This window comes from Chamaea fasciata, unplaced genomic scaffold (genome assembly GCF_029207755.1).
Source record: "Chamaea fasciata isolate MVZ Bird 193981 ecotype frontalis unplaced genomic scaffold, bChaFas1.0.hap1 SCAF_2, whole genome shotgun sequence".
In the NCBI taxonomy this organism is placed as follows: Eukaryota; Metazoa; Chordata; class Aves; order Passeriformes; family Sylviidae; genus Chamaea; species Chamaea fasciata.
In genome coordinates this window covers 81262193-81405709 of record NW_027094087.1, presented here as the reverse complement: position 1 = coordinate 81405709, position 143517 = coordinate 81262193, and the positions used below count along the sequence as shown (strand labels likewise).

The 143517-nt window shown below is 38.9% G+C and overlaps 5 protein-coding genes and 1 long non-coding RNA gene across 19 annotated transcripts in view; 3 read left to right on the top strand and 3 right to left on the bottom strand.

The window, feature by feature from the left end:
- Positions 1-21498: 21498 nt before the first annotated feature.
- LOC136286033 (uncharacterized) lies at positions 21499-22482 on the bottom strand. Its single transcript, XR_010719699.1, has 3 exons — positions 22137-22482; positions 21614-21703; positions 21499-21530 (listed from the first exon to the last, which is right to left on the bottom strand). It is a non-coding gene; the product is annotated as an uncharacterized lncRNA (long non-coding RNA).
- A 1592-nt stretch (positions 22483-24074) lies between these two features.
- CD99 (CD99 molecule (Xg blood group)) lies at positions 24075-53026 on the top strand. Its single transcript, XM_066176467.1, has 11 exons — positions 24075-24352; positions 42714-42752; positions 43074-43124; positions 43597-43629; positions 44525-44566; positions 44717-44749; positions 46089-46160; positions 47600-47641; positions 48148-48258; positions 49092-49145; positions 51097-53026. The coding sequence occupies exons 1-11, from the start codon at positions 24292-24294 to the stop codon at positions 51120-51122; spliced, it is 564 nt and encodes a 187-aa protein (XP_066032564.1). The 5' UTR covers positions 24075-24291; the 3' UTR covers positions 51123-53026.
- Positions 53027-57445: 4419 nt separating this feature from the next.
- On the top strand, positions 57446-79586 carry XG (Xg glycoprotein (Xg blood group)). 2 transcript variants are annotated; one of them, XM_066176465.1, is made up of 9 exons: positions 57446-57748; positions 67430-67471; positions 67799-67855; positions 71335-71370; positions 74304-74369; positions 76379-76426; positions 77069-77107; positions 77394-77513; positions 77715-79586. In XM_066176465.1, exons 1-9 carry the CDS (start codon positions 57688-57690, stop codon positions 77729-77731), a joined length of 486 nt encoding a protein of 161 aa, XP_066032562.1. In that variant the 5' UTR covers positions 57446-57687; the 3' UTR covers positions 77732-79586. The 2 variants fall into 2 exon arrangements, with proteins under 2 accessions (XP_066032562.1, XP_066032563.1); XM_066176466.1 differs by lacking the exon at positions 57446-57748 and adding an exon at positions 67264-67316.
- Positions 79587-81517: 1931 nt separating this feature from the next.
- GYG2 (glycogenin 2) lies at positions 81518-108850 on the top strand. Of its 5 annotated transcripts, XR_010719432.1 has the most exons (12): positions 81518-81763; positions 87381-87522; positions 89241-89415; positions 90525-90687; positions 91198-91324; positions 92220-92442; positions 94678-94818; positions 96529-96639; positions 98379-100337; positions 104155-104321; positions 107548-107808; positions 108461-108850. XR_010719432.1 is itself a non-coding variant. In XM_066176461.1 (9 exons), exons 1-9 carry the CDS (start codon positions 81577-81579, stop codon positions 98538-98540), a joined length of 1431 nt encoding a protein of 476 aa, XP_066032558.1. In that variant the 5' UTR covers positions 81518-81576; the 3' UTR covers positions 98541-100809. The 5 variants fall into 5 exon arrangements, 4 of the variants coding, with proteins under 4 accessions (XP_066032558.1, XP_066032560.1, XP_066032559.1 ...); XM_066176461.1 differs by lacking the exons at positions 104155-104321; positions 107548-107808; positions 108461-108850 and having other exon boundaries at positions 98379-100809; XM_066176463.1 differs by lacking the exons at positions 104155-104321; positions 107548-107808; positions 108461-108850 and having other exon boundaries at positions 96515-96639; positions 98379-98465.
- On the bottom strand, positions 106541-119437 carry LOC136285370 (arylsulfatase D-like). 5 transcript variants are annotated; one of them, XM_066176455.1, is made up of 10 exons: positions 119367-119437; positions 118228-118368; positions 117346-117467; positions 116307-116429; positions 114994-115417; positions 113995-114131; positions 113588-113722; positions 111992-112154; positions 111101-111222; positions 106541-107742 (listed from the first exon to the last, which is right to left on the bottom strand). In XM_066176455.1, exons 1-10 carry the CDS (start codon positions 119417-119419, stop codon positions 107384-107386), a joined length of 1779 nt encoding a protein of 592 aa, XP_066032552.1. In that variant the 5' UTR covers positions 119420-119437; the 3' UTR covers positions 106541-107383. The 5 variants fall into 5 exon arrangements, with proteins under 5 accessions (XP_066032552.1, XP_066032555.1, XP_066032553.1 ...); XM_066176456.1 differs by lacking the exon at positions 106541-107742 and adding an exon at positions 108236-108526; XM_066176459.1 differs by lacking the exon at positions 106541-107742 and adding an exon at positions 109062-109174.
- An 11757-nt stretch (positions 119438-131194) lies between these two features.
- Positions 131195-143517, bottom strand: part of LOC136285369 (arylsulfatase D-like) — a 15954-nt gene continuing 3631 nt past the window's right edge. For 3 of the 5 annotated variants that reach the window (XM_066176450.1, XM_066176449.1, XM_066176451.1), the window contains 9 exons: positions 142057-142178; positions 140478-140600; positions 137020-137443; positions 136140-136276; positions 134798-134932; positions 134251-134413; positions 133857-133978; positions 133228-133572; positions 131593-132698 (listed from right to left, as the gene is read on the bottom strand). In XM_066176450.1, coding sequence (XP_066032547.1) covers positions 132478-132698; positions 133228-133572; positions 133857-133978; positions 134251-134413; positions 134798-134932; positions 136140-136276; positions 137020-137443; positions 140478-140600; positions 142057-142178 — 1792 coding nt within the window. In that variant the 3' untranslated portion in view covers positions 131593-132477. The other 2 variants (XM_066176454.1, XM_066176453.1) reach the window with 2 other exon arrangements.

Genomic DNA, 143517 nt, shown 5'->3' with positions numbered 1-143517 from the left:
CCCTCCACTGCCTGCTCTCTGACTAAAGGTGTGCTGGAAAGAAAACTGAAGCCACCATTCCTGTCAGTGACTTGCCATGTCCCACCACTATGTCAAAAGTCACCATCTGCATCCTCACCTCTAGATCAGACATATCACATGCCTCAACAAATGCCAGCCTCTGTAGTGACCAGAGGCCCCTTCCTTCCCCTCCAGAGGCCCAGCACCTGTGTATTCATTTAAAAGGGAGATCAGTGAGTGGTTTGTCTGCAGGTGGCTCTCATGTGAGGGTTACTTTGCTTGGGACAGGGTGTTGTGCCATGGTCAACTGTCTTCCCGTTGCTACAACAGGGATCTGAAGTGCTGGTGGGTCAGCTCCTGAATAGCTGCAATGTGCAGCATGGATTTTTCTGGTTTATAACCAAGACCTGTCAGAGTTTTCAGGTTTGTAAAGGACAAGATAGGTTCAATGTACCAACTATATCCAGCTACAAGTTGTCTGATGAGAGAAAAAGACACCAGCGGCTCACTGATCTTTCTCTCAGGCTTCTGCAACCATTATGTTCCTTCCAGTCAGATGGAAACAAGGCGAAACTTTGGAAGACTCAAGTGGTATTGAAAAGAGAAGCAGGGCAGGAGCACTGCCCAGAGGAAAACTGATGGAAACAGCCCTGGCACAGGGAGATGAAGAAATGGATGGAACTCTGCTTAGTTTTCTTTCTCCTTTCTGAGAGGCTTCAAGAACCTTCCTCAAGATTTACATCTATGGGACAAGTTATTCTTCCCAGGAAAATTGAAGGACCCACTCCAGGAATTAGATCATACATTCCAGCTTCCTGGCAATAAATAATGGAAAAGGATCTGAGTGAAGATATCAGTCAACAGATAGGTGTGTTTTCTTCCTCAAAGCCAGGAAGTCCATCCAGTCTGTGTTTTCTACTGCACTGCTGTCATGGCATAATCACAGTCACTAACAAATACCACACAGCCACTGGCTCTGTCCCCATCCCCAATGGGATGGGGAGGAGAATTAGAAAAAGATGAAACCCATCAGTTTAATTAAGAACAACTTAATATTTTAAGTAAAATATAATTAGTAATAATCATCATAGTAGTCGTAATGGAGAGGAGAGAGAGAGATGGAGGAATAAACCCAAAGAAAGTGATGCAGAATACAAATGTCAGCACTCACTGACTGCTGCCCAGCCCGTCCCCACAAAGTGATCAGGCCGTCTTTTCCAAGTCCCCCAGTTTATATACTGATATTCTATGGTATGGAATATCCCTTTCGCCAGTTTGGTTCAGCTGTCCTTGCCTATTTGCTGCTTCTGTACCTACACATTGGCAGGGAGTATGGGAGCCTTTAAAGTCCTTCACTTAGACTAAGCACTACTGAGCAACAGAAATCCAAAAGGCATTTGGATTAGACTGTAACCTAAATTAATTTTGTCCCAGCCAAACCCAGGATGCCCACTCTGGTGATTTGAAGTATCATGACTCCTTCAGAAACACTGGGAGGTTGTCTTTTAATTTCACTTGGCAGATCACAAACTTTATTATAAAATTTGTCTATTAAAATTGATGATTTCTTTTCTTTATAGTGAGCGTTTATTGATTAAAATTCCCAATTTTCCCCTGTTCATTCAACTCTGAAACAGCTGTGTCTTTTGGTCAATATCCACTTTCTAGTAACTAATCAACTTCTACTTGCAAAGTTCAGATTTTATCGATTGGTTTTAATGTGGTTATTTTCAAGAAACAAAACAAAAAATGTAAACATTTCAAAAAAGCATTTAATACACAAAACTAAACACTCCAAAACCAATCTGAATTAATCTCAGCAACCCTGATCACCATGTAAAATTAACTACTTGATGGCCATTAGTCTCATTTTTATCAGGACTCTGCATCCCTTCCCCATGTGCTTTTGCTCAGCCTAGAAGCCTCTTGGGGTTATGTAGCTCTACAGCACAGTTATGGGTGGGAGGGCTGCCAGTACCAGTGCAAAGAGAACACTCAGCAGTTCAGTAGTACAGTACCAGAGCTACAGAGAAAATAAAACTATTAGCAGATCTCTCACAACTCTCTCATTTCAGTATTGTGGAGTTACGCATTAGAGCAGTATTAATCTGCAGGGATTCTATTTAAAAAAAAAAAACAAAAAAAAAAAACCAAAAAAAAAACCAAAAAAAAAAAAAAAAAAAAAAAAAAAAAAAAAAAAAAAAACCAAACAAACCAACCTGAAGTCAGATGAAAACACAAAGAAATGAGGTTTTAAAAGAGGAAGCGTTTAGAAGATATATTTCTTTAAACAAAGCCCAAGATAAGATGCCCTGTATCTGCAAATAATAGAAGTAGAAAATATCCTACCAGACCCATTCTTGGTAAAAAAAAGTCTAGGTCATCTCATAAAGTCAGATCAGGTTTACTTTAATAAGACACAAAAAGCATTTTCAAGGTCAATAGCATTTTGTTGAATTGGACCCTTGATTGATGCCTACTGGTAGCTGGCAATATGATGTGAGATTAAGGAATTCATAGTACCCATGGGAAATTTTAAAACAGTGTCAGCTTTCTCAGAAATGACATAGTATGTTTGTAGAAAAGTTAGAGGAGCAAACCTCTAAATAAATTACCCCTACTTACCCTGCAGCCAAACCAAGCCCATCAGAGGACCTTTGAAAAAAAACCCAACTACCAACCAGCCAACGAATCTTCTGGCTCTACCTGTTCAATAATTTTAAGAAATCAACCTGTTTGGATCCTTTAAAAATCCTAGATACAGCATGCCTGTGACATTACTCACACAAGCAGGAAAAAGTCTCTTCTCTCCAGGATCTTTATGGAGTACTTAAATGAGTAAGAACACATGTTATTTTAAAAACAAACAAACAAATTCAAGGTGGGGTACATGTAAACACGGAGGGAGAAAGGAGTTATGACAAACAGGAGATGGGAATGAATCACTAAAAGTCATGTGATGGAAATGCAAATGACGTAAGAAAGAATTTGAAGCTTGCAGAAGAGAAAAACATAGAATGGTTACGACTATTTGCAGATTTCAAAGTAACTCATCAACATTTCTTTCTCCTCTGCTGTTTTTGAAGCAATCAATCCTTTCCAAGAACAAGTGGAGTGCCCTTTTCATTAAAAAGTCACGATGGTAGCTGAGATCAGCTGTGGCTTCTCCCTAAAACAGTTGCTAGTTTTCATCCCTGAGATAAGCAAAGCTTGAGGAAGTTCTTGATTATAAAATACATAATTTTCACAGTACAGGGAGTTAATTCATATCCACTACTCTGCTCAAGGGCTGGCTGTTAGTTCTGGATTCTATACAGCTTTTTGTGGAGTCTAGAACAGATATGACATGCTGTTTGCATAACTCAAAAATCTCTGATTTTTTTTTTTTTTTTTTTTTTTGTCATAAAATGTGACCTCTTGGAACCAGGTGTATAAGAACAGACCTTTATGTTTTCTCAATTAAAACTCTTCATTGTCATGGTTTCAGAGAAATTGTCATGGTTTCAGAGTTACAAACAGGAACCATGAATGTTAAGTACAGAATCTGGTAAGATGAAGTACATTTTTTGAATCAACTACTGTAGTTTTTAATAACCCAGTATCATTTGATGATCAGTATGAGGCTAGTCCAGGGCAGCTTGCTCTGGCTGACCTTGCTTCGGATGGGGTGTTGACTAGATGATTTCAAGAGATGTCTTCTGACTTCAATGATTCTCTGATTCTGTGTGAGCAATGTCAGACTCTTCATTATGATTGTAAAGGAGTTCATCTTATAAAAAGCTAAAATAACTTGTTTTCTGTTGCTGTGTGCCAGTCATTTCCCAAATGTTTCTCCTTGTAGTAGTGAATGTGTGAGTGCAATACTCTCACATACAAACACAAACCAGATGGTCCTTGCTCTTATCTACTCTGTATGAATAACGACTTGGGTATGATTAAAAAGTAGAACTGGAATTTCTTTTAAATACCTGTGTCAGAATGATAATTTTAGCCAATATTTCATTAATTGTGCTAAATCAGGGATGAAGGTGAAAAGTATGAATGCACCAATCTCATAATTCTCTCAGAAGCATTTATTATGCACCTCTGATATATCACATCTCCACAAAGAAGAAAGGGAGATCTGAGAAATCAGCCTTCATATGCAGCCCTCCATATTCCACAGTGATCATGCCAGTCTGTGAATGTGTGAGAATCACAATATTTCAGAAGACCCTTAGGACACTGGCACACACTGTCACCGTTCCCAAGCAGCCACGTGTGAACATTTCTTGAGTACATCACCTACAGAACCTGAGAATTTTGAACCTGAAACACAGTAAGAGATCAGTAAAATCAATTGTACTTTCATTCTGTGGAAAAGATAAATCATGGAGTACTACTTGCATTAAGGTAAGCAATCACACCTTGCCATTTTTTTTCTATTAAGTTGCTGAAGCCAGTGCCTTCAGAGCTCTAGTCAAACTGTAAACAAGAGTCCAAAATGTACCACTAGTTTTAGGGCAGCTTTTTCCAGCATTTACTTTTAGCTCTGAGCACTGCAGGACTAAGGAGAGTAGTCTACTTGCCTTTTATTAGTCAGATTTCATGTATTTTACCAGGAAGACTCAAGTCTTTTTTTTAAGATAAAAACATGGAGAATTGTTTTGAATGCAAATACCTCTATGAAGCATGCTTGAGACTGTAATGTATTTGTATTGTACTTTTGGAGGACAGTGGAAAAGAAATCCACAGACTTTATTTTTTAAGTTTTCTTTCATTTAAAGCTGTTACAATATGTTCAATACATTGACTGCACAGCGAAGAAATCTTGCAGGAGAGAGAACAATAAATCCAATTACCAAAGACTTGGAGTTCAGAATCCATAGGTATCATATCAAAAGCCAGGTTCCTACACAATATTGTGAGATAATAGAATACATTAATTGAAGTTGTTTTCACCCTCTTTTTATGGAAATCCTAGGCTATTACAAAACTAGTCCTATTTGTAAAACAACTGAGTGTCAAGGGCACACTAATGAATCATCACTCTTCCAGAACCACAAACCTCAGGAATGGATGGCTTGCAGGGAGGGGGAAGCAGTAGTCATGAAGCCGTGAAGATAATTTTGCACTTGCTGATCATCTTTAATGGATGTATTTTACCACTTCTCTCATTTGAAATGAAGGATGTTATTTCAAATTCTCAAGTTCAACTAAATAACACCACAGAAGGAAAGGTCGCAATCTGAGAACAAATGTCAGTATCTATCAGCATTTTCACTAGCAGTTCTCTTTATCTGAAAAGCTACCCAAGCTGTTTCACACAGCTGCTTGCACTAATAATTACTTATGTCCTTGCTGTGCTGGATTAAATGCTTATTGAAGTTGGCCACAAGAACCATATGTCTATGGCTAAACAAAACAGTCCTTAGCTTATGGACTGTTTGCAAATGAATGTGTATTGGGACATCAAGACTAACATTTCCTTGATTGTGCATTGCTGAGCTTCAACACGGAGAGTATACAAAACTGACTTTGCTGGTACCTCAGTTGCAAGTCTGTGGCTGGAAATGCTCGTTCTCTAAGCCTTCCAATAAACTTTTCATATGCAGCATGTGGAACAGCATCAACTTCATCTGGCTCTTCCAACACAAATCCAGAAAGGTGATTGCAGTGATCTCTCTGAAAACCATCATTGATCAAATAGCAGGTTGTTTTACTTGACACATTCAATCCATCTGTATGGAAAGTTTTGCCTAATGACATCTTCCTAATTTTCCACTCATCTAGTGAGAGTATTAATGAATTATCATTTTACTGTAAAACAAAACAGTTATTCTAGTTGCAAGGATAACCTTGTTCTCTAAACTGCTTAAACCCTTTCTGTGTGTCCTTTTTCCTTCAGAAAAAAAGTAGCGCAAATGAACAAGGACCACAATATTAGATGGAACAACAATAACATTTGTCTCTTGTTCAGTCATATTAATCAAGTGCTAGCCATGTACTTGTAGTAAATATTTACAAAAATGCTTTCTCTTGTGTTTTGGAAACACATTCTAATTGCTGATACAAGCCAGGAAGGATGTCACTGGCCTTCTTGGCCATCTAGGCACACTGCTGGCTCATGTCCAGCCAGCTCCTTTTCTGCTGAGCAGCTTTCTGGCCACTCTGCCCCCAGCCTGTAGCACTGCATGGGGTTGTTGTGACCCAGGTGAAGGACCCAGCACTTTGCCTTTTTGAACCTTACACCACTGCCCTTGACCCATCAACCCAGATCCCTCTGCAGAGCCTTCATACACTCCTGCAGATTCAACACTCCAGCCCAACTTGGTGTCATCTGCAAACTGACTGAGGGCACACTCGATCCCCTCATTCAGATCACTCATGAAGATATGAAACAGGGATGGCCCCAGCACTGAGCATTGAGGAACACCACTGGTGAATGTGTGCCAGCTGGATGGAACTCCAGTCACCAGCACCCTCCAGGCCCAGCCATTCAGCCAGTTTTTATGAAGTGAACAATGCAAACGTCCAAGCCATGATCTACTAGTTTCTCCAGGAGAATCCTGTGGGAAATGACGTGAAAATTTTACTAAATTTTCCAGGCAGACAACATCTACAGTGTTTCCTGAATCCACTAAGTGAGTCACTCTGTCATAATAGATCAGGTTGGTCAAACAGGATATGCCTTTCCTAAACCCATTCCGATCCCTGGTTGTCCTGCATGTGCTCACAATGGCATACAAAATTATCTGCTCCATGACCTCCTTCAGCATCAAGGTCTGGCTGATAGGTCTGTAGCTTCCTGAATCATCCCTCTGACCCTTTATGTAGATCGGAATCACACTTGATAAGGTCCAGCCAACCAAGACCCCCCTGGTGTGTCAGGACTGCTGGTAAATGACGGAAAGCAACTCAGTGAGCTCTTGCACCAGCTCCCTCAGTACTCTGTCTCCACGTGGTGACCACATAGACAATGAGGAACAGCAGACACATCATGTCTTACTACTCCAGAAGGATTTTGAAAGTATCACAGAAGTGAAATACAAAAAACGATAAAAGATAAGAAAGTAAGTATACTTTTTGACTTTGCGTTCTTCCTTAACTAGTTAGCAAATGACATTTTCTTTCCTCTAGAATGAATTTTCTTTACAGGAATAAAAACTAACTCTAAGAGAAGGTAGCTACATTCTAATTGTAAAAACCTCTTTTGCAGGGCAGGCAGGAAGTGGGATGATTTCCAGACATCTGTGAGTCATAGCATGCAAACAGAAGACAGATGGGCATGCTTACTCGGCAGAACTTTTTCATAATTCAGTGTAACTATTCTCTTAGCTTTTTCCTTAATTACTTTGACATGAGGTGAAAAGAATAACAGGTTCTAGGATGTTTGACTGGAATTTGCCCTATTTGTAAAACTGTAATGGGCAAATATTTCAGGATTCCAGAGACTAGGACCAGATAAAGCCAGAGATTGAAATAGGCCCTTGTTTAGGACTCTGTTTCTATGAAACACATTCACAAAACATTACATTGAAAAGGGGACTAGAAAATCTTGGACTCAGTGCTTTTAGTACTAAAAATCTGCTAAAACCCTGTCTGTCTTTGTAGCTTTAAAATAAATTTTTAGTACTGTGTTTCACTAGCCTCAACAGTATTAACCCACCAGAAAGCCATGCATACATAGAAGAGTTGGAGGCCCAGTAATAAGGTTTAGATGTTACAAATTGCCATGAGCTGAAAAGATCTGACCAGTTCAACTGCAGTGGAAATGGATTACTACTGCCTAACCCTGCCCCAAGCACAAAGTTTTTGGCTTGCAAATGCTCCCAAGAACCTAGGCTGTTACTTAATATCCTGTTATCTAAGAGCAGTATTTTTGTATTCTGCTCAGTGTGCTGCATGCTCCTCCCAGAAATACAAAACTAGCTTAGCTCCAGTTTGAGAGAAGAAAGGCTGGAACATCCAGTACAAGGTCCACTGGGTAACAGGTTCCCTTCCTCTCTTTGCAAGTCCACACCTAAACAAGGATGCTTTAAGATTTTCTTCTAAAACTGATATCTAAGATGAAAATAACTTGAACAAACAACAAAGCCAAACTACCTTTGATTTTTCTATGTTATCAGGTGATAATAAATTTATTTTGTTATCTGGATGATGTCTGGGAACAATGAAAATAGGAAGCCTCTGGACTGCAACTGTGCTGATCTTCAGCTCTCTTCAGAGACTACTATCTACTGCATACAGCAAGACAAGAGATTTAAACAGTAAAGATTCTTCATAAACCCTAGGTGCTGTAGGAGTTAGAGTTTTGCCATACATAAATACTGCAGAAGAAAAATATAAATACTACTCCTTGGCAAACTGTCTGGCCAAGGCTTATTTATTTGGAGTTTGCTGAGTATGCAATCTTAAATGGATGGCCCATGAATTCCTGTTATCGGGTTTTTAGCCTCTATAAATAAATAAGTCACTACCTATGAAAAGATTAGCAGTGTTTTCTCACAGTTGATAAGTCAGAATCCAGTCAACCAGTGTAATACTCCACGTTTCTGCTGGCTAAAAGACTTAACTGATAGGAATTTAAAGTCTCATAGTTTCACAATGGAGCAAATCTCCTCCTGAGGGGATGGTAAGATAAACTGTAGTGCTTGGTATGGAGCCATTCAGCAGACTTTTGGTCAGTACCAGCTAGGACTCAGAAAACAGTCAGTCTACACTAAGTTTTTGAGGTTTTGCTCTGAAATATTTTATCAAACTCAGAGCATGCAGAATTCCTGTGAGAAGTCAGGTCCTCCACCCTGTCAGTAGAACATCTACTCCACATCTGCTCTATTGATGAGTGAAGCTCTCTGGAGAAAGGGAACAAAGTTCAATCTTTGTTCAGCCAGAAAGTTCAGACCCCTCTGCAGATGCAGCTGGGGGCTGTACACTGCCCTGTACAGCTGCCTAAGCAGGGAGCTGGGATCTGCCAGTGCAGCAGGAGCACAGAAAATACCGATGACTAACACTTGCCACTCACACCCTTGTATTACTTCCAGCCTGACTTAGACAAGACTGCCCTTTTCTGATATTTTGTCTTGCCATAGTCTCAGTCACTTCCAGAGGGTAATGTATCTGACACGTTGATTTTTTGTCATTTAGCATTTGATCTTTTGACAAAAGTCAGCATTTGGTCCCCAGCAGGCAGTTTTAGGACAGCTGAAGTGCTGTCTAAGCAATCACAGATGAGCTGGTTATATCACACAAAAGCCTTTTTGTGTCATGACTAATTTCAGATCCTCCCTCTTTCTTATGCAGATTCCGGCCTTGATCCCTCACGCACAGAGAATTAAATTCTATGCCTGCATTTCCTTCTGACTTCTCCTCTGGGACACAAACTTATTCAGACAAGCTCAGGAGGCAATAGAAAGACATCACCAATAGCACTGGCTACCCACCCTGAAGGACTCCTTTGCATTTCAGTGCATGACTGTCCTGGGCACTGTAGGGCTACAGGAGCCAATCTTCTTCCTATAACTGCACTCTAGGTCAATGGCCCTCTTTTTTCTTTTTGCCTTCCCCAAGAAAAGCGTCCTGCTAGGACAAACTCTAGACTGCACTCTCCTGCCCACACTGAGATTTTAGCTTTCTGTGTTTTCTTGCATGTTCTGGCTTTGGTAGGGGAAGTGACACCTATGTTAAGTGAGTGAGTATCTCTGCAGCTCTGTTATCTACAGTGGTCTTGACTAACATCTGCTGAATGATATTCCTCTTAAAAAGTGCAGCAGGGGTTGTTACAGAATTTTATCTGGCCTTTGCACCTCTGTAACTTCATACATGCAAATGCCTGATACTGGTAGGAAAAATCGAAGGGAAGATAAAGGGAAAGTACAATTGCTTCCCTATTTATAGGTTTATTTATTCTCTAAAGGAAATTAATGTATACACAGGTGTCCTGTTCCCAGGAAGCTACACTCATTATGAAACAAAATTCAAATATGAATAATTAACCTACTTTATTGTGTCCAATTTGGGGCAAAACAAAGCTGCAAAGAGGAAATAAAAGACAAACAAATACATAGACCCTACTGAAACAAAGACTTCACTTCTGGTTTAATTCTGATGGGGCAGCTGTCTTGCAGCTTCTGCTGCTCTAAGTAAATCTGGCAGATTTCTTCACTCACAGAGTACTGCTTTCAGAAGCAAAACTTATTTCGGTTACAGCTCATTACTCACATGTTTCTTTAAATATTTTATGAAAGTGACATCAGGTGTGTCAAAAGGCACTCCTTGTGACTGCTTCTGCAATTACAAAGCAAGTCTCCTAGATATTTTTTTCTTTTTACTTGGGTAGATGAACTCCTTATGTAATAAACATGCCTTCAATTTCTGAGCATCTGTACTATATTTACCTCAAAATATATTATACACCACAGCAGGACCATAATGTATAATGACTCCCAGTCATCCTGATTACAGGATCTCCTGAAAAGTCCTGCAAATATCTCCCATGCTTAAGTTTTCAGGAGAAATGAAGGGTCTTCACCTTACTCAATACAGGAATGGTGAAAAGAGGTACATCTCAAGCCAAGGTGTGGAAATCACTCCCAGGTTACCGGGGCAGAAATGCAGCTTGCACAGCTGTTGATGGGATTTTTTCATCTGTTTGACAAGAAAGTGCATGTTTTCATGACAATTCAGCAATCATTCTGTTGTGCATATCTCTCTATCTCCCTGATTTCCCAAAGAAAGAGAGAAGGAATAACCACATATAGCCTTGCAATTTGAAGAAATTAATACTTCTTTTTTCAGCAATACTGGAATAAAAACTTTTGCACTCCATCCATTACATATTTAATAGTAAGGGAAAAAGTGCTGAAGAATCTCAATGTTCTCTGCCAGTGTCTTCCCTAGACTACTTTGAGTTTGATCCTGTTGCCTTTGCTCTAAGTTTCCTCAGATTGCAGCTCCATAACATAGCACGACTGCCAGTGATCTTTTCTGGTTTCTCATTTCTAAAGAACAAAAGTTTGCCTCGGTTTTGCAGGTGACATGCTAGCTTTTCTTCTCAATACAACACAAGGGCTGGCTTCCTTCCCCAGAACCTCAAGGACCAAGCACCATGTCCAAAACTCTCAGAGTCTTCTTCTAGAGTGCTCTGAAATCCAAATAAAAGCTGATATTGAATTCTTCCTGATTTTCCCCTCAACAGCAGAGGCTAACTTCACTCAGCCAAGAGCAGGAACACTCCCTCAGCCCTGTCCTCATCTGAGACATCTTTAAGTAACCAGTCAGCTGCTTTGTACAACACGTTGTTCAAAGCAAAGAAAATAATTTAAATTATATGCCAGACCCACAAAAATAGGGAAGTATAATCAACATTAAAAAATCACACTGAATATGACTGTTTGATTACGTACCAGAGAAAACAAAATCAAAATTATAGATATTCTAGCACAGAGTTTATAAGAGAGATATAGAAACAATCCAGCCAAGCAAAGTGGGACTTGCCTTTGAGCTAAAGTTCTGAAAATGCTTGGTTTTTAAACTAAATGCTTTGTGACCAACTGTTATTTGGGAGCAGCTTTGTTAGTAAGATTCACAGCAATTTAAGAAGAAAGGTGCAATAGCCTTAGGCTGGAATTCAGTAATATTTTTCCTACAGCTCCTTTTTCATACTGCATTTAGTCAAAAGATTACAAGTCCAGTGCAGAAAGAAAGAAAAAAAAAAAAAGAAAAAAAAAAAGCACAAAAATCTTCAGCTTCAGTTGCTCACAGCACAAACTATGCTGACCTTTTCCAGACAATTACATAAACCAGCAATGATAAGCAGTAGGGATCCCTATTAAAATACAACCCACAGCTTTTGTATGTGTGCATGCCTTCCTTTTGAACCACAGTTACTGACTATACAAAAGAAGATTTTATGAAGAGAAACAACAGATATCACAAATTCCAACAGAAATCAACTTCCAAATATGAGCGGCAAGCATAATCACAGCAGAATCCAGCATTTGCTTAATTCACCAGGGATGGTCTGAGGCATTTTTTATCCTTCATATTCAACTCAAACTAGGCATGCCAGTAAAACCCCATTCATCTGTTTCATGAGTCATAAGCATCTTTGTTCTGTATACTCTGCTGACTATTTCCTCTATCTGAGGGTGGAGAATGTGCCTTGTATAAAAAGTTTCAACTTGTGTGGAAGTTCTCTCTGGCAGAGTGTATGTGCCCTACCCAAAAGACCATTTTCCTTTACCACATACTGCTGCAGCTGAAATTTGCTGAAAAACCTCAGGCAGGAGGTGAACTATGGAGCTGTGCTTCCTATAGCTCCTATTGCTCATTCATTGTGCCTGCTGGAACACCCAGTTCCTCTTTTCCTTCTCTTTTTAAAGAACTGGAAATAACTGAGCTGGCCTACGGTGGCTTGCATTTTAACATAAGGGGTAGGCAGTTGTATTTAACGAAAAAAGTAACTATATCTACCATCAATGTTGCCTTGTTGGATCATCAATACAGTGATTGTGGTTGGGAAGTAAGCTGTGGTGGGTTTTGGTTTTCAGAAAGCACTTTTTTCATGGAAAAAAAATACCAGCAAGCTTTCCTGCAATTTGGAGATCAGGTATCACTATGGCTATCACTATGGCTACTCCTCGTGACATTTCCAGCAAGTGAGCATTTCTCAGATATTCCCCAAACAGTGTTTGAGGATAGCAGCATAAATGAATGATCTTTTCTTCTTGAAAATAAAAGCAAAACCACAATCAGTAAAGCACTCATGGCAACATAAAACTGCATCCTCCTCTCAGTGCAAAAAAAGAAAAAACATCCAACTTAAGCTTCTGAAGGAACATACTTCTGAGGATGTATGGGTAATTATTTTCTTCCACTCTTCCGTTCTCTACTAAGGAATATTTCTGAGCTCTAAAATAGCTCCACACAAAATGAATGCGGTTGAAATAATGAAGGGTCTGCAAGCCAGATGCCTGAGAATCTGATCAAGTGATCAAGTGTTGATTTTTACCTTCCTGTACTAGAACTAGATAAACTAGAACACGTGAAACAGGATGCAAAAACTTAAGCAATGTAAACTTAATCTAATTAAACTAAAAGAGTATTAGACTTTGTTTATACAACAAATAGTTGTGTGTATTAATCTCATCTTTAATACTTTAAAATCCTTTGTACATTGTTCAAATGCTTCACTGAAGAAATGCTGAATGGAGGGAAAAAGACAATATATACTATACTGTGAATTACACTGGTATTTAAACATACTTGGAAACTCACAGGAAACTTAAAGAGTTGTATAAATATTAAAAGTTATATAAATTATTATTTCCAAATAAAGGCAAAGAGGCATGTGCAAGAACAGCATAAACTTGACATTCAACTGTTGCCAAAACTGGTGTGCTGAGCTGAGTTTTTCTTAAATCCCATTGTGTTGAGTTTAAAAAGTTCACTGCAAAAGCACTGGGTGAGAACAGATCTTGTCGGGTCAGATGCAGGCTTGCCACCCTCTTAATGCATCCTCTCCTGCCCAGCATTACTTCTGACACAGAAAATTCATTACTATAAGACAAATCCATAAACAAATCTTGATTTTCCTTCTCATTAGCCAGTTTTAAGGTGTGAAGATAAGGTCAGTGAGTTGAGCTAATGCAGCAGAGAAAAATGCTGTGAAACCTGAAGGTGTTTCAAAGTATTTTCAGCTGTGCATAAGACAGTAAAAAAGAGATTCCTCTACCTCCTTCTCAGTGCTGTCTTCAGAACATGGGCCGGGAAGCTATTGTAGAAAATGGCTGGCAGGGAGGAGACCTTTGTACAAAGTTGTACAAATGGGTTGTTGTTGCTATGTCAGAGAAACAAAACACTGTAAACATCTGCTTTTTCTGGAGGTATCAGTTTCACGATGCCAAGGCCCCCCAGCACCAGAATGTAACACAGCTGAGGCTCAGTGTGCTGCATGCTCCTGCTCACACAGCCTCTGCAAAGATGTTGCCAAAAGGCTGTGGTCAGTTTTTCAGCTGTGCTAATTTCAGCTGTGCAGGCTGAAACGTATCCTTCCTGGTTCTGTATCCAGGAAGACAGAAATTATGCTTATGCTACCTGTGGTTTGTTCAAGTCATCCAGTGCATCTGCAGCGGCTGTATCCAAGATCAGCACCAGGCACATTTTATCTTGTTAAAAAACTCAGAGCTAAATTTTGGAAGTTTCATGTCAGTCCACATGTAGAGCTATGGAAAGAAATTAGAAGCAGAGATTCTGGTGTTTCAAGATCACAAACCAGTAATAGAAATAGAAATCTCACTTTGTAACCTCTCTATTTGCATCACTAAAAAATCACTGCTTTTGCTCAAAATGTGGAAAGTCCGTTTTGAACCTTTATACAAACCAAAAATAATTTTGTACATTCTGTACTCTAATATAGAAGAGGTCTGTAGGACTGAGCTACTTTAATTATAAAAAGACTGTTCACTCCCCATAATCACAAAGGTACAGAATATTCACAGAGAGAGGCTAAGGGCACCTTTCTCTACCTTTCTGCAATGTTCATCTAAACTACAGGACACAGCTGTCCCCAGTGTGCCATTACATGGCAGCCTCCTATAGGAACCCATGCTAACAGGATGCATATGGAGGGAAGGGTAAAAATATATATCTGGCACACAAAGCACAGACATGAACACACAGTTAGTTCTTACTAATAAGCAGGAAGAAACTAATTATAGACTTCTGTAGTATTCTCTACCTTTAAAAAGATTCTCCCAGGCACATATATCAGCAGATGCTAAGTTGAACTGGGGACCATCCACAATAAAATACATAATTATGGTAGAAATGCCCTTTACAGATCTATAAACTTTACTACCTTTCTGAGATATAAGATATGATCAACTGATGTGTTCCACTTTCTTATCTGGTTTTGAAGTACTGAAATCTGCCACTGCACTTAACACAGTGCAGGCTGAAGCATAACAAACCATCCCAGTTATTATGGTATGGCAACAAATGAGATGCAACATAGTCAGTAGCACTGCAAGACCTCATCGATACACATTTGTGCTTTTGATCCCTCCTTCACATCTGATATCACTATGCAGTTATAGATTCTTTTAAATCTTGGCAAGCATTTAGCTTCAGATTTTCCATTAGAAGGCTGCAGGGAAGGGTCTGCCGTTAATCTCTCTCTCAACATGTTCTCCTCTCTGACTTCATAGCACCAGACATTGCTGGGGGTGCTTAACATTAAAGCTGTGGTGGATTCCTTTGCTGGCTCCTGTCTAGTGCTTTCAGCTGACAGCAAGGACAAGTCTAATTGACTTTTCCTATTACCCAGATGCAGAAGAAGGAGACAAGGCAGCGAAATGGAACAGTATCTGGGGAAAAGAAGGTAAAGCAATGATAAGAATAGCAAAGAATAATTACAGAGATTTTTAAACCTTGCAATAACAACAACCATAAGTGAAAATCTGGCTCTATCAGGACAAATAAGACGTCATTCCAATTCCCCACTACGCTCCAGGAAAAAAAGGCAAGAGGAATTGCTGTCATTTGTTTAAGCTTTCTGATAGCACTCTGGGCACTTAAGAAAACAGCAGCGTAAAACTAAATGAGTCAGAAAAATGGATGTGGGAATGACAAATGCATGAGCTATTTTTCTCAAGTGACGCTTGCTTTCCATGTCTCTTACGTTCTGTGGAGAAGTTACTCACAGCTAGTGTTCCCAAGGCAGGAAGAGTTATGCTAGCTCGTTTTATGATTTTATGTGTTCAAATGAAATATGGTGTATTGTTTGACTTAACAGCTTTTCTTAAATTTCACAGGCAGGAAAACGGAGTGTTCCAGCTGTGTGGTTTGTATTTCACATACATACCATTTTCCCATTTTGCCTTGTATTTATCTTTTTTTTTTTTTTATTTTGCAATGCAGTAAAATTTAGACAATCAAGAACTAAAAATTATAATTTTACTTTAGAAAGTTGAACTTTGTTGTTTTTTTTTAGATAATAAGAGGAAAATATTATTAAAAATACAGTTGTGAATGTTCTTAATAAGAATTAAAGGGTAGATCTGCGTCCCCAGATCCCAGCATTAATAACAAAAACCACATATAAATATGCATATTTGTATTCATAAGATGTCCTCTAAGGTAAAAATAAAAGAAAACTTGAATTCTTTAGTCTTACTAAGTGCCCTTCTATTATATATGCTTTTATTTTGTATGCAAAGGAAGACAAGCAGAATTGAAAAGGAAGGAAATAATTAGTAGAGAATTGGAAGAAAAACTTTTACCCTCTTTAGTATGGAGAAAACCAACCCCCTACCTACAGTTTTACTTTTGACCTTCAATTAAATTTAAATCACAAGTTTCAAAAAAAGAAAAAAAAAACCAAAACAAACAAAAAACCCCACAAAACAACAAAACAACAAAAAACAAAGTCCAAATATGAAGCAACTGATTAATTTGTGAAATATATTATTGCTTCTTGCAAAATGAATCACGTAATAATTTTAACTGCTTTTGATTGCTTGATTTTCTTTCTCTGAACTGTACCACAATATCAGTAGCAGCAGCTCCTCAACTCTCAGCTTTCTCCACCTGGACAAATATCTAGACTTCCCCATCAATATATCCTTATTTCCACCACTGTGGCACAGACTGCAAGGAAAATGATACCAATAGCCCTCCTTTGGGAACCAAACTCAGGAAACCAACTTATTTTCACCAACAAGGTGCACAAGAACAGCCATGTATTTCTGTGTCATGATCTGAAAACTGAAAAAACTCTTGGGGCTGAGGAGGGAACCTCATGAGCCGGCTGATCGGCATCATGGAGCACATAGAGAGTGTCATCTGCTCCTAAACAGATTATGAGATAAACCACAACAAAGGTCCTAAAGCAGGACATACACTCCAATGCTGAAAATGATTTTTTAAAGGAGAATTTTAAAGTCTTCAAAGGGAAGTAAGAATTATGGTTTCCAAGCCATCTTTTCAAACACCCACCCCATTAGGGGAACATTTGATTATTTGGATTCATTTGTTGTAGTACCCATTTACATGTAGTACTCATTTACTCATGTAAATGTACTCATTTACATGAGTAGCAATGTGTTTAGTTCTCTTGTGTGTGACTTCAGATAGATTCTGGGTATTCCCATATTTAAAGCAGTGCAAGTTTCTCACAGCCATGATTTTTTATTCATGTTTATAACTATGTCTTTTCTATAACAGTGTCTTCCTGTCTTCGTGAACAGGCACCAAGTGGAACATCTAACCCCACACATACATGACTTGAGTTTCTTTAGGTCACTGAGTCTGTAGCCAGGCTATGCAGTGACAAAGACCACTGTCTTTCAAATTGTGCTAGGGCTTGGAGCATAAATTTAAAAGCTTTAATCATAGAATGGTTTAGATGGGAAGGAATCTTAAAAATCATCCATTCCAACCTCTTGCCATGGTCAGGGAAACTTTCTGCTAGATCAGGTTCCCCTAGACTACCCCTTGCCCACTTACTACACTCCCTGATACAGAGTTCCTCTCTTTCCTATAGCCCCTTTAAGGCTAAGGGCAGCAACAGTAAACTTCATAACATACTGGAGCAGCTGCAGCACAGGACTAAAATAGTTTATTCCTGTCAGGTTGTAGACGGCTGAAGTTGCCAACAGCATTTGCCACAGCATCTTAATGAAGGAGATCTAAGCAAGGAATACATAGATGGTTTTGTTTTATCAGTGGAGCTCGAAAGATTTTGCCCTGGTGTGACGCATCTTGTGTGCATATACAAAAGTCATTATGAACAAAATGCCTTCACAAATGAATGCTAAATTCTTGCCATATTTGTCAGATCTGCTGGCCTCTTTCAAGAATCCAGCTACACCCTCACCGTGTTTACGAAACTCACCAGTCACATAACTCATCCTACATAACAGAGGTGGAGATACAGAAGACAACAAACCATAGAAGAAAAATTAGCATTCATTAAACCTTAGTTTTTTTCCCTGTCGTAAATCAGTTTGGTTTTTTTGGGGGGTTTTTTTTTGTTTGTTTGTTTGTTTGTTTTTAACTCGAGCCATAAACACAGCACATAAACTGGAATTATCCCATTGAAAATTCCTAAATTCTGGTCATCTTAGAGTTCATGCAGTTGGAATCAAACTAAGAGCTCTTCAAAGGCCACTGGTCCAGCTCATATCCCTGGTGCAGGTGCCTTTGTGGCCCATGCTGCAGGAGGCTTCAGCTGCATGGATCAGAGGCCACGCAGCAAAGAAAGCCCTGACAAGCCCTGGTTACACTGCAATGCATCCCTCAGGCAAGAAGGAACACAGGCAGTGACATGTATGACTGCTTCCTTCCATTCTTACAGAAGAGATGTTTTAGGAAACTTGATTCTGAAACAATGAGACACGCAGACTTGAGCTTGAAAGGAAAATTTTGAAGAATAAAGGAATCTTCTCCCTTTTTTTACTGTCTAGACAATGTCAGTACTGGGAATACCACAAACATTGCTCTGTTACCGAATATGAAGGCATTCCAATTCTGTTTTACTTCTTGTGAATATAACAAATTATGACAATGAGCCTTTTTCCTTTGAGGAGAAAATGCAAATGGGAACAAAAGCCTTAAATAGGAAATGTTTAGGTAATATGGCAAGTAGCAGCAGTACTTGAACAGCTCCAACATATGCTCACATGCTCCTGTTTCATAGAATAAAAGACCTCTAATATATGTCAGGAGTGACAAAATCACATTCACTTAGACTTGGAAGGATGCAGCTCAATCAAACAGTGTAAACTGAATATGGTGGCACTTACCTGTTTAAGAACTGCTTCAGTCAGTTTTCTCTTTCCTTTCTCTCTGAAGAGCAGAGACAAGCAGAATTTAGTAGCAGGAGAAATAACATACAAAACCAGCATAAAGTTACCATCTTAAAATTTAATTATTTGGGTCTTGAAACAAAGAGAAAGAAAAAATTGAACATCAGAGGCTTTTCAAAAGGAGCAAACATTTCATTACCAAGAATGTCACTTTGCCAAAAAGAGGGGAAAGGTATTCCAGATTTTCTTTTCCGTAAGTCAAATATTTACATTACATAAAAATGATTTAAAATACTCAATACAAAGTTTCATGGTAGAATGAAGAGATAGAAGAAACAGGTTTCAAAAGATAGGTAGTGAACCATGAAACCTCAATGTCAGCAATTAAATAAAAAGACAAGTTTATACAATTACCATGAAATTGAAATAATATTAGAGGAATCAAGAGCTCCTATCAGCAAAAGACCTACTTTACTTTCCTTGGAAAAACTTTTACTATAGCCTGCCTTAAAAGACTTTATCTTAAAAACAAAAACAAAAACAAAAAACAAAACTCCAAAACAAAAACAAGCAAACAAAACCACCAAAAACAAACAAACAAAAAACCTGAAACAATCTTTTCACTATAATTTATAAGCCTGTGTAGAGGTCTATATCATCTACTGCTACAGCCAGACTGCTTTCAGCATTTATACTAGACTAGATATTTCTAGCTCATACTTTATGAAGAACTGCCATAAATTTCTCTCCAGACACTAAAAAGCTCAGCTTACTAGAATTCAATGAAAATATTATAGTCTAACACAACAGGAGTTAAAGAAAAAACATGTTAAGGGTTGTTGGTAGAGGATTTTTTTAAAGGGGTGCATGAAAAACAATATTCCTCTGTTTCAGATAAAATACAATATTACTAGGAAAATCCTTTTAAGATATATAAATTATTTCATTAATCAATAAATTGCATTTTCTCTTATGGAACTAATCTTTGATGGCATCCATGTAATAAAATAACAGCTACTTTATAAATAATTTCATGCCTAATGTCCCTTCAAATGCAGATGAGTGTGCAGGAAAATGATCTAAAAAATCATATTTCCTTTTATGGGCTGTTATGAAAAAAGGTGCAATAGACTTTGGACATAGAAAGCTATTTGGAGAGTTACTGAAAGATAAAAACCAACAAAACAAAGTACAAAAAAATGTGGGGTGAATCTGAAAAGGAAATAATACCCAGCTGGTATTTATAGTGGGAGAAATGGGCTGAGCTTTAAAGGAGATGGGCTCTCAGTTGCCATAGACCTTGGTGGCAAAGTATGAAAGCCAGTGATGAAAATCATGTAAGCACACTGCAATTATTGCTGCTACTGGAGGGAGAAAGAGGTACCAGCAGAAAGAGGACATTTATTGCAGGAAAAGTTCAGGGTGGCAAAGATCAGGTAATTTGCAGAAGTTGTTCAGAATCACCTAGAGAAACTCCTTTCTGAAGCACTATTTGTTATCAAGCCGCTGGTTTTAGTTTGCTTCCTTGGGAAGAAACATTTAGGCTACAGTACCTTAATGTCTCTCCTGTCCTGCAAGGCAGAAAGCATCAGAAAATAGCATCCCAGGGGGAGCCAGCAGAGGCTCTGGAGCCTCTTTGGACTCTTGCTTATTAGAATTGGGAATACTACTGTCACTTTAAAAAAAACCAACCAAACCAAACCAAAACAAACAAACAAAAAACAACACCCCCCCACCCCCCAGATCCTAACCAAACAAAACCCAAATAAAACAGATACAGTTCTTATAATTTGTGACTAAAGATGAAATAGGGTTTAACTATGTTTTTAACAAGTTCTTTATACTTAATCCTTTTTAAAAAATCATGAGTGTATTGACAGATTATATCATATCAAATAGTCACTGGCCCTAAAACTTCACCTGCTGATAAAACACGACAGGAAACTTTGCTGGTGGAACTAGCCCTTCTCACAGCTCAAGGTGAAAACACTTGAAGAAAATAAGGTGTTATATGTTTGACTTTAAGTTAAAAGTGCATACAAATGTAAACATTTATATCCTCACAGTGAGAATAAACCTAAAGATCAGAGCTCATACTTCAGTAGATGCCATGACAGAAACCAGAAATGAAACCCTGCCTGTTGGAATTCTGGAAACTGATGGTTTTGGGCTTTCTGTGCTGAGGGTCACTGACCCTTATGCAGGCACTGCATTTGGCTTGGGTGTGTGGAGCAGGCTTCCAAAGTTAACTGATAGTACTGGGATTGTGGGTGTGGGGTTGGAATAGAATTGTATGATATCACAGGGTGAAAAATTAGAGTTTAAGATTTTAGCATATAGTAATATATATGGGGCAAGATGGAGACTTTCGGGTGGAGGTTAGTTGTTCTTTTTTTCACCTTCTTCATCATGGGTTTGGGTGGTTTTCTGTAATTGGTTGATGGATTCCATATTGCAGACTTCAAGTAGTTAGTTATTGGGTTTAAAGTAAAAATAACTTAGGTGGCATTTCACAATTGGATGGATTGTCCTTGAAAAGACCTTGTAGAGATGGAGAGGTACTCCACTTTGCACCTTGTTAACTAGAGTTACTGCAGAACTCACATATTGTGAGACTTTAATATAGATAAGAGCTAATGACATCTAAGTCTGAATGCAAACTTAATCTCTAGTGCTATTATTAATACTGACCTTGGGGGAGAAAGAAGCCAGAACTGTCACATCTGCCCTTCAGTTTGATTTCTGAATGAGTAGAAAACAGGAGATACTTATGGCAAATACTCTTCTAATGCATGATGTTAGATGGAGCCACAGCATGAACATACCCCAACACAGTCCTTGGATGTTGGTTCTTAGCCTCAAAAACATTGCACCTGATATACAGTCATTATAGAATATTTCCAGATCCTGGTGAACTGTAAAAGCAAAAAAGGCAACATAATTTCTAGGGTTAGTTTTGTGCTTATACCAATTTTATAGCAGTAACTGAACACAAGCATGATTCAAAGCATAGTTTGACAATCCTGCCCATCTTTCGTTTTTCCTTTGTGCTGTCTTTGTCCATCTGCTTCACCATCAGTGAAGTGGCTGTGGCCCTCTGATTGCAAAGGGTGTCCCTGGGGGACAGAGCAATAAAGTTTTAATGGCACCATGAAGATCTGTTTTTTAGCAAATAAAAATCTGTTTGTCTTTTCTTTGCTTCTTTGGCCATCTGGAGAGCTATCATGTTTCTGGCAAGGTTGAAAACTCATAGGTAAAAAGGAAAAAATAGCGTAAGGCAGTAAAAGAGCTATAAGGATCTTACTTTAGAAGAGGAATTGGGGGAAACTGAGAAGGAAGAGCATTTACCTTCATAGCTCAGACGCGCCTCTTCAGCTGTGCACACCACAGATTTTATTCAAGTTTGAACAGTTTCAACTGGGTTTACAATTTCCAGCCTTCATTGTGATGCTCTACAAAGCCACATTTTTCTTCAGGTCAAACCACAGACCACGCATGTCTTTTAAAGTTCATGTTTTTTAGAAATAAGCCATATGGCAACTTTTTCTCCTATCACAGCATCTTAGATCAGAAAAAATACCCACGCTGTCTGCAGAGACTTCCTGGTAGAGGCTATGGACAGTACAGAGAGTAAAAGACCTGCTAGGACAACCATTGCAAACTGGGCAAGACAAAGGTGGATGCTACTGGAAGAAGTGGGTCTCAGATTACAACTATTACTCACACAATAGGAAAACCAGCCTTATTACTAAATGATTTTGATTTTTTACAGATGAGTTGGCTTTACATGTGAAACCACAAAGCCTTGACTTTTTTTCTAATCAAGCCCACACATAGAAGAGCTGGTAACAACAAATCAGGAACCTCATTTTCACAAAATATCAGTGAAATTTTCAGATCATAAGATTAGTAAGATTGAAAATATTACCCAATATTTATAAATTTGGAAAATTTATTAGCCATGGAGTGGTTAGTGTCAGCTAGTTGTGCCCCTGCTTCAAGGATTGAACCAAGTGGAAAACACAAGCTCTAGTACAAAGTGCAGTTATTTCATGTCTGTTCTAAGAGGAAGTTGCTTTTTTATTTCACCTGAAGAAGGCAGCTTTGAGGAAGAGTAATTCTGGCAACAGGAAGCTACAGGGCCCTGTTCTGACATGGTACTATCAGTGACATAACTAAGTTTTCTCTGTCTTGGGTGTCTCAGGTCTTGGGTGAGAGGAATGTTTTGGTATGATGAGATTAAAGAAGTGTGCAGTAGTCTTTTTGGCAAGGGACCAACTTCTTAGGTGATTCCTAACAACAACCATAAACACTCTGTTAAAAGACATCCTTTGAGCAACATTAATATTTTCCTGTGTATGTGTACATAGCATTAATGGCACGATCCATACTGATGGATTACACAATGCATGTGCACATATTCAGTCTCACCTTCTAGGCTTGGAGTCTGGCAAAAATGGGAGCTGTTAACCACCACATAATGCTGACTTCAATACTACTCCTGCAAAACTCAGATATTTTAATGAAAAATCTTATCCTTAATTAAAAACACAGCATATTTTTGAATGTTTTTTATTAGCACAGTTAAACATAAACTCTTTTATGCCTTAGAGTAAATTTTAAAATAACCTGATTAGGCACTCTCAAGGAAAAAAAAAAAAAGTAAATAAATATCCATCAATTTATGAACTGGGGACAATGATTTGACATTCCACTTTTCGAGGTGGCAAAGTCCTATAAATGCTAAGTAGCATGTATGGACCTCTCTGAGGAAATTATTGGCCTACGACTACTGAATCCAAGTCAGCTGCAAATAACCAGCTACCTTCTAAATCACACTGTGCATGTCACTATGCTGTTTATTATCCAGTCAATAACCAATGCATACCTGGCAACTGAAGAACCAGGATTTGGGGGGAGTGTATTTTTTCATACGTGCCCCTCAACACAGCTCAGCACAAGTGTCAAATACAAAACTCGAAACTATTTCCCTCTGACTAAAGAAAAAGAAAGCCTGCCACGGGCAGCATAATTAGATGTCCTGGTGTGTTTAATATCGGGTAACTTTTCCTGAGGAAAAGCAATGCAAGGGAGTGCCTGGCTTAAGAGAGGGCAGCGGTACTTGAGCACCTGAGCCTTCATCTCTGCCGTTAAAACCCGGGAGCAGAGTTTAGGCCCCATAGCCTCCTTTCGGAGCCCCGCTCCGTCCGCAGGCGGGCTGCACGGCAGCGGCCAGTGCTGAGCAGCACAAGGAAGTCCCATTCCTTCTTCATCTCGGCCCACGGTGCCAACCCAGGCCCAGCAGACGAGTCCCGGAGCTATCCCAGCCCCGCCGCTGGAAGGAGGGGCCCCGGGGCGCGGCGGCGGGAGCGCGTTGGGGCGGTGCCCCGGCCCCGGAGCGGTGCCGCCCTTGCCGCCTCTGGAGCAGCTGCGGCGGTACCGGGAGCGGCTGGCGGGCGGCGAGTGGTGTGTGTCCGTCTGTGGGCTTACGGTGCGGGCAGCCATGCGGCGCTGGAGGCTCCTTCTCTTGCCGGTGCTCCTCGCCGGGCTGATCTCCGTCAGAGGTGAGGAGGGGTGGGAGCGGCGCTGCCGCGGCTCGGGCAGGCAGCGCTCCCCTGCCCTGGGCCCCCGGGGCGGCGGCCGGGCGCTGCCGCTGCACATGGAGCCCCGGCAGCGGTGCGGGGCGGCCAAGCGGTCCCGGGAGGGAGCCGGGAGGGTCCCCGGCTGGCCCTGTTTGTCCGTCTGTCTCTCTCCCTCCAGTCTTTTTTTTTTTATTATTATTATTTTTTTATTTTTTTTTTTTCTCATTTAACTCTTTGGGAAAGTATTTCTGAGCTTTCAGCCCGCCTTCCGCACTGGAAACTCTGGTTTATCTTCTGCGGTCAATACGTGGTTCTCGCCCCAGCAGGGCCCTTGTGTGCCGGGTGGTCCTCGAAGGAGTTTCGAAAGGGGTTTCGCGTCCTGGGGAGTTCGGCTGGAGTGTAACTTCCATTTTAGGAAAGCAAACGGAGTTACTGCAGTCCCAGGGCATCGATAGTTACTCACCAGCAAGTCTGCTGTCGCACGACAGCCTTTAAAAAATAATTCTGGCAAAACCGCAGGGTGAAACACATTGGTATGTGTTCTGAAAAGCTGCTTGTTGCTTCAGTATATATCAGGGCCGATTTTCCTGAAACGTGATCAAAAACTCTCTATGTAATAGCACATTGGTATTTGGTGAAAAGAAACATTTGGGTGTGGAGAAAGCAGCAAAGTCCCCAATATGGAGGTTTTTTTTCCAAGCGGAGGACTGCTGAACTGGAATATACAGCCCAAACTGTCATTTCCCATTTATATGACTTGTTTTTAAGACATTTCTTTCTTCTTTTACTATGTTAATAAGCATACTTACTGCTCTGCCTAGGTATTTTTTTTTCAGGTACTTCATAAAAACAAGACCTCAAATCTTAAATATTTACCTGTTCACTGTAAAAGAGAAGGAAAAATACATGTTCCTAACGTTGAGTGGAAGCTGTAGATAGTGCACACATGATGCCAGATAAGCAGTTTGACAGCAAAGCTGCTTTAATTCAGTTCTGCTGCGGCCCTATTGTGGTCTTGATTGGCAGGTTGTGGAAAAGTGGAACTCGTGGAAAAGTAGTAGTATTTTACAGAAACCACCTTTAAAGCTGATAGATGACTCGGGCTGCTTACATTTATCATCTTACTACTCGTGTGGAAAACTTCCTCTGCTACTTCTGCGAGCAGTCCTCATGGTCGTGGACAGCAAGATATTTGCTGTGATGCTCTTAACATGCGGAAGTGAGAAACGGTCTTCCTAGACTTTTTGCCAAGAAGTGTGGAGATGAGAAGAGATGGCTGGATTGTGCTTTACTGAAAGGAAGGTGCACAACAGCTGTCTGTAGGAGTTTTATTTTGAATTCTGAGGGAAATGACACTACCTTTTAAACTGTTTGCTTTTAGAAAGCTAGTTAATTTATATGAGTACTGGTTAATGTCAATAATGCAAACTGAGTAGAGAGGTTATAATTAGTTTGGACAGTTTTTCCTTGAACAAAATGTGTAAGAATTTGGGAACTGCTGAGAATGTCAGCTTGGAGAGGGTGGGGCCCTCCAGGGGAATTTCATATTTGTGCTCATGCAATCTTAAATGACAAAAGTAAAACTTGAATTACATACTTTTGAAAAACTTAATTTCACTATTTCTGGGCTGTCTGTAGTCTCAATTTACTGCTATAGAAAGTTAAGGGTCTTGCTTAATCAGCAGTTCAGCTGTCATGCAACAGTGTGGAGCTGAGTGATTTCACTGGGGCTACCAGCTTTCATGATTCAAGCCGAAGAATCTGTGCTATGGATTGATAATTTCTTACGGGATCATCCATTTTAGGCACAGAAAAGCTGTCAGTGTTAAATCAATATTCAAAATATCAACAAAGATTTGAATGTACTGTTAAGCAAGGGTGAACTGTGTTATTTGAGCTTGCTTAGAGAAAGAGCTTGCAGTTTTAACCTCAAAGCTGCTATTTAAGTGCTATCTCGTGTGCTAAGTATGAACTCCACCAGTCTGGCAAAGCTGGAATTGAGATACTGTTGGGGCTGTATCCACAGGCAGGTTGAATGCGAGTTTTTATTTCATCAGTTTCTGTAGACAGCCGGACAATGTGCCCCTGCTGAGGAGCAGGAGCTCTGTTTCTCTTCCTCCTTTTTTTTTGGTCTGGTGCCCATCGAGGCCTGCACTGCGATGATTCATCTTGATAACTCAGCAAATGACTAATCTGCATTGAGTTCGCTCTGCGGAGTGTTTGATGGGTGTTCTGCCAGCACAAGGGAGTGGCAGGGCATAGCATGGGAGAGTGGAAATGAGGTAGGTACAGGGGAAGAAAGGGCAGGAGGCTTCCTGCTGTGTGTGGCTTGCTGTGAGGTGTGTGAGAGACCAACTCAGCCATCTTATACCTGCAAAATCATCTGGTTAGTCCAGTGTCTAATTTGAGGCATGTTGTTTTCAAAATGCAATGCAATGCACTAAAAAAAAAAAAAAAAAGGCCCATTAGGCAGCATGACTTCTGTACAATGTGTATGAAGACCATAGCAGATGATGAATCAAAAACAAAAACACACCCAAAAACAATAACAACAAAAGAAACAACCAGAAAGAGCCCTTGCATGATACTCCATACCTGGACCTTATTTTAGAGGTCTAAACCAACCTCAATGATTCCCTGTGATTCTGTTCATGATGAGCAGCAAAAACCTGCTGCATTCAGACACAAGGCTCGAAAGTCTCCCTTATCTACTGTAGAAAGATCAAGGCATGAAAAGCTGCCTGCTCACTGAGCACCTGGAATTTAGACAGGGATATATGGTTTAAGTGTCTGTTGCAAGAATTGGGTAAAGCTTGTTGATTGAAACCCAGTTGCCAAAAGGACACCCTGAGGTGAGCAAAACGGGCAGGAAGATGAGGTACTCATGTGTTAAGATCAGTAGCCTGGGGTGAAGTGCAGGTGGAGATACCTTCTGTAATTAGAGGGCCCTGAGCAAGGGAAGGTAACACTTGTGCTCCTGGCTTCTTGCTGTGGCACCTCAGTGTTGAGAGAGATGACTAGTTGGATGAACGATGGTGACATGATCCTGTCTTGTAATCCAGTAGTTGGAGCTTTCAGCTGGGACAGGGAGGTGCTGCAGGGACTCCTGGAGACTGAGTTCTGCTTTGTGGGCTCTGGAGTTGTTTGCCTTTTAAATCTGATTTTAAAAACCCTAACAAAACCAATAATAAGTCAACAAACCACCACATAGTTTTCATTTGAACAATTTCAGCAGCAGTGCTAGAGTGCATACATGGCAGCATGAACTTTAGAGAAAATAGAAAGATGGAGAAACAAGTGCTGCATTTTTAATGTGAAACAGCTAATAATTTTTTTATGTTATATAAACATGGCCACTGTTATATATGTATTTTTTATGTTACATAAACATGGCCACTGTTTATGTTATATAAAATGGCCACTGCACTGTTACATCAAAATGATGTCACTGCACCAATCCTTAAACTTTCCTGAAGCTTTAACTGTTAGTTACAGTGATTTAACTTGGCAAGAGTTAAGTGTGACTCAGCTTACAGCCATCTAGCCAAGACAAATTTCAATATTTTCCTGATGTTACTCTGGTTCATGATTGGGTTGCCTGTGCTTGATACACTTGTCTGCCTTAACTCTTGTTGTCTTAAACTTCTCACTGCAATCACCTTGAATTTCATCAGGTGTCAGCTGTGTTAGAAAATGCAATGATAATAGTAGTCATTGGTTAAGATCATTTTGACAGGAGCATTCCACTTTCTTCTAGCCTTCTGCAAACTGCTTTTGCATGCTCTGGCACAGGAAGCTGCTCTTTGGAGTCTAGTAAAATTGTTTTGAGAGAAAGTTATGAGCAAAGCAGTCTCAACTCATGGAACTTAAATGAGCTTACTGTCAGTTAACGCAAACTTCTAATCATGGGTTTGAGAATTGAGAGAAAAAAAATTAATCCATTTTCCTTCTTCTTCCCTGCTTTAATTTTAAGCCCAAACAACCCTACCCTCTCTGTATCAGCTTCCCTGGTTTTCACTGCAGGTTGTCCTCAGCCCATCTTCTGCTCCTTTGCTGGGGTAACATACAGAGCAAGAAGGTTTCAATGAGCTTAATGGTGTCTTTCTGCTGCTCCTTCATGCTGATCTTCCTCTGCTCCTCTTTGCTTTTCCGTGTCCCACCCCCTTTGTGCTGTGAAAGTCCAGGAACTTATTTCTTTGTGATATGAGGCCTGTTTAGAATACTTTTTCTCAATACTGAACAGTTTTTTTAAATGCAGAACACTTCCTTTAAAGTATATAGTTGATATGTCAAGTGCCGGAGTAACTCAAATGTGTTTTGCAAAAAAGATCATTTGGAAAGAAAACATTTACATTTTAAGTCAGGTCTGATCACACATTGGCTGCATAACAAATGCGTTTAGTTTATTCTGTGCACATTTCAGTCACTTGTGAAGTGTCCACATGCTATAAACATCTAAAAATGGCATCCTTAACAGTACTTGTAAAAGGAAGGCCTCTTGACTGGGGCAATGGTTAGTTAAATGCAGATGTTAATTCTGCTCTACTTTTCTCGTGGCTTGCATCCTGTGAAACTCCCGTTGGATCTCTTCTTGCTTCCAAATTTTTTGCAGGAAATGGTATCCATTTCTTGATATGAGTAAAGTATCCACAAAGCTTATTTCACTCTGAGCCCAAGAGTTTTATTCATGGTAAAATCAAACTTTGTTTTTAGGATAGCGGTTGTTCTTTCATCAGTTAAAAGTTAAACTCAGTATACAAGTCAGTCTTTCCATGAAATAGAAGTTCTTTTTGATTAAACACTCATCAATTTAATTGGTAAAAATCTGATCTTAATTATAAAATTGTCTTTGCATGCTTTTTTGCTTAACCACAGAAAAATGTTGCTTGTGTATTTTTTGTTTGTGAAGAAATCTAACATTCTGAGGAAAACATAAAGTGAAATTTTTTTAAACCCTGATATTTCCAGGAAAGCAAATCCAAGTGATATTGGTAGAATCACTGTTTTTATAACTGACACAAAAATATTACACTTTAAACCTTCTGTTTCTGGAAGAAGTGTGGTTAGAGTGTTTAGACTTATATTTTACCACCTCTTTTTTTGTCCCTGTGATTTGGAGGAGAAGAGTAACCCGTGTGAAGAGGAAGTGGTGGTGGTACAGCTAGTGGTGATAGTAGCAGTAGTAGAAGCGAGTGTGGTGAATAAAAAGTGAGGTGAATGTGTTGGGTAGTATACAGTGTTTATTATAGGTGATGATATTGTTGAACAAACGCTAGAGTCACACAAGTCCTTGTTAAACTTAGAAACAAGAAGTTTCAGGATAAGCTTTGGGGGTGGGACTTGGAGAAACCTGTGCAGAAATCTTTTAGATGAAGCTGTCTTTTTCTACATTTTATATCAGTATCTTTCAACCTACTAATTCTTCCCTCACCTCCAGCTACCCATACCTGTCTGTATTTTCTCTCTTCAGCACCAGAAATGCCTTCCTGGCTACTCTGCGTTTCTTATTCCATCCTGGATGCTGGGCATCTTGCAATTGGATCCCAAATTCAGTAGTTAGTTCACCATCTCTTCCCTGCTCTCTCCCTCCCCAAATGTTGCAAATGGTAATTGAGACATCTCTTCCTTACCTCAGAGCTATTGCTGCTTGTCTTAGGCAGCAAGGATGGAATCTGATTTGCAATATTCTTCTCCACCATTTTCACACAAACTTTCGGCTTTCCTTTTTTCTAATTTGGCCTTCTGTGAAGGTCAGCTCTTTTCTTTGTATACTAAGCAGAGATGAGGACCTTTTTTCACCAAATTTCAGGCAAGACTTTTGATTCTAAAGCTTGTGGCTGTAGTGAGCTGACAACTCCTCTGCATCCAGATTTCTCCCTCTCTCTCTCCTTCCTCCTCCCTGTCACTGTTGTTTCTACTCCTATCCCTTGGGCATTGCCACTGTATCTTTGTCACTGGCTCCATTGCCAGTCCTATATCCTTGCACAGCTCCTTCAGATTGCATTCTTATCTGTCCTGTATCCATTCTAATTGCTTTCCTGTGGTGTTCTATGAAATTATTAAATTCCTAGTAAATGAGAAAATTTATAGTGCAAACTGAAGTCTGACATGATTGGCAGCCTGATTAACACTGGAACATAAAATCTAATTTGCTTTTAGGAGGTGATACAGAATCAAAGTGTAGATGATGAAAGTAATTCTTAGAGTGGACATGGAGAATTCTTGTTAAAGGTTTTGTCTAAATATTGCCGTAGTACTTCCACAAGATGCACTTGAACTGAAAATGCCTACAGTTCCACTGTGAACGCATTCCGCTGTTTTTCTGGGTTCATGAACACGCTGAAACTACTAAGAACATGGCCTTGGTACAAAAAGGAAGACTTGCCTTTTTCCTCAAGTACTGAAGGATAGGAATTAAAAAGGAAAACCTCTCAACCTTCTTTTAAATGAGAAAGAAAACTTATATCATGTTTCTAGCTTGCCATGTCTTTGTGCCAACTCCTATGACTCAAATAGTTGTGAACACTGTATTGAGTCTGGTTTCCTCAAGCCACACTTTCTCCACATGAAACCCTCATCATAAAACCCAAAGTCTTCCTCTTTCTTTTAGCACAAGAGGTCATAGCTCGTTTCAAGTACACAGATTGAAAAGCCTGAAGAGTCTTTTTAGCCATAAGTGAAGAAGCCACAGTGAATATTAAGTCTGGAAAAACAAAGGCAATTTTACTGTTCGGTTAATGTTTCTGGTTAGATTACAGATTTTATTTGGGCTTTACTATTAGTATGCAAACTGTTTTGAATTGGTAAGAATTGTGGTGAGGAAGGTAAAAGAGAAGCTGTGAAATTGTCATCTTACAAGTCAGCAGACATAGGAGTTGTGAATCTTCAGTGTGCTGCTAAAAAAATGACAGTATTGATCTGGCTCTGTATGCATTGTAAGTGTATATTTCAAATAAATTTTATTTTAAAGAAAGAATTTATAAATGAAAATCCAAGTTCCATTAATTTGTTCAACATAAATTATAATTTAACTTTTTTTCCTTAATCAGAATGACAATTATTTACCAGTCCAACAGTTGAGGTTTTGGGACCAATGTCTGTGTCAATCATTACCCAATGTCTGCCAGATCACAAATTTTGGGTTCTTAGTGCTTCCTCATTTCTTGTGCTAAAACTTTACCATGTTTCATCTAGTGCGGATTGCCTTAATCTTTTGGCCCCTGAACCTTGCTGCTACACTTTGTTTTTCCTCTGAGCCCCCCACCACACCAGAATTACTCTTTCTTCCATACCTCCCTAACCCGGTCCAAGAGGCCACCAGAGATGCAGAGTGTGAGAATGCAGACCAAACAAAATGCTGATGTTTCGTGACTGTTTGTTGTGGAGTTTGTTGCCTTTAATCTATCATCTTACACACTTTATTGCTGTATAAAGTATTTTACTGATTTGGGATGAGCAGAAAAAGCACACAGCCCTTGAAGTCATGCCCCAGACATCGCACAATTGCCCTGAAAACACTTCTCCCTTTCTCTGCATTAGGCTGGGCAGGGTACTGAGCTCTAGAAATGCATGTAGGGGTTTGACTGCTTGTGATGTGACCACTGACTTGAGGTACACGCTTCTGGCTAAGAGTCTTCGTGGACGTCAGTCAGAAAGATTCTTGTCAAGAACTGCTTAAGCTATGGCTAGATGTAAGTGCAGAAAACCTTGAGAGGTAATGAGAGTCTTTAACACTGGAAGAGGGAGAGGTGCTGACTTTGACCTTTGGAGAAAGTTACAAAAATTTTCAACAGACCCTTGCGGAGTGAGAGGAGGGCTAGCATGCAAAATGCAGAATTACAGGAGTAAATATTGGTGTGCATGAGGTATCCTAGTCAAACTGGGCCATCTCAAATGTAGTTTTACACAGGGTTCTTGTAGCTTTCAAATGTTGAATATAACACAATTCGACTAGTCACACCCATAGTACTGAATACTAGTCATGATAAAACTTTGGAAAGCACCTATATTTCTTACTACTTTTCAACTAATCCAGACATTCTTGGAATCAGATTCACTTTATTTAATTATCTATGTTTCTATGATGCCATCATAGAAACCCTGGGAGGGTTTTTAAGAGGTGTTGCAAGGGTCAGGATGCTGGTTGTCCAGGCATATATTTTATTATCTCTAAGCTTCTAAGAAATAAACACAGTACTTACAGGGCCAAGCTGTCCTTTGGTTTATTTTACTTTAGCATGATCAATACCAAAGTGTCCATTAAAATTCCACTACTACGTTGCATTGTAATGTAAAATGTGAATTAATAGACATAAACAAAGTTAATATACCTTTATGCTACAAAAACTGATTGATAGTTAGGGAAGGGAACTTACATAACAAGAGTATATGTGAGCCTTGTGGTCAGAGTGCACCTGGTTATGGAAATTTAGGGTATGTGAGTAGTAGCTGCGAGGCTTGTCAGCTTTGCAAAAGCTTAAAATCCTGTCTGTTGAACAGAAGGAGCTCCTGTTTGAAGCTGTAGACTGTGAGCAACGTGCAATTAGAGAACTTTGTTATCTTAGGCTTATAAAAAATGGACTACTGACATTTCCTATGCTAAGACAGAACTTCAAAAGTGTCTGAATGCAAAACAGGTGTGCAGTGCCTTCTTGATCTTAGTGAGATTTGAGAACAGGTTTTCCTAAGACTGCTTCCAAGCTCCTGATCCAGCCCCCTGACCACAGAGGCAGTGATGGAGATCAGAGAGGTCTTGGTCCATTGTGAGCCTCTCTAGAGGAAAAGTGATTACCCTGAGACTGGGGAAGAGGGGCAGGGATACTCATTGCTTGCTCCAGCAGGTGAAGGACAGGGCTGGCTTCAGCAGGTGCTCTGTTGATGCAAGAGATGGCAGTGGCAGCAGTGGCCCTGGGCTGGCCTTGATGATGTCAAGTAACTTCATGTTTAATGCACAGAGTGACATCAGCTTGGTTTAGGGTTGCTATGAGGAAGGTGCCATGAACTCAAGACCAGTTACCTTGAAGGGTGAAAATTTGAAAATTTCAGCATGCAGGAGCAAGAACCAAACAAGCTTTAAATAACTAAGGCAAGGCAATTTAATCAAACATCTGTGGCCTGTGTCAAGTGTATGCTGCACACAGATGCAGACAAGACCATGCTTCTGTCTGCCAGCTGCATGTTGCTTTAGTCCCTGAATTGACACAAAAGGTAACTTAGTAATAATTTAAATGCTCACAAATTTTATGCTCACTCATTTACTAAATGCATTCAGGTTTGGGAAGGGCAAGTACATAGGTGAAATAGAAATAGAAATAAGCATCGTGTATGGCAATGCAGTCTTGCATTGTGGGCAGGTCCTCCTGAAATTACAGGTAAGAAAAAAAATGAACAAAAAATCAAATAAATACGTCCAATGACTTTTGATTACTTGCCATGTGAATTCAGTACCTTTCATTTTGCAAAACCCTTTTCCTCTCCTTCTACTTCCCATCCCAGTGCCCCCAAAACTTGTCATTTCTTGGTGGAAGTGCCATGCTTCCATCACCCAAATGTTCTTTTAACAGTTCTTGTTAGTGTAGCTTAGGTTTCTGCTTACAAACTTCAGGAGACAGAGCAATGTATTTCAGTTCTCATTTGTAAAAAAGAATTACAGATGGAAGAGTGACTTATTTTATCTGTAGTTCTATGACTTTGTAGCACAAGAAGTATAGTCCAGTGGCCAGGATTGGCCCGTGCCACAGAACCATAGGCTGCTGAAGCTGGGGGACATCTCTGGAGCCCTCTCAGTCCCACCACCTCCTGCTTCAGAAGGGTCAGCCCCTGCAGGTTGCCCAGGACTGTTGTCAGCTGGGTTTTACTTATTTTGAACATGTGGAGGTGGTACTCTCTGCAGGAGTCAACTTTCCCCAAAGCATGTGTTGCAAACCACTTTAACACAGAAGACCAAAGGAAAGTAAGCCTCTGTGAGTAAAACGGATTTGATCCAGAAAGGTTCGAAAAATACCCAAAAAATGTGATTAAAACCAAATGAGGTTAAATGTTGGTGCCAAAAAGAATTTGATGTATTTTATTTAATAGTAAAAGAAGCAAAGAGGAAGGGAAGGAAGGGCTGGTGAGCAGGTGTGTGGAGGGTGTGAGGGGGCAGGGAGAGAGTGACAGGGCTTTGGCAAAGCATATCATCCTTCCAGGGCTCCACGTGATGTCTCATTTCTCTCCTCCACCTGGTCCTCTTGGTGGTGAGGGTTCCCCGCCACCACACCATGCCAAAAAGTATGCAATCCTGTGGATTAATGTATGTTTGGGGCAGGTGGGAGTGCCCACGTGCCTCTGAGGGGACTAAGTTTGGCACTGTCCCTTGCAAGACTGTGGATCATACTGCAATGCTCTGCCACAGGGTGTGGGGACCCCTTGGGGGACCTTTGATGGGCCATGACACCCCCTTCCTCTGTGGATATGCTTTTCCCTGGGTGAAGGGGCCCCTCAGCTGGGCTCCTTTGCACAGTGGAGGATGGATGTTCACTGCCTCTGACCAGAGGCTTTTATCACCCCACACACCCCAAACTTCTCTTCCCCCACCATGCTGTGGTATGAGGGTCTGTTCGAGCCTGTCAGCTGATAATCTTGAGCTGTGGCCTCCTCCCAGAAGAGATTAAGCTTGATCCCTCTGTGAATGTATTTATTCTCTCCCCAAACTTGAGTTTACTTTATCTCATCTCCATCACAGAACAGTTCAGAGCCTCAAGGGTCTGTTCAGGGTGTGGTGGTCTTCTCTGCAGCTTCTATAATACAGTTTTGCTGTAATAGGCAGAGGTCCTTCATGAAGATGTTTAAGCCATAAATTATAACATTCAGTCTCTGACAATATAGAATAATAGTTCAGCTCTTTCCAAGCTGCTGTCAGGGGCAGTGTCTTGGAAGTTCTTTTAATCATAAGGAGAAGATCTGGGATCTGTGGCTTTTCTGTTTGATGTTGTTTTGCCACTGAGTGCTATCACTAAACATCCCAGCTGCAGTTTGGAGGGAAAGTGGTCACATCCATTATGAGCATGAAGAATTGCAAACTGTAAGAAATGAACCAGACTGCAGTAGACAACTTATCCTTGCTTGGGTTGTGATTAACATGTCATATATTTGCTTTAATTCTAGCTACCGTATTGGTCCCTTCACAGGAGTTCTTAGTTTTGCATAGTTCTCTTTTACCCCTTCCTATGAGCAGCCCAGCATTTGGCAGGACTGTTGCCATCATGTTAGTTTCCTAGTTTTGCAACTGACTCAGTTTTTCTGGATGCTTTCTGCTGATTTAGAGCTATTCATTTTGTCCTCTTACTCCTATGTCAAATCCTCCCATGGAAAACTGCTAATAGTGCAGCTCTAAGAGCTCCATTGTATTTTCCTACTCTCTATAACAAAAGTTGCCTAGTCCATGGGGAAACTTTTAAGCAGGCAAAATTCCCCGAACTGTTCTTCAAAATATGAGTTTTTTTCTTTTCCAAATGCCTTATTTTACCATGTTTTGTTAAAAACCCCTTGCATTACTAGTTATTTAAATAAATAATTTTGAGTCAAAATATGGCCTTATAGGCTTTTTAAAAATGCTGAATTTCCATTTTTGAACGGAAGAAACAGTAATTTGAATATTAAACAAGTCTAAAAACTCTTTATTAGCGGTCAGATCAGGAAAAGATTAGGCCATGGAGTTGCCTAACTTTGTATGTACTGTGTTTTCAAGATCGGTGCAAATAAAGTAACTTTTCAGGGAAGCAGCTTTTGGATCACTGTACACAAAAGAAGTATGATCATTATTAAGCTTCCTTTATGCATCTCTCTGAAAAAGAAATAAATCTTTTTATTGGTTACAGCAGAGAGCTAGCTGACTTTATTCCCATTGGTTACATTGGTGAATGCTCCAGATGTGCAGAATGCAGACACTCCCCTGGATGTAAAATGTTATCTTTGCTTTTTGGGGTTTTTTGGGGGGGGTTGTTTTATTGTGTGGTTTTTTTTGTTTTTTTTTTTTTTTTGTTTGTTGTTTTTTTGTTTGTTTGTTTGTTTGTTTTTTCTTTTTTTTTTCTTTTTTACAACTGATATTCATGTTTGGGGCATATATATTTTAGCTAGGAAGAGGCTTCATTTGCCAAACAGAATTTTATGCAAAGTTTTTTGTTTTTCTCTTACTCTGCAGAGAAACCAAACATGTAAAGCAGCAATGATAGGTGGGTACAGGGTTTGTAAAAAAGAGTGGGATTTAATTTCATGAGACTTTGGGCAGGGCTAATTATAAACTGCTGCTTAACAGTGGGAGTGTCAGCATTGGCTGACACAGAGATCTTGCCTGCAAACCTCTGCACTGGCTGAGAGGAAAGAGTACATTTTTAAGTACTACCAATAGCTGCCCACCTGTGTGTACTTTTCATGTTCTACGTTCTCCATTTAAAGCCTTTAGGGATATAGTCCTTATAGTAAGATATGGAGAACCAAATCACCCTTCTCACAGATTTTTTATAATTAAACTACCCCTCTTGGTTTTGCCTGCATAGGACATTTAAGAAAATAATTCTCTGAATGGGAGATGAGCAGTAAAAGACTTCTGTTGTAGGTAATTAATGCTGGTGGGGCAAAACGTGGATTGAAATCAAGTGCTGGTATGCGTAAAAACTAATTGGACGGGATGTAGTGTCTATGTTCTCTTATTCAAAGTGTTTCTTGAACAAGTTCCCATGTGTTGGCCTTTCTGTGTTTTCTACAGGTTCCATTATGGTTTGGTGTTGAATAATTCTACTCCTTGTGTTTACAGTCCCCTGTGAAGAAGGAGCACAAGACACAAGCATATAAAATCCAGTTATCCAGTTTTTGTTCTGGAAGTTGGAGAAGCTGCTTTTTGCCTGGTTGTCTGAGTGCCATCTTTGTGGCTACCAATATCCTTGTCCTGCAAGAGGGATGCCAGACCTCGTGCAGACTCTGCAGACATGAAATGCCTTTTTGAGCTCAAGATTTTTCCATAGGTCACAAAACAAGGGGCTAAGGAGCAGAGCAGACACGAGTTGGGCGGTTACAGACCATATGAAATTTAACAAGAGCAAGTGCCAGGTTCCATGCCTGGGATGGGATAACCCTGGTTCTCTGTACAAACTGGAGGACAGGAAGCTGGAAAGCAACCTGCAGAAGGAGACTTGGGGGATTGGGTTGATGGCAAGTTAAACATGAGTCAACAGTGAGGCAGCCAAAAGGGCCACTTGTGCTCTGGGGTGCATCAAGAACAGTAGTGATGGCTCCTTGAGGGAGGTGATTTTCCCATTCTATTCTTTTTGAGTCCTTGTGTGCAGTTTTAGGTATCTCAGAGCAGTAAGGAGATTAAATTATTAGAGTGTGTCCAGAGGAGAGCTGCCTAGATGATGGAAGGTCTCAAGGGCAAAACTTACTAGGAGTGTTCGAGGTCAGTTGGTTTGCTCAGCCTGGAGAAGAAAAAGCTGAGGAGTGACCAGACAACAGGCTACAGCTTCTTCAAGGCAGGGCAGCAGAGGGGCATGTGCTGTTCTCCTCTTTCTAATAACCTCCAAGAGGGCATGAGGAAATGGAATGCAGCTGCCTCAGGGGAAGTTCAGATTGGACATTAGGAGAGAGTTCTTATCTGAGAGGATGCTTGGTCCCTGAAACAGACAGGAAGGAATTGGGCGTGGAACCAAGCCTGACAGTTCAAGGGATGTCTGAATGAGGCTCTTATTCATATGGTTTATTTGTAGTTAGTCCTGTGAGGAGCAGGGTGTTGGACTTGGTGATCCTTACAGGTCCATTGTAACTGGAGATATTCTGTGATTTTAAGTCAGCCACTGATGGAGTAGCAGACAAAGTCTGGCTGTGGAATGGAGACAAAATGATCACTGTCACCTGCTTCATAGGCCTACAACTGGAAAACCTGTTGCAACATGCAGGCTCTGTGGGTTCCCTGTGGTGTGCAAGGCTCTAGGGAGAGAAGGAGGGAAGGAAGCAGAAGAGCCCTGCTGCTTTTAGGAAAACAAAATTGAAGCAGTCTATTGCTCAAGTCAGAGAGTTACTTTTGTGGTGATTCATCACGTCTCCTTTCTTGGTGTGTCACTGTACATGTGACTAATGGAGGAACTTTCCAAAGTTCCTGTTGCCTTCTGCAGTGGAATGTGAATATGACCAATCTAATACTGTAGCAGGGAGTATCTGAAAGCAGTAACAGGTCTTTGCACTCTTATTTGCTTACTTTGATCTCTTGAATACCCTCTAGTTCTTCAGCTATTCAAAGCCTATGTTTGCTCTTTTTATTTTAGCTACAGTTTTTACCTCAGCTAACACAAACTATGTTGGTTACTATAGACAGCCTGTTGAGGATCTGTCACTTGAGATCCAGGTATTTGTGCTACAGACATGAAAGGAAAATAATGTAATCACTTTTGAAGTATTCTTGAATCTGCTAATGCCCCTAGGAGCTAGAAATACCTGCTGTATTGTTCTTTATATGCAATACAATATCTGCTTTATTTGTAAATATCTGTGTTTAGACTAAGAAAATGTTCGTAAGCTTAGTTGCTCTGGGTGTTCCTTATATCTGTAGGGAGTGCAGCATATTCTCACTGATTTTTCCTTCTTGGACCCTGATAGTACTTTTGTTCTAGTTCTTTAGCTTTATCTCTTGTTTTCTAATTACTTTTTTCCTGGAACTGGCTGAATCATACTGAGCTTTTCTCCTTTTAGACTAAATCACTGAAGTTCTGCCTTAGTTGGACCCACCCATACCAGAACTGGTGTGAGTACATTTATAAAAGCAACTGCCTCAAAGACTTAGGAAGGTTTGTCATGAGCAGCAGAGAAACACCTTTCTTTGCTGGGAAAGCTAACTTCCAGCACTTCAGGGTGCAGATTATTGTAATGAGTTCTATAAGCTTAGTTTTGACATTTTTTCCTACTTTATCTCAGAAAAGTAATGTAGATGAGGAGCCTGATATCTTGCTGCTTGCTTGGAAAGCAGAATTTTGGTTTCAGAATAATAATTCAAGTCAATGCTTTTTTTTCTTTATTGACTCTCAAATTTGTTTATTCCTCTGTCAAAGCATTTTTTGATGTGACCTTGGAAGTCAGCAGTCTCATCCTAAATTATTTCCCTGTGAAGCTCATATGCAAATTCCCTTAAAATAGCAATATCACTGAAAACACACCCTTTTACAAAGGTTTCCTCCTCTTGAGGGAAACCGCTGCAGCTGAAGCCATTCTGAGTTTCTGGACTAAATTTCCTGCTGGCAGTGGGAAACTCTTCATATAGCCTCTTTTCTGCTCCAGATAAAATTTCAGCTGCACCAAAGCATAAATTTGATTGTATGTGCTTTTTTTTCCCATCTGCCTGAAAAGAAACAGGGCTCTTGAAAAATACACAATCAGTGTAACGTTCATTGTGTTAGTGATATACCTTTGAGTTTGAGTCAGATGGTGTTATCAGTTTGTGATGGTCCCTCCTCTGGGTGCTACTCAGGTAGAGTGTTTTGAGGAGTGTGCATCTTCAACAGATTCCTCTGCCTGCCCTCTTGGACTTAGACTAACAAATTCTGACCAGAGGACTGCAGCCTGAGAAATGTATGTATTTGAGAAAACAGCTAGAATTCAGAATTCAGGTTTGAGGAGCAACTATGCAAATTCCTGTTAAAATTTCTTTGACCTTTCTTTGCCTGTTGATATGGAGGTTTCTTCAAAAGAGTAACTTCAGAAGCAACTGGCATTTGTCTTAGCACCTGCTAATTTTACAGAGGTTTATAAAATTGTATTGCAAGTTGGTGTAGACTTCAGATAAGTGAGCTGCAAATATTTTGCATTCTGTGAAGTAGTTTCTTGTGATCTAACAGAGCTTGTGGTCTCCACCTGAAATAAGCAACACCAAGAAGTATACCTTCTTGCTTTCTATTCAAGATCTGTACCTACTTATTTTATCCATGAAATTTTAAATATGCTTTTCTTGTGCAGCACAATAAAGCCATCAGTCACCTCTGTTTCCGTGAAAGTGCTTGTCACAGACCAGGCAGGCCTGTCTCCTTACTTGGCTGGGAGAAAGGTGGTTTTCAGTTCAAATGTTATGGTATGGGAATCACTTCTTAGACTTCAGATTGCAGTTTCTGCTGTAGCAGTTCAGTTGGCCAGAGTCCACACTTTTTTTTTTATTCCATTCCAAATGCTTCCCCATTAAAAACAAACAAAACAAAAACAAAAACAAACCAACCGCCACAAAAAAACCCAACCATGATATCTTGCTCTCCTTTTTTTCTGGGAACAAAAAAGGGCTTTATTAGTGCAGTTATCTGAGAAGAAAAATGGATTTCAGTTTTTGACCTCAGTTACACTGAAAGATGTCATCACTGTCATCTACTATGATTCCTGGTAGTAGACTCATGACTTGTCTTAACTTGATCTGTCACATACGTGAAAGGTGCATTCTGCTTATGCTTTGATTTTTGTTGGAGTCCAGGGCATCCCTTTGGGTGCCCTGGAAGGCCACAGACCTTGGCAGAGAGGTCTGGGACCTGTACAGGGGGGTCTGGGATCTTTTCAGGGGGGTTGTAGACCCTGGCATAGAGTCTAGGAGGACACAGTCTTTGACTTTAGTCTGTGGGAAAAACCTCCAACATTGAGAGAGGAATTACAAGTCACAAGGGGTTGACAGACAGTAGTGTAGTTTATCACCGGGTGGAAAATTTTGTAGTTTTTGAGTTCTTAGAATGGAGGTAAATGGGGACAAGGTGGAGGATTTAGGGCAGTGCCCTGGGTTTTTCTTCCTCTCCCTTGACATTCATCTTGTGGTGTGACAGTGGCACAAAGTAGTTCAAGGAGATTGGGTCAGAGTAGAGATGACCTGTTTAGTATAGGTGATAGGTATTGGCTTGTAACTGTAAAAAAAGAGATACGTAGTTATCTGTGTAAGAAGACTATGACATCCCACCATGGGCAGAGTCGCCTGTTGCCCGTGCTGCTGCACAGACCTTGGCTGAGCACAGAGAACATTCTAAGATAAGAAATAATGAACAACACGAGAAACCTTGAAAAACAAGACTTTGAAGACTCTGTTTCATTCTTGCATCTGGCTCAGGCCTCTCAGAGGGCAAAAGACTCTCAACCACCTGAATCTCGGTTGAAGAAAAACCCAAGAGATTTTGATGTTTGTTTTTATTCCTCTCTTCAGACTTTGCAGTAGCTGGTTCTGATGCCTCTTTGGTTGTTTCATTCTTAGAGGAAAAGCCAGACACGTAAATGCTTTATGCGGGTATCTTCTGAATTAAGGTAGTTTCTGTCTGCAAAGAACTTTTGCTCTGGCTGGCTTGATACACAGTAGGGAGAAAAAGTCTTCCAGCTTCTATGAGGCTGAAGCAGTATATTTGAATGTCTTTTTCTTGAATAGCTGGTGTCTACTTTCAGGCCTTTTTCTTATTCCATACTTCAGTGAAAGTAGGGATGATGAAAAATTAGAAATATCCCAAGCAGTTGTTGTAGCTATCCACTTACTTTACAAGCTTCTACTGCTGAAATTGCACCATTACATTTGTGCTGTAAAACCAATTTGTTTCATGTATATATTGAGTTGGTGAGTTTGCAGTTGGCTGGGTAAGCAGCAGTAGCTCTAGCAAGTGATTTAACACAGCAAGAGACAGTGTTCTTTCCCTAAGGACTGAAAATAGAATCTAATCTGCCTGGGATGGAGACCTCCATAGTGGTGCCAGCTGCATTTAACTGTGTTTTGGGAAGTTAAAAAGACTGCTCAAGATCGTATGTGCTGTGCTAATATCTTAACCACCTTCATCCTGCTAACCCTAGTTAGAGGGAAGGAAAGTCTTATAAACACATGAAAATTAATTTTTAGTGCCAATATATTAACTCCATTACATAACTTTCATAATGGCCCTTGTGCTCCAAGGCTCTTCTTCAGACTTGAATCTTTTATATTCTCATGCATTGGAGCTGTCCCCCAGCTTATTTTGTGGTTCAGTAGAAAGAAGGGTGGGAAAGAATATCCTGTGGATGGCACTAAGAAAGCATGCAGTACAGTGGCAAGAAAAAAATGTGTTATTGGCTGCAGGAGTGTATGTTCTAAACCTTCAGGTCATTTCTATAGAGCCAATTTTAATGTGGTTCCTTTTTTTTCTGGAAAGACATATGGATAGTGACCTGGAGAAATAGAGAAGAATGCCTGTCTTCAACCCTGACTAAAAATATTTCTCTAGATTGACTCGGGAAGCAGAAAATTTACCTCAAGATGGATCACAGACTTGTTTATGACTTTATTAAATGTTGGGTTTGAGTAAGAAAAAAGCTGTATTCCTACTGTTTCTTTTATCTTCTACAGGCCAAGATGACTTCTCCTTAGGAGATGCACTGTTTCAAGGTAGGCAGGAAAGTTGTGGCTGCTCTTTTGACTTATTTTTAGGTATTACTGCATGACAAATTTGCTACATATGGTTTGTTTAAACCTCAGTGGAGCAATTCAGCCATGTGTTTGTCAAGATGTTGACCACATAGAACTCAAATTTGTCTTTTGAAGACTTAAACATTTCTCTTTGAGGCAAAATTGTCTTGCTGTATAGATTTGATCTTGTGCATTTTGTTTTATAGTTTTGTACTTACGTTTGTTGTTTGTCCTTCATGTAGCTTCTGAAAAGTGTGTTAAATAGTATTTAAGTTTTTTCTCCCTAACTATACCTGACAGGAAGTACAAAGAAGCCTCCTGCAACTCAGAAGACACCATCATCAGATCAAGGTGAGGTCTAATTGGCTTGTAATGCCTTTTACTGTAAAATCAAGTGTACTGTACATACCAATTTGAGATCCTGAGTTTTTCAATTTAGTGGCACACAGGGTTTTGATATTTATATAAAAAAAAAGCGGTTCCCTAAGAGCAAAAGGGTTTCTTTGTTTTGGAATCTGCTCTCAGAAATGTATTTTGGGATTTCACAAGCTTAAAGACCCTGTGAGTATCCCTTTCATTGGCTTTCATGTTTGGAGCTTGCTCACCTTCATTTGGCCCTTGACAGGTCCCATCATCTCCAAAAGCAGCAAGTCACTTGGCAGGTAATGCCTGGTAGCTTTGTGGGCCTTTTCTGTGAGTCACTGATGAGTGAGCATGTCTTTCATTTGTGGAGAAAACATTGTGAGGTCTGTTTTGTTTAAAAATAGTCTAAGACTACTTCAGTTTTTGCATTACATTTAAAACTTCCCTTTTTTCTTTGTAGATGATTTTGACTTGTTCCATGCTCTTGAGCCTGGTAAGTATCATATTTTCCTGGATACCGCTCAACGTACCTGTTGCAATGTCTATCCATCCTTTATGACCTAAGTATAATATGGCACTGAGTTGATTAGGATAGCAGACTGTCAATAAAAATAATTGCAGTCTAGTTATGTTTGTTAATCTTAAGGTTCTGGATCACCAAAACTGTAGGAATTTCAGTAATTTCTTAGCCAGCTTCTACTTGTTTCATTGCTGTTTTTTCACTAGATGGCACTAACTCCATTAGCTATTACTTATGGCAGTAAATGTTAATTCCGGTCCCGTTTCAGGTAGTATTTTTAGTAGCACAAGGAAACATTAATCTGTTATAAATAATTTGAAGGAAAGTACTCTTTCCAAGGCTGTGAAGGCTGAGACAAAACTGTACAGAGATAATTTCTAAGATTTCTTATTTTCCTATTTTGTGGCAATCCAAATGAAGTGTCACTGCAGGGACTGTATGTCTAGTTCTATTCTGTGTACTTTGTTTTTCAAGTAAGGTACCAAGCTTTATATTTGGTTAAAGCCTGGTAATTTTAAAAGAGAAAAGCCAAATAATCTGTGCCTAGTAGAAAAATTTAAAGAAGCTCAGCCTTTGAAATCAGATTTGCAAACTAAAATGCTGCATGAGACTTTTTCTGTATATGTTCCTAGTAAGGATCTGACATGCTGGTTAATGTAGCAGAAAAACTCTTAGTGGCATTAAACACAGTGTTTCTCTAAAACAACCAAAGAAATACAGCATTAGGTAATTAAAGGAAAATTATATGGGGAAGTTTTGATACAATATTTTAGGTCGGATCATCTTTCAAGGTCACTACATGCTCTGCTTTTGGTTTCTTCACACTAGTAATTTTGCTCAATTTATTCTAACTCTTATTTGTCTACAGATGATCCCAAGCCACATCCTCCTGCCAATCCTAGAGACACTGGTAAGACTGATCTAACAGGAATTTCTGAGCAGTAAAAGAGTATTTGTTAATCTCTCCTAGTCTCTTTGAACATTACTGTACTATAGTCTGGTTTTATCTTAACATTTTCTCTCTTTTTTTTTTCCCCCTAAATCTCTCTTCTGTGATTAGACAATCCCAAGCGAGATCAACCTAAAGGCTCTGGTAAGGCTTCTACCACAAATTCCTGCTTTTACTGTCTCAATTACACTTATAATAATTGATCCTTGTTAACTGCCTCCTATGTATGTCAGGTGTGGCATACATCAAACACTGAAGATTGAGAAAAAGTTGTCTTGCAAATAAGCTTTTCACCAGTCTTGAAATTCCATAACAAACCTGTTGAGTCATTTTTATTTAAAAACAGGATGATGTGGGGAAGAGGCAGGATGAGACAGTGTGTGTGTATGCTTGGGGCAATGCTGTTCTTGTCTGCCTGTGGTGAAGCACCCACGTAGTGGTGAGTTCTTTTTCTTTACAAACTGAATCCCTTCTAGTCATGCTCAAAAGTAAGTAGCAACTGCCTATGATCTTTATTCTTAAAGGATCTAAATTAAAGGTAAAGCTCCAAGTTAAAGGGTTGCTTTTTTTTTTAATTTAAAGGCCCTATTAAGAAATACAATTATTTGTGTTTGAAAGATAGGTTTAAAATACATATCATTCCCTGCCTGTTCAGCTTTAGAGGTCCTCTCTGTCTTTGCCTAACCCAGAACAAAACAGATTCAGAGGGATGCAGTGTGATGATGCCATTATTCACAAACATGGTGGTAAAGAGCCCTGGAATGGAAGCCTCAGTTCTTGTTCTTTCACCTGTCTGATTTGCAGCAGATACTTGAATTTGAGTCCTGCATGCCTCAGTACAGTGCTTTTGGCACCCAACTAAAACATCCTCTGATGCAGTACTTTAAGGTTTTCTGCCTGAAACACATTTGCTTTGTGTAAACTAAATATTCGTTTGGCATCAGAGAGGAGGAGAAGGTTCCATGAGGTAGGGTTCAGTGGAAATGGAGAGGGGCTACTTCAATGTCCTGCAATCAATCAGAGAAAGGAATTACATTTGGACTGTTTGTGGCTTAGAGACCCAACCCTGAGGAATCATTCACAGTTGCAGCCTTGAAAGTAAATTGTCATTTTCTGTCTATGTTCTTTCTTTGCTTTTGCAGGACTGTGAGATTTAGGCTATTTGAGTTAAGCAGCTTATAGGGCTTCTTGCTTGCTTAACCTGATTTGTGCAGTACTGCCTGCTCTTGGACACTGACTTCTCTCAGTTATTCAGGAAGTCCAGAGAAAGGAGAGCTGCTGCTAAACTGTGTAGTGCTGAGCTGAAGGGACTTGACATTGTGAGAGCTTTTGAAAGGTTAAATGTTGTGACTCTGGTGGTGAGCCTAAAACCACCACAAATTCTGTTGAATGGTCTGGAGAAAATTTCCATGTTATTATATGCCTTGGTGTGTCTTATTCACTGAACTTGAAACATGGTAATGTTATTTCTATTATTTTGTAGACACATTTGATGATTCAGATCTATTGGATGGCAATTTCCCAAAAGGAGGAAGTGATGGCAGTGGCAGCAATGGTAAGATAGGAGGTTGTGCTTCATTTTGTTTCTATGACTACCTGAGCTTTTGATTAAAGCTTGCTCACAAGGTGGTTAGACATGTTCTACTTTGTAATGCATTTGGTTCTAGTTTCTAAAACTTAAGAGCATACTTTTGAGTTCAAAAGTTGCATGTTCTGTCTCTGCCAAAAAAACCCCCAAATATTTAAGGGGTAAAACTGGTCTAGAGCAAAAATTTTCAGTGATTTTTACTGTTACACTAAGAAAGATGGCTTCTAAAACTGAAATTTTAATGCAGTACTTACTTCAAAATTCACCATGAATAGAGTTTTTAAGGTCATCCAAATGCTATCTTTGGTCTTCTGTTTCTCCTTCTGTTTCTTCTGTCTCTCAGTTTCTTTTAGTTCTTGTAGTTAGGAAGTCTGGGAGTGGGCCGGAAGAGGGTCCATCTTGTGTTCTCAAAGATTTCCTTTGTCCCACAGCATGAACTGATCTTTACATTTCCAAGTGATCCTTAGTCTTCACTTCTTTCCTGTGGTGGTGGTGGTGGTGGGGCAGGTGAGAGGTGAGGAGATGAGAATCTTTGGATGCTCCATCCCTGGAAGTGTTCAAGACCAGGTTGGATGGAGCTCTGAGCAACCTGGTTTAGTGAAAGGCATCCCTGCCTCTGGCAGAGGGTTTGAAGCTCAGTGATCACTAAGGTCCCTTCACCACCATAGCATTCTATATTCTGTGCAGTATAAAACCATTTCAGAGCTTGCCAAACTTTTTTTGGTAATTTACTATGTCTAATAGGTGTGTTACTGCAATTTTACTATTTCCATATCAGAGTTAGTTTAAGGATCTTGATGGGGTTTGGGATTTGCTAATGGTTACTGAGTTCCCTGGAGAGTTGTCCTGGGTAGGGGTTACTGATGCCACTTTTTTGGGTAGCTTTCCCCTTCCAACGTTCCTTTGGGGCAGTACTTGAAAACTGGAAGGGGCAAGAAACATCTTGTGGAAGCATCTGTGGTGGTTTCATCTGCACAGGTTCCTGCCTCAGTGGTGCAAATTGCACAGTGACAAATAGAGTTAGTGTTTATAGAACTCGTGGCTTGTTTGTGAAGAGATTTGCAAAGGTATTTAGTAGAGGAGGGTGGAATTTTAGGAAAAGATTGTTGGTTCTGTGGAAATACAGCTGAATGTTACTCTGAAATGCTATCAGTTCTCTGTGGTGGTGCACAGGCTTATTAAGCCAGATTCCACAAATGCTATGTGCTCATTTTGTAGAAGTGCTGAGCACTCAAGGCCTGAGTTGGCACTGCTCTGAGCCATGCTTTGAAAACAGAAAGTTTCAGTGGCAGTTTAACACTGTATGAATATAATAAATAGTTAGTAATTTTACATAATTTGTCAGTTATGGTATGAGTGTTCTTTAAGCATATAAAATGTAAACTCTCCATTCATTTTTTTTACAGAACGAAAGGGCCCAACTCCAAAAGGTGGCCAGGAGGAGGAAGGTAAATGCATGAATTTGTGTGTATGATGGTGTATGGATGTATGAAGTTTGTTTTCTCGGGGTTTCTGATTACTAATCTTCTGCTAGAATGGTCACTACTGACAGTGGGTTACAATTAAAAAGCTTTTGTGCAATCTGGAATTCTTACTTTTAAGCTCGCTTCCATAGTCCTTTAACATTTCTATGTTACAAATGATTCCTAAGTGTTAAGGTCTCATAGATGCTGGTGCAGTGACTGCATGCATACATATGGCTATGAAAGGGTTGCTTTTTTTAAATTAGTGGAACTTAAAACAAGCATGCTTAAGTTCCTTAACAATGGGCATTGCTAAGAAATCAATGGTTATAAAATGAGAGGATTCGCTTTTCATTATGCACAGAGTTGATTATTATAATTTCATGTAATTTCAGTTTGATGGTTTTTGGAAGTGTTCACATGGTTAACTTTGAGACAATACTTTGTTGTGGCTTTCAGTTCTGAAAAATGTATACAAATGTTTTTTTCAGCTTCTCCAGGAGCAATAGCTGGAATTGTGAGTGCTGTGGCTGCTACTGCAATTGGGGCAGTATCTAGTTTCATTGCTTACCAGAAGAAGAAACTCTGTTTCAAGCAAAGCGGTAAGAATTCCAGATTAGTTTTGTTTCCTACTGCTTAAAGAGAGGCATTTTTGTATTTATATGTGGACTACAAATTGATCATATGCATAAGGTAGTTGTAATAAACTAGTGAATTTATGTTCACAGGGAGTAACATGTATGTTCCTATGTTCCTAGTATGTTCCTACTAGTCGTCTAAGACTGAGGAATTCCTTGCCCAAAAATTAGAGTTTCAAAATTAGGAGGAGTTAAAGCTGTACATTTCTTAAAATAAAAGCCCTTCTTGCTAAAAATTAAGCAGGAGAGACTGCAAAGAATACTTTCTAAGGAGAATCAAGTGGAGGTTGGGGATTAGAGGCTTTTTCATGATGAAAAATACTTTGTAGTTTCTAATTTTGTAAATTTTGCCTTTGTGTCTTCACGACATACTTGTCTATTTACTAGTTTTATGACAACTTACCCCAATGTTCACCCCCAAATGATTCTTCTGCAGTCATCTATTGCTTGCTTCCTTTCCACCTAAATAAGACATAACTTGGATCAGAGAACTTTGGGAGTACTGTGCGTGATAGGAGGGGCAGAAGCTTTGTTTTTGTCTGTTTCTGTCTTTATGACTGTTTAGTGTAGGGATAGACCAGTCATTCAGCGAGGGACCCCTGTTTTGTAATTTGGGAGTTTTGGAAACCAAATAACATCTCTTCCATGCATATTAAAATTATTTGCAGACAAAAAAGGGAAACTAAACTAGTATCAGTAGCCCATTTTCTTCATTGCTTTTCTTCTCTCAGATTATTTATCAAGAATCTCAAATATAAGAGAATTTGAATGCTAAATATCTGTTTTTTTCCCAGCAGATGAAGAGAATGTGAATATGGATAGCCATAGGGGAGCGCAATCTGAGCCACCTGGTAAGACAAGAATCTAGAGAGATTCTTTGGTGGAGACCATATTAAATGCACTTTATTGACATCTAAAATACTGGAGAAAATGAATTGTGTTTTTTTGTTAAAAAACAAACCAAAAGAACTTGTTAAAAAAAAAAAAAAACAATTTTGGTGGAATATGAGCTAACAGTCTGCCTCAGTAGCCAAGAAGGCCAATGTCATCCTGGTCTGTATCAGCAACAGTGTGGCCAGCAGGACCAGGGCTGTGGTTATCTCCTTGTACTTGGCTCTGGTGAGGTCACATCTCGAGTGCTGTGTCCAGTTCTGGGCCCCTCACTTCAAGAAAAACACTGAGGTGCTGCAGCATGTCCAGAGAAGGGCAGTGGATCTAGGGAAAGGTCTGGAGCACATGTGTTATGAGGAGTTACTGGGAGAGTTGCAGATGTTTAGCCTGGAGAAAAGAAAGCTCAGGGATCATCTTTTCTTTCTCTACAGCCACCTGAAAGGAGGTTGTAGCCAGGTGTGTGTCAGTCACTTCTCCTAGGTAACAAGCAATAGGACAAGAGGAAATGGCCTCAAACTTTGCCAGAGGAGGTTTAGATTGGATATTTGGAAAAATTTCTTCATGTAGAGAGTTGTCAAGCTTTGGAACAGGCTGCTCAGAAGCTCCTCAGGAAAGCAAAGGAGTTATCATCTGTGGAAGTATTTAAAAGATACATAGATATGGCACATAGGGACATGGTTTAGTGGTGGATTTGGCAGTCCTAGGGTAAGAGTTAAAATGGATGATCTAAAAGGTCTTTTCCAACATAAATGAATTCTGTGTTTCTATGATTTTACCAAGGCAACAAACTTAGAAGTGAATCAAGCACTCAGTTCTGACAATATGGCCACTTCTCTCTAGTTTTTTACTAAACAGATTGGTTTATTGCCTTTGGAATGCGTTGAAATGTAGGAGCTTAGAGAAAGTGAAGAATTGAATTTTTTCTGCAAAAGTATCATTAGAGGCAATTGTGAAAACGCAAACCTGCTCCGTCAGTGTGATGGATAACTGCAGTTGGAAGTTTATTAGTATATATTTTTTCTGATTAGAATATGAAATGTTTTCTAATTATAAACTGATACAGAACACTGCAAGAATGTATATTAAAAATTTATGGTATTTGGACAGAGGTGAAACTACACTGGAGGCAAAGAGGACTGAATTCACTGGCATGTTGTAATTAAAACATTCTCTGTTGTGAACAGGGAATGATTCTTGTATGAAAGAACCATCACGTAATTAATCTTTCTACAAAGGTGAGAGCTGTGGAAGGATCTCTTTTAAAGCAACAAACACTGAGAACCTCAGCCTTCTATGTATGGTTGTGTAGGGGATATGGCTGATGGAGCAGGTGATAAGCTCTAGGAATCCATGGATAGAACTGGAGGAAATGATATAGGTGAAAACTTGGCCTTCTAGCCCCTGTGACTGGTCAAGAAAGGAAGAAGCACTATAAGCTCATGCTGAAGTTCATTGGTTTTGAAGTACTGTGTATTAAAATCTCAAAGTGGTATATATTTGCAGTATATTCTTCTGTGAGTCTTAAACCTGCAGAACTATTTCATGGGATTTTTATAATTAAGTAAATACACCTTATTTCTCTCAGATATTGCATCAGTTTGTTATAAACTTCAGTCTAGTTCATTTTCTACTTTAAAAACATTTTAGGCTGTTAAATATATAAAACTCTCAAGTACAAAACATTTCCTTGTGACTGTCTGTAAGGACTGAAGAGACTCAGCTATCTTCAGTTCAGCTGTGCATTAGGGAAGCAAGTAGTATCATTCAAAGTCCTCTACCAAAGGCAATTTATCACACAGTGTCAAATATCTACTTAAAGTTGTTGACTATGTTAACTGTTACATAGTAATGTATAACTTACATTGTACCCTTACTTAGTGCACTAATCTTGAATTGTTTTTCACTTTTCAGTTCAGCGCACACTTCTGGAGAACTAAATTAAAGATAGAGTGGTGAAGACCAGATCTTTGAACTGGATAAACAGCCTGCGTTCTGAAAAAAAAAGAAAAGAAAAGAAAAGAAAAAAAAAAAAAAAAAGAAAAAAAAAAAAAAAAAAGGAAACTAAAAAACCCATAATATAAACAGCAGAGCCCGAAGTTTCATGAGAAAACAGCTCTTGTTTGAAACACCTCTGGGACTGTGACTTAGACCTGAGTACTTCTGTATGGTTAGCCCTGTGAAGCATTGTTGCACACCAATACATGGCCTTAATGACAGGAGTGTAGCAGTATGTTGTGCCTTTACATTTTTTCCTTTACTCCTCTGACAAATGGGTGTGTCTCAAGTGCATTCAATGTGTTTAACTTTTCCTTACCTCTCCAAAACCAATATGCAATTATGGATTTTGTTATGTTATTGCTGTCAGGCAATACAAACATTTTTTTTTAAAATAACCTGTACTCAGTGAGTGGACCAACCAAACGACTGGGTGTGTGTTGTGGGCACCTGAAAGCAAATGGCTTGCTGTGTATGGATGGTGGATCTGGTTGTGGGTGCTGCTGATCCAATCTGTGTAGCTGCCTGGGCCAGCTGCCGGGGAAGAGATTCTTGAGCATTCAGATGATAAAAATTCTGTTTTGTTTTTAGATTTTTTTCATTACATCTGTCTGGTACAGATTGAGAAAACCCAAAGGTTATGCACACCGAGCCTTCATCCTTTCTGGCTCTTCCTGCTTAGCAAGTACTGAGCTGGTCAGTTGTGGAAAAGCCTGTTTTGCAGATCAGAAACATAATTGGACTTAGTATTTCTGGTGGCATTGATGTTTGGCATTGTCTAAACAGTTGTGGATGAAGTACTTGGGAGTGGGGATTAACATGTTCAGGCTTTTGTAGCCAAAAGCTTAAGAGAAAATAGTGTTGAATTCAGAAGGCTTATTATACATGTGTAAGGGACAGATGCCGTACCACAGTTCCAAACTACAGCAAGACTGATCAGAACAAACCAACCTCACTCCACAGGCATGCACTGAACAGTAGAAATAGCAAACATGTTAGATGGGCTTTTGGACCTGTGAAGGATTCCCCTAGGATGATCACCTATGGTTGCATCCTCCTCTGAAAGCACTTGTGACCTGTGCTGTGGCTCTTGAAAGCAACAAGAATGTTTCAAGGATCTGTGGAAACACGAGAAACTACAACTCATATCAGCTAAAGGACTTAATCTGGAATAATAACAAGTTCTGTCAGGAAGGAATGGTCTGAGCAGTTTTGTTGGCTTTCATTCTAATTGCTTTAAATTTTCATGCAATTTTACCATATGTGTCTTATTAATGGGCTTCAGCCACCTGACAAAGTTCTACAGGAAGATGACCTTTCATGGAACATCTTAGAACTTAGAAATTAATGAATTTGGATATTAATCCTGTAAATATTATCTGTACATTCAAATATGAATGTATGCCAAGGATAATTCATTTAAGAATTTCTTGTACATGTTTCTTAGCTTGCAACAAAGCTTTACACAAATTTTAGTGTTTTCTTCTGGAATTGATTTGTATGTCTCTTTTTGCCCCAAGTCTGCTTTTAGTATAAAAGTGCTAAAACCTTTAAGTGTGTTGGAGAGTGCAAAAGTGATTCCAGCATAAACATTTGATTTATGTAAATACAAAGAAAAGGAATGTACTGCTTGCCTACGTGAATAAACATATATCCATGCCAAGCAAAGAGTAAATAAAAATAAGTCAGTGTTTGTTAGGGATAAAATGGCAGGAGGAGATCAAACTAGCTTTTAGCTAACCAAGACCAAGACTCTTGAATCCTTTTTCAGCTTTTGTGAGCCTAAAATGTACTTCTTAAGACCTATCAACATTGTGTTTTTCTAAAAATAAATTTAAAAAAGGGGTTTGTGTGTTCTTCTTCTCAGTAGTTCTGAAAATAAAAAACTTGGTGCTCACTCATGTAGGGAAGGATCCTTTAAGTAGTTTGTCTTCTGCTCCATCTGCAGCTCAGATTTATTTCGCACAGCCATTTTAATCATTTAGGAATGAAGTTGGCCAGAAGCAACAAAGCTTTGAGCTGCTTACAGGAGACACTTACCCGTGTGAAGTGCAGAGAAGACATCTGTCTGAAGGACAAGCATGTCTTTTGAAGGAAAAGATTTGGTAACGCAGAATCTACTGAAAATGCGCACTTAGATGTCTTAGTATGGGCAAACTTAACACCGTTCAATTTTCCTCATCCTAAAGATCTTTTAGCAGTAGATACTTTTGCAAGGGCCATGTGTTCTCACTTTCTGATGTGAGAAGACCATAACGGAATGAGAAGGCAAAAGAGGGGTTGCCAAGTGCCTAAATAGTAGCACATTTAGCAATTTTTCCAACTTGCTGATTTGTCTAGTTATGGTTCCACAGTCTGGAATTGTGGAAGGAGGAAGAAAGACTGGCTGCTGCCACCCAGATATAAAAAGTTAAACAGAAGACTTGAAATTTCATTCTGTTATCTTGTGAGAAGGCTAGTTTATGGGTTTCTGTTACTTACCCGTGGATAAAATGTAGCAGTTCACTTGGAGTTATTGGGGTTTTGATTACTACATTCCTGTTTGCCTCACTACCCACAGAAACTTTGATCTTGTTTCTTTCTTGCTCAACTGCCATTACCTTACAGAGCTAAATATTCCAACTCATTATTGGGACAGGAACCATTATCAGTTAACCATTATTCACCACTCCACTGAAGTAGTTCTGCAGGCACATCCCACAGATCAGCTGCTGCCCATTGTGGCCTTATGAGCTGCCACTGACTTTCAGTTCTGGGAATTAACCTAGTTTCTGTACATGCTTCAATCAGACTGTGCATTGAAATGAAAAAACACTGTTCTTTCTAGGTCCTAACTCCAAGTTGATCCCTGTGAGTTACCATCAAACTGAGTTGAAATGGATGGCTACAAAGCGCTGTCCCGTTTCTGTGCCACACCCTCTTCACATCCATTTCTTATTCCAGTCTACCTCCCTTGGGGGTGAGGAGGATTTACCATCAGTAATAGGAGGAAAAATAATCAAAGGAGGATCTTCTTGTAGAATAATATGTCACTAGTTTCTACAAGATAGCTGCAGTGGCAGTTTATTCATCCTGTTGATGGAAAAGACTTGTGAAAGCTTGAAAAGCTGGAAAAATGTTTTGATGGTTTTCAAATGCGATGTTCATTGAAATACTTATTCAGAGTTATCCAAATGAATTCATTGGATTGGGCAAATGAAAGCAAGCAAATCTTAAGCATAACATTTGGCAGCTTTTTGCTGTAGCTCTTATTTGTGCATATTTCAGTATCTCTGCCAGATTTTCAATGCTAAGATAAACATTTTAGTGCACTCAGTTTTCAGTATATCTTGGGCTGAATTACAGTTTCAACGCTGCTTTTCTGTGTAGGCTTTTTTTTTTTTTTTTCTCTCTCCACTTATTACTTCTTTAGGCCACCATCTCAAACACATCTCATCTGTTCTATGTGTGTTTTTCACTTGATTATGACACAAGCATGAACCTTTACACAAGTTGAAAATGCTACTTCCTTTTTGTTCTTTTCTGTTACACAGATCTAAAGACACATTTAAAAGGAAGTGAAGAGACTATTAGGAATAGAAAAAGGACTAAAATGGAGCAAATCCACAGTTTTCTCAAATCTCTGCATTTGGATTACTTTAATAACCACAAGAATAAAATACATGTTCTTCCATCTGCTTGTGAAAAATCATTGAAGCTTTAGCTAGTATGTAGTAATTGTAGTCTTCTGTTGTCAAGAAATTGTATCACCAATCCAGTTGTGTGTTTGGCTAACATTTAAATTAATAGCTTGTATTACTAGATGCTTCAATATTTTAATTAAAGTACTTCTGTTTTTATAAAAAAAGATGAGTAGTGTAGGATATTAGTGGCATTCCCAAGTAGTTCTAGTGTGTAATTCAGTTCTTTCATCTCCAATAGACACATAGAGCAGGTTACCCATGCAAAAGAAAGCAAAGTCTAACCTCTGCCCATAGGAAGATGGGGCTGTCACTCTGATGAGTTGTGACTGAACTTTTTCCCTTTTGGCTTGTCTCATCTAAAAGAGGTCTGATGGGGTGTAAGTATGTGGTGTAGAGAATAGGCAGACACACTGGCTCCTTTTCTACCTCCATTTGCATTTCTGAAATATTGAGGATTTCCTTAAAGGACAAGTTAAAAAATATGTGCAATGCATCCACCTTGTCAGGTGAATAGTAGAGAGAACTTTGTTTTCATTTAAACAGAAAAAGATGGGTCAACGATCTTTCAAGTGCTAAAAACTGTGATTTATGGTCAGGTATTAGCTCATACTTTTAATATACAATATTTTTTACTTGCTATCTTGGACAAGGTGTTGCATGTTTTTGACAGCATCAAGATTAAGAAGTTCCTGTAATGCTCCTGAGAGCAGGAGGGGGATAAGCATTCAAGACATCCTGACTCCTACACTAGGTCCACTCCTTCCAGCACTGCCCACTTTCATATTGTTATTTAGCTAGATAGGGCAATAGCTGGCCTCAGAAGAACTGAACAAGATGTGCATCATCTTCAAACTTCATCTGAGAATGTTCAATATCCCAATGAAGTTGTATCAGCAGGCAGGTGAGACAATGTGTTTTGGGAAAACTTCGCTTACAGGAGCAGCTATTTTGAACTAAAGCTACCGGGCATGTGTAAGATGTTCAGACCTGTTTGGGACTAGTATCTAACCTTGCCAACATTTCCTGCAGGCAAATTCATCATCTGTACGAAGATCAGCTCATGTGGGCCTGCTTTTGGCATCCTGGAAAAAAACCAACCAAACAAACAACAACAACAAACCCCCCCCACACACACACACACAAACAAAAAACAAACCAAAAAACTAAAAACAACCAACAAAGCAAAAAAAAAAAAAAAAAAAAAAAACCCAACAACAACAACTCCAGGAGGTTTATGGAATTGCTCATTTCATATATAGTTCTTGTTTTAACTGCCTGAAAAATTCACCTCTTCAGCCTAAGTGTCCCTAACTGTTCTGAGACTGAGCAATTGGCGTTGACATGGAGGATGATGATACCCAAATTGAACTTTAGAGCTTCTATAAGAAGCTATATGCCAGACCTTATAAGCCATTCTGCTGTTTCAAATTTGGCAGGGAAGAGGGAGGGAGTTGACCTACTTGAATATCAAGCTTCAGCATCCGGTACCACCAAGTTCTATCAGTCCATCATATGTTGTTGCATCTGTTTTTAGTAGTTAGCATAAAATCACCAGTTCTGTTGTATGTTCTGGGTAACTCAACAGAAATGCATTTGGGTGTAGCCTGTGCCCCACATCAGACTGAATCATTCAGCAACACCGTGAGTGCTCAGGTTGGCCACTCATGGTAGCAGAGTCCTGAGCTATTTGCTGCTCTAGACAAAACAGCTCTGACAAACCCCTGCAGCTTATCCCCCAAGCACAAGGGAGGATGCCCACCAGCCACCCACTGCTGGTGCTGGGCATCAGGGTGATGGCTGCAATCCAGCCCAAAGGACAAGACTGTAGGCACATATGTTTGGTAGAGGCATGCATGAGATAGCTATGATGCTATGACAAAACTGGATTTAAATCACATCAGAAATTTAAAAGTATGTCCATGCACAGATAGGTACCTGATTTTTTTTCATTTTCCAAAGCTTTGTACCATCACAGTCAGAACTATCTGACATCTCTCACCATGTAGGATATGCATGGATATTTATATTTAGAACAAAATCAAACTAGATCCATAGAAACAGTCATGATGGGCAATGTTTACCTGTGAAGATAGGCATTCACTGGGGAACGGACCATGCTCCAGTTCAGTAGTCCAACAAAACATTTTAAATTTATAAAAGTAGGGGATTTTTTGTCACCCCTCTGTAGCCAATTCCAAGTTGCTGCAAAATGGATTCCTAACCTCCATCCACTTCTTTAATTTGGTGGCCCGAGTAATGGGTTAAGGCTGACAGGATTGTTTTTATCAGCTGTTAGTGATGAGCCAAGAAACAAGAAGGGAAGCGCTACTTTGAGGATAGAGTATGTCTGTGTGATTCTTTCAAGCATGCTTCAGAGATGGATGATCTCCTCTTACAAACTACTTGAGCTCCCACAGCACCACACCCTACTTTGAAGGTGAGGATGTCAAACAGGTTGGCTTTCCCCTCTGGGAAGGAGGTGGATCCAGAGAGTACAGGCACCTCCTGATTGGGTGCTCCCAATGCTTCCCCAGCTCTTCCTGCTTCCTCCCTGGGTGATAAAGTTTCTTGGAGCACAGGTGGCACCTCATGTGCTGCTCACAGCTTGGGTCTAGCAGGGCTACTTTCTTTTGTTACTTGCCTTTGCACACACAAAAGTTTCTCCCTCTCTCCTGCAGAGCTTGGGTGTGGTGGTGAGAAACCTCTTTAGACAGAACTGCTGATTCCAAGTGTCTCCCTTAAACCTTGACACTGCAGTTGTGACATTTGCCATCATTTCTTGGAAAAAACCAACTGGTGCAATCAAGGCACTGCATAGAAGAGCATGGAGAAATTCAGAAATATTTTTTTTTTGTGGCTTGGCTTCCTTCTAATCCATGTAAGAGGTAAGTGAGCTTTACCTTACTTATTTCAAAGGCTAGATTATTAAAAATAATAAAAAAAACCAAACCAAAAACTAACTCCCAAACCTATAACCTAAGCTCCCAACCCCTAAAAGGAATGTTTGTTTATTTGGAAATGCTTGCTAGCAATTTTTTTAATTTTTTTTTTCTTTTTTGTAGCTACTGTTTTATGAGAAGCATTTAGAAGTGTTTATATGTACTTCATAAGTTTCTAAAGAGATACATGTCTCCTGGATGATTGGTCATAATAGCTATACTAGTTGATGTTTGTTTATTATAATTTCTTATTTTCTCACTAATGGTACTTTGCTAAAATGATTCACAAGCATAGGCTTGAGCATCAACTTTTTAAAATGGAAGCTGTAAAATGAGAGCTTCCAGGGGAACTTAGAATTAGCTACAGATCCTTAGTCAAATAATGACTTAATGTGTTAAAGCTTTTCTTGGTTATTGATATTTGGAAACTTATGAGTTTTATTGTAAAAACATATTCTAATTCAGTTTAAAGGTGTTCATGCTTTTATATTGGTGCATATGCATTAGTAATTATAAACTGATAGTTAATTAACCTTAGTAAATGTATTCCACACATGAGCATACTTTTTCATGCAGGTTTAATTAAGAATCAAATACATTTTGTATATATATTTTGATTAATAGACAGCAATAGGGAAAATGTAGCTTTTTCATACTGAATCATATTACTATATCCAAACATAATTTCTTTCAGCAAAATATTCTCTCAAACTTTTCTTGAGGTCAAACCAAATAGAATTACCTTTGTGTACATCTGCCATGTGGTGTACTTGTAACCTTTTCTTTTCTGTATATTAGCAATACTGGCTGCAGGAAGAAACCAATCGTTAATCACTAGTTCCAAAACAGCAGCTGCTGCTGATCTTCCCACCACCCCTGATTTAAATGAGGTCTCTAGGAGACCTTGCAGTGATGGGCAGTGAAAAACAGCTCATCTTAACTTAGTTCAATGGTCTCATTTTAACAAATGAGGAATTTTTTAGAGGTCTTCAGCAATTAGAATGGCATAGAAAGAGCAGAGCAGTAGGACTGTGCCGGCCTGCATGTTGTGTTGGGAGCAGTGATGATTCATGCAGTCTCTCAACTCTTGGCATGCAGACTTTCCTGTTCCGTAACTGTCATATGTTGAATAGCTCTGTTCAGAGAACCTGAGCAGGAGCAAGCCAATTTGCTATACTCTACTATTTTAATTACAAGGGTAGTCAGCCTAATCATTCTTCATTTATACATGTGTTAATTTAGAGCCAGTTCAGACTCTGCTCTGGGGGAAAAGTCATTGCTGAAAGTTGCTGTGGGCTTTAGCCAGTCTTATGACTCTGGAAACTATTTAATCCACTTGGACAAGCAAACTTAATTATTTTTAAGTCTGTGGCAATAGACACTGAATTTTATCATCAAAGTATTCACCATGTTTCAAAAGATATTTGCAAAAACCTCTTCTCAGTTCCAACCAAGTCATGAGAAGGGCTTGACCGTGCTGGTGAAAAGATGGTCTAATTCTTATGAAAGGAATGCCTATGGCATGATTCACCCGTTTATAGGCAGCTTAATTCTTTTCTAAACTGTAATCCTCTGTAATAGCATCTATAAACTACTGGCCCACTACAGCCAGACCAGATGACAGCATTCCTCTTACCACCCAGCATTTCCTTTATGTCCAACTGTCTTGAGTTAATTGGCTAGACTACCTCAATGGACACTTCTTGGCAGAAGTATAACAGAACCAAGAACCACATTGCACAAGGAAAGTGAAATCTGATGCGGTTCAGAAACATATATATGCTGACTGCAGTATTCCATTTTTAGCTACACTCTAGCTTTTGGAATTTCTAAACTTAGGTAGTTTACAGGAAGACTTCTACATATTTGAGCTTCAACAACTAAATGTCTGTGAGGCTATTAGCCCAATCCAAATGAAATAAACTTCGCAGAAACTTCTTCCATTGAATTTCACTGTAACATTCCTCATCAGTTCCTGGAGCTTGGTTGATCTCTGCTAATTCAGGTTTGGCTGTGTCTACACTGCCCATTTAAGGTGTGCTCAGACACAACTCAGTTTGCTCCCTGGTAACTGAGATCATGCATCTGTTTGAAACATAGGTCCCACCTGGGCCATAAACCTGTGCACACCTGCAGTGGGGAAGCTGTGAAACTTGGGACCTTCCCCTGTATGGACCTGGAAGGCAACTGAGACTCTCACTCAGACCTGACTGCTCAGAATGCTCCTCAGATTCCCTATGTAGATGTAAGCCATGTTCTTTAATGTTGACTGATAGATCATGTTTAGCCAGTAACAAAGACAGTGCAAAGACTGGTATGTCTGAGGTGGTTTACATTTACTACCTCAGGTATAGAATGCTCCACAGGTAAAGGGAATAGCATTTATTGCTAGTCAGTAAACCATGCACCTCTATTCAGCTAAAGCTTATGAAATTTTTGACTCAAAATCAATTGTAGTCTCAGTTAATCAGTTGTGCACTTTATGAAGTGAAAATTGTAGACTTGTTTGAATTTGAGACCCTGTGTGACTTAGTTCTATAAATAATGTCATTTTCACTGGAGTTAAAAGAACAGGAGAGATGACAAACACAGTCCTGTTTTTCTTATACTGTTCCATGTATCTGCAGTCCTCTCTGTTGTTCTGTGTGAGGTCCCTGTGGACGTGCTGAAGCACTTACAGATTCAGCAGGCAACAAATTCTCTTCTGCTGGTTGCCAAAACTGTTTCACTCCCAAGACCTGAACTGCTATTATCCATAGGTGCCTCAGTGCTATCAGCTGAGGGTGTGATTGCAGTTTGAAAAATCCACATACCTGAACTGCTTGAAGCACTTAGCAGCAGCAGCAGCACTGTTGCAACATCAGAGCTTGGGAAAACAACTGGCGTAGTTACTCAGCTTCTCAGGTTCACTTTTCAAACATTGCTGCCATGTTGCAAGCCTGCCTGAGTATGTATTGTTAACTTATTTGCACCATAAATTGTCAAACCCTTTCCATCCCACTGAGGGTAATAAATAACAAATAAATGTCAGAATTCTTTCAAGATTAGAAATGAATAAAAATAGACCTTTCTGTGGTGTTTTTGCCTCATAGTAGGAGGAGAGATTCAGTTTGTTTCGATTAGTCTTTCTTCCTTTTGACAGGTTGACATCTATGAGCGTTATGGGAAAATACTAAAAATACTTAAATCTGACCTGTAGTACAATATCTTCTGAAGGCAAACACACCATCCCAGCTGGAGGAATGGGCTTGGATAGGTTATGAAAATATAAGTCCCATTTCTGCTGAATAAGCTTTGCCTGTTAGCAATAGATTTTTAATTCATGAAGAATTTATGTAAAAGTTAAATCACAGCAATATATTTTCAATGGGCAACAATGTTACAGGAAAAAAAAAGGAATGCAAAGGCCAGAGTAGGCACTAAGATTGGCAGACAAATTGAAGTCCTCCCTTACATCCCTGGTCTAGTTACACCAGTGGTGAAGGAGCCAGGGGCTATCCATATTGAAGATCAAGAGCTATTTTGCATGCATTTTACCAGTGTACCTGGTGTGAAAATGGGAAGAGGAACTTTAAAACACACTCTGTGAGCAACAAAAACAGCAAAGCCTGGCATCTCCCTGACTACATATATTATATTCTGTTCCCTCTGTTGTCTCCAAACTACTCACTGGGGAAAGTGGGGTTTAGCTAGCTGGTACTTAGGCAGCCACTGGTCATTCTGAGAGCCCAACAGAGCTGTTGCCTGTGCCACACCAAGGATTTCAGTAGGAATTCTCATACAGCTGTCCTGTTTGAGTACAGTTCTCATGTAACATGACCATCATTATGCCTGAGACTCTCAGACCAAATGGCTGAAAAGAGCTGGCAGCTTCATGAACCTGTAGTGACAGAGAGAAATTTTGGATTAAGAGCCCACACCGTGGGGTAAGCTCTTCTGTCTCATGACACAAAGCTGAAAATCTGAGTGAGGTGCACAGGAACATGTATGTTGTTCCTTCATGGGAGGTCCCAATTCTTTTGCTCTGCCTGTAATTTTACAGCACACAGTATCTTCTTCTGCACTCACTCTGAAGCAAAATCCAAAAAATTATATCTGTTTTATTTATGTATGCAGGGCATATCAGATCATAAAGAACATCAGTTACCTTCAAACAGCAAGGCAAATATCACAGAACTGAAAGATTTTCTTTTGTGTTTCGTGAGACTGTTGCACAGAGCTAAAGCTTGCCACTCCTACTTTATTAGTGCATCTTTGTTGCTGGTAATTATTTAAATGTGTTCTTGTATGAATAAGCAAAAGAGTCCTTTTCATTTCCTTGCATTTAAACTAAAACTAGAAGTGGCCTAGCAAAAAAATATGAAGTCAATAATCAAGTCCACATGTTGTGGTCTATATACTGGACCTTGGATCTTAATTATAGATTTTAAAGCATACTCATTTTCCACCCCAGCATCAAGGAGTTGTAATGGAAATTGTTGTTTATGAAACAAAATGTCCTTGAAGGAAAAACAAGCTACAGTAACATCATCAGGAACTATGGATCGTGAGACTATTACATGAAAGAAATAGTACCTGATCATTGAGATTGTGTCCACTCTGGGGTGTAAACCTTTGTTCTCCCAGAAATGAGTAATTTCCTTTAAACGAACATAATTGCCTCCTGAATAAAGTTGGACCAGTAGATGGGTATGTTCCAAGTCCAATGAATGGGAAAATACATCCTCTTTTCTCAATATGGAGCAAAAGGGTTTCTTGATTGTATTACAATCAGAAATGGTCTGTGCAAAGAATAACTTAGAGTTTCAGCTAAAAAAAGATGTAAAATGAGTCTCATGAGTGATTTGGGTAACATATTGTTCCCTGTTAGAAAATTTTTGTTCTCATTTTTAGGTCACTGACTTCTTTCTCAGTCTCTGCCAGCTTCACAATGTTTTAAGCTCATTGTATTCACAAAATAATTCCTATTTAATTACATCGAAGAAATCATATTTGTTCAAGTCTTTAAATACTGTAAAATCATCTTATTCTCCCTTTCTATCTTGCTCAGAATTAAAAGTTAGTTGCTTCTAATTTATTTTTCACACAAGTAAACTCATCCCAAACATACAAGTACTAGCAATGCACCCAAAACCAATTAATTTAATCTTCTTAATGACAAAATTATTTATCTAACATGCACATACATACATTTTAGGTGTATGTCCAGAAACATATACAAACACATTTTCTTATGGATTTTAGCTTCCTTTTTGATACTAGACTATGCATATTAAAAGCCCGAGAAGTTAATTTCATTTGTCACATAACCTGATCCTCACTTAGAAATATTCATTGCTGCCTTATTTAAATCTGCGACATTTTAAGGACCACAAGCTGTGTTCATATGAAGATTGAACATTGCAGAGTGACATCATGGTAGCCTTTTGTCAGAAAACTTGACTGCAGTTGTCATGACAAACTGGTAACACTCACTTGCAGAATCCAGCCTTCCTCCTCATAAATTCAACTCAAAAGCTGTAGGACGTCAGACCCTTGTGATCAAACAGATACTCAGTTAAAGTGTGGTGGACCATTAAACATTTAGATAACAAATTAAACCATAGACAAAAGATGCTGCCGTCTACATTTTAGTGACTGGATATTTGGATCATATTTTCAGAAAACTAGTATTTAAAATTTGCAAACACTAAATGCAGATGTGCCCGAGGACATGACTTTGCAAGCATTTTCTCAAATTCTCTAGTATGAGTCATTGAGGACCACCCACAAAAAACCGATATTATAGTCATTTTATTTCTTTGTCAAAGCAGAGATACTCCCAGAAGAAAGGTTAGAAGTAATGCCAGGAAATAGCATACTAACTGAAATGCAGTAATAACAGAGATAACTCTGAGATAATACCACCTGCACAGCTGAATCTCTTCACAACTTTATCCAGATTAAAACAAACAAACAACAAAGCCAACAGCAACAAACCCAAAAACCCCAACCAATTAAAAAAACCCAGTGGAACAAAGCTCTTTCTGCCCCACTAAAATTTCTTTCGTTCTTGTTTTCATCAGTATATTTCCAACTCCTGCTATTATGGAAGGTGATTAAAAAAAAAAAAAGATTATGTGAAAAATTAATTTATTTCAGTCTTTTTGTTCTGTGGAGAGCTTCACTAACTTATTTCCCTTGTAATTAATCTTCAGAGTTCTCTGAAGTGACTGCAGCTTCTATTGAGCTAAATATTTTCTGAGACTAATGTGGTTTTGTTTTAAGACTGACCATGATGTGGATAAAGTCTGAGCTGTTCTGCTATTTAACCAAGTGTTATCCTCCTTAAATTAGATTCTTAAAAATGTCTAGGTACAGTCTCAGGAATGGTAATGAGTATTTAAAATTCTGTTCCACAGAATCTTAGTCCTTGAGGTCATTTGATGTTATTATCGGAGGAAGTTGGCATCAAAGTCCAAGCAGTCTTTTGGCTTACTGCAGTATAATTTACCGTGCTGCACAGATCTCCTGGTATAAACTGCCCGTCTGTCAAAGTTTATGTTTACACAGTCAAAGAGATTTCACTGTGCATTCCTGTCTTACTCCCTGGCAGTCATTCTTTGTTGGTGTCCTTTTCTTTTTATTACTTGATTTATCATCAGAAATAATTTTTTAAAAATCAATCTGAATAATTCCTGCAGGAAATTTTCAGTAGTCTTTTTTTCTCTTCTTAAAATTTCAGTAGCTTTCTTCTGTTTCTCCCTTGAAGTCTCAAAGTAACGCCTTGTCGCTTTTCACACCTTTTTCATAGCAGAACAGATATACAATAGGAGAGGGAAACATTGGTATTATCCAGAAGAAGGGCAGGTGTCAGTCACTGTTTCAGTCTGTTGTTTTGCCTTAGTTTTCATGCATTTGAAAGCATCTGCATGACCTTGCTTGAATTTCATAATATGATTAGATTCCACCTTCTATTTTTATTTTTCCCTAACTTCAAAGAAATATTCCACCTGAAAGTTTTCCACAGTCTTCCTTCACAAGTCGATTTTGTCACATTCTCTTTACAGCATTAGGACCTCAGTAGTTGCTTTCTATATTGTTAGTTCTTGCATGTCATGACCTGCAACAAAGAAGCTGGTTTGGCCAACAGCTCTTTGGTATTACAAAATTATTTCTCATGACTCTTATTCTGATTATGGTTACAAAATTGTTCCTAATCACTCACTCCAAGAAGAAATGGTTTTAGCCATTGATGATGGTGGCATCCTGAGACAATGGAGGTCGGGTCAGACAACCTCGTCCAGTACACAGGATGCTGATCAAAAATGAGGATTTTACCAGAGGACAAAATCAAAAGACTGTCAAGCTTAAGTTTCTTGTACTGCAGGCACTGAAGAAATGCTTCAGAAAAATATAATTTGACCATATAAGTCAAGGCAATGCCAGGATGTCTGCCTGTGGGTAGCATGTCTGCAGCAAGATCAAAGGGTTCCCTGGCTGGAGTGACAGTCCATGGGCAGCAGGTCAGGGACGGTAAGGGCTGGTAGTGCATTCAGGGCTCTAGCAGAAAATATCTTCTGATGAAACAACTTGTTTATTTTATATATTTGTGCATTTAATGGATTAATATTAAAAATCTGCAACCTGTCAGTCTTAGAATGTGGCTTTAATAATGGCTTTAATTTGAAACACAGTAGTTTTAAATATTAGGAAGACTTTTTTTTTTTTTTTTTTTTTTTTTTTTTTTTTTTTTTTCTTTTTTTTTAACTGTGATTGTGGTGAGGCATTGGAACAGGTTGTCCAGAGAAGTTGTGGATAGCCCACCCCTGGAAATGTTCAGGGTTGAATGGATCACTGAATAATCTGGTCTAGTGGAAGGTGTCCCTGCCCATGGCAGTGAGAGTGGGAAATAGATGGTCTTTAAGGTCCTTTCCAACACAAACCATTCTATGCTTCTATGATTCCATGAATATTATCCACCTGAAGAGCCAATCCAAAAGTTATTGAACTTGGCAATGTTGGCTGAGGGGCGGGGCACAGGAGGGAGAAGTGGCCAAATGAGGCAACATGCAAAAAGCAAATCAAACAATAAAGAGAGACCCTGCCACTCTGCTAACATTACTGGGAAAGTCTTATGCTGTTACCTATTTTTACTTACCAAACATATTCCTCTTAGTATTTTACTGGGACAGTTTTGCTTTAGAAGCCATTTGTACTTTGCATTCCAGCCTGGTTTTATCTCTTCCATCAGACCCCATCCATAATTAAGTTCACAGACTTACATTAAAATCCTCGTGGGAAACAAAATTTCTACTTTCTTTTCCTGTACTGACTGTTATTTGAGGATCACACAGTGTTTCACCACTGATAATTAATCTTTCTGGAAGCTCTTTGACACAGGGAAAAGCTATTATTCAGGAACAGTGGTTAATGAGAAGGATGCCATGAACAGGACCTGTCAAGATGAAGGAGCTGAGCTGAAGGCTGAGCACTGCTGTGCTGACAAACCTCTGTTTTGTACAGCCTCTCTCTGTTCCCCCGCTTATTCACTTGAACAGTGACACCTTTCTTGCTGTGAAATGTTCAAGACTTGCCAAGAAAAACTCCTCAAGGTATTAAGCCTTTTAGAAGGGATAATAACCATATACAGATCAAGTGCAGCTTGAGGCTTACTCGATAGAGTACAGTAATGCATTTCTGTTTAGGGATGTCATAGCATGTCATGACTTTTTGTGGGTTTGTGTAGGCTGATTTTATATTTGGAATGCAAACACAAGGGTGATGCATCCCCTGGAAGAAAACCAGTGGATACATATTCTGCAAACGTGTTTCATGAAGCCTGGATATTACAAGGAAAGTAGCAGATTATAGAGTTGAAAGTAAAACTTACATGAGTAACTGTGTGTGTTCAGTTAAAAGTCATCTATTTCAGTTTATACATCTAAAATATTTTTCAGTTTTCTTTGCCTGCTAACTTGAAAAGTACAGATGCTAATTACTCTGCTGTGACATTCAAAGATACTGTTGTCACCTAAAAGGGAACAGGAAGAGGGGTTTTTTTCGCTTTTCAGATTTTTTAATTTACAGACAAAACTAAATTAGGTAAACACATCTTAATATCTTTTATTTATGGCCCATGTTACAGTAAGAATTAAAAAACAAAGTTGATTTGTGTTGCAAGTGATCGCAAGGCAAGCTTGACAATAAAGCTGCTTGCTAAGCTGAGCCAGTAAAATAAAAATGAAGATATTAAAAATTCTCAACTAATGATTTTGGTTCACAAGTACTGTGCTGAGTGCTACTTTCAGCTGTCACCTGGCAATAGTCCTGTGCTCTCTAACTGGCAACCTGTGTTCTTCAAAGGGGTGTTTGCACAGCAGGTGAATATGATAACACAAGAGAACAGCTTTTCTTTGGCTTACTTGAACAAATAACTTCCTTGAATTAAATGAGCCCATCTCTCACAGTCATTCAGGACTGTGCTGTGCAGGGATGACAGCTGAAAGCTTGTTCTGTGCCTGCTGCTGTTTGGGTTGGTCTTTCTTTTGCCTCTCACTGCTGTTCTGGCTCTGTACAGAGCCCTCAGGTCTGTAGGTCGTGGAAACCTTCCTGCTGACTTAGTGTCTTCTGTCACTTTCGTTCTAGGTCAAGGTGATTTTGATTTAGCTGATGCCCTTGATCACCCTGGTATGTAAATTTTCTATCCTTATTTTACTATGGAATTTACATTTAATAATAAATCTTAAGTCTTTTTCCTTGAGGAATGGAATATGAAGGGGCTACTGCTTACATTAAAGATACAGAGAACTGTAGAATGCTAGATTTCAATGTTTCTATTGCAAAATGAAAATTATTAAAACAAACAAAAAATAGCTTTGAAAACATATTCCTTCATTTTTGGCTTCTGCTGTGGTATATAAAGGTTTATTGAAAGCAGCTCTCTACATTTGCAGATACCTGTTTTCATTAAGTTGAAGTTGTTAATGTTTATTGGCATGTCGTTGTGTTCAACAGATGACATAATTACCAGGAAACCTACAGTGATCAGAAGACCGACAAGACCTGTGTTCAGTGAGTAATAAATAACGGGTCATAAAACTGATTTTGTATACGTAAGAAACTTTCAAATGAAGTTCTTTATCATATTTGCTGCTGTGTTTTAGCTGAGGTAATGTGGGAATAACAGCTCTCCTCTTAAAGTCAAATAAGAGCTCTTTTGACAATTACCAATTACGTGTCTTTACTGCTTCTGGTATGGCATTCGAGTATGGCTGGCCAGTAATAGTATTTTTTTTTTCCTGAAGACCTTCTTCACACTTTTCTAGATTGTTCTGAACTCCCTAGGGTAGTGTAACAATGGGTAGATGTTGCTAAAAATTGCTAAAAATTTTTCCCTATTATCTTTACTTTTTGTATATTTATTCATTATAATAATGAATAAGATAACAGAGTTGGAAAAGAATCAAAAAGAAGTTGCAGCTATTCTTTCTTCTCACCATGTATTTGATTCATATTATCTAGTATTGATTGCTACAGCCACCTGTGTCAGAAAGGAAAAAAAAAGGGCTTTGAACAGTGGAGAGCTGTCATCCTGAGAATATCAAACAACGAATTCCAATGAAAACTTTTTAGCGTTGAAAGAATCCAAATTCCAAACAAGAAAAAAACTGTATTTGTCATGGAAAAATTTATGACAACATAGAATTTTTTTTCACCTAAACTGCACTGGAATAACTTTCTGTCTATCAAACAAAATGCTTGGAAAACACTGGGTAAAAAAAACCCCACCAACTTTAGGTCTTTTTCTGGAAAAACTTTGCAATAAGATTTTAGGTGCATGAAAGTCGTTACATTTTCCACACAATTCTCTGGCACCCTCTTTGAACAAACAGGGGCGGTATTTTGTGAAAGTGGTAGCTATTATATACTTTAATGGCTGCATTCTTCCTTCCGACTTCATTTGACAAACAAAATTTGTGTCTGGCCAAGATTAGAGGTGTCTGTCTATTCTAAAATATTGCACTTAATGTGGTTTTGTTCCCATCCTAATGTAAACATTTCAAGTTATTTGAATTGTGCTCTAAAAAACTTTATCTTTGGTCATGTTTAAAGATAGCTTTTGGTGCCAATATCTTCACTGTAGCTGCCTCAGGCAGGTGAAAGTAATCTTTATTTTTAGGGACTCCTAAATCTGTAAGACATAGGAACATCAGATGAATATCTACTCTAACCAAATCCACTTCACTAATTTTTAGGCAGGAAGAGTTCTGTGTTTTCCAACTATTTCAGAGTCTCCTTCAGCACTAGAGGACTGCAGAGAGTTTAGAAAAGCAATTAAAGCTTTTTTAAAAACCCAAGCCCCCAGTGTTATAAATCAGTTACTGGATTTGGTACGAAAGTATGTTCTAGCTTCATCTTAACTTCTGGGTTCCCTCTATATCTCCTACAGAAGTGAGGCTCACTGAGATTTTTGTGCAACTGAGATTAATTACAGGAAGTGTCCTCTGGGCATCGCATGCACCTTTGCCTGTGTTGAAGCTCTCCTGTTTAATTCAGCCATATCCTCACACCCACATGCTCGTGAGCACCAAGATGATTGTGCTTAGGTGGTCTGGTGAGCATCATGCGCAGCATGAGACAAAACCTGACAGCTACTGAGCTCTTATCCTGTCTCTGTGCTGCTTCTTGATCAGAAATGACAAGTAGAATCCACAGACCTTTTATATCCTTTAGGAATAATCAGGTATTATAGAGAGGTCCTTTGCCTCATAATATTTCTCACTCCAGTGTCTCTAGACAATTGGTCAGGTTCCTGCCTGCCATATTTTTTTTTTTTTTTTTTCTCTTCTTCAGAGTACACAAGTTATGTGCACAAACTTACTTTCTGGGTGGATGATCAGAAAAGTAGTGATATGCTGCAACCTTTGGTGTTAGAATGCCTTTCTGCTTTTCCCCTGCTGACAAGTCATCTGTGCTGTCATCAGAGCACAGGCCTGCTGGTTTTGACAGAAACAAGACATTCCTCAGTTTTACTGCTGGGAACAGTGACCTTTATTGTCTGTTCTTTTAACACTTCGCTGTTTTTTCTGGTCCTGAAAGACACATTCCATTTTAATTTCACTCATATCAACCTTAGCATTTCTGCAACAAATATCTACGTGAACCCTCCAGAGCAGAACTTGCCTTTTACCTGAATTCTTCATCTCAATAATAAATTGAATCTGGCTTTCAATTTATTGCTTCTTACAGCTGACAGGTAGAGGTATTTTTGAAATGCAGCTCTTTGCTGGGCAGAGACAGGGAGGACCTCCACCTGACAAGAACAAATCAAGTCATGCATTATGAATTTGTTTGTTTTCCTGCTAGATTTCCTGGTGACATCAAAGCATTTCTGAGCTGTTACTCAAATGAGACTAGATACTGTGCAAATGCAACTTCCCATTCCTCCTAGGTATAAAGAACAGAAGAAAATACAGTTCTGCATGGTGATTTTCCTGTGTTTCAGGAATTCTGACGCATCTTTAATGGAAAAAGTATTCATTTAATTGATAGTTTATCTAATTGTCGGCGGCAACAAGCACAGTTACCAAAATTTAGATAGGTTTTGCTATCCCTTTTCTTTTGATTTACTGTATCACTCCATGCATATAAGCATCAAGAAAGGGATTCTTGGAGATATAACATCCATCTAACGTATTTCTTTCAGAGCTTACTTTCATTCCACATACACCTTAAAACACCTCCCACATACTCATATCCACACTTGTGTTAGAGCCAAGAGTTCCTCTATGTGCATCTGCAACTCATGGACAGATTGTTTATTGCATGGGAAGATTCCATCCCAGGCACAGCAAGACACGTGTATGGTGCTGGGCAATGGTCACAGCCAGCTGATTTACTGGCTAACTTTCACATACGCACATTTAATCCTATCTAAAAACCTTTATAGCTCAGGCAAGTAAAAACAGATTGTCTCCCAGCCTCAGTCAGGCACAAATGATTGCCTGAAGCAAGCGTTTCCCATGGCCCTTAAGTAGATTAATTGATTCAATCTCTCCCCAAGTAGGTTTATTGCTCCCTAGTATTTTTCTTGAAATGGATATTCAGTTTTTGCAGTTCAATAAATGACAAGCTAAACATCCATATAACAATTTTAACGGCATAAACGTTAATCATTAAATGTTATAATTTAAAAATGGGTACAGTTACACATTATAACACAGCTAGCTTTATTTTTGTACTTGCAGGTATATTAAAGAGGTATTGATCGTGATTCAAGTGTAAGATTTTTTTTTGACATTGTTTAAAACAGGAAAAAATCCTTTGTATTTTGAGTAGAAAATACTGTGCTATTTGTCAATTAGTGTGTGGGGAAATGTTAGAGTCTATTAGAGTTTTCGTGAAAAGCGTGATAAGTTATTTGTGTCACTGTCTTGAAAAAGGTACTTGTCAAACATGCAGTTGTACACATTCTAATGAAAATAAGATTTCATTTCCCACAAGAATCATGTGTAACTGACTTTTCTACATCTTCCTCCTATTCATTTTAGACAATGATCTACATTTAGGAGATGCTCTTGGTGGGGGTGAGTACTCCCTTGTTTCCTTGAATACAAGGGGATTTTTTTCTTTCATAGTCTTCTCCTGAACTCCACCTAATGTGTAAAAAGAGATTTCAATACTGCAGGAGGTGCTATGGTCTTGACATGCAGCCCTTCTGCCTGAGGCCATCATGCAGAATGGGGACAGCACCTGGTCACCAGCTACTTTTGAGAGCTTCCAGCTGCTCTGCCTTGCATGAACTGAAGTTAGCTGGGGCTTGCTGTACCATGGCATTGATTCCTTGGGAAGGCTGATCTGAAACAAAGACTGGACAGAGTTAAAGAATAAAGTAGGTATTTATTGAAAGGTCTTTAGGATACACCTTGGGCAGGACAAGAGCCTGGCCAGGGCTACACATGAGGTAGACTTAAAATGGTCACAAAAATGGCTAACCGGTCATGAGGTCTTACATTTTTATAAATTTTGATCCATTTGTATATTGGGGCTTAATTGTCCAATTACAGCTTCAGGTTATGAGGTCCCATCCTTCTTGTTTTCTCTCTTCAGTCCACCGTTTGTGCCTTTGGGTCTGAAAGCTGTCCTTGGTCTCCATCTGGAGAAGGATTTGTTTTGTCTACCTACTCTGTGAAGAGAGTTTACCAGTACTTAATATGAGGCTCAGAGCTACACACCTAGGCAGCACAGAATCTGAAAAACATGAAGGCTAAAACTTAAGGCATCAGCAGAGCACCCCAGGCAGGGCTGGGGGGAGCAAATGTGGCCCAGAAGCTTGAAGAAGGTGATGGCTGTAGTTTCTTCAGTTACCAAAAATAAGCCTGCCTAAGATTAGAAATCAGAAGTAATGCTGGATGAAGAGGTTTGAGCTTCTTGTAGCTCTGTTGATGGCAAATTAGAAATTCAGGAAGGAATGTTTCAGAGATGAGTACTGGTGAATACAGCTTAAGCTTGAAGTGGTTAAGCTGTGGTAACATGCTGTTAACTTCCAGATATTCCCATAACACCCAGACCTGACCTAGGAAGTATTCACAGTACTGTACTGAGCTGTGCAGATATATGAAATCCTTGAGGCTGGGAATTTCTACACTAAATTTTATTTAGTGTTTTTAGAGATATACCAGTGATACTAGGTGAAGTACTCTAGGAATGTTCTTGAATACTGCAGTTACCCAAAATACAATTATTATTGAACCAAAGCCTTAAATTCCACTTTAATCACAGCCCCAAAAAAGAAAAATTACTTCTCAGCCAATTGCACAGAACCTCTGAACCTGCTGCAGTTGTCTGGTTTAGTCATGTTTCAGTCTCAGAGAATGACACTTTTTATATTTTTTCTCCTGTTTTCAAATTCTTTTGTGGCACTTCATGCCTTTGTTTGAATGGCATATTAGTCCACATTTTTCAAAGCTGAATCTATTTTTCTTAATAATTCCCATGTTTATGTTTTCATTTATTCCTCCCTACAATAATTCTTCCATTCCTGCAAGCTTTTACTGAAAGGTTATTAAGTTATTTATTTTACTGTTATGAAAGGATAGGTTAAATATACTGACTAAAGCATTAATTAATAGCTTAAGTATCTTAACTAAACAAAATCTTTTCATTCCAAGGATATAAAATTGTATTTCCATTGTTTTTTATTTCTTTGTTCCATTTTCAGTTCAAGTTCTTAATTGACCTTCATAAATGGTATAATGAGGTTAAAGTTACATATCTCATTATCAGTATTTCGGAAGGCATTATTTTTTCACCAACTATCCCTTACAATGTGTCTTCTTATCCTTAGAGAAGACTAAGAGCAACATCACAATAGAAATGAAATATGAGATTGGTGGTTTTCTGCTTTTGTGCCACAGTGAATCTTAGTTCATTAAACAGAGAGCTGGAACACAGCAAGTCCTTCCTCTACTTAATATGATGAATTGGGCAAAGTCTGATTCAGCAAAGCTTTGTGACTTTACATAAAATCCATTGGCTGTAGGCTAAACTCACTTGAAGTTAAGCATATACCTAAATAATTTTCTGCATCAGACCCTAAATGATGCTCAGAAACAGAAGCATTGTATTTAGCACCTAGGCAATAAGAAAACATAGCAAAGGGGCATCTGGCATGTTGAGAAGGTGAAAGATTTAAGGAGGGGGAGGGAGATTGCTATTTATTTCTGTCACCTAATTTTGATCTGTGCAGAGCTAGATTCACTGTCTGGCTGTAAGAGTAGTTAAATATGTGGTTGAATTGGTTGAGAAAAGGATGGCAAGAGAAGACCAACTCTATACACACAGAGCAGCACCACTAGATATTAAATTTGGCAGGCTTTGACCTGAGTGAGCTCTTAGCATTGAAGTTTGGAAACTGCTGCTAGTCATCAGATCTCCTCTATCCAATGCATTTCTTTCTAATCCTTTGGCAAAAAAATTAGGGCTAAATGCTAGCACAAAGTCCAAAACAACAGTGAAGCTGAAGTCTAAGTTCATTTTGCACAATTCAAGAGCGGAACATTCATTACGCAATAGATAAATTCAGCATCTGTTAGATGAAACTAATCTGCAGGCCTTATTAATAGCTGCTGAGGGCAATGACACAACCTGTTGCCTCCTGCCCAAACAAGAACACCAGCTTCTCTGTTGGCTCTGAATAACTGCACCACTGACACCCACAGTGACACATTTTTCTGTCCAGCTGTAAGCTTTAAACAATGTTAGCACTTGCCAGATATACATAGAATATTTTCCCTTAAGGTTTTTGTGAATTCTTCTCTTTTGAAAATATTCTCTTTTCACTTCCAAGTCAGTTTTTGTAGCTAGATATTTGTTGATATAGTGCTTAAATCTTCTTAACTACTGACAAGGTCCTTTTATTAATTCATGGGAGGACAAATTAGAAATAAGTATAAAATGTTTTTATTTACAGCTGCCAGTTTTGCCTGTTCAATCATCTAACAATATTAATTATCAATAGGTGACATCTCAAGAAAACCTTTATATCCACCTCTTCCACCACGCCCAGGAAGTTATGGTAATTCTGGTAAGAATATTTGCTCTTAAGAAAATTTAGTGCTCTGAGCTGTTCAGACCAGACATTTTGAATACTTTAACCTCTTATTTCTCCTTATATCATCCTTTCCCTACATCTTCCTTTTGTAGTCACTGTTTCTAACTCAGAGTTGAGAAAGCTTTTTTCTAAATCACAGAATTACTAGGCTGAAAGAGACCTTCCAGATCAAGTCCAACCCATGCCCTAACACCTCAAGTAAAGCATGGCACCCAGTGCCACATCCAATCTTTTTTTAAACACATCCAGGGGTGGTGACTCCACCACCTCCCTGGGCAGACAATTCCAGTACTTTATCTCCCTTTCTGTAAAAAAATTTTTCCTAATATACAACCTATATTTCCCTTGGTGCAGCTGAAAACTCTGTCCTCTCGTTCTGTCAGTTGCTGCCTGGAGAAGGAGACCAACCCCCACCTGACTACAGCCACCCTTCAAGAAGTTGTAGAGAGGGATAAGGTCACCTCTAAGGCTTCTCCAGGCGAAACAACCCCAGCTCCCTCAGCTGTTCCTCACAGGCCTTGTGCTCCAAGCCCCTCACCAGCCTCACTGCCTCCCCTGGACATGTTCAAGAATCTCAATGTCCTTCCTAAACTGAGGGGCCAGAACTGGACACAGCACTTGAGATGTGGTTTCACCAGTGCTGAGTACAGGGGAAAAATGACCTCCCTTCTCTGGCTGGACACACCATTCCTGATCCAGGCCAGGATGCCATTGGTCTTCTTGGCCACATGGGCACACTGCTGGCTCATGTTCAGTCGGTTATCGACCAGAACCCCCAGGTCCCTTTCTGCCTGGGCACTGTCCAGCCACACCATCCCCAGCCTATAACTTTGCAGGGGATTACGTGGGTCAAAATGCAGAACTCAGCACTTGGACTTATTAAACTTCACCTTATTGGACTCTGCCCATCCATCCAACCATTCCAGGTCTCTCTGCAGAGCCCTCCTACCTTCCAATAGATCAACTCACACTCCCAGCTTAGTGTCATCTGCAAATTTACTGATGAAGGCTCAATACCCTCAATACATATCATCAAAAAAAAAAAAAAAAATTAAACAAAACTGGCTCCAGCACAGACCCCTGAGGGATGCCACTGGTGCCTGGCTGCCAGCTGGATGCAGCACCATTCACCACCACTCTCTGGGCCCGGCCATCCAGCCAGTTCTTACCCCAGCAAAGAGTGTTCCTGTATAGGCCGCAGGCTGCCAGCTTATCCATGAATATATTGTGGGAGACAGTGTCAAAGGTCTTGCTGGAGACCAAATATAAGTGTTAGTATTGATACCATAAAGTTTTTCTGTTTGTTCAAAATGTGGGACACTGCATCTTATGTGGCACGAGACTAACATTTCATCTTGTTTGCCTTTTCATTTTGGACATGTATACACTGAACTCTGCAAAGGTTCAAATTTGACATCTAGCCACAGGGCAGGGATAAACCTGTGTTCCAATCAATTTGAGATGTGTATCTGAGACGGCCCTGGGGCATACAGCAGATGGGGCTGGGCAGCCTGGATTGCTTTTGAGTTTGGTTGCAGACACTTGCTTAAACAAAGTAAATGTGGCATATCTATTCTGGCTTTCACCCTGCACCTGTACTTACTTTGGGTATGGCTGTAGTGGTGAGTCATGGAGTGGTCCTTCTGGAGTCTTTCCTGGAAAGTCATTCACTGACTTTCTGCTTCAGAGATCACTAGGACTCAAGATATCCAAGTTATTTAAGGATTTTTGTTACTGAGAACTCAAGCCCACACAACCCACAAGTGCCCAAAACAGCCCTAGAACAACACACCAGCAGTGTGAGTGCACTTCAGCTTTCAGGTGAATTTTGGTAGGTGACTGATCAGTGTAAGACATGGTCCACAATGTCGAGGCTGGGATTTCTAGTGTTCTCTCCCTAGAACACTGCAAAAGGAGTGGACAGGAGAGTTGAAGGGGTTACCATAGTAGCTAATTTTGCAACTGGAATCTTTATCTTGCAGGCGGTTTTGATGACTCAGATCTCCTTGATGGAAAGCCTTTACCACCAGGTAACATTTGCCTATTTCCCTTGCAGTGTGTTCCTAACACCTATAAATTGGAGTTGGTTGGTTTTGCTTTAGTGGTAATCTGTCTCTGAAGGTATGGGACCAGACTCTGTTATTTTTGTTTAGGTTAGTTATCCTTCATGGAAAAACATGGTTTTGAGCCTGAAGCTAGAACTTAACATATTCCAAAACATTTTTTTTGCATTCTAGCATATGCCAGAAGCCTGCAGATTTTATCCCTTTAAATTCAGCAAGGAAAGTCCAAAAGCAAAGAGGCATGCTGAAGTAGATGGATCAAGACTAAGATCTTGATGTAAACCTACTGATAAATGATCTGATTGTCTGGCAGTAGAGAAGAGATAGAGTATACTGACCTCCCTGTGACATCAGCTTGATGTAGCTTGTTATATATGGTCATTCAATTCAAAATGACATTCTTCCCCAAAAAGGAATTTTCAAGAGGATGAACAGTTATTCCTCTGGCCAGCACAGCCATCAGTGGGGAGTGGAAGGGGAGCTCTTCTCTTGCAGTCTTGTCGGACCACCCCTCTTGCCCTTTGTATGTCACACTTTGCTGAGTAAAGACTTAGTTCTCAAATCAGGATGACAAGTGTTTCTTTGATGACACTTCACCCTCTCTTCCAGGAGAAGAGGAGCATCATTTCAATCATGGAGGGAACACAGGTATAGTAAATAATTTACATTATTCTACAATTTATTTCTGATCTTTATGAAATATTAAAACAATAATAGCTTTGTAAAAGTAGCACATATAATAATTTAGGCTTTAAGACATCATTTTCACAGCAGCTGTAATATAACACTATTTCTATTTATCTGCTTAATTCAATAATTACACCAAACTATTTTCATAATTTGTTAAAGGCACGCTTTAGTTGAAAATATGCTTAAGACAAACCATTTAAGTGCCTCTGAAAGAAAAAAACCTTTTCCCTTTCCTTTTCCACAGATTCGGGTTTAATAGCCGGAGTTACATCTCCTGTAATTTCTGCATTTGTAATACTGGTTGTTGGATCAATAGCAGCCTACAGTGCTTACAAGAATAAGAAGCTTTGTTTCAAACCACGTGGTAAGGCCCAAACAGTTTTCCACTGATTTAGTGCTGAAGTAGATGGGAATTTGACAAACAGTTGTCTCTGCCACCACAGAGGTGCCTGACTGTTGTGGCTCTGTGTGTGGAAACCAGCCTGGGTGACCCAGATTAGCTTTAGAAAAGCTGGGAAAGAGCACCCACAGTGGAAATACTGAATGTTTAATTTTCATTTTTCAGGTGGGGCTACAGTGTAAACCACTGAAAGAAGATTTGCTGTCTGATCACAGGCTACTTTAGTTGGTGAATTTCTACATTGCCATCCCAACAGAAGAAAATCTTCCTCTAATGAACGTTTTCCCGAGACATTGCAATCCTGCTCTCTCTAACCTGATGTGAATTTTGCACTTTGAGCTTTACGTCATCAAAGTTATATTTAAAACATCCAGGGGTTGTATTGCACTTTCTGACCTGCATTCATAAGGGTTGGATACAGATTCTGACTCAGAAGTTTTCTTAAGTACAAAGAAATCAAATTTGATATAAGCTAAAAATGGAAAGATTTGGATTTGTGAAGATATGAATCACCAAATAAATTTTTTTTTCTGTTTCCAAAATTTGCCAAAAAACTTAATTCTTCTGATAGAATTGGGATAAAGAGCTTGCCATTTCCTTTCACACTTTTTGGGTTTCTCCAGTATATTTCTGTAGTGTTTAAAGAATCATGTTTAAAGAAAATTTGTAGTTGTCTAAAGGATTAAAAATTTGAATACCTTTACTCTGTATTTATGTTTGAATACTAGCAAAGTGAAAGGAATTATAGCTAGAAAATTCATTCTTAATTTTATGATATATTGAAAGGATTATACATATTGACAAATCACTGTTTAAATTACAATAGAGAGGAACACAGGCTGATTTTATTTATTTATTTATTTAACTGATTAATTACTAAAATGTTATTTAGCCTTTCTCAAGAACTATAATTTCACTTAAGTTTCTTTGCTCTTCTTGATAACTTAGGCCCCATCTAGGAATCTTTGAAGGCATTAAACTAGCAAGATGGATTTTTTTTTAAAAAAAAAAAGCATTATTTGTAACTTTTCAAAAGGGAAAATGGATACAAAGCTTTTTCTGATTCATTTCGAATGAGTTTGTGGTGCTTCAATCTCTAAAAACTAAGTCACAATGTCTTTCAATCTTCATAGTATGTGGCAGTGTGGCTGACATAGTTTTCCTAGCTAGATTGTTTCATGTCTTTCCCTCATTCCTGATTGGCCTTGCTGTGCTAACAATGCCCTCATGTAGACAAACCTATCATGAAAACTGTCATTTTTTCCTTGTCTTTCTGCCTTTATTTAGCTAACTGGATAAAACAAAAACAAAAAAAAACCCAACCAAAAACAAACAAAAAAAAAACCACCAACACCAAAACAAAAACCCAGTGAATGAAATACAGATGAAAGCTGACAAAACTCGCAGTTTACTGACATAATTCTGCAATACAACCATTTGAGCTAGCTTTTTAAAGCATAAGGAAATTGATGCGGTTTTATCTTCATTTTATATACAGAGCATGGTTTTTGTTACTACAATTCCATATATATGCAGGTGAATATGAGTTTGTGTTTATTACATCATTGAGAAGAAGACATACTAAAAAAGTATGTTTTCATAAAATAAAATACTCTTTATCCAAATTATATATTAAACGGTTATACATGAGCTGTTTGCTTAATTACCACTTTTTTTTTTTTTTTTTTGGATCCTGAAAGAAATGATAATGTACATTAGTTTAAACATAGAAACATGTTGACAACATACAAACAAATGAACACCTTTGTGGCTATCACTTTCAACTTATGAATGAGAAAATATTTTTAATATGGTTTTCAAGGACATTTAATATTTATTTTAAAACATTAATATTCCATGCGAATAGTTAAAACACATTGATACATGTTTTGTCAGATAGACATAAAAATTTAATTAATGAAATGACAAATGTTTTGCTGTTACAACTTCAGTTGTTTGTTCAACTATGAAAATATATATTTTGCTTCTTTCTCTTCAAAATTTTCAATAAACACCTACTTACTGTGTTTTATCTAAGATGACCCAAGTTTTTCTTGTTTTGTTTGCTGCTTTCTGGAACATATGAGGATTGATACCTTCTATATACAAGTTCAACTTTGTCCCACTGGTAAAAGAAGGAAATGGTTCAAACTAAAGAAAATTACAGGGAAAAAAACCCAAATAATCAAAACAGCTTAGCTATCTATTCTTTCTCTATTTTTTAAAAAAATTTTTTTAGGCATCTAGAGAAGGATCCATGTGCAAAATTTTGCTTTCGCTATACTGTGACAATTTATTTTAAATTGTTCATAATTTTCAAAATAATTTATTACATGTGTTGATATTATTAGTCCAAAACCAGATTTATTATGGAGAATTTGAGCAAAACCCATGAATCTGGATGGATAAACACTGACTAACTACCCAAGAGTTTAAACCCCTGAAGCTCTTTAGTCTGTTATTTGTCAGCATATATCCAATATAGCAATATACCAGTGTGCAGGTACACTTTTAGGTGTTAATTTCCCTTTTAACTAGAATGATTATGATAAAAACAAATTTATAATTATTGTATTTACTATTTCTATTATTATTATTTCAGGTAGTTTATGGGTTATGTAGGGAAGATGTAGTGTATTTAAATTTGGATGGGAAAGAAGGAATATTAACTGGCTTTTAGAACATCAGAACTCTCGCTAGTGTTACTGGCTCTGATACTTAAAATCTGTTCTATACTGTAAAACAAAGTTGCTAGCACACAAGTAAAACAGATTATCATCTAAATGTAGACATTACACTCACTTTCTTAACCAAGAAAAAGCGCTTTTTTGTCATAAAGTCCCTGACTGAAATAGATCTGCCACTAAAATTATCTACAATAGTAATCATAGTACTGGATAGGCATGTTTTCTAGTTGACTCGTCTACATAAGCCAATGGTGAATACAGATGCCTGAGAATTTTGTTTCTGTGGGATAAATAAAACTTCATTTCCTGTGTGTTTATGCCCATCCTTCCTTCCTTTAAACACCTCACCATTACTACAGAGCAATGACACCCTCTTCACCAGCTGACCTTTAGGATTCTCCCAGGTTGTGAGAGAACAAATGCTGCAGCTTGGAGTGGCAAAAGAGATCTCTTGCCAATTGTTGGAAATAAAATTTTAAATAGTTGAGTGGTACCACAGGGCATTTTTTTCCAGTGGCGCACTACCTGAAAGTTGTTTACCTCTGCTACATAGATACTGATATTCACAGCACATTTTGACACAAAAATGCCTCGGCTGAACCACATCAGCCTAAAATTCATTTGCAGACACACTGTATGGCTGAACTACGTCACAATTACATGACTTCAAAGCTCGTGGCAAAAGCATGCTGTGCGAGTAAATGTGCATTTATTTATGCACTTGTGAAAATGCTTACAGCCCTCTGAATAGCATAAGCTCCCTGACACTGAAATCATCTATTTGCCCATCTGGGTGACAAGTTACCAGGTCGTGAGTATCTGTAGGGGATACGGCGGCCCCAGGGAGTTAGGGGTAGACTCCATTTACGGTGACTCCCGTGTCCACACGCCGCGCTGGAATCACCCTAATCACTCTCTGAGACCTTTTTCCACGCTCTGCCAGCTTCACCATCACAGAGGTCGGTGTTTTCCTCTGGGCGCTGCGCGGCGGAGTCTCCCCAACCTCTGTCTCTTCCTCTCGGTTTCTGCACAGCTTTGCGGCAGCGGCTGAGACTCGGAGGGCGCCCAGAGCATCGGGCAGGGGGCGGAATGGGACAGGAGGGAAAGGGGAGCGAGGGTCTTTCCCATCTCGGCGTGGACGCAGCCGCGCGGAGGCCAACAGAGCGGGGCGGCTGCGGGGCCCGTGTCAGGAGCGGCGCCGGGCCGAGCTCCGGGCTGCGCCCGCCCCGGGAGCGGGGCGCCGCGGGCAGCAGGAGCGCGCCCCCCTCGCAGTAAAGCCGGGACCCGGAGCGGGGGCGGGGTGGATCGTGCCAGCCCCCCCGTCATGGTCTCCGCCGCTAATGCCTCTTCTCTGCTGCTGCGCAGGAGTCCGTGCGAATGTAATTCACCTGCCGCTGCCTCCAGCAGGAAGGAGGCTAATCCCATTGCGCGGGTTAGCGGGTCCCCGGCCGCAGGTGAGGCGGCGGGAGCGGTGGGTGCCGCGGGCCGAGCCCTACCCGGCCGGCCCCCGCCTGCCCAGCATGTCAGGTGAGTACTCCGCCCGCAGCACCCCCGCCCGGCTTGCCTTGAGCAGCCTCTCGGGGCTGACGGGGACGATCGGCAGCGCAGCCTGGAGCCCCCCGGGGCTTTTGTACTTCTCACATCCCGATGCGGGTGAGGGTCTCTGCTGTTTTCTTATCAGCAGAGTGCTGGGCTGTAATGTTCAACTCCAGAGGAGGATTTTAACTGTCTGGGTGATGGGGTGAAATAGGTGAACTTCACTTATGTACTCTGCTTGTATGTACAGTTGGGCCTGCTTAGGTCTCTGCGTGCTTTCCTGATGGTGACACCCAGGGTCACCGGCTGGGGCTGGCTATCTATAAGTAAGGCAGATTCAGAGAAACCTTTCTCATGCCCCTTCTGACACAGCTGAAAGGTTCTTAATCAGTTATCTATAAAGCCATGAGGTACTGGTTTTAGGGTAATCACACGGGGTAGGCGCAGGTGCTTCTCTGGTTCCTGAATATACTCAATTTTTTTCTTGGTTTTGAGAGCAGCAGCTTGGTTTATTAAACCATTTGCAGGGTGTCAGTCATCTGAACTGCTGGATGCCGAGTTTGAATTCATGTATGTGGCACTTCAGCACTGGGAAGAAGCAGAAAGTGAATCTGCAAATGAAAGGATTAGAGCATTGTGGTTTTGTTTTGTTGAGGGTTTTTTTGGTTTTGGTTTTGGTTTTCGGGGTTGTTTTTTTTTTTTTTTTTTTTTTTTTTTAAATTTCTGTTGAACGGAAGCTGTGGAAAGACTGGAAACATCTAACTTGATATGTTCCATAAAGCTCTCTGTGCTGCTTCTGAATTGCTTAAGCAATTACTTCTAATAATTATTACCAATGATTACTAATTTCCAAACTGGTACGTTACTGTTTTGGGACTAGTTTCAGGTGTTATGTGTTACATTTGTTAGCATCTTATGATATTGTTGCATTTGAGTTTTCATGAGAATCATTTACCATCGGTTGAATAACAACATTGCAGAGTCTCAAAGCGGAATATAACAGTTTTTACCTGAAAGACACATGATAAAAGCTACAAAGAACTAGAATCAAGTACTCTTCCAACACTACAGCAGCAATCCTGCCTACTAAAATTCAGTATTTTTTAAATAAAAGATAAGAGAGAATCTGGTTTTGAATGAGGCAGAACTTCATGAGACCAAGAAAAACATTGAATGCCATTGAATGTCAATTTAAATGCTGTTATAAAAAGGTCTGTGTAAAGTGCTTGTTGTTTATCTTCATTAGTAACATCAACGTGCCTACTATTGGACCTAAGAAAGCAAGGGAATTAAAAGTGCCAGCTGTCATTTGTTTACTAGGCCAAGAACTGCCTCTTTGCTGGAAACTTAGATGACAATTTTTGATAGGGGTCTCACTCAGGTTATTGCCTGACACTATTGCTCATTTTATCTACTTATAACAAAATACTTCAAGACTGCTTATAAGGTTGTGGGTGTCAGGAGGAACAGAGCTTTCTGTTCCAGGATATGGTTGTGCTAGGCCAGAGGAGTGGGAAGCCTACAGCTTGTGTTCTCTTTTTGGTAGTCTAACACACCTTCATGGGGTGCTTCTGGGAGAAGACCCATAGAGACCTCCGTTTGGGAGAGGGAGTAACAGAACTGTCAGGAAATGTGCTGTGATTTGGAGCTGTGTCATTGTCACTTGGGGTTTCAGAGAGGTGTTTTTGCTCAGTGGGTGCAGGTCGAGGCTGCAGCCTGCTTGTCTTGCAGATTGTCTCTGGAGTAGAAGGGGGGAGGTGACAAAAGAGCAACAGATGGTATCAGGGAGGAATTTAAGAAAGCAGTTGTACAATGCTGGTTAGTATGAATGGCAGTAGGCACTGGAGACATAACCAGCCTGTTGGAGGTTTTAAGCTATTGATTTATCTGTTCTTATTTTTATGCATAAGATGACATTATGTTACTTAGAAATATGTTCTTACAGAAAAACCATAACATAGGAGTGTCGAGTCTCCTGTTGCCATTTTGTAGTGGGCAGCTTGGCATATTTCAATTGCAACATTAAGAGCTACAGCTGGACTACATTTACCCTTCTTCTGTCTATCAGAAGAAATATAAAAATATTATTTAAAAGCTATGTCTAATGGATTATGACAAAAAACTCCCTATTCAAACTTGTCTTGAAGTTGGAAGGTGCACTTGGGTCACTCAGATTCTCAAAATGGGTACGTGGTGTTTATTTAATTCTCTTTTTCTCTTTGAACATGAAAGTGAGCACCACCCTGTCTGTTTGCTCTGTTCGTATTCTAAATAAAGCTTTTAGATGTCCTAGAATTAGTTTTCGTGCCTGTTGAAGAATTTTGCCTCTGGCGGTGTTAGAGGTACTACTACTTCTATGAGTAAGTAGCATAAAAAGTTGGTGATCTTGGCTAAAAAAGCTGTAACAAGTTCCACATAAGATCACCCTGACTGTAGCGATTCACATTACTTTCGCTGTCTTTTCTGTGTAGCTGCAGAGCAGGTTCTAGAATAACTCAACAAGTTAATTCCTTGAAGATCCTTGATTTGTTCTGAGAAAGTATTGTTAGGTAATAAAACTGAGGAGCTGTTACTGATGATAATGATTTCTTAATTTGCATCATCATGTGCTTTTTGGTAATCCAGACAGGAGAAATGTGCAGATTTATAAATTCGTATGACAAGGTTTTAATGGAATCCTAATCATACACTTTATTTTCTCGTAGTTCACTGATTTGCAGTGGTGTTGTATTAGCCATAAGGATGCACAACTTGAAAACAATTAGCTTAAAAATTTAATACCCTTAACAATAAGTGTTGTCCGTAAAAAAAATCTTATTGTCATTCAGCACAAAGAACTAAAGTTATGCTTAATGGTCTCCTTGACACTTCAGAAAAACAAAACCAAACGAAAAAACAGTTGCAATGAACTTAAATATCTACACCTATGGCTTTCAAACTTAAAGAACATTTGCTCTTTTAAAGTCAGTGAGTGAAACTCTGTATACAGTAGATTTAATGTATTGGCCTTGATTTCAGGTAAACCATTTACTTTCAAAAATGTATATGAAAACCTGATCCCTACTTTCAGTTATAAAACTGTTTACTTAAAGGCTATATTCCAAAAAATTTTATAAACAAAGTCAAATAACACTTCATTCTTAAAATCAAGGATTAGATGAAAGAAAAAGTAATGATAAACTATTTTTATTTTAAACCCTCTATGGATCCTTAATGAATTAGTGATGCCCCTGTATGATTTTAAAACGACCAGGATTTTATTCTCTCTTTGCACCAGAAATATTTTAATGCTAAATATTTTCAGTCAATAGTTTGATTATCTATTTAGTTATCTCTACAATGATTCACTGTATTTAAGAAGGCTGTAACATGTATCCCACATCTGATTCTCAAAACAGACAGTTTCTGTTCTTTGTGAGGTATCAGCAAGAGCTTCTTAGAAGCAGCAGTTGTTAGGCAGTTTGCTTCCTTGTGGTTATGACCTCAGGGATGCAGGGCACGAAAGTGTTTGGAGGATGTGGTAATTTTACATACCAGCTTGCTGAACCATTTAATGAGTAGTTTGTACATTTTTCTATGTATTACTTAAGTAAAGATTCAGCTTATGCAGCCAAAAGGATTTGCAAAAGCTGTGTGAAGATTGTGCTCAGTTTTGTAGTTGTTGTTTAAAACAGTATTTTAAGACTGGAACTCCCACTCATTTCACAATTTGTTTTTTATGTTAACCTAACTCCCACATTCCTCTCAGCAGTTGTTTTATTAGCTTTCTTTGGCTGAAGATGCTTGTTGCCTAACACAAAACTGCTTTGCTTTCCTGACTTTTTACATCTTTTCAGAGTACTTTTATTGCTGAAGTAGCCTTCACTGGTTTTCTGGTTTACATTGATTTTTAGAGATGCTTATATTAATTCCTTTAACCTTTTGCAAAACTGCAGTAGGAGCAGTTTACTTCACATCTGTTGTTTTAATGCAACTCCTTATTCATGATTTCTGGAACACCCGTAACTTGCTTGAGCTGTTATGATAATGGGAGATTTGAAAGTTCAATTCTTCATTTGCTTTGTCTGGAAATTGTGATTAGAAATGTTACTGGAGTTTGCTCAGCTGTGGGCTGTGCAAACTTTTTTAGGTTTGGATGGATGATTCGGGTTTTTTTGGCCAAATTTGACACTTACTGGGATTCTCCTGAGGTGCAGGGATATGTGGCAATGTCAACAATTGTAAGGTACGTGTGCTTGCGATGAAGCTGGCAGGCTGGAGATGAGTGATGGAGGGCAAAAAGTGGGAGGGAAAGGCAGTACAGCAGTGGGCCTGTCTTTTGTTCTGGATTTGGAGGATGTGGAAAAAAAAATTACTTAGTATCTGTTAGCTTATCATGGGCATCAACCATACTTCACTGTATACCTTGATGGTGGTTAGGGGTTAGAACTCATTTATTTTGGCAGCCGCTGGCTGAGGCAGCCATGAGGTCATCTGTTGAGTTCTCTGCAACTAGTTCTGTGAGATTCTTTCCTAGTGTTTCTCACAGACCCTGGAAACTGTATGACAAGTTGTTTATGTTGGTATTGTTTGGTTGTTTAAATTTATTTCATCCAATTGCCTGTCCCTTTAGATGTGACGGTGGTTCTAAACAAGTATTTCAACACAAGTGTTTATTGAAATTCTGTAGAGCTCAGTGGAATTCCCTTCATCTGTGTGTCCTGCTCATCTTGTTCTGGTTAATTTTGCAGTCTAGAGTGCATCATCCTTCTGCTCCGAAGTGGTTGTTCACCTTGCTGAGTTACAGCTTCTACCCAGGAGAGCTCTGATAGTGGTGGTTCTGTCACAGGGCAGAGCTGAAGAAGCAGTCCCTTGTTATCATGCCACTGTCCAGGTGTCTCTACAAAATATATTTTGTCCTGTTGTGCAGGAGTGTAGGTTGCTTTCTTTTTTATTGTAACTTGTTTTCTCATGTGTTTCCTGACAATAGGGAACACTCCTAAATTCCCTGGAGTTACTTGAGGTAGGGATTCTCAGCTTCTGGGCTGAGATCAGTGTACTGATTTTGGTAGAAATTTCTCTGCACTTGTTCTGCTAGCACCAGGTACCCCAGTACAAAGAAGGCAGAACAAAAATAATGTTGGGTTGATTCAGTGGTGTTATGGAAAGAGCATTGCTGGCTAATGCTCAACATCTTGTTCTTTCCCTTAGCTTTTGGCACTGTATAAAAAAAGAACATTCTCCTTATTGGTTGTATTATACTATGTTAGTTAAATATAAAATCTAAATATGTACAGATCAGCTTTTTTGATTAACATTGTGTTTAGGCAGTAAGAACTAGGGAATTCTCTCTTTAAGGCTAGAGCAAAAACTTTATACCTGCTATTGTGTAAATCAGGCAAACAAAAATAACAAAAAAAATCAGTAACGTGCATTCTGCTCTCACATTCACTGCATTTTCTATTCAATTGTGACTTTTGGGGGGGAGTCTGTGAGAGAAAAGTACTCATGACAGGAACTGCAGGTTGTTATAGGTCAAAGATTGTAGTTCATCTGGAAGAGGAGGGAGCCTGCTAAAAGGGCTTACATTAAAGCTGTAAAGTGACTCTTCTGAATATATTTTTTGCAGTAACAGATCAAGCCTTTGTGACCCTTGCTACTGATGATGTGTACTGTCAAGGTGCTCTTGTTCTCGGGCAGTCATTAAGGAACCATAAGACATCCAGAAAATTGGCAGTTCTAATTACTCCAGAGGTTTCAAGTGGGATGAGGTAAGTATTAATGTTTATTTGGAGATCTAAGTAGTGGAAGAATAAGCAACAGCATGAAAGATTTTAATTGGTTTCTGTGGATTTCACAGCATTACGTCTAGAACTTCCCTCTTGGCTTGTGATTTCTAAGAGGAGTCTCAAATAACATCCATTACAGGTTCCGAAGCCTACTAAGAATTCACTTGCAGAAGTAGAGCTTTTGGCTAGAATTTGTCTTATAATTGAGAACTTGAGCTGAACATTTGGAACTAAGGTTTTTAGTGTCTTGCACTACTGTTGTTTTTCCCCCAATTTTTTCTCTCTTATACCAAGATACATAACCGCCTGTGACATCAGAACTCTCCATAAACCTGAAGACTCAGTTTTGCATGACTCATGCTCTTCAAATGCTGGTGAACAGCTATCATGATAAGAAATTAGTTTCTTCTTGCTTTTTTGTAGAAATCACTTTGCAATTTATGTTGTGATTTTATAGGAACTGCAGAAAAGCATTTACAGAAATCTTATTAAGTCTGAACTCAAGCCCTGCTATTTGGAGGACTGACACTTGTTAAAAGGCACATGCCATGCCATAGCTACTTAAGCTCTTAGTTCTGCTATGTCTTAGGAAGTGTGCAAGCTCCTGTTTTCTGTATGCTATGTGTAAGTATTTGCAATGCATTTGGCTCAAGAAGTGTATTTTCACATTTTTATTGTGACTGGATGCACAAAAATCTGTTTTTACAGACTTTAGAAGTATGGACATTGCCAGAACACTGTAACCTTCCTGAGGGAATACTGTATCCATTTGATGCATGGGTTGATACTAAGTCTGTAATTCTTTTAATCCCAGTTCAGTGGGAAGAAAAACATTTATAATATGTATTTTAAATCAAGGATGACATTAAAAAAATGGATCACTGAAATAAACTTCTAATAATCTGTACTTCACTTAGTTCTTTGCCAGTTAATTCCTGTTCCTTCAAGATCAATCAGACAAAAGCAAATGGCCCTGAAATCTAGATTTCAAACAACAAAAGTTTTTTTTTTCTGTGTTTGAGAGACATTGAGGACTTTGATTATAATAAAGCAGTGCTACGTAAATAAGCTGTGTTTTAAGGACTTTTTTTTCTTGCTTCTTGAAGGAGAATTACCTACTTTGGTGTTGCCTGTAGAATTCCCATAAAATACATGCATAGAAAAAAGTGTTTAGCTAAAAGTCTCATTTGAGATGCTACATAGTAGTGAGGAACTATATATGGTGAGCAAGTATGTATGCACCTTAGAAAAGAAGCAGTGTTTACTTGGGCACAATAGGTACAAATGAGTGTTCTGGCAGTGCATGTCTCATCCTGAAAAATGCAGAGGGAACACAGTACAGTGGTGTTCTTTGGAATAAACTGTGCAGGATGAAAACTGCTTTAATTTTTATTGGTGTTTCAATAGGAGAGAAGTGATTAAAATAAGAATTGTTTTTTCCTTCAAGCAGCGACTCTCACGTTTGAGATGTGCTGGCCCCCATAGTGGAAGAGACAATGTTTTATGGCCTAGCTGGTAGCTGCCTCTTCAGTAGGCTGTGTGCAAAGACTTTTCACTTCTGACTTTTTTCTCTAACCAATCAATCTAGCTTTGGTCATTATCATGATTAATGTCATGCTGCGTGTCACTGTTTTCACGCCTGAAGTGAACTCTGGACTTGTCTAAATTCCCTTCTTTCTCTCTGCTGCTTACTCTGGTAGGTCAGTCCTCAGCAGTGTATTTGATGAAGTGATTGAGGTGGATGTGCTTGACAGTGCTGACTCAGTGCATTTGGCTCTGATGCAGAGGCCAGAACTGGGTGTAACCTTCACTAAGCTTCATTGCTGGACTCTTACTCATTACAGCAAATGTGTCTTCATGGATGCAGACACTCTGGTGAGTGGAATGGGAGCCATGGAAACATTTGTGTCCGTCTCTGATTGTGGGATGCTTCCTTGTCAGGCAGCCTACTGGCCTGTGAGGTGATTTTGCTCGTGGCCAAAAGGTCAAAGGAGCTCCATCCTGACACTTTTTGGAAGTTCTCAGTTTTTCTGGCTGCATAAAAATAAATTCAGTTTGGAAAGTAGCCTTAGGACTGTCCCCCCCCAAAAATCCCAGACATTATTTTTTTTTAAGTTTTTACATATATAGACATAAAAGTGCTCATAATTTTGGGGAGGACAATCATAGCAGCCTTCCCTTGTGCTTTCATGGCTCACTTTTGGATTCATTTTAATTTAATAGGGCTGTATTTGAATTAGAAACCAAATTAAGTTTTCTTCCTGAAGAGGAAGGCTTATGATTTCTTGTTTTACATTATTGTTAAAGGATGAAGGCAAACTTTTGTCTATTATAAAAATTAAATTAAGTAATTTTACTTCTAAAAATATTTTCTTCTGGTTTTCACAGTGGCTCAGTTGTAGGTGGGGTCCTGACTTTCAGTGACTGAACAGCTGTCTTTTCACAAACTTTACCTGTGCCTTATCCTGATTGATTTTCCCACTTCCTTGTGAAGTTTAAAAGAAAAAAGAAAAGCAAATCTCTGAACTTACGTTACATTAGAAAACTGGCAGGAAGAGACAATTTTTTTACTACCCTTTAGTCAGTCTGTTGCTTAGTATAATGATTTAGTTTCCAAATTTTCATTCAGTTCTGTTGTAGTTATCAAAAATAGTGGACTGTGGAAAGATGAGTTAAGAAAGAAGGAAACTGTGTGTTTCCATGGTATAATATTTTAAGGGACCTTGGATGGTCTGCAAGGTTCATGAAATAATTTCACAGGCTTTGCATTTTATCATGGAGAATCACAATTAATGTTGCTTTATTATATTAAAAAAATAGAGGTTCTGACCCCTAGTAGAGTTTACAGTGGCACTGCTTTTGTGCTCTGCAAGCCATACACTAGGCCAAGCTATCAATTTAATCCATTGGTACTAAATTGACAATGCTTGTTCTGGACAAACATTTACTCTAACAACTTTTTCTCTTGTCCTACTCTCCCTAAGGTACTTTGCAATGTTGATGAGCTGTTTGATAGAGAAGAATTTTCTGCAGCTCCTGATTCTGGCTGGCCTGACTGCTTCAATAGTGGTGTGTTTGTGTTCCGGCCCTCCTTGAGGACCTACTACCTGCTGCTCCAGTTTGCTGCTGAACATGGCAGCTTTGATGGTAAGAAGAAAGGCGTAAGGCAAGACAGTTTCCATGCTATCAGGCAGTATAGAGGAAGGCAGGAGTTCTCTGGGCTTTATGTAAGAATTCAAGGTGCAGAACTCTGCCTCTTACACTGTATTTAAGACCTGCTGACTTACTCTGGACTATGCTTCCTAGAGAAGGGCAGTGAATGGACATTGTGTCTGAGTCTTGCACGGTAAGTTTTAATTTTGCTGTCTGGCTTAGGAGGGAGAAATACAGCTGATCTTTGTCTTCTGCTCTGAGGGAGATCAAACTCCTTTCTTCTTGTATTACAGTAGGACTTCTTTTACACTGAACTTGCATTGGAGGGAATCAGGTATTTTTCACTTGTTACATGCTCATAGGGCCGTATTTTCAAGTCCAAGTTGGAGTCCCATGAACACACCAATCTCAGTCCCCAGTCTCACTCCCATCCTTGGATGTGAAATTTTGATACAAATTTGAGTGTACACATGTTATGGTAATTGTCCTTTATGTATTCTTTAGGAGGTGATCAAGGCCTCCTGAACAGCTTCTTCAGCAACTGGGCAACAGCAGATATTGGCAAACACTTGCCTTTCCTCTATAACTTAAGCAGCAGCTCTGTATACACCTATGTTCCTGCTTTCAAACAGTAAGTAATAACACTTCTGTAAACCTCTGTAGTTTGTTAACAAACATCCTTTTGTAAGAGAGAGGAATAATGGCATATTCTGTTGATCATAAATTACAGTATCACAAGTGATCTTATGTAGAAACCATGCAAAAGAAGCTGAAATTTAATGTGAATGTCTGGACGCAGGGGGAGTCTCAGAGTTGGAAACACTGTCTTTTATGTTCTTTCAAAGAAGTTTCTTTCATTTTTGACAAAATGTAATTACTTTGGCATTAGGTTCTGACAGGTTTACTTTTAAATTTGTTCCTTTGTTCTCAGGTAATTTCTTAGAGAAACAGTTGGCATTGCTTAAAAATTTTTGAGCCATTCCTTAGATTCTTCTATGAAATGAAATTTATGCTACTAATTATATGACTCCAGACAATGAAGTTGAGAAACTTTTCTGGTAAAAGACAAGTCGTATTTAGGGTGACATGAATTTCTTTTCCAGTTGCACAATACACTCTTATTAGAACATGAACTTAGGCCAGTGTATTTATTAGCAATTTTTAATATGGTATCAGTAATATTCAATTTTGGTGATTAATTATTTGAAGTCATATGTATTTGTTCGTGAATAAAGCATGAAGGAGGACTGGAAATAGTACTGCATGAGCCTGTCAGTTTCCTTCATGAAATTTTCTACTAGAATCAGCAGCTGGAAGCAGATGGCAATGCAACTTTTGTTTTCTGTATGTTAAACAAAATAAATAAAACCAGGAAGACAGAAACAAAATATTCATATATATCATCTTGTGTGTTGCTGTTGCAAAATGTTAAATTACCTCATCTGTGAGTAAGTGTGTTTCTTCTAGAAGTTTATGGAAGCTAAAAAAGTATTTTATGTATAGACCTGTATGTTTGATCTCTACAGTTTTGGTAGAGATGCCAAAGTTGTTCACTTCTTGGGACCAACAAAGCCCTGGAACTACAAATACAACCCTCAAACAAAGAAAGTTATGCAGGATGGCACCACCTCTGGATCTTTCCATCAACTGTCATTTCTTGCCCTCTGGTGGAATATATACAGTGCCAGTATATTGCCTTTGTTGGAAAAACTGCAAAAGATGGAAGAATCAGAATCTGAGGAATGCAAGGTAACTGATAAGGGGTTAGTGACAATATGCCGTGTTCAAAACCAAAAGTTCTGAAAATTGTTGGAGGAAGAAATTACATGATGTGGTGGACTGATTCTGGCCAAGTGTCCACCAAAGCCTCTCTGTCGTTCTCTTCCTAAGCTGGACAGGAGAGAGAAAATGTAAGGAAAGTTCATGGGTCTGGATAAGGACAGGGAGAAATCTCTCACCAGGTACCATCAAAGGTGGAAAAGGCTGAACTTCAGTAAATTAATCAAATTTATTACCAATCAAATCAGAGTAGAGTAATGAGAAATAAACCCAGATTTGGAACACTTACCCCCATCCCTCACTTCAATTTTACTCCATGTTTGTTCTGACTCCTCCCCCCAATGGCACATCAGATGGGGAATCAGGACTGTGGTCAGTCCATTACATGTTTTCTCTCCTGCTCTTTCCTCTGCAGGGGTTGGATTCCTCATTATCTTTCCCTGCGCCAGGTGTGGAAAACAGTCCTCTTTGGACTTTTCTAACATAAGTCTTTCCCATGAGCTGTGGGATGCAGTCCCTCAGGGACTGCCTGTCCTAGAGTGGGTCCCCCATGGGGTCACAAGTCCTGCCAGCAAACCTGCTCCACTGCAGGCTCCTTTCTTCATGGGTCCTACCAGGAGCCTGCTCCATCACGGGCTTCCCATGGGGTTACAGCATCCTTCACACATCAGTCTGCTGTGGTGTGAGGTCCACCATGAGGTGCAGGTGGATCTATGCTCCAGCATGGACCTCCATGGGCTGCAGAAGGACATCCTGATGCACCATGGGATGCATCATGGGATGGGATGATGATGGTTGTAGATAACCCTTGGGATGGGTTATCTCTGCTCTGGCACCTGGAGCATCTCCTCCCCTTCAGTGACCCTGGCACCTGCAGGGTTGTTGCTCATAGATATTCCCACTCCTCTGTCTGCAGCTGTCCAGTGGTGAGGTAACTCTTTCTACCTTCTTTTAAGAAGGACATTTTTCCTCCTTCTTTAATCTGTTGTCCCAAAGGCGGTACCATCATCACCAATGAGCTTGGCCTTGGCCAGTGTCAGGTCCATTTTGGTGCCAGCTGGCATTGGATCCATTGGGTTTGGGAGAAGCTTCTAGCAGCTTCTCACAGAAGCTACTCCTGGAATCACCCTGCTACCAAAACCTTGCCATGCTATCCCTGTATGTGTGGGGAAACTTTGTATCTATTTGTTGGTAGTAGAAGTGTTCTAAGTAGCCATTTAAAAAGGATTTCTAGTACTACCAGCTTTCCCAAGATATCCTGCAGCTTTCCTCTTAATTGATAAAGTTTTAATGGTAATGTATGTGTGTACAAAATATGTTACAAATTAGCCAAAGGGATAATCTGGACCAGGAAACAATGAGACTTTTGTTTTTCTTGCAGCTGAATTGATATAGACCACCAAAGTAGCTCTTGAACTGTAATACAATTTACCTTTTCAGAATTACATTCTAACTTATTTTATGAGGTCATAACAAATAAATCAGGTTTGCAAAAGCAGTGTTAATTGCATTTAAGATGTTATGGACAGTACTCCTATGTCATCAAACATTTACTGATCTCTGTGGGGTTTTTTTTTCTTCAAAGGAAATGCAGCAATGTCATTTCATGAATAGAAAAACAGTCTGTTTATAAATAGATGATTTCTTAGAGGCTAGCAGCATAAAGAAACGTATAGAAGTACAATTTTTAATTTTGTATCCAGACATGACAAATTAGAACCCATTTCTGTATATGTAAATATTTTCTTAATGTTTTGAAATATTAAATAATTAACATAATTGAACTAATTGCATAGTCCCAAAGGATCAGTTGAATATTTACCATCAAAGCCTCAGAGAATAATTTGGCTTGTTAACCTCATGACAAATTGGAAAGCAGAGGAAGGAATGGGTAGTTTTTGATCTTATACTTTACATGTTTTAATTTTTAAGTCATTGCATATTAAAGAAATATTTCAACTGTATTAAATGAAAGTGGAAATACCTGTTAGATTTACCTCATGATGCTGGTGTATTCATGAGTGCAAAAAAAGCAAAGGCCTAAACTGCAGCATGCTCTAAATCTAGGACCATATACTTTTTCTGCATTTATTAAGTTATTCATTTAATGATGAAAACACTCTAAGGAAGTGCAACTGTTGTAAATAAGTTATTACTGTCCTGAAAAATTGTATTTCAGTGGTGAGGTGTTCTTGTTTTCATTAGCACTCTTTCAATGGAGTTGAAATTACCCTGAAGAAGGTCAGTCCTTCCATGGCCAGTTCTCTGCAAAAGCCTGAGCTCCCAGAGCAGACAAATGAAGTAAATCCCACAACATGCTCATCCGAGGAACTTCCTTTCAAAGCTGTAAGTGTGTTGTATATTATAATTTGCAGTAACAAAGTCAAATTATATGCCAAAAGGAGATTCTTTCATTATGCTTCTGATCTGGAAGATCATACCTTCAATTTAGCTGTAGCTATTGAATTTTCTCACTAGCATTAAAAATAATCTAAAGTCTGTTTATATTCTTTAATCTTTAGTAATATGTGTATGTGTCAGAAGTTGAAAGAGTTTGCTTTGCATTTTAGGAAGAGGTTATTTATTCAAAGTCATTAAGTACTTAATCAAATATAATATTAAAAATCTGCTACCAAAGTAATATTTTGAATATTAATTCTTTTGTAAATTAATATGTTTAAAACTAAAATCCTTTCTATCATTCCTCTGTAGAAAGTTTTTTCCCCCCAAGTGTTGACCCAGAAAACTGTTCCTCAAATTTCTGTGACTTGGGCAACAAGGAGAGTCTTGAAAAAATCCACTAAAGAATATTGCAGTCTTTCTGCTTCTTTTTTCACTTTTCTTGTATTTGTGTGTTTCTTTTGTAGTGAATCTCCTTATTTTAGACAGGAATTAAGTTGGGCATAATAGCACAATGCATCTGCAGGTGTAAGTCATTACGTATTGCATGATAAACCATATTAGCCCTTGGTACAACTGGGAGAAAATAAAATTAATGTTCTAATGTCTCCTGCATTGTAATTTGTGAACTATGCTCTAGAACGATGAAGGCAACTTTTAATATGTCCTTTCCTTTATTTTTTTAGACTATAGTTACTCTGTAAAGTAAAACTGTAATTTACCTTTCCCATTCCCCCCCTTCCTCCCCCTTCTTCCCTTTCCACTCCGAGTGTGACGGGGCTAAAGGAAAATTCCAAACCTTCCAGTTCCATAACTTAAGAATAATTTATTTGCAAAGGATGTATTTTCTTGTGTGCTTTATGCATCTGACTTCACTGGAAAGGCTCGAACTAAATAGGAACACTTTATCAAGATGTTTGTTTGGGGTAAAAAAAAAAATCATAATGTTCACCTAGTTTCATTAAAATTTAAATTTCTATTACTATTTTGATTACTAGGATTGGCTTATCAGAAGACCATATTAATTGGAAAGTAATTGCCTTGTTCCCTTCTTACTTAAGAATGCCATTGTTCCACTTTTTGTTCATCAGCTTCAATTGTCTTGTGGTATTGTTTTGGGGTAAAGGACTTTAGAATGAGGTCTGTCTACTCATCTATGTTTTGCTATATTTGGGACAATATTTTTTGGACAATCTATTTTACCTCTGTTTTGGAATACTTTTTTCTGTTCCTATTTCATGAATACAGAAAGCTTATGTGAGAGCAAGCTATTATCCTGAAATGAGATTTTTGTAGTTGAAGTTTAGCCTCATGAATGGCAGGGGTCTACTGTAAGCTTGCTTCCCAGGCTGTGTATGTAGTCACTGAAAAATGACAGCCGCTTTGAACCTCTTTTAGGGTGAGATGGGCTACCCTCTGGAGGTACTTATCCTAGATTGATTATAGTAGGAGCTTTGATTCATGCCATTTTTGATAGCTAAAGCTGGGTGACATGAATTTTCTCCTTGGTGGTAATGTGCTTCCTTGCTTTCCTCCCATCCATTGCTTTACCCGTTCCCAAGACTGAAAGTGATAGCATTGTATTGTGTGAATTCTCATGCAAAGGAAATTATGAGAAAATATTCTCCTAATAAAACCTCAGTGGCTGTATTTTAGCAAACTGTATATGAAGTCGAACCAAGAGATTGTAACGTCCATCTCTCTGAGCCTGACAGACCTTCAGAACAACCTGTATTTCAACCTGCATTTCAGGAGACCTCAGAAATGGTACCTGTAACTTTGTGTATTGAACATCTATTGATAACTGCATGTGCATCTTTGCTACCAACATAATTTTGGGAAAGCTTAACTAATTATAATGCAATGTGCAAATAAATTCCTTAATCTTTTAGACATGTAATTCCTTAACTGTTTCCAGTGCTGTGTTGTGATCTCTTTCTGGTTTTCTTTTCAAAACTTTGAGTTTTTAAAGGTGTGTTTTTCTATGCAAATCCCTGAGTAACCAATGCATGCTGTTAACTTTAGTTCTCCAATACTAACACAAGCAAAGCTGTTTGGGTATTTTGTATTTATTAGTTCTGTTACGTTATGTTTTGTTGTGGGGGTTTTTTTTTACCTGCTGAAGTGATGTTTCCAAGCAAGTGGAAAGGGAACATGCAGGAGCCTGAGTGACTAGGCTTTCCTTTGTGATCTTGCACTGCATTTATGGGCACTTGCACATGTGAGCAGAGTGTCAACAGGGGCAGACTTGGTGCTGATGGGGTTGACAGGGCAGCAAGGATTTGTAAGACACACAACAGAGCCATTTTCCTGATAAGGGCTTATGTATGACTGTTGAAGCACCGTGGTGAAATACTTTAAGACTGAGAAACAAAATTGTAGCTCCTGTGCAGCCAGGGGTGTTTGGGTTGAAGCTAAAATTCCAAATTTCTAAAAACATGATGATTCCAGTAGTCTTATTAATGGTTTCCAAAGCTGTTGATAAAACTTGCCAATGATAAAGAAAGGAATCTTCACACCTTATTGCATGTTGGCTCTTTGAAATACCTTACCTTGTCTTGCACAAGTCCTGTGCCTTATCTGCCCCAAACTGGCAGATGTAATGTATATTCCAAGGCATTTAGGCAGTTCAAGATATTGATTCCTGCCCATTAAATTCTATTCTGATTTTTTTTTGCCTGGAATTTGTCAGGGCTTCACTAGAAATCTGTTCTAGTTGATTTCAGTTTTATTTATAGCATGAGTTGTTTTCCTATGAGCATCTTTAAGTAGCACTGAAAGCAGGTTTTGAGTGGCTGCCTTGATTAGTCCTTGTTATAGTTTGTCTTTATTACAGATTATAATTGTTGGGATGTTCCCTTTTTGCTGGCATTAGTCAATTGTGGACACAGTTTTTCTTTTATGTGGTAGAAATTATCACTAATAACGTGTCTTGCATTTGTGCATCTCTGATGACATGACTTTGAACCAACATTTACAATTTTGGAGTGTCATTCAAAATGAACTAGCTGTTGGTATAATGAATAGTGTCCATCCTTTGAATTAACTTAATGAACTATGTGTCTTACATCTGCTAAATAATACTGATCTCAATAGAGTTCAAATGAAACAAATTACAAAAAAATCTAGAAATGTATGTTCACATGAAAGCCTGTTGGAAACAAGATTTGAACAGATAAATTGTAAATTCTTTATTGTAGCAGATATTCCACTCTAACCAGGAAGTATCTGTAATATTTTCATTGTATCGTTGCTGAGTATGCCAAGATCCAAGTTAAGATCGATAAAAGAAATGTTTGGTATATTCAAAGATGTCATGGAAAGTACTAAAACCATGGGCAAATGAGGTCACATTATCAAAACAGGGATGAATATTTGAATATTGTTTGTTTTTATTGTTTTAACTGGGAGTGTACAGTGTTGAAGTTTATAATTTAAGGTTTAAATTAACAATATGAAATAAGAACAACCAAATGACTGTTTTCCCACTCTTCTTCTTCCCACAGAATGAGGTTACACATTCTATTTCAGAGCTGTCCATTCACTTCAAACCAGCAAAACCAACTCCAGAGGATGAACGCAGAAAATGGGAAGAAGGGCGCATGGACTATATGGGGAAAGATGCTTTTGAACATATAAAAAAGAAATTGGATGCATTTTTACACTAAGACAGGGTGTATTGTCATGCGCATCATGATAGATTTCTTTATAAATGCAATTCTTGAATTTTTTGCTGTCTTAACCAGTTTAGCTGGCACCAGTTAGAGGTTATTATGGATCCACATACATTCTTGGGGGACCTTAACAGATTCATATTGGTTTTTAACATATAAATCTTGGTTTTTAACATATAAATCTTGGTTTTTAACTGATAAATGTGCCTCAAATTTATTGTTACATGTGTCTCATCTTCACTGTTCTCACATAGTGCCTTCTAAAGAATAATGAATGGTTCTTTTCTGAGTATGAACTCTCATGTCTTTGTCACTCTTCCTTGATTCATCCCATCTGCATTCTGCAGAAACAGTCATGTGTAGGAAACATGTTGGAAGATGAGATTGTTTTGGAAGTTGAACTTTTCCAAAACTGAGATTATTCCCAAAGTACTTTCAGAAAGATAAAGTATTTAAATAAAAATAACTTATTCTTGAAATTAACACCTTCAAGGGTGACCGTGATGTAGGTTTCAATAGGAGAAAGAAGTGTTGAAATCCTTACCTCATAGGAGTCTGCAACAAAACTTTTTAATTTAAACATGTTTAGGATTAGAGGAACTTCAGACTTCACCTGAGATCACTAGTGGATGCTCTACCTAGTTATAGGAAGCTCTCAGCTCCATAAAAATTGTGAGGAAGCTTGGTTTAAAACTCTTAAAGACAGAGTGATAATGTATGTTAACCTTTTATATTGTTGCCATAGGAAGCTTTTTAAAATATTGTAAGCTTTAGTTGCATATTCTGAGTTGTATAGTCAGAGGAAGAAATGCTGACAACATGGTGTAAACCTTCTGGTGCTTTTTATAAATTTGTTTACTGTACTTCAAACTGCAGCTGATAAAGGCCTTCTTTGGCTTAGCATTGTTTCCCCATACTGCAGGCAATTTGAGTGCAACTGAAAACAAAATTGGCACTTGTTTTAGTAAACAGACCCTTTGAAGGTATTTTAAACAATAGCTGTGTGTGGGGACCAATAAATCTCTGAGGATAATTCCAGAAAAAAATCTACTGATGAGACTGCATTATATTAAGGACTCTTACAGGGGAATGTTTTCTGTATTTGGGTAATTAAATATGACTCATCTCAGTGAGTTTGTTTTAACAAACAAGTAAAATACTTTCAAAGCAAAAAAACTTTTAAAGGAAGAGTCTTGACAGTTATGCTAATATAATAATAGCTTTGTCAGTTATTTGTAACCTTGCTCTATATTGGACTGAGAATTCTGCAATGATGTTGCAGAACTTGAAATATTTAGGTCTAAATACATTACAAATTTTGGTAGAGAGATATCTAGTGAAATATCTTGGGAATTCTGTCTGAAACAAATGATGTACCATTATGCATAGATGCTAGAAAGAAAAAAGTATAGGAGGGAAGCAGAAAATTTTATTTCTTTTTCCTCCCATCAAAAAGGATGAGAGGGTGGGGCAGGGAATAAATCAGGAAAGGAATGAAAGAGTCAAAAGGTCCCTTAAAAGAAGAAAAAAAAATCTTTGAGTATCTTAGAATTGCTTTTTAATATTCACATTAGTGGATTTGCTTTCACTTTTGTGGGATATTTCTGGTTTTATTTAGTTCTCATTTATCCTTAAACTCTTAAATGGGGAATCCCATTAGTGTGTCTGTTGAATATGTACTTCTAGGTCAGGCTAGGTGTTTAGGGGCAGCAGAGAAATTGAGAACAGTTCTCCCTGACTAACCTTGGCAGCCTGTGTTCCTGGGTGGGTGACCTTCACACACTAACACAGGTAGGTGTGTTCTACCTCTTGGTGCTGTGGCCCAGTGCAGCAGTGAAAACAACAGCTGCATTGCACCCTTACTCACGTGGCATTTGATCTTCTGATTATCCCTATTTCTTTGTGATCCTTATGCACTGCTGAGGAAGTCTCTGTTTTATAAATATTGTTGCGAATATAATCCTAACAGCTTTTGAAGACTAAATAAAGCTGTAGTCAGCAATGTGAACTCATGCTTCATGCAGCTGTACTTTTTACATTTACTACTAGATCTTATTTGGTACATTGATTAGATTATGGAAGAAAAATTACTGGTGTGAAATCAGTAACTGGAAGATTTTTAAAATAGGCCAATGAATGTAGTCAAATGTGTCATTGAGTACAGTTCAAACTGTTAGTATGTACAATGGTACTCTGTGTGGCTTATCCAATGTTTTGCAAAGAATTGTAGTACAATAATGTAATGGAAATAAAAGAAATGGAAGAGACATATGTAGTCATGTGCTTATCAGACAATGAAGAGCTATAAATTGTTTACATTATGCCAGGGAATATTACTTGTGAATAACTAGTTACCTTAATTTCTTTTTAAAATTTTCTTTAATTGCTTTTGAGACATTAGCATTACCTGCTGAGCAGAATTAAAAGTTGAGAGTAATAATCATTTCTACAGACATACATAATTATAACGTTTAGGATCTCTTGAATTAGCAAACAGTAGTTTGCTTATAGTCATGGAAAAGTATATCTGTTAAAAGCCTTGTCCTAAATTTTGTGTCCTGTCCTCACACATAAAAAATTGAACTAGTTACTGGTAGTGCGTTGTAGTGGCTTCTAGCACACAACTGTTGCCACCAGGGTGTGTAAAGGGAGAATTTCATATATGAATCTAGTGCTATGCTTCAGGCAGCATTCTGGGTTTTTATGGCCATTATTGTGAAATCCTGGGTCACAGGCAGGGCAGAGAGGTGTTATGGGCTTTGTGTGGCCATGAGCCACAGCACTGAGGTTTGCTAAGTCAAAATGCGTCTTGAGAAAAGAAAACTTATCAAGGTTCACCTGGAATTTTTTCCCACATTAAACTGTGGTATAGCCCCAAGGATTTTTAGGCTAAAGAAAGCTAAGAAATGTAAGCTCTTCGGTGGCACTATTCATCTTTAACAAGGCCAAACTATGACTTGCTGTTGTGTGGTAGACTTTGTATTTAGAGAGGACAATTTGTGTTTAAAACAATACATGCTGATTCTTCTGTCACGTTCTTGGAATTATTCACAGCTTTTATTTGCCACAAAACAATTTTATTGATTGCTCTTCATGTATAAGAAGTAGATCGTGTGGGTGTGCCACAAGGGAAATTCTTGAAAATTTTAGACATGTGGGTTAATGCATTTTCCTAGCCTATGGGAAAAGGAGATTGGCGTTCTTGGAATATCACTTTACTTACTGCCTAGTATCTTGTAGGGACATTTTCAGCTGGGTTGTTCTTTGGAAATAAGTTTTCTTTGTCTCTCTATATCAGTCAACTCACAGCAATAGTTTTTTCTAAAGCTGGTATTTGAAAAAAATGCTTTGTTTTGTTTGGTTTTCTTCACCTTGATTTTTCTATGAATGGGAGGCTGGGTTAGCAGCAGGTGCTTGATACTTCTGTGTGCTCCTATAAACACCATGTTGTTCACCAGTAAGTCTGCAGTATTTATTCCTTAGTGGGTCTGATTCTGTTGCTTTCCTAATCTAAACTGCTTTAAAAGATTCCTATGGCTTTGAACCCTTAAATGGACCTGTTTTCCTAATTCATATCTCATTAATTCAAATCTCACTAATTCAAATCTCACATTCCAGTTTTCCCCATTTTCTTTTCATTTTTTGGAGGATTTTATTTCTGTGGTTTGAATTTTTGTTGTTTGGGGTTTTTTTTTTTGGTTTGGTTTGGTTTTGGGTTTTTTGGGGATTTTTTTTTGTTTTGTTGGTTGGTTGGTTTTTATCAACCCAATATATGAGATTAAATGCATGGTAGTAAATTCCTAAATAGCCCTCAAAAATATGGAAGGCTGCTCATTGAAGTAGTCTACATAGTCAGTATATTGGTTGCAAAAAGTTTCAGCTAAAATTGTGCTCATCCTAAGTTGGGTAGCTTATAAATACTTTCTTTTGTGCTAAAAATTAAAAGCTGTGACACTCAAGTTATATTTTGCATCCTGGTATAAACGCTTGGTTTGTAATACCATCATACCATAATTATAGCAAAGGTAACTAAAAAAATACAGTAATATATAATTGACTGAAACTTATAAATAATAATTGCTAGAAAACTAAGAGTTATATTAATAAAGGGGGAAAAATACAGTTGCAAGAAAATTTTTCTTGAATTTTACTCTGACTGTTGTCAGAATCCTTTCTACTTCAACAAACTGGAGGTATAAAAGCCCTAAAATTTCAAGACAGCCAGTCTCTAAGTTGTGACTATTTTACTGCTTTTCAGGATGACAAAACATTAACTGCCTTAGAGAAGTGTTTGTTCAATTTTATGGGACTGTGCATCATTCTGAGCAATGATAAATACATGAAATAGATAATTTGTTTATTTTAGAGCAATAAGATTTTCAGAGCCTTCTCATAGGGTTAAGTACTTGGAACAGAACTAACTACATGTCACGGCTGGGTACCTGTTTTATGTTGTGTTTAGTTTAGAGACTTTTTTTTTTTCCTTTTCTTTTCAAGCCTCCATAAATTCTTTCTGTTTCCAAAGCTTTTATTTACAGCTTTTAGACAAATGGCAGAGCAGAAGCCAGGATTGTTTGGATCCTCTAGTAACCCCATGTATCTCAATATAGGGAGTTGTAATTTGTTTTTTAAGTTTTCTTTTCTGGCATTCAGAATGTCTTAGTAATGCAGTAGTATGGTAATTCAAAGAGAAACGAGGTTTTGAATAAATCTGAGCTTTTTAATGGAGCTGAGTAGATGTAACATTACAATCAAAACCTCCTACAAAAATCTTCCAGTATCATATTGAGTTCAACACTATATATATATGCCTGGGCATGTGTATATTAACCTACAATCTGACATGAGAAATTTTGTTAAATTTATGTAAACACCTCACAAATATACTCGGAGTTCTTGAGAATTTCAAGCTGGATAAATTTTGAGCTCAAATTACTTTTCTCAGTTTATTTGTTACACAATTATTTTGTATCCTTAGAAGACGAGATTTTGTGATCTGTGTGCTGGCACTCCCTTGAGTCCCAGCAGGGAGCAAAGCAAAGTGTCTAATATTTAAAGACGGTGAAGTGAGGTTTCTTAGAAGCTTATTGCCTCATTCCTGTGAGACTTGACAATTACTCTGTTGAGTCAGTCTAATGCAACAATTCCAAATGTCATTTAATAATAATCAAACGAGTTAAATGGAAGTCAGCTTCATACAACGTGAATGTCAAACATTTACACAGTACAACCACAGCTCTTTCAGTAAAACAAACTTCATTTGTTACAGACCAATACTTCCCTCTCTATGGTGTCTATATTAAACCATGTGTAGGCACATTCTTGTGTGGCTAACAATGGCTTGGAGATTGGCCAGTTGTCTCAGATTTTCCCAATAGGCCATTTTATGTACTTCTTGTGCCATTCTGCAAAGGGAGAAACTATGAGAAAATAAGGGAGAAAGCATAAAATTTAGGCTTTATTCTTATATTAATATATTTTGAAAAAGATCATACTAGGTGATTTTTCAAGGAAACCTACAGAAATGAATCAAGAGTTTCTTCCTTCCAGTGTTATTCAAGAAGTTTCGTGACATATTTTTTGCTTATTAATGCATTTTATGTGAAAGGGTTCATCTGGACAACTCGAGTGTGATGTTGGGGTTCATCTGCTTTACGGGGAATATATATTTGCCAGAAGATAAGAAGAACAGCTTCTGCAGAGCTTACATGTTCATATTAAAGTGTATACAAGGATATTTGCAACTAATCCATGGCTAGGATCTGCATGAAACAGGTAAAATAATTAACGTCCTTTTCCTGCTTACCACTGTCTCCTCAAAATTTGTACATTTTAAGATACATTAAACTTTAGTCCGTGAAAGAATCTTAGGAGTGAAAAATAGTTTTCTCTTCTGCCCCCCTCTGTTTTTCGAAGTGATGTGCATCCTATTCAGCAATTTCCCATTACTTTGCCCTCCTTCCCTGCATATCTGTGTGCAGTGTCTGCCCTCTCCCGCTCTGTGTGGGAAAAGCACATTTCCCCATACCTGGCTGAGGTCACTTAACAGTTGACAATAGCTGGTTCCCTATGCTGCCAGCCCTAATTTTTCCTGACCCTGCCTGAAAGCACCTCTAGTTTTCCACAGATGCCAGTCAAGATAAAATTATCTGTACTTGGATGTCAGAAAGGCAACGTGGATATTTATGTGACTCCTTAGCATCTGACTCTATACACCAGTTCAGCAAATTTAATTTTCAGAGGAATTAGGTGTTAGACAAATGTTTACATTTATACAGAGTGATTTTTTCACCCTGTGTTTAGAGATGGAGTTCTGGGTCTTGATGTACTGGCCTTCCTAGTCTGGCTTCCTAAAATTTGGATCTGTGCTTGCATGCTGAGTGGATGCTGAACACCATCCCATGCCCTGGTAAATGCTCTCATCATGGTCTAGTGTGGAACTGGGCATGTTCTTGTGTGTAAGTCAAAGAACATGCTGAATTGGAAGGGACCCAGCAGGATCACCCTGTCCATCTCCTAGCCCTGTGCAGGACATCCCAAGAGTCACACCATGTGCCTGAGAGCATTGTCCCAATGCTTTTTGAACTCAGACATGCTTTGTGCTGTGGCCACTTCCATGGGGACCCTGTTCCAGTGCTCAACCACCTTCTGTATGAAAAACCTTTTCCTGATACCTAACCTAATGAATGGAGTGGGTGAGTGGGGAAGCCAGTGAAGTGAACTGAGAAAAAACTTATCCTTGTACTTAACTGATAATGTACATGGTACTGGACTGACTGGCTTGACAGCTTTTGTCTCTGTTGCCTGCTGAACAGTAGGATTTGTCCTCCATCTCTGAATCAGCCAAACTTGCTTTAAAATGTGTGGTCTTTTATGCTCTTTTCTCCCTGCATGAAACCAGTGAAATGCAGCTGCTCTGATTTCAGTCCCTGTCAGCCACAGAAAAGTGTCAAATCTGACAAGTGTGTAGCAATGCTGGTGCAGATTTAAACACCACCAACACATGAGAACAAACATGTTTTTAGATACTTCTATTAAGTGTGACATTGAGACATACAATCAGTTCATTCTCATGCATGCCCTATGATTTATGTGGAATGTTTTCCACATAACTTTCTTGGTGACCTTTTAGAGAAAAGGTGAACTGGAAAATAACCTGGAGAAATGCCTGGTCAGCTTTCTAGAGACTTGCATTTGGTGCTGCATCATGGTCACAACCTATGCTGTTTAAACAGCAGCAACTCACCACAGCCCTGTCATAGCACACTGAGGTGTAAATCAGGAGGTTCCCTGAAACACTGCAAAGGGTGCATAATCCAGGCATGCACTCTCTTCTGTCCCAAAGCTGGTGAAAGGGATCTGCCGTGGCAGCTCGGGAGCTGAGAGAGGGACCTACTATGGGTCTTCTGGTCTCTTTCTGCTTTTAAAAGGCAAAAAAATGTCACACAGGCAACCTTGGTCCTGAAGAGCACTGCGCTGCTGTGGCTCCTCAAGACAGCAAGCTTTAAGAAAACACGTCACCTGAAGCACCTGCTCTGCTGCTCTTACCATGCCTTTTTAAAACCTGGGTGACCTGTAGCTGTATAGTAGGAGTTGAATATACAGTGTTCAGGATGACTTAAAAGTTAGAATCTGAGTCTCTTGTCCACAATCTACTTTTTGGGGGGGAGAAAAAAAATACAGGAACCTCCATTTGAAAATCTGCTTTGACACAAAACCCCTCCAAGAGCAGAGTTAGGATAATATCTTGAGAGATGAATTTACTTAACCTAAGGGCAGCAAGAGAGGATTAGATATTTTAATTCCCTCCCCTTCCTTAATAACTGTACAGAGTGCTGACATTTCTTTGCCTTGGGGAAGATTACCTGTACACAGAAGCAATTAATCTGTGAGGTGAATTATTTTTAACACTTCCTACTGAAAATGAAGGGTTTTTTCACAAAACAAAGAATATTTTTCACAGGGCATAATGGCACTCCTATGAAATCAGAGGCATTGTCACTCAAGTAGGACATGAAGGCTTATGAATTGGTCTCACAGATGGGTCCCAAATTTTGCAATCTTCTCAAAGCAGCAGGGTGATGATTTTCGATGCTCTCACAAGTGAGAGGACTTAACTACGTGGAAAACACATGTCAGTAAGAATTGTTGTGGTTTAACATTTCAGAATAGCTAGGTACTTTGCTGCTGATCCCGAGATGCTAACTTTAGCTATCTAATTTTTAAAACATACTTGTCAGTTCAGTTTTCCCTGGGAGTTCTTACATGACAGACCAATGTACTGATGATGAAACAAAAAATTACTGTAAATTAGTAAATGTTTATTTCTATGAGGACAAAGCATTTTTGGCATGTTTCCAAATTAAGTGTGCAATTTTTTTTTTTTTCATTGTCATCATCCTTTCATTTTTGTGCAACAGGTTTTTTTCATTTAATAGATAAGGCCTGAATAGGGATACACTCTTGGGCTCAGTCCTGTTCTCTCAAAAAGCATATTTCCTATATAAATATCTGCTACTAAAAATTTTCTTTTTTATCAGTCATCATTTGCTTGAATTGTAAGTGAGTAAGAAAATAAATTTTGTTTCATTCATTTGGTATTTAATCCTGAATTATTCACTTGAGGTATAGATTATATAGATAATCCCTATTTTTTTTTTTTAACCATAGGCCTACCTAATTTCTGTGGGTAAGAGAAAAGGCTGAACAAAAACATACCCTTTTAGTTATCCCAGTACAATTTAATCTTCATCTCTAATCTGTTTATGACTACTCATGTGAATGTGAAAAATTATCAATTTCTTTAAAGCTAATTGTACTTTGGCTTTGGTATTAGACTATGCTTTGTTATTTTCCTCATGACACCAACAGAACGGGAACATCCCACAACATGGCTGCAGCCATGGCTTCCATATGTTATTGTAAAGAGACAGCTGCTGTGGGACTGGAGTCAGTGTCTTGTGATGCTCTTCCACAGCTCTTCTTATTCTCCTCATTACAGTGTCAAACAAGGGCTCAGTGTCAGCTGAGAGAGGATTTGCCTCAGATGGATCTTGTGAGAGATTGAACAGCAGCGGAGGGTCATGATGTGCTACACCATCCCCAAAACATGGACAAATTCCTCTTTTGAAACAGGCCCCAGAGGCTTCTGGCTGAAATACTGGAGTAGCATAATGAGCTTTCCATATGGTGCCACCTGTCACAGAAGAAGCATATTTGAACAGCTTAGTGTCATTAGGATCTGGGGGGTGGTCCCTGAAAGGTTGGTTCATGTTTAAATGATCTGCTTTGTTGCTCCAGGGGGAAGCTTATGTCATGGTTGTTGCATACAGGGAAAAGGTGTTGTGGAAGCTGCCAGGGATTCAAATGGTTTTTGTGGCTCATGGGTACACCTTGGCTCTGGGTACCATGTGCAGCATATGGATGGTTAGCCCAGTATTATCAGTACAGATGGAGCCTGCCACTTTCTTGTTTCTCTTTAAAAAATTTCATGCCTCTTGGAGGGGGGAAAATGGAAAATGTAGTTCCCAGTTTCCAGGTGTATATGTTGGTACGTGGTTCTTCTTCTGGCTCTTTACATCTGAGTGAAGAAGTACATTTAGATAGAAACTGACCACAGTTTATTTCTCTACTCATGTTCCAGCACACTTCCAAAAATGGTGGTAACTGCAGGCATTTTAAAACAGTAAAATCTGCAGTCTAGTTTTTAAGTTAACGTGAAGAAGGCAAATAGTTCACAGCTTTAGAGCTTGTACTTCATCAGCCTCTTGTACTGACCATGGGATAAGCACAGGTCTGTAACTTATGGTGAAAAAGTGGTAAATTACTAGGACTACAGCTGAATGCAGTCCATCAAGATGTTTTACTTCTCCCTCCCTCCTATTTTTTCCTCCTATTCTTTATCCCACATTTAGAATTCACTACACTGGACTCAGAGGCAAGGATGTGCGCAGCAAGAAGACAGCAATTGGACACGATGTCTGAAACAGAAGACAAGAAGAAAGGGGATATTCACTGCTTGGAGTCACTTCTGTGTTCAAAGCATTGAAGAGCTGACAACTGCATTGTCCCTACATGGAATTTTCTTTTTGGTTCAATGGAGTCAGCTGAACTTTTCTTCCTTTCTTCTCTTGTGTCCAGAGTTGTTCTTTTTGTTTGGAGCCTGCACATTTATTCTTTGGTCTCCCTCTTGTCACTACGCTAAAACAATATTTTGTGAATAAATAAAATTTTAAAACTTCTTAAAAGGTGAATGGGAACAAATAACAGATATTAAGGTTTAGGTAATATCTTAGATTAAAATATACAGTTTCTGACTAGCTGGGTGGCTCTGTATATCTTTTTTTTCACCACACAGTTTCCACATCCTGCTTCTGCACTTTTAGGGGAGGGATGCTGTCTCAATGGTTCTGAAATGTTTTGGTGTAAGGAAATGAAGATAAATGTTAGATATCTCCATTTCTGAAAGAGTGAAAGAAACGATAAGGAAATTTTTTTCTGAAAGAAAAAGGGTTAGAGCATGGTGGTGATATTGCCAAGGTTGTGGGTTCAATCCTGGATGGGTCATTTCTTTAAGAGTGGGACATGATGATCCTTATAGGCCCCTTTCAGCTTAGAATATCATGGATCTGGAAATAAAGATGAAATCTTTCAACTTTCTGACAGCTTACTAGGGCAGACAGATACTCCTTAGGTCTGTCTGAGTATTTGCTTTGCTGCTGGCTGGTTTTGTCCTGCATCCTCAAGCTTATCCCTATCTTGTTACTAAGAGAATGTTTGTCTCATGACAGAAGTACAACCATCCTTTGTGATAACAAGGCGCCCAGAGCATGGGATTTACTTCTTATGTCTGTTGGTCAGGCAGCGTAAATATTTGTTACAAGGAGTTAAACAAGCAGTCCCTGGGACACACATTTTTTCTGAGTATCAAGCTCTAGTTGGAGTGCTGTTGTGATATTGCTAAAATAACCATTTATTAAATAAGATGGACAGATGGACTTACCTAGATGTACATAGGAATTTGTGATCAGTGTTCAGAAAAACTGAAGTATTTTTTTTCCATAAATAATTGACCGGATTTCTTTATAATTTATACACTATATGGCAATTTGGAGTAGTGAGTGTAGAGTGTCTGGGGAGAATTGTTCTGATTTGCTAAATTTTAACATTCACTTTTCACAGCTGCAGATAATTACTGGAGTTGCAGAGTTGGAGACTGGTCCTTGTTAGTTCACTTTGAAGGATAGAGAGAGGAGGATTTTAATAAACCTGTGTTGGTGAGCTGAGTAGACATCTGGGTTACAGAAGGACAAAAGAAAAAAAAAAAAGGTAGAAAGCAGTGCTGATAAAAGCAGGGGTGGGCTCACTCATCTCCAACAGGCAAAGAGGGATATACAATTTGCTGCTGAAGTAGCTCTGACAGAATCTGGAGGATGCATGTGCGTGTTAGGGCAGCATGTTAATTTAATATATCCAAGGGAAAGGAAACCTGTTGCTTCAATCCAAACATGTCTGAAACCCATCTTGTAACAATCCATCAGTTTAATGAGCAGAAAGAAATGGACAGTCACTAATAAGACCTATGGTGCAGAGGTAAAGGAAAGGACCCTTTAACATATAAACAAAGGATTTTTCTGGCTTCAGTGAAAGACTTAAAGGACAGGTCCTGCCTGGGTGATAGCAAGACACAATGGCTTTGTATCTAGGCTGATCAAGAGACAGATGTTAACAGATAACAAAAAATGTAATGTAAATGTGACATACTTTTAAATGAGCTAAAACAGACTCAGTCTGTCAGTCCAATGAGAAGAAATTGCAGTTGGGGGAAAGAATCAAAATTTCTGGCCTGGCTGAAAGCTGAGCTACGTATTTGATTAGGTGGTCTTTTATATACAGAAAATGACATTGTTTTCAGGCCTCTTCCACAGGCAATTCAATGGGAAAAATTGTAGGAATGCATAAGAAATCTTGATGTGCACACGGCTTCATAGGAACATGAAATGGCACAAATTCCACCTTGCATCTGTATGTTGTATGCATAGCTACTTAAGTAGAACTTACATAGTTTAGAAGAACAAGCAATGTAATTTAGCTAAGGAGAACATCAGGAGAACCTGAAAAGCAATTCTTCAAATGCCCCATTTGACTGAAGCATGAATTTAACCTCTCACTAATGAAGTGTGGCCTGACTCTTCCAGCAGGATAATTATCCAGGAACTGGGGCAGTCAGACACAGCTTTCTCTGCCCAGAAACATTCTGTGTTCACCAAAAAAAAAAAAAAAAAAAAAAAAAAAAATTGTGCATTAGAGAGAAACAAAGAGAGATCTCCAAGATTCTTGAAGTTCTACATCCCAGGAAACAAACCCCCTCCTCTCAGGCAAGGCAGGACTACTAACAATGAGTCCTTGCAGAAGAACTGAGAGTTTGAGACAATGTATTCCATACATGTATATGTGTATATACTTGTGTATGTACTTTTTTACATTATATTCTATTGGAAACTAAGGGACATTACATCATATCTGACCTGCAGGAGGGGGATGTTTATACTCACTGTCCTTCTGGTGCCAGCGCACTGCATGCAGGAACACACCGCAGTAGTGGAACAGGAACTCGTGCCTGGAGTGCTGTTCTGTCCCCTGCAGCAGGGGCAGCAAGGTGTGCCCATCCAGGACCCTGATGGAGAGCACCAGAATCACCAGACAGCTTCAAAATTTTAAGTCTGCAGCTGAAGAATGAGCAGTATTCACTCTATATACGCAACATTAAGATTTCAAGTGTCATCATTTAACCAAGGTACTGGTTTAGCTAATGAACGCTGAGATTTGTAATTGGGTCAATGTGTGGAGACCAGTAATTAGCAGTTACTTAGAAGTTTTTGCATTCACAGCTAGTTCACACATCCTGCCTGGGGAGATCAGACATCATTACTCTAATTTTCCTGGAAGTGATAGCAATAGTGAAGGCATGGTTCACAGGTTTTAATTTTGCCACCTGAAATGGAAATTGCTGACTGCTCTGTGAGCTCCAGGCTTTGTAAAAAATATATATATATAAAAAAAGCCACCTTACTGGGTTTCTTTACAATATACCAGTACTTCCACGCTTTTTGCTGAAATGGCTTAGCCACCCACACTTTCCCATGTCCTTTAGAGAAGTCTGGTTTTTTTCAGTCATCCTCGTGTCCCAAATCAGCCAAGTTGCTTTTCAGTGATAAGAGAACTGAGTTAGCTAAATAACACTTGATAAAACACATGGGTTTTTTCTTCGCCTTTTTTCACATAAGCAGACAAGATGGGGAAAGCTGAGCAGAAAGAAAGCCAGAGAACTGCCTGGTTTAGAAATGAAGAAAATTTAACATGTGGCTGTTAGGATGCTTGACAGAGTCACCTTCTGTCTAAATAAAGAAAGAGAAGTGATTTAGTTTATGAAGCCACCTCTGTACCTGTCCTGAGGCACTGCCCCTCCAGCCAGTTGAACTACTGTAGGATAAATGTCCATAAGGCTTGTAGGTTCATCAATGACTGTCCCCGCAGGCAACACTCCTGGCCATCTAACTATACCTGGAACACGGATTCCTCCTTCCCATCCTCCCATTCCTTTTCCACCTGTTATAGAAGGGGGAGAAGTGTCCAAAAGATAAAAGAATAGGAGATACTAGATGTTTATTGTGCATGTATAAGAAAATGTTTCAAAACTTTTAGAATATTTCATGCACCTTTCATGAAAACATACTGAATCCCGGAAAACAGTAGACTATCATTCAGTAGTGGCTCTGCTCATTAATTTGTATGTGTGGTTTCTTTATCTGCCTGGTTTTAATATGCAGTTCTCAAAAGTGCAAGAGTGAGTTTTATAGATATTTATTAAATAAACTGTATTTTTTAATCTTGCTAGTTTGTCTCACTGGCATATCCCCTGCATGTGGACATAAATAGTTATATCTTTTTATTATTGATACCTAAATTGATATTGTATCCACTCTTGCCTTCTCTCTAAGCAGGCATGATTTCATTATTTTATTCTCATCCTAAACTTCCTAATCACATTTCTCTTTCCCCTCTGGACTCTCCTGTTACCAATATACTCATGTTCAGCTAGTGGAAGTGAATTCTTTAGATCAGATTCTAAACTATTCAAGTGAGCCTCTTGACCTTTTTGCATCTGTTACTGGCATGGAATCTTCATATCAAGAACTAAAGGCTAATTTTACATTTCGGACTGTGTGTGGGTGGATCTCAGCTGTATCAAGCATTGCTTGTGTGGCTCATCAAGTAACTTATTACAAGGCAATGTGCATTGTGATGCTGAGCAAGGTCAATGTGCACATGACTTCTTCTGTAGGGAAACACATGATGGATGTGGCTTTCAGACTTCATTACACAGTAAGTGCCAAGCTGCCCAAGATGTCACAGTGGCTTTTCAAGGCTTAGAAATCTGGAGGAAGCACATACAAGAGATACGACAAAACTTCATTTCCATAGAGATTTTGTCACTGTGTTGCAAGCCAGTCATACAGAGTCTAGAAAAAACTTCTATAGGATGGGTGAGAAACCAGAGAACTATAGTAAGAAAAATAGACATCATGATATCTACCAGTGTTGACACAGATAATCTGTAGAGAGGAACCTTTTGAAATTCCACAAAGGCAAAAGCAGAGTCCTGCATCTTGGGAAGAATAACCCCATGCCCCATTACAGACTGGGGCTGACCTGCTGGAAAGCAGCTCTGCAGAGGAGGATCTGGATGTCCTGATGGACAACAAGCTCTTCATGAGCCAGCAGTTCCCTTGGGGCCAAGAAGGCCAAGGGTGTCCTGGAGTGCATTAGAAAGAGCAGTGCCAGCAGACTGAGGGAAGTGGCCCTGCCCCTCTACTCAGCTCCAGCCCTATGAATAGCAGATGCCCTTTGTTTCAGCCCTACAATCCAAGATTATGATCCCATCATATAGTTTATTAAATATAGTCTGTTTGGATATATTTTTTCTATCACTCTTTTTTTAACAGGAAGTCTCATGCATGTACAAACTACTAAAACTTTACCTTTATATATCCCATTCCATCCACCCAACTGAGAATTTCCTCTGTGAGCCTCTAAGAATCCTCCATGATCAGATGCAAAATAAATAAATGTGGTATTCTTCAAGTCCTTTTTGTCAATAACATCCAGAAGCCTGCCTATAAACGAAGCAAAATATCATCATTACATCAGCATATAGAGTCAGATTTTTAGGTCTTGACTCCACATTCAGTGAGGAAAGTTTAAGTTTTCATCTTAAGAAAATAAAAAAGAGGTATTGCATGGTTATGGTATGGCAGTCTCTGAAACCGTGTAACCAAGGTGAGTTCACTGATTTTTACATATGCCAAAAGGGAGTTTGGTGATTACCCCTCTAATGTCTTTTCCACATCCAAGTGAATAAAGAATTTTCTTCAAGACCAACACTTACCCACCATCCAGTCCATCTCCTCTACATTATCTCCATACAGGCCATGCCTGCTTCTTCCCTGAAACTTCTCTGTGGTAATGAGAGGGGTGTGAACATGTAAAAGGGAAACAAAGAGAAGAAATGGTCTATGCTTGTTTCTGAAATAAAAGAAAACAATTGTCATTTCTTATCAAATTGTCATTCAACCCAAAAAATAACAGTGCTATTGCAGTTACACTCTCAATTTATATTCTATTGTGATCTAAGCAATTTTTATTTTCACACCTTTTTGGCTTTGAGGTCTTGGGAGACAAAGGGGATTAAAACATACCCCTCAAACATGTTTTTGCTACGTTAAGACCAAAACAGTAATGGGTCCTTTTTTTTTCCAATTCCATATTAGACATGTGCAGAACATTAAAAAAACAGCTAGAAGAGATCATAGCCAAAAGAGTGACACATTCCTGGAAGTAAGGAGAATAGGACTCACTTGCCTAAATTTAAACATGGATGTGCATCACTGAGCATCTGAGCTGTCCTCATGGAAGAGGCTGATATCACCCACAGTGAAACCTTACCTCTTCAACATCCAGCCAGGTAGGATATCCTACGAACCTGAGATTACCTATGCTCAAAGTTTTAGAGAAGGAGTTTATATTACCTCAACTTTCCTTTAAAAAACAAACACAGGACCCCTAAAGCCTGACAGAAATGTGGATACGCCCAGATTTAACACACAAATACTTTTAAAGACCTAGCATTTTTTTCAATTCCAATTGAGGTTACTGATCATAAATGAAGGACACCTTTGGGAAAAAAGTAAAAACCCACAAAACTAAGCAAAACTTTCTATCACTGTCCTGTTTGTTAAACATTAACTTCATATGACACTTTCTGTGACAGTCCATTCACCACGCTTAGATAATTTTTCTTTCCTACTGGCAAAGGCACAGTATTTGGCCAGGACCCCTTTGTGTCGCTTGCTCCCCTCCCAGTCTGCTCTTCACCTGTGCTGATTACCTTTCAATGAATGTAATTGCCTCCTTCAGCATATTAGAAGTAGTTTTTTGTAGGTTCATTGGTTGTTCAGTGATATCATGGTTTCTCATCAGGATACAGTTCCAGTACTTGGTGAAACCATAGCTGGAGAACCAGGAGAGGAAATGAAGGAGACCACAGATGGCCAGACAGAAGATTATTTTCCATTTTACTGGGAATAAATTGACAAGTTTTCCAATCACAAGAGTAAATACTGCAAGGATAATCATCTGAGTGTAAAACCAATACGTTTCTTGCAAAGACTTGGCCAGTTCAGGGTCATCTGTGTCTTGACACTCATTCACAAGGGTAAAAGGCATGCCATAAAAATAATCAAAACCATGATTTAAAGGATGGTGGCAGTGATCATGGCGGGTTTTGCAGTTCACACCCATATGCCACTTCCCTGGAAATAAAAAACAAAGATCTTAAATCCAATAGTAGGGTGTGTCTGCCTGTATTTCTCATTTAAGGTGCAGCCAAGGGAGGAGCTGATGTGGAATGGGGACAGACTCATCGAGCAGTAGTGCACCCTCCCTTCAGATACTGACAGACATTGATGAAGCCCGCCTCAGCCATCTCTTCTCATGACTGAACAGGCCCATCTCCCTCAGCCTTTCCTCTCAAGAGAGATGCTTCAGTCCCCTAATTATCTTCATTATTGATGAATACGTTAAACAATACTGGGCTCAGTGTTGACCCTTGGGAACATCAGTGGTGACAATTAGACCCTGTGCCACTGATTACAACCCTCTGGGATCAGCTGTTCAGCCAGTTCTCAACCTACTTCCCTGTCCATGCATCCAGTCCACTCTTCCAGAGTTTGCCTATGGGGATGTTGTGAGAGACAGCGTTAAAAACCTTGCTGAAGTGAGTATCATCAAGACCACTGTGCTGAACTTGATATAATTAAGACCACTGTGGTGTCTCGGTGCCAACTGGCAGACGACATTTATCTGCTCTAATACATCAATGAATATCTCTGTTGGTTCATTCTAAAGCAATCTGTACTGGGCAAACAAGATTCTTTCCTTTCAATTTACTTCTATTTGCAGTGTGGATTTATGTATTACATACACCTCATTTTAGATTTACCAGATATGCTGTACTCTCATTGGACTTGTGGATATTGTTCTAAAAACCCTGCTGATTTTGAAAGTTGTGAATACAAGAAAATCTAGTGTAACTGATCCTGGACATTTTGACATTTTGACAAAAAAAAAAAAAGTATTTACAGAAGTAACCCAATTAGAATAACAAAAAATGAAAAGGGAACAACTTTCTTTGCTTCATACCTACAAGTGCTGTAGAATAACCTTGCTGGTAGAGTATTTTGGCAAAAGTAGTTTCGTTTGGTGGAAGCCCCCCTGAACCACCATTCCAGAAGAGAACCTGCTGTTGAGTGCTGGATGCCATGCCTAGAGAGGAACATTAGTCTTTAAAATAAAACAAGCCAGATTTCAGATTTTCAGTCTAAGATTGTGCTTTCTAATGAATGGGACTCAGTTCCCTAAGTCTACTCCCTTTTTATAAGCCATTTACTATGCCCTAGGATATTCTGCTTTACCTCCAAAATTATGTCTTTTCCAAATTCCATGTCATCATGTGCTAGTCCAATGCAGATGCCTCAGCTATGCTGGGGTGTCTACAAATGGCAGGAAGACATCTACATTTGGATATTAGGCAACTTCTTACAATCAAAGTTCTATGTAAATATGATGTTAACTAAAAAAAAAAAAAAGGCAAAAAAAAGGCAAAAGTTCTATCTAGAACAAAAGGCTTTCAGGGTTAGGGAAAGACATTTCGGAAATGTACACTTTATTATTAAATTTCTCCTTAAGTGAGTCCGAATCACATCAGAAGCTACACTGATTACTACTGCTATATGCAGTGGCTGAAGACATCTCTCATAAATTTACATGGCTGAAGTAAATCTGTTTTAAGACACAATTGCTGAGAACTATTTTACAGTCTGACACACTTCACTGTGAAAAGGTTTGCCAGTATATAAAAAATATTACATTTAATATAATCCTATTGGCACTGAACAAACAACATCACACAATTTTCTTCTTTCTTTCTTTTTCTACATCTGGGTGCTTTGTACTGTTTGGTTTTTTTTCCATTTCTGTGTTGTCATTTAGCCACACATAATGTGTTATATATGGGGATTTTGCCAGAGACATCAATCATTAGTCATCTCTAATTTTTACCCATTTCACTGAGACTCCAAATCCCAAGATTAACTGTCCTTTAACATGGTTTATTTAAGGGGATTTTTAATATCAACATTGACTAGACTAACTGCAGCAAACCATTGGAGAGAGGCCCAACCTGATCTGATAGGGTATCTGCCAGTCAGAAAAGCGGCTCTGCTTGGAGTACAGACAGCTGCTGCAGCAATGTGCTGAGTAAGTCTCACTCCATCCTTTGCCAGGCCATCAATATTAGGGGTCCTAAAGAGAAAAATCCCATCTCTGATAAAAATGTATTACACAGAAATTCATGGCAAACCTCTTCTTGGTTTGTTGAGCATATCACCATCAAATTTACAAAATTCTGTGTACCTACAACTCAGCTGGAAAAGCCCTATTTTTTATATGTATTTTTGAGATACCTTGACTCCTTAGAAATTATTTTTCTGTGGGTATATATGTTTTTATTAATAACAAAAAAAAAAGGGGAGGAAAAAAGACAAGGATTCTCAGGTATCTCCCACACCAATATCCCATGCAGCACAGGGAACAAGAGTCTTTTCACAACACAACATCCAAGAAAATAATCGGCAAGAACAAAGACACATCATTCTCTCAATCAATCTATATAGAGATTGATAACTGCACTAGGGATCAATATATCTCACAGACTGACCTGTCATTTCATAGTAAGTCTACTAGACTTGTTAACTGATATTAAATTCGAATCTCATTCCGTCATATTTCAACCCTGGAATTATGGAAATTTATGTATTATATTCATGCCTGACAAATAAAGTGCACAGATACATTTGCAGAGTTCTAAGTCCCAGGGAGTTTCTCAAGCATGCCTGTGTAATTATGACTCCTGTAGAAATTACTGTAGAACATGCATTTTGTACATAGTCTGAAAAGAAGTGTATCTAGATAAACAAATAAATTAATAATTAATTTTAATGCTAAGTATTATCAGTAGGTTTTTAAAATGAAGTTCACCAGGAAGGGATAATTTATTTCATACCTTATTGTATCATTGCCATAGCAACCCACATCTCCAATACCAAGGTCATCAGCCAGTATCAGTAAAAAGTTAGGTTTTGAAGGATTTGATACATACGTTCTTGGAAACAGGCAAAAAATTAGCCAAATGTTTAGGTAGCCCCTAAAAGCAAAAGTAAAGAGGTAAAATCACAAAAGAACCCAATTTGTAAGTTCTACAATAGACTTAAAACTACTATTCTTTAAGTTTGATGGGGACTCAGTATAAGTGCAAACAGCAACCAAAGAGTTCCAGCAGATGGAGATCTGAATATGTATAGAAGTCCGTGGGTTTTATAATATAAATATAAATTTCTGGGGTGATTATTATTATTATTATTATTATTATTATTATTATTATTATTATTATTATTATTATTATTACTATTATTTCACACAGGATTTTTGTGTCTGCATTTCTTTATTGACATTTTCACTGATCTCTGTAGATGTTCCCAGCAGAATGAGTGGGTAATTACAAGTGTCCTGAGGCAGCCCTGTATGGAGTTGTAGGATGCTCCTGTTAAGGCTCTTGGAATGAGTGGGACAGGGGCACAACGGTGGCTGGTGTGGAGTCATGCTGGCCATTATGGCAATGGCTTGACTGTGGCATTTACTGCACCCCCTGCTACACACAGTGTCTGGAAAGTGCTCCTTAAGCCATGGGACCATCTGCAAAATCAAGGTGTAACAACAGGCTTAAACTAGATTATCTTCCTAGGAGACCCTAAGAATATGTCTGCACATTTTGGTTGCTCAAAAAGTTTGTAATTGGGAGCTTACAGATGCTCACCTGAAGTAAAATACATATGCTAGAACACATCATCTGACTCCTAGCTCATTAATAGATACTACACTAGTTCATTAGTAGAAACTAAAATGTGATAAATGTATAGTATGTGTACTATACCACACACTATATATACTCCCAAACCTCCATGACTTATAAAAATAGGCTAATAGGTTTTGAAATAGCAGTAGAGCCAAAACTGTATTAGCTACTATTAGAGTCTTATTGAGTTGGGGTGCTGGCAGCAGGGAAAATATGAAATTATCTGCTTATGTTTTCTAAAGCACAACACCTAAAATCCAGGAAAGAGCCTCTGTGAATGTCTTTCTTACCATTGTTTTCCATGGTAAACTTCATAGTTTTCCATTTTATGAAACAGGTACATAGTTGGTCATACAAATTCTGATGAAAAAAAAAGAGAAAGTAATCTGAACCCAGAAGTTCTGGTGATTTTGCATGGAGTTTTGCAAGGTCTGGCCTGTTTCTAGCTGCTGCTAACTCCGGAGGGACTTGTGAGGATTTGGAAACAAGGCAAAACGTTATTGGCTTTTTGAAAAGTGCTAAAGGTGCCTATTGCTCAATACATGCACGGAACATGTTGGTGTTCCCTGAAAGGAATGTTCTCACCATTTTACAAATGAGGTGAAACTATTATCTCACTTTTTGCTTAACTTCATATCAACTTTAGGGAACAGAATCTAACCTTTACTGTTAGTTTATAAACTACAAAAATATGTCAAATAAAAGCCATCCTGGAAACTAATTTTGTCACTGTCATTCTTAGGAAAGGGGCTGTATTGTTCTTTGGTTTAGATGCCATCTTGTACATTCAAGGTGTTTCTATCTGAATTGCTACTAAAACCATCTGGAAACTAGAAGTTACTAGAGCCATAAATAGCTTTATGATTATTTCTTTAAAGGACTCCAAACCTTAATGCCATTTGTAAATTTAACAAGCCAGTTTTTCTACCTACCAACTCTATGAAGTCAACCTGGACTTTAAAAATCTAGAAATAATCTTTTCTGTTGTTAAATATTTATTTTTTCTGGTAAAGCAACTTTTATGAATGGTAGTGGTTTACTCTTTTTGCTGAAATAGATTCACTTTAGAAAAAGGAATGGCTTGGGACACACACTCCTTTTCCTCGTTAGTGGCCTGAGGGATCTGCAGATAATGTTGCACTGGAATTGTGCAGAGTCCTGTAGAAGTACATGGTAAACTGGCTGCAGTGGGGACTGGCACATGCTCAGCTTTGTGGAGTACACTCAGCTAAATTAGAGAAGCCATTCATTCCATCACTGAGAAGAGAGAAAAAAAATTGGAAATATCCCATCCATGCAATATCTGTACTTTTCCACACTTCTTTCAGTTTCTAAACAGCACAAGAGCAAAGATGTTGGTGGCTGTACCAAGGAACAGATTGAAAGTAGTATGAACTTTTGCTTTCAGTAATAACTCAAAACACATTTGTAAACACAGAGTCACTTCTAAACACAGAAAACTGCAAAGTTCTATCTTGACTAATGAAAAACTTGGGGTTTTTTTCTCCAAAAATGAAAACAGTATTTTCTGAGAGCTTTTTTCTGCCTTTTTAGTACACCTGGAATGTCTTAAGAATACTAAACTGCCCAGAGCAGAGTATAATCCTGCCTTATGAAATTCAGAGGACGAGCCATAAGACAAAAAAAAATTGCAGATACTGATCAGGAAAACAGTATTATTATTCTGCTCAGGAAAACGGTATTGAAAGAGTCAGAACTTGGGGTCCATTGATAATTTTTCGAAGCAACATCTATATTCTTGTTTGGCTGTGGCTGAGACAATAAAGGAAATAAAAACCCTAAAAAACCCCTAAAACCCACCACCACCGAAACAAATAAACAAACAAATCCCCCAGGAAAACAAAAATAGACTCCTTAAGCAAACAACAAAAACTCCAAGAACAACAACAAAGCAAAAAAAACCTTTAACAAACCTGATCACTGTTAGCTACAGAATTTTCTAGAGTTGATGTTTCCCTTTGCTGTTGGCAAGATCCCAAAAGGCAGTACTGAAAGCTCATCCTCCCTGCACAGTGGGTGCCTCAGAGAGTAATGGGAAGGCAGCAAAATCTCTCAATGCAGTGGCTGTTTGAAGCAAGGTCTTGCTGTGAATGCCGATGCCAGAAGCCCAATATCAAAAAAGCAGGCTGTATTAATATGAAGCAAAGGACTTGCTACTAGGATCTCAAATCTTTTTGAGATGGCACTGTGGTGGTGTTTCACTGTCACAGCCTGGATGCAGTTCCCCCAAAGCCCCAGTGAACTCTGGTCCCATAGGACAGAGCCGGGGCAATGATGAGGGACGTGCCTGAAGCCATTAATCTGTGACAACAAAATGACTGATGGCTCTGGTCAGCACCTATTAATGAGAGTATCTTCACGGTGCTTTAACAACAGGCAGAGCTCTGCCTTCCCAGCATTACATTTAAAGAGCTTGTGGTACATGATTAAGCCAAAACTATTACAACGATAATCTTCACTCTACACCAAGTAGCTGAGGATCAGCCCCTGTGAGCTGTAGTGGAGCAAAAGAACCAGACAGATCTGAGTATCTAAGAAACTCCTTGACTTCTCAGGGTGTTGATCAGCTTTCCAAGCTCATACAACAGCTCTGCTGTCTTCCACTTTCTCCCCACAGGTTCTTGCATCACAGCCAGCTGGTCAGAGCAGGCACATCAGTATTTAGACAGAAACAAATGCAGAGTCCCTGAGGAAAACCATGAACTTGAACTGAGGGCACACTGGTGGTATTTAAAAGATCTAAATACCATTAGATGTGGCACTATCTGATTTACTGCAAGCCATTTTAGGAGCACTTCTCTAACTGAAGGACTACAAGAATGACCACACTTACTAAAGAACCCAACACAATTTAAATATTCATATTCACATTTCTCTGTTAGGGTTTGATTCCTTCTGAAAGCAGAGCTCTCATTGACAGCACTAGGATGTGATGAACCCACTACTGGGCCCTTGGGCTTATCCAGTTTCCTCAGCTGTTAGATGGGAAAACCCAACATAATTTATAAATCTCACAGCAGCCTCTATAAATCAGCAATCTCTTACAGAAATCCAAGAATACATCAGATAGTAATTCCCTCTGTAAGCCAGTAAGCCACAATGAAATGATCATCAGGACTAATAAAAAAGGCCATCCCCTTTTAACAATGTGGAAAACAAACCCTCTTAGTTATTCTTGTCCTGAAATCCCTCTTGCTTCTGGATGTGCTGAGCAGTCCTGATTCTCTAAAAGGTGTGTGAGTGAAAGCAGGCAGGAACTTGCCCCTGTTCTTGCTCTCCCTTCCCCCTCTCTCCAGCATGGACACACTGGGATCCCTGCCAGCAACAGCCAGTAAACTGGAACAGCCACCACATGGGAACAGCTATGCAGGTTTTACATGAATTCCAGGCAGAGTACAAAGTCCTTATTGTTGAAATACTAGCACAACATAGCTACTGCCTCTTCTATGTTCCCTATCTGGTTAATTCTGAGAAAATATGTACAAAGTCTGTCACTGCTCTATTCCAGTGCTTCAGAAGAGGTGCTATAAATAATAACAGGATATGCTACAAAAGGTTTTTTTTTTCTCCCACACAGCTTTTCCAGCCTCCCAGATGACATAAAAGGACTAGCTTGTCCTTCTTCTGTCACATTATTTTTCTGTTTTCATTGCATTTTCCAGAAAGGCAGGCATACCTGTGCTGAAGATGTGTTTATTTGTAGTGTTTACTACCCATCCGCTTCTTTCAGATCTTAGCTCTGGTGTAATACATTTTACTGTTCAGAAGGTCTTGGGAAATTACTTGGAGGAACCTCATTTATGTGCTGATATTTTGGTTTTCCATGCTACTTGAATACAGCAATTGCTGAATTTAAGACTCTGTTCTAGAGAAGTCAGTAGGAGTTGGTGAGATGGAAATATGATGCAGCTAAAATTATCAAATTCATGTAATCCAGTGGCAGGGATAACCAGGGCTGGAGACAGCTTGATTTTTTTTTTTTACATCCTTGCACTTATGACTATATTCAGTTATTTTTATGTTGTTATATTTGGCTACTTAGATTCATATGTATTTAACTGTTAAACTTATTTTTGCATGACTGCTTAAAGGCTTGTGATGCTTCTGGTGCAAAGATGTGAAAAAATTGCATTTCTCAAAAACTACAGCATGCTCAGGGAATGGCAGATCTTTGAAAACTGCCAATAACACAAGTAATAACTTTCACTGGCTACCATCCAAATTATGACTAAACTTTCTCTGTCTATTTACATCTTTCTCACCGTGCGTTCACTACTGCGGATGGGCCCATGCCGCTGCTGGCATGACTTAAAAATGTAAACTGAAACAAATTGCACTGCCCCTGCTTACCCTCACTCCCAGGCAAAAACAAAAACAAAACAAAACAAAACCCCACAAAAACCCCACACCTTCACATTTTTCCCTGCTAGCAAAACTCTATCTGGAAGCAAAGACCTCACATTCTGTTTCTCACCACTACGTTAGCAACCTAACACAGAGTTAACAGGCATGATTACTTATTGTCTTCCACAGAATTAAATTTTAAACAAACACTTTTTCTAACAACAACAACAACAAAATAAAGCAAATAAGTAACACCAAATCAGAAGGGAGATTATTTTTATCTCTGCAGGTTGAGCCAAGCAGTATTTCTTCCTCTTCATCTAACCAATGAAGAGGAAGAAATACTGCTAAAAACTAAATACTAAAAATCTAACCAATTTTTCACTGCCCTGAGCACAGAAAGCTGCTCTTTACTCCCTGCTGTAAACAGGGAAATTCTCTGCCATCAACAACTTTTTTTTTTTTTTTTTTTTTTTTTTTTTTTTTTTTTGTCACTGTGTTTTATATTGCTAATTTTTTTCTGGCTTTTTACACATGTCTGAGTTCTAAAAGCATACACTGGCATTTGTTTATCTCCTTCTCCCTTTGACAAGCTTTCTCAGTGAACGTAGAGTTGTGAACATAAATACTGAAATGACACATACAAAATTTCATAAAATCACTTCTATCTCAGACCTTGGAGGGGAAAAAAATCCCTAAGAGTTAAGAATAAAAGTGTTAACCTACTAAACTGCCTGAGCAAATAAACTGTTTACAGAGATATTTGAACAGGGGAAGGTAAAACAACAAACTACAAAAACCATTTCCCATTTACTAATTTCAGCAAGCAATTTTTATGGAGTTCTAACAGGATACTTATAATGAATTCTGACTTCATCTACTACTACAAAAATACAGCCATTAATATAGTTCAAAGCCCTAAAAACTGTGTAATTTCATTGTAAAATGCAGTGCAAAGTCATGTCTCCTTAGAAAGTCTGCCTAGGGTCACACCACTGAAGGTGTTTGTTCTGTTGGTTTGGGTTTATGGGTTTTTTTTTTAGTACTGGCATGTATACAAGTTGTATACAATGTTTATACAAGTTGTAGTTTGCAAATATATATATATATTGCTACCAAATTTTTTTTTTACTCCAGTATGACTCTCAAATGTACGTTATTTTTCTACATCTGACATTGAAACAGTGAAAATTATTAATTAAAACCATTTTAATTAGCATCTTATATGCAATATTATTGTCTGGCCAAATTAGTATGCAGCAGGACCTCTTTCTGAAGGTTAGAATGTTTCTCTCTTACATAACTGTTGCAGAGGTATACTGCACATCAATAATTTATACCTCATGTTGTCTGTGATATAGGGTTTTTTCACCCAGATAAAGCTTCAGATCACAAGTTCACAACTCAAGGACACACCTCAAGCTAAATCAGATTTGGTCTGCCTCAGGAAGAGCAGTATCTCAACAGAGAACTACAGAAAACAGTAATAACTCCAACTACTATGTTTAAATATAATACAACTGTGATTTGAGGACTATAGAGGCACAACTACAAATGTTTAGAGTTTTATATTTATTTCTTACTTCTCCCTGCTAAGCTGTACACTTAGCTCTCTGCAGCATTTTTCAACTGTATTCCTTGAGCAGGCATAAATTACTCATATATTAGGAATATACCTCAGAGTTTTCTCTTATACTCAAGTCTTCAAAATCAAGATTTCCTTCAATCTTTGGCTAGCGGCAAGGAATGAAGGGGAAAACTTCTGATTGACATTCCTTTTCCTTTTCTTTATTTTCATCTATGTTGCTTCTCAGGAGAATAAAAAACTCAATTATTATTTGAGAAATGTTCTTCAGCAGAGTACCCAGTGCCACAGTGATGCCTTGGGAAGGCTGACCCGGAACAGAGATTGGACAGAGCTAGAGAATACAGTAGATATTTATTAAAAGGCTTTTAAGGATATACCTTGGGCAATACACAAGGTTGGCCAGGGCTACACCTAAGATGGACCCAAAATGGTCACAAAATGGACAAACGGTCACAAGGTCTTACACTTTTATAAATTTTGGTCCCTTTGCGTATTGGGATTTAATTGTCCAGTTACAGCTTCAGATTATAAAGTTCCATCCTTCTTGTTTTCTCTCTTCAGTCCACCATTGTTTATGCTTTCGAGTCTGAAAACTTGTAAGTTTTTGGTCTCCAGCAGGAAAAGGATTTGTTTTGTCTACCTACTCTGTGAAGAGGGCTCACTAACACTTAATATATGAGGCTCAGAACTACACACCTAGGCAGCACAGAATCTGAAAACCATGAAAGCTAAAACTTAAGGCATCAACAGGACATGTCATTAGACATGCATCCTATGAAATCTGTGTGCTGTCACCTTCCTTTTCACACCAACAGAATGGGAATGTCCCACAGCACGGCTGCAGCCACGGCTTTCACACCACGTTGGACACAGAGAGACCTGCTCTGGGGCTGGAGTCTGCGATGCTCCTCTATGGCTCTGCCAATCCCCCTTATGACAGTGTCAAAGAGGGGCTCTGTGTTAGCTGAGAGAGATCTGGCTTCATAAGTGTCTTGCGAGAGCTCAAACAGCTCATATTCAAAAAAAAAAAAAGAGGCACAAATTATGAAATCTGCTTTTACCTATGTCTTCAGCTCCATCCCAGCACTTTATTTTCTCATGGTATTTAATGCTGTATATTTGCTGGTCCCTGTGGTGATCCTGCTTGGGGATTAAGATAGGGTCAAAGACAAACTCCATCTCAGGTAACGTGCTGCTTACAGTTCCAAGTCTATATTCTAAGTTACTATGTAGCAGTATTGTGAACTATAAAATAACCATGCTTAGAGCTCTAACTGATTATTTTTCATCAATCCATGGAGGAAGACAGCAAGTATGTTAAGTCACTAAACACCAGCAAACTTTGAAAGCAATAGGGAAAGAAGACTATAAAACATATATAGGATGCACAGATATGTAAACTTTTTCAAAATTCCCTAGAATGCTATTTCTGAAAATTGTGATAGAGGAACAGCCAGAGACTTCCGCTCGAGAAAGAGATCTCATTGCTTAAAACATGAAAACATTAAGAGAAAAACAAAACAAAACAACAATTTGGCAGCTAGTATTACTAAGTGATCATACAACATCTGCCTAATGAATCAGGTAAGTGCAAAACATCAGAAAAATACAGGAAACTATTATGTAACTTTTGTTTACAAGACTCAGGGTGGACTTACACCATAACTGGGCTCACAGAGCCTTATTAACAATGATCTTCAGGACAGAGCAGAAGCCATTGGCATAGGCAATCAGATGTTGAAAAAACCCTACTAAACTATAAAATTGGTGCTGATGCTTTCCTTAGAATTATGTTCTAAGTTGATACTGCTGTGCTCAATGCGCATCTAGAGAAGGACAGCATTGTAAATTATAGCATCCTTCTATTCAAGAAATCTCCTCCTTCAAGATTTCACAAGGAAGCTGTATCTGTGTAAGAGCCTCATGCCTTACATTACTTCTGTGAGGACATGCCCAAAGGAAGAGACAATTTTAGTTCTGTGGCACTCACAGTCAAGGAAGGGTTAAAAAAAGGGGTGGGGGGAAAATGATCACATAATTTTTAATAGGGTTTAATTTCCTAAACGAGGGTAAAGCAAGGAACAACAAAAACTTAAAGAAAATGAAGCATCAGGAAAACTGATTCATTTGAGTCCAGGGTTCTTGGGAAAAAAAACCAAACCAAAACAAAACAAAAACAACGAAACAAAACAAAAAAAAACCCAAAACAAAACAAAACTTCAGGTGGGTCAATTCAAACAACATAACTTCAATTTGTTCAAGTACAAACAAATGTATTCAGGAAGGAGACAGAAATTTGCCAACCTGTAGAGAATGGCGTCAATGGCTCTGCAATATAGCAATGCAATCCCAAAAATAAATTAAGCTCATAGAAAGCAACAGATTTGGTACAGTCACCAGTGTGATGTCAGAGGTAAAAGAGGAATTCAGTCAAGCCTTCTAAAATTTTACAAGGGAGATCTTATTGCTCTCTAGAGCTGCCTAAAAGGAGGGTGAAGTGGGAGTCAGTCTCTTTTCCCAAATAACAAGTGACAGCACAAAGAAAAATTACATCAAGTTGTGCCAGTGGAGGTTTAGACAGGATATTAGGAAATTTTTCTCAGAGAAAGAGTTCTAAAGCATAGAAACAGGCTGTCCAGGAAAGTATTTTAAAGGTACAATCAGAAGTGCAGATTGTCAGTTATTAAGTCTGGTACCTCCACATGAGAGATCATAGGACTCTAATAATCCAGACTAAAAATTTCTGCAAAATGAGATCAAATCCCACAGAGGCCCAAACAACAGAAACTGGCCAGCAAATTTTGTGTGGACACACCGGCATTAAACAATTTTGATGATCTACAAAACTTTTCCAAGACTTATTCTCTTTGGCAGCTGTTACTACATGTGACTGCTCTACCATTTCTTTCTCCAAATTTGTCAACCATAAATGAAGGCTTAATCACCTCTCAATAAAATTCATTCCATTTGCCAGGAATGGCCACCAAGTCTGCAGCTGCTCAACAGTCACTTGAAGGGATTTAGCCAAAAAATTTTCTTAGTTTATCACGGGGCTGAAGTCGGTAGACCTAACTCAATATGGATTGGTTGAGTTAGACAACAACTTTGTCTATCCAGCAGCCTTGTGGAGGCTCTGGTTTGTTTGTTTTTTTGGGGGGGTTCTGGGGGGGTGGTGGTGGTTTGGTTGTTTCTGGGTTTTTTTTTCAGCTTTGCTTTACAGAAAACAAGCTTCAAGCCTGAAACTGCTAGAAAACTAGTCCCTTCTTCCCCAGCTGTAGCTTAGCATTAGGTAGTTCCTCCATCCTCTATTTCACCTGTTGAATGTATTCCTTGATTAGAATTGACCATTCTTGATATGTTGAATTGAAGATAAAACAGGAGATAAATTTACAGAGAATAAAAAATAACAAACTTCCACTTCAAAATTATCTCCCCATTACCAAAATATTTATTGAAGCCAGGCATATCTGATATTTCAAATCATCACCCCCAAAAGCCTGGCAATGTCACCACTCACTGGGAATCCACCAGAGTGAAAGGAACTTCTCATTCTTAAAAATGCTAAGAGAGATCCAACTCCAACAGGCAAATTTGGAATAAATCCTTGTTTATGAAGCTAAAAGCCTGTAATTACACACAACAAAAAAATTTGCCTTCTTGTTTCCTTTGCCTAACTTCAGATAGTGAAAGAAATAGTTTTCACACTGCTGCAAAACCAAAGCTAAATTCCAAATTCTTTAACATTTATTTAAATATTAAAAAAGAGAATCATAATTCTTACATATATAGAAATATTTGCTGGCGATGTACAAAAGTCTCTCTCTGCTTAGCTGTTGGCTGAAAATAAACACTTGCTTTCCACCTTGTACAAAAGCATGGTACAGAATAGCTTAATCTCAGTAAACAATATATTAAAATGTAATTAAAAATGCTAATTTCATATTACATTTTGGCTCCGAAGGAAACACATTCAACATACCATATGCCACACACTGTTCCACCCTGTTGACCCTTCTCTCCCATACCCTCTAGGTATACAGATGTACAGAAGAGGAGAAGCAACAAGTGGGGCAAGACAGAGAGAAGAAATTAAAAACTCCCAGCTGCTGTGAGCACAGCCAGTTTCTCAGCGCTTGCAGCTGGTGGGCCAGAAACAGGCGCTGCTCATCAACCAAAATACAAGGAATGCCCTTGCAAGGATGCCAAAAGCAGGAGATTAACAGTAGCCTTGTTTTTCCCTTCCTTTCCACTCTGCACTCTCAAGGAACCAGCTTCTAGGAACAGTGCTCACTAGGGGGTATGCAGTTTTTAGTGGCCTGGAAAATATCAATCCTTCCTCTCTGGTACCATTATTATATTACCACATAGCTTTGTGCATAGTCAGTAAGTTATACTCCCATTGCAAGTAACCCAAATTTCTTAATTTATTATGGCCACCCTGTTCTGGCTGCTGCACAGCAGCACCCTGCCTTCAGAGCAAGAGCAGTAAGAGATGGTCTGGCCCTAGGCTGTAGATTACCTCAAGAATTTTCTCATTATGATTAGCAGTTCCTGGTGTAAACGGTCTAATCGTGCCTTTTGACTTCAAACTACTCACCTAGGAACACAGAACTTTCCTTCCACCCAGGACAAGAGCAGCGCCCAACAGGAAAATCAGACACAGAAAGAGGGCAGAGGAATGAGATTAGAAGAGCAGCAACTAGGGGCATGGCTGGTAGTGGAAGAGTGAAAGACACAGGAAAGCAAACAGGAGGTAAATCAGGTTTTGTGTCTATCTCTATGAAGTAATAATAACAATAGCCTCCAAAAACTGGAGTTTGGTTTGAAACACGTAAGAGGGAAGAAAAACACAGCTTGTTAAATATTGTATTTTGTTGATTCTCCCTATCCCACACTGCTGCAACCCTATTCCCACATTTTTTTATTATTTACCACCTGCTGGACCAGCTCCACTGGCAGGTGGAGGCTGAGAGCTTGGCAGAGGAGGATGGCAGTGAGAGGCCGGAGGCCATCCCCCACAAAAAGAGCACAGCTCTGCAGGGCAGGGTTCATTGTTCCAGCTCAACTTCCCAGCACTGTCTCATGGGAAGTGGAGTGCAATCTGCCTCGGAAAGCACCAGCTTTGGCAGCTGCTCCCACCCCAAAGCCAAGGGTCTCAGGGCTTGGTGGCAATTTATGGAAAATTCCCCTTTTGCCAAAGATGGCTCAGCTCTGTTGAAAGAAGGAAAAAAGTTGTCTCCAAAAACATAGGCAAGGGTGGAATTTTTTTGGGGGGAGGGGGCAGTTTTTGGTTTTGGTTTGGTTTTAACAAAATAAAACAACTCAACAAAAAAGAAAAAAAAGAAAAGAGAAACCAAAACAACCCAAAATTCAAACAATCCCCCCAATCTATTACTTACTCCATGCTCACTCACTGCAGGAACTTTGTTGTCACTTCCCTCTTCACCTCAGGCTTTCTGATCTTTGCTTCCAAGAAGGGGTTATCAAAACCACGGCCCATATTGTCATACCAGAGTAATTGTCAGGTGTCGGTCTCATTTAAAAAAAGTGGGCAAAGGCATTTATTTCATCCTGCCAGCTGCAGGGGAGGGCTTCCCTGCCTTCCCCTGGTAACACGTGTTGAGTAAGGAAGAATTGTTCTAAAGCAGATGCTGAAAATCCAGCTGCTGTAACTGCCAAGGCATACAGAAGAGCTTGAGCAGCAACTGAGGGAAAGCTCCTAAATCTCAGGCAGTGAGACTGTTGGCTACAGCTCACCATGTGGAGAACCACCCTGTGGATGGAAGTGGAAGAACGCTGCCTAATGCAGAATGAGCCAACCAGCTCCCTTGGAATCAAAGAAAATCCATCATTGTATTGTCACATTGGTGTGTGCGTGCCAGTCCTGGCAGCCTGGCTAATCCCCTCTTATGTTATTATAGTTTCTCGCTTTGTGAGTTCTCTCCTGTGCCAACACTAAGGTGGTTGCACAGTCTGGCTTGCCGTGCATCTTTCCAGTCCCATGGGCGTACTGGACCCTTTTTTTTACTGGATATGTGTGCATACACTGGTTTGAGAAGAGGGTATAAATGTGTTACGCTGTAATACACTGAAAAAGTGCTTTATTCAAAGAAAGGCAGAAAACAGGAGAGAGATTCTTGGTGTAGACATATTCTTGCTCAGAGGTATGCTGGTTTTGCATTAATTGATTTTTGGTGAGGAGGGAAGGATCCAGCCATGGAAGTGGTTTTCTGAAGGGAGCTGCTAAGAGCTTCCTCTGTGCTTGGCAAAACCGATAGCTGGAAAGCTCTGAGAATTGACAACCTGTTAAGCCTAGAAACGTATCTAAGAAAGCTAGATACGTCTCTGGGAAGACATATGTAAAAATGAGCAAACCCCGGGAAAAGCTCTCTTGCTTTCCAGCTTTTGAAGACAGTAGTTCTCTCCCATTCCTGGCATGGCCAGGCAGGGGAAAGGAGGCCATGGGGCCAGGCTGAGATCACATGGGCATCCACAGGCCAGGGCAAGATATTAACTCTTTCACTGCCCAGATGGAACTTGCAAATATCAGTCCTCTCCTGAGCAAAAAGAGAAGGAAACGGTGAAGACATGTAGAGAAACAACATGAATACACCAAGTCAGTAAAGAAGGAGTCAATTGCTTATTTTAGATAGAATAAAAATGCTTATCTTTAAAATACATGTGATATCATGACAGGTAGTGGAAATTATGAGGCAACATTGTGTCCCTTCATTTTCATGGTACTGACAGATGCTGCGTGAGTTTTTAAAATTATAATCCTGATTTTGATGTTTCCAGGTACTGCCATAGATTACTGATGTGTTGATTTGCCCCTGCAATTTAACAGCACAGACAATCTTGTTTGAGATAGTGTTCAAGTGTAGACATCACTGATACCAACTTGCACGGCCAAGGACAAAACTATTAATCTATGAAGCCTGACAAATTATCAAATTCTATCATGGTGTCCACAGAAGCTTAGCTTGCAATACTGAAAAATGTGATCTTTTTGACGACTACATGCTGAAGTCAAGCTGAAGCACTTGACCAATGTGTATCCAGGAGAATTCAAAACCATCTTAAAAATATTGCTCTTATTCTAATGCAAAAAACCCCAAACAGACAAACAAAAAAACCCCCCTAAAATATCAAATACTACTTAGAGAATTATTCCTTTTTTTTCTTCTTCACAGATCTCCTTTCAGTACTATGTCCAATTCTCAAATGAAAAGAGATAATTAAGTTTTTAAGAGCTTAATTTTCATGCTCAAGTGTTACATTCTATTGTGTTTGAAAACATTCTCAGAATCCAAATTTATATCTCAGGAGTTTTATAAGATGCTCTTGAAATCCTCTCTTGAACGCTATCTACGTCATTTTAGGCTATGACCAACATAAATCAATGAGATGAAAACTGTGTTGCGACTAAGTAGAAAATGTCAGTCTTATCAAATTATTTGCACTGAAATAGTAGCCCATGAATATTGTAGGAAAAAAAAATAAAAAAGAAAGGTTTTTCCAACACTCCATCGAAAGAGACTGAATCCAACCAGAGGAGTCCCAGCCTTCTCAGAGAGCAGACAGCCACTGCCCAGCTTGTCACATTTCCAAGCTCTATGCCTTGCCCAGGCCAATAAGCTGTCATCATCACTGCTCCTGAAATCATTAGCTACAAGGGAAGAAGAAAGCCTCTCCTAAGAAAGATTTCTTGAGGAACTGCAGGCCAGACTATTTTCTAATTATTTTGGAAGCAATAGTCTGCAAAAATTTATTATAGGGTCACCTTATGCATTGCCAGGATAACAAAAGGAGAGATAAGGATAACAAAATTAAGGGAGACTCCAGTCCAGGAATCACTTAGAAATTCAGCACAAAATATACATTCAGAACCATTACTTTTTCAGCTCTAATCTTGGCTTGCTTCAGTGCATTTCAACTATTCATTCACTTGTCAGCAGATGCTAGTTAAAACATGGTCTTCAGATCATCTATCTTGATCCCACCCTGAGAGTGTCCAGCTTAAAGCTACCTTGACTAAATACAGTGCCATTCACTGGAACAATTATATCATAAAGGCTCAATTTAGAGAAACAAATGACCCATGGGTCAACACCCCCAAAGGAAACCTTCTTAATCTAAACACATTTTTGAGAAAGTATCAAGTTCTATCCTTTATAGATCAACAAGTTTATCATCACCTTCCTTATCACACCAACAGAATGGGAATGTCCCACAGCACGGCTGCAGCCACGGCTTCCACACCACGTTGGACACAGAGAGCTGCTCTGGGACTGGAGTCAGCGTCCTGCGATGCTCCTCTATGGCTCTGCCAATCCTCCTTATGACAGTGTCAAAGAGGGGCTCTGTGTCAGCTGAGAGAGGTCTGGCTTCAGAAGGGTCTTGTGAGAGCTCAAACAGCAATGGAGGCTCATGATGGGTCACTCCTTCCCCAAAGCAGGGGCAAAATCCTCTGTCATAACAAGCCCCAGCTCCAGGAGGACTGAAGATGGGAGTCACGTAATGAGCCTTCCAAACAGCTCCAGCTGGCAGGAAATAAAGAATCACAGAAGGCTGGTTATAACACTGTCAGTTATCATAAGGAAGATTGCATGTTTTTCTAGAGTTCATTTCTGCGTGCACTTCAGCTCTACACATTAATGTAGTACAGTAATTTCTCCTGGTGCTGTACAATACAGGCAATGCTAATAAGTTCTTACCTTTCTCCTCAAACTACTTGAAAAGATGCAATCCCAGAAAAAAAAGTGTTAGAACAATGTGCCTTCCTGTAGACTGAATATAATTCCTTGGAAGGAAGCTCTGTACTCACTGTCCTTCTGGTGCCAGCGTGCAGCATGCAGGTGAACACCACAGTAATGGAACAGGAACTCATGCTCCGAGTGTGCCACAGTGCCCCGCAGCAATGGCAGTAGGTCCCGGCCATCGATCACCCTGGCACAAGAAACAGACCACAGGGCTGGGGTCAGCTGGACAGCACTGTGCTGCTTCTGACTGGCAGCTCTGCACAAGAAAGAGAATTGCAGAAGATGGTAGCTAGGGGCTGAATCTCAAAGGTAGAGAAGAGGTGGCTGAGCTCGTAGACACTGATGTGTCTAGAAAAGCAGCAAGACTGAAAAAGAAAGCATCAAACACTTAGAGAGTATTTCCAAGCAAGATTTTCCATTGTTTTGGGAAAGGAGGAATAAAGGTGCTTTTGTCTGTACCTGTCCTGAGGCACTGCTCCTCCAGCCAAGTGAACTACTGTAGGATAAATATCCATAAGACTTGTAGGTTCATCGATAACTGTGCCTGCAGGCAACACTCCTGGCCATCTAAATATCCCTGGGACACGGATTCCTCCTTCCCAGCCTCCCATAGCTTTTCCACCTTTCATTAAATAAGAAGAAAAATTAAAAAATAAGTTTGATTTAAAATACAGAGAATTTTTGCACAAATTTAATTGTAATATCATGTTACCTTGATGAGCCTTCTTCATGCTTTTGTTTTTGCTGCTGAGCTCCTACTGAGTGTTAGTGAAAATGTGTCCAAGTAGACCAGACTCCAATAATCTGAGAATTCATGCTTATAAAGGACACTTGCCCAGGTTAGGATTTACTACATCGTTATATGCCTAATTAGAACAAGACATTTTTGCTTCTTGGTAATAAACCAGTTTTACTCTTTAACTGTACAATCTTACTTAAGCCTTAAGGGTGTCCTAAGTTTTTTACTGGTTGTTGTTGGGTTGTCACTGTCCCTAACAGCTCCTACCTTTGTATATTCCATTCCAGCCACCCAGCTGCCTTTTGCCTTCTTGTCTTTCCAGCCATCCACCATGATCAGAGGCAAAGTAAACTAGTGTAGTATCTTTCAAGCCTTCCTTGTCAATAGTATCCAGAACCTGGCCTGTAAATGTAGAGTATGGGTATATTAAAAAGCAAAAAATATCCCTCATACTACATAAAATTTAACCTCTGACTTTTAAACGTTTACCAGTAAGGCCGCTCATTGTTTAATATTTTTTTAAGACTGAGATTTGTAGTTATGATTTCATTGTCTCCAAAAGCACAGAAAATTTGTGATGTGTTGTATCCACTTCTTTATTGGTATTTTAACAAGAAGTGCAAGAACCACAGTCACAGACAAGAAGCCTGCATTGTCAAGGGCAAAATCTACCATGAACTGTAAAAACATGGAAAGAAATTATGATCTAAGGCCCCAAAAAGTTAGATTCTCCATCAGTGGTGGCCACCATGAAAAATATGGAAAAAACATAAGGTTACACTCATCTTATATTTTCTAGATCACAGCTAGGATTTGCATTACATCACTGCATGGATATAACATGAATTAATAACAAAGTTCCTTTAAATTTAAAAGTAATTTTTGAGCTGTTTCTGACATTCGTCATTATATTTGCAGTGCGTAATTATTTCATAGGTTTGAAATCAACATATACCTATATGTTTACCCGACTTTTCTCTCTTTTAAAACTGTGAGTACTATTTGTCCATCATGACTGAATGATAAACAATTCTCCTTCCTCTCCAGAAAAACAGGCTGAAAAATAACATGAATCTTGTTGTAGGAGTAGTACCAGTTAACACTGATGAACAGCTGGATTTATGATTATGGCTGAAAAATATTCAGTACTCTGCTTAATGCAGCAGCTACAAATAATTAGCCTGCTGTTTTCCCTCTGGAATTAATTTGCTTATCAATTTTACCACCTTCTGAAGTGTCCTACTTTGAAATGACCATAAGAGGCTAAAACAATCCGGTCTTTATTAATCATAGAAAACCAAACAATTCTCACATATTCAGTAAGAAGAACAGGAGAGCCCCTTGACAGGAGCTAAGGGGGCATGGTTGAAACTAGTAAACACTTCATCAAAAAAACAAGGAGTGAACATTTGGTCCAAGACTGGAGAAAGTAAAAAGCCAACACTATAAATTGACAGTGTTCACACAAGATTGACAGATGTTCATGAAAAGCTTAGGAATTTTTTTGTGCGTGCTTTTAATTATCTTTCTTGTTCTTTTAATAAAAGCTTTTTATTTAGTCCTAGGTATTAGATAGTTGGAGACATTGCTATATGCCATGTTGACTTACCCACCATCCAGTCCACCTCCTCTACATTGTCTCCATATAAACCATGTCTGCTCTTCCCAAGAAACTTCTTTGTGGTAAGGAGAGGGGTGTGGGAATGCAAAAAGGAAAGGAAGAGGAGGAATGGCTTGTGCTTATTTCTACAAAACAGAAATCAACACTGTGTTATTAAGGAGGAAGGTTTTCAATGCAGATAAGTGGCAATGAAAAATTGTATTATTTCTATATAGATATTTCAACAATCCCTTCAGAAAAACCTTACTTTGTAAAATATTATAACCCAGTGATTAGGGTATGTCTGATAAAATAATGTTGGGTCTATATAAAATTATCCTTTTTCTACCCTGAATCATAGACAGAAAACTTCCAGCTTGAAGATCTACTTTCTGCCATTGCAAAGCACCACTGCGCTACTGAAGTGAAGGCAGCAGGCTCATCTCCTGCCAGCTGTTGCCCTCTTATCAGTCCATATGATAAGGCTACACCAGAGCCCTGCTTCTCCTTCCCTGGCCCACACACACATTTCTGACATCACCTGCTATTCCCTAAAACTGCAATGCTGGTCCCATTCATAGGTACACATTTTTCTTAAATATAGCCTAGAAATATTCAATACAACCCATGGAAATTGGGAAGTATTATTAGCTTTAGTGAAGCTAGGGATAAGGGGCATCCTTAAGCAGCAGTTCTTTTATTACTTTTTAATGACATGATGTAACTATTGATAATATTTCAAATTTATAAAAATAACAGTATTTATAATCCTACATAATATTGTAAAAATTATAAAAATTTATGAAGACATGAAACAGGAAAATACTGTTTACAAGTTGCACAATGTGCAAGAATCAGAAAATTTCAGGTCAAAGGAAGTCCACTTCACCTTTCAATAAATGAAATGGACTCTTTCAAGATAAGGGACGTAGTTCTGTCTGTCACCATTGGCTGCTCAGTAATTCCATGGTTTCTCATCATAATGCAGTTCCAGTACCGTACAAATCCATAACATGAGAACCAGGATATGAAGAACAGGAGACTAAACCCAGCAAGGCATGTCAGTGTTTTCCAGTGGACTGAAATCAAGCCAGTCAGTCTTCCAAGGACAGCAGTGAGTGTAATGAGGCCAATCACTTGAGTGGAAAGCCAGAGTTTCCTTCTAAAAGCTCTGTCCATCTCTGGTGTTTCTGTTGGCTGACAGTCACTTATTAGTGTAAAAGGCATCCCATAGAAATAGTCAAATCCATGTTTTAAAGGGTGATGGCAGTGGTCATTGCGGGATTCACAGTTAACACCTTGATGCCACTTCCCTGAAAATAGAGGTTATTAAAATATAAAGAGATAACATTTTAAAAAAATGGTCTTTTCCTTACATAAAACATTTCTTAAAAAGTGGTTGGTTGTTTACTGCTTGTGATAACTTCTTCATCCTAAACAGAAATATACCAAGTATATAGTTATAGAACGGAGTTAATTAAAGCAAACCTCTACAATTTATAAATTTTCAAAAGATTTTTTAGTGCTCTAAATATATTTTCACACCCTGTAGCTTTAATCAAACATTTTAAAAAATATATAAAGGCAACTAGAAATTGAGAAAAATTCCAAACTGAGTAAAAATGTATGGTCTCCCTGGCAACTTGTCAAGTAGCAAATAGGAGGAAGTTGTCCTTTTGTAAGCATAGGGAAAAATAACCATGTTTTGTTGTCCCTTTACCTTCATAGTGCTATGCAGACTTGTTCCTGGGAAATTTTGATGTCAGGACTATGGCAACATTCCGTGACAGATTGGTAAGGGGAGATATGGATAGAGTAGTCAAACTGGCAGCGCATGTAACTGTTTGCCAGACAAACCACTGGATCCAGAACACTTGAGAGCTCAGGGGATCACGGTTTCTCATGAGGCTGAACATTTGTAAGTGACTTTGATGATCATTATATCTCCACATAATGAATGAGAATAAAAGACTTTGGTTTTATATATTTTTGCCATTTATTTGTGTTTAATCAAATTTTAAAAAGTTAAAGCCTACTTCTTTTAAATACGGAGGTCTTCATATATCAGAAGGAACACCTCTTGACCTTTTGCAACACAATTTGTTCTTCATTATGAACATACCAACTAATATCATGAATGGCACATCAAAACCATGCTTTTGCTTCCCCTCCAGTCTGGTTAGAAACTTACATGGTGACATAGCAAGTTGGCTCATTTGGTTCAAACACTGAGGTTTAAGTATGTCTGTGGACAAAATCCACCACTCATCAGAGGTTTAATTGCATTTATGCAGATCTTGGATGTCAGATGAAAATGGACATAAGAAATTTTACTCAGAAACTAATTTGAAATTAATTGTTATTGTAGAAAGAGGAACTGTGCACTTCCAGGATGATGTTATCTTCAAGAATGGTTCAGTATGTTATCAGTACGTATAATAGCAGCCAACCCTGAGTGGGTTTCAATAGAATTGCAGTGTATTACAACAAGAGCATAAAAAACTGCCCCAGATGAGAAAAGTTGCTGTTTCTCAGCTATAAATAAGAAGAAAGAATGGAAGTTCTAGCGAATGTGGATTAATCGCTTTCAGCTAAAATCTCTACTCAGTTTACCTCCTGACATATTTAGAGCCAGCTGTAGAATGAAACAGGTTTGTAATCAATACAAAGATGCGTTGGTCATAAATATAGATGCGGCTAAAGTATTCTCGGAGTTCAGATTCACTCCAACACCTAAATCTCCAGCTGAAGTCGATAAAGGTTTCTGATATGCTAGAAAAGAATAAAATCTCTAGAAGCTAAACTAAGTGTATAATTAAGATAAATTAATCTCCGAGGGCATTGGTTATACAGCATTGGTTTTCTGACTACAAAAAACCTTCAAAGGATTTTCCAAAAAATAATCTCATTATCACTTCAAGCTGCATGTTATTAATAGGATTTAACTTTGCAATTAAACTGGTTGTGCTCAGGGCAAAACAATCACAAACAATTCAGGTGAGACTACTTAGTGCTCATTCAGCTGTGGTGACATGGGTAGATGTTGTTTTGCTTCATGACTTGAATGTAAAATTCTCATGGTATTTTTGTGCCACTTGTCATTGGTGCTTTCCATCATGCCCCATGGTGCAATTAATCACGATCTGTCAATTCAGTTAATCTAACTGATGCTTTTGGCATCTATAGTGTGATTTTACCTGAGATGCCCTCAGGGAAAATGCCTCCCTATTTTGCTTCTGGGAGGCAAGCAGTGCAGCTCTGCTGCAGGGCAATTCCCTGGAGAGGGTGGAGGAGACAAATCTGATTGTTTTGCTAGTGATAACATGCTGAAACCAAGATGAAGCGTGCATGGTCTGTTTTATGACCTGATTAAAACAACTAAAATAATATTGCTACAAAATTAACAGGAGATGGAGCTTCAGTAATGTAGAATTTAAACTGCTTGGAACTCTTCTTTTAGTTTTTTCCTGTGTGGTTTAGATTTATTCTGTTGAATGAATACAGATCTATTTCTGCAGGAAGCTTTATTAATAAATCCAGCTGGTTTGTGCAGCTAATATTTTTATGTGCCAAATACAGATTTTGGATTTTGACATTTTACATGCTCAGGTGAGGTAGGGCAAATAGCTGAAAAATCAGCCAGGAATGTTTGTGCTTTATCAGCCTGTGGAACTATGTGACGTATCTAAGATAAATAATTATTTGAAACAAGATCATGACCAATAGTTACAACTGCACTAAAAAAATAACGCTATAAAATATAAAGTAAAATGAAATTTTACATTGATGTTGAAGAAGGCAGTGTTTTAGGGCTGTACTGAAATCTTGGTGAACTACAGTGGCACTCTGTGGCTGAAGAAAAAAAAAATAATTGCTTTGTTTCTGTTTCTGAAAGGCCCAATCTTGTGACACTACTAACAGTCTCTAGTGTTTTAAGTAGCAGCTGTGCCCTTTTGTGTCAATCTGCTCTGAACTGTGTAAAATATCATCATGCATATTTAAATGGCACTCATATTTTTACTTTTTTAAAATGCAATAGTGCTGGACTAAGCATCTTATACCTGGTATAATAACATTCAGGAATTAATAGCATTTTCTGTTATGTAGTTTAACAACCACAGCTGTGATTGAAAGTGGGTCAATGGTAAAAATTGCCCTCTTTATCATATGCTTGTTCTTCTAAGAGAGGTACTCTGGTTAGAGTTTCTTTTTACATATTTCCTTAATCAGGAAATAAAAATATTACAACTGAAGTATGAGCAGTTACTAACCAAAACAAATGGTTTGAGCGAGATGTACAGGTGAAATACATTCAATAACATCTTTAGGAGAGGAGTACCCCCATACCTATCAGTCCTGTGCTGTAGCCTTGGTGCTGTAGTATTTTGGCAAAAGTGGTTTCGTTTGGAGGAAGTCCTCCTGAGCCGGCGTTCCAAAAAATAACACGGTAATTGTTTACAGCATCCATCCCTAAAAATGCAGTAAAAACAAATTTGAGTAAGTATAAAGTGTTGGGTACTTTTATCCAAATACTTTTTTATTTTCTGATTTCATTGAAATGACAGTGCTAAACATTTGTCCTAATGCTATTTGCTTGGGAAAATCTAAGACCCTGATCAAGATTAAGGAAGAGTTAAGAACTCACCATAGTACCTTGTTTCTCATATTGAGACCTTTTTTCCTTTAATTTCATTCCATTTGGAATGACATTCCAAATACAATCTCCTACAATACATTTGGTTGTATAGGAAATTTTATGTGTCACAGTGCCACCTGGGCTGTGTGAAATGCGCTTGCTTAGTGTCAATGCGAGGGCAGGGAGGAGCATAAGGAGATTTCAGCCCCGTCAGTCTCAGACTCCAGCTCACTGAGGGCTGCCCAGGGAACACAGGGTTTCCTTGCACAGTGACATGGTTGGTATCTGATCTCTGAGCCCCACAGAGTAGCTATCTTCTCTTCATCTGCAGGTTTACACCCTACCATTTAGTATCTTATCCTGGCGTAACCCCATCATGCAGCGCTATGTAAAGTTCAATCTGTCATTGTAGCATTGAACATCTCTGGCCCTGTTGTTACACTGGGAAAGGGTCTGTACAAGCTCATGTGTGTTTTCAAACTACCAGTCTCAGTGGGAGCTGCCATAATAAAAGTAGGATGACATATCAGCTTCAAAATTCCGCAGGAATGAAGGCTCTGAAGATAATTTGCAATAGAACAAACATTTGAGGGTTGCCGTTAGAAACATGTAGATCTATTTGTTTTTCATACCTCTTCATCTCAGAGATGCAGTTTGACAGGATAGTGTTTTTTCTTCAAAAACACAACTGAGAAAAATAATATTGCTGTCAAACTGTTATCTCCTAGGACAGATTAATTTTGACAGATATGTAAAGAAGCTTTCCTGTGAATGACTTGTTCTGCACCTTGACTGGAGGGAATGGACACACATCTGCACAGGCCTACTCTGCTCCCTGCAGAGCTGAGCTGCTTCTGACATCTGATGAGGAGTCACCTATGACAGAAATTAATTTAACTAGTGCTTTGTAAGTGTGTTGTTACTGTTCTTCATGTTTTGTGTAATGACTTTTTTGAATGTAACAGTTTGCTTTAACTCCATTCTGGCCACAATCTGTACAACAGAGCATCAAAACCTTACCAAAATTTTGTCTTTTGGGAGACCAAGATGCTCTGAGAGTAGAGCTTTGCTTCTGCTCTGCTTCCCTCCAGATCAGTTCACAAACACCCTACAAATAAAGAAGCCACCTCAAATGTATTTGGACAAAGGACCTCTTGTGTCTCAGTGAGGGATGGAGTGTCTGTGACACCCCTATTTGCACACACTTATTTCTTCTCTGCCCATTGTATAACATTGTTCTCTCCAGAAATAAGGCAATATTTAAATGGTGTGTGGCTTTGCAAGGCAAACCTGATCGGAGGGGATATCTGCCAGTGAGGAAAGCTGCTCTGCTGGGGGTGCAAAGTGGAGCCGCAGCGATGTGTTGGGTCAACTTCACTCCTTCCTTGGCCAGGCGATCAATGTTCGGGGTCCTAAAAGTACAACCAGTGCCACCAGACATCATCCAGAGAGTTTTTCAAGGGAATAAGAAATCATATACTTAGCTTTATTTTTGGAAGTTTCTTCTATTTGAAGATGGCCAGGAAATATTTTTGTAATGTATTTTAATTTTTTCAAGTGATGGGGAAATATTTCTCTTTTTCTTTTTTCATTAAAAATCAGTATCTGGATTAATTTCAAGACAACTTTCCACCCTGCCCCCTCCATATGCTGTGAAGAGTCTTGCAGAAATCATAGAATTGTAGAATGGTTTGGGCTGGAAGAGACCTTGAGGATCACAAAGTTTCAACCCCCCTGCCATGGGCAGGAACACTTTTCACTAGATGAGGTTGCTCAGAGCACTATCCAACCTAGCTTTGAACGCTTCCAAGGATGGGGCATCCACAGCTTCTCTGGACATCACGTTCCAGCGCCTCACCACCCTCACAGCAAAGACCTTTCATTCCTCCAGAACTGCCTTTCCTACAGTAGCCTCTTTAAAGCCATGTATCAGCCTCAGTTTATCAGTGTAATGGTGATTTAGTTGCCACAGGGTGACAGTGACTAGACAAGATGCTGCATGACTTACAGTGCAGATAAAGAAGCTGACAAGATACGTCTCACGACATTTGTAGCGAAGGGGAAAGGAGAGAAATGGAAAGAAATCCTGCATGTTTTCACACTGTAGTGGCAGTCTGTCATGGCAACATGAATTAAGCCTCATGGTGAGTAAGTAAGTGAGAAGAGGGTATTTTGCAAGCAACTGGCAACCAACAACAACAACAAAAAAGCTTGCCTAGCACACTAGTTACAGACAAGGTAATATCTTGCCTTTCAGAATACAATATCCCCTTCTTCCAATTCAAGGTGTGCCTACTTCTATTTTAAATTAGATTGAGCTTCAGTTTTACTAGTTTGTTTTCGTAATTATCAGTTCAATGGTGTTCACAAGTAGGGAAAACCTTCAGTAGGATTTTGGAAGATCCTGGCTGTTTTGTTGCTTTATACTCATACTGCTATGGATTCCTCCCTCAAAGACACGCTGCTAGGAAACAACATCTGCAACAAGGTTTCTTGTTCTCTACAGGCTTTAGCCAGAGGTGCAGTCCCAGGTAACCTGGCAAAGCAGTTGGTGTAGTTCCACCCTTCAGCACAATTGCCTTCTTGGTTAGCTGATAAACATTCCTCCTCAAAGGGGCTCTAGGTCTGCTTTCCAAACTGCTATTTCGAAATCCTGCCATTGTTTGCAGTGCAGAGAACCAGTAGCTAAGTGAGCCGAGATACTCAGTCACCCTGCCAGCACACCCCGAATGTGTAAAAAGAAAATCCATG

Excerpts from the sequence above, each read along its gene's own strand:
- CD99 (XM_066176467.1), top strand. The coding sequence starts at position 24,292 with ATGCGGCGCTGGAGGCTCCTTCTCTTGCCGGTGCTCCTCGCCGGGCTG. Across the intron at positions 44,750-46,088 it reads AGATCAACCTAAAGGCTCTG|ACACATTTGATGATTCAGAT; the intron begins GTAAGGCTTCTA and ends ATTATTTTGTAG. Across the intron at positions 46,161-47,599 it reads TGATGGCAGTGGCAGCAATG|AACGAAAGGGCCCAACTCCA; the intron begins GTAAGATAGGAG and ends TTTTTTTTACAG.
- LOC136285370 (XM_066176455.1), bottom strand. The coding sequence starts at position 119,419 with ATGTACCTGTTTCATAAAATGGAAAACTATGAAGTTTACCATGGAAAA. Across the intron at positions 117,468-118,227 it reads TATGGCAATGATACAATAAG|GACCCCTAATATTGATGGCC; the intron begins GTATGAAATAAA and ends TTTTCTCTTTAG. Across the intron at positions 116,430-117,345 it reads CAGATACCCTATCAGATCAG|GCATGGCATCCAGCACTCAA; the intron begins GTTGGGCCTCTC and ends GTTCCTCTCTAG.
- XG (XM_066176465.1), top strand. The coding sequence starts at position 57,688 with ATGGAGAAATTCAGAAATATTTTTTTTTTGTGGCTTGGCTTCCTTCTA. Across the intron at positions 67,472-67,798 it reads TGATGCCCTTGATCACCCTG|ATGACATAATTACCAGGAAA; the intron begins GTATGTAAATTT and ends TGTGTTCAACAG. Across the intron at positions 67,856-71,334 it reads ACCGACAAGACCTGTGTTCA|ACAATGATCTACATTTAGGA; the intron begins GTGAGTAATAAA and ends TATTCATTTTAG.
- GYG2 (XM_066176461.1), top strand. The coding sequence starts at position 81,577 with ATGCCTCTTCTCTGCTGCTGCGCAGGAGTCCGTGCGAATGTAATTCAC. Across the intron at positions 87,523-89,240 it reads GAGGTTTCAAGTGGGATGAG|GTCAGTCCTCAGCAGTGTAT; the intron begins GTAAGTATTAAT and ends TTACTCTGGTAG. Across the intron at positions 92,443-94,677 it reads CAGAATCTGAGGAATGCAAG|CACTCTTTCAATGGAGTTGA; the intron begins GTAACTGATAAG and ends TGTTTTCATTAG.